The 142,180-nt window shown below is 52.5% G+C and overlaps 1 protein-coding gene and 1 long non-coding RNA gene across 2 annotated transcripts; both read right to left on the reverse strand.

Moving 5' to 3' along the window:
• Positions 1-40,021: 40,021 nt before the first annotated feature.
• TMEM132E (transmembrane protein 132E) lies at positions 40,022-103,204 on the reverse strand. The gene is made up of 9 exons (XM_061390393.1): positions 101,093-103,204; positions 54,623-55,553; positions 52,167-52,313; positions 51,719-51,911; positions 50,891-51,034; positions 47,233-47,438; positions 45,099-45,384; positions 44,044-44,235; positions 40,022-43,106 (listed from the first exon to the last, which is right to left on the reverse strand). Exons 1-9 carry the CDS (start codon positions 101,157-101,159, stop codon positions 42,051-42,053), a joined length of 3,222 nt encoding a protein of 1,073 aa, XP_061246377.1. The 5' UTR covers positions 101,160-103,204; the 3' UTR covers positions 40,022-42,050.
• On the reverse strand, positions 62,313-65,952 carry LOC133231806 (uncharacterized). The gene is made up of 2 exons (XR_009731240.1): positions 65,069-65,952; positions 62,313-62,820 (listed from the first exon to the last, which is right to left on the reverse strand). It is a non-coding gene; the product is annotated as an uncharacterized LOC133231806 (long non-coding RNA).
• Positions 103,205-142,180: the final 38,976 nt, after the last annotated feature.

Genomic DNA, 142,180 nt, shown 5'->3' on the forward strand with positions numbered 1-142,180 from the left:
ATGGTGATGGTAGCGCGTGGCTACCTCAATCCTAATCACAACTCAATCCTCACCATAACTCTAGGAGGTGAGCACTACTTCAGCCTCATTATACTGATGAGGAAATTGAGACTCAGAGAGATTAAGAAATTGGCCCACGATTACACAGTAAATGGCAGAGCAGAAGCCAACTGTCTTGGCCAAATCCAAATCCAATCCAAACAGCTGGGGAGGGACTTCCTTAGAGGTCCAGTGGCTAAGGCTCTGAGCTCTCAATGTAGAGGGGCTTGGGCTCAATCCTTGGTCAGGAAGCTAGATACCACATCCTGAAACTAAGAGTTCTCATGCCACACCAAGGATCGAAGATGGAAGATCCCGTGTGCCACAACAAAACCTCGGCCTGGCACATCCAAATAAATAGAATATTTTTTAAAAAGCCATGCATCTGGGGAGCTCCCATTTCATTGTAGGTTTACTAATTATAGAATACTAACAATAACCACTTATCAGATATTCAATATGGGCTAGGTACTGTACTAAGCATGTTAGTTACATTGCTTCGTTTAAATCCTTTCCAGAAAATCCTACAAAGCAGGTGTTATGCCTCACATTTTACAGGTAAGGAAATAGAGGTTCAGAGAAAGTTAACTCGCTTAAGGTCACATGGCAAGTAAGATGCAGAACTGGGACCTGAGCCCAGGTCTGTCTGACTCCAAAGCACCTGCTTGTAACCATTATTCTTCTTTTGCCTCTGCTATTACAAGATACCAGAGTTGAAAGAGCTGCCTTTGGAAGCCACCAGGCTCTATCTCCTGTTTTATGGGGAAGTCATCAGGAAGTCATCCTGAGAGCCACTGATGGGGAGCTCCCATTTCACTGTAGCTTTACTAATTATAGAATATTAATAATAACCACTTGTCAGATATTCAATATGGGCTAGGTACTGTACTAAGCACTTTAGGTATCTTGCTTCATTTTAACCCTTTCCAGAAAATCCTACAAAGCAGGTGTTATGCCTCCCAGAGTCACTGATGGAGGATCTTCTCAGCCCAGTTTGAATGCTTCCAGGGTTGGGGAGCTCACTCTTTCCTGGGGCAGCCCACCTGTGGTTAGACAGTGATGACTGCCAGAAAACTCTTTTTTTGTAAGGAGCCCAAGAAATCAGCTTCCCTCAGCTGCCCTAGCCTCAGCTGCCAGCGCCCTCTAGAACTGCCCATACCCCTCTCCCTTCAGGACAGACCCTGCATTCTCCTAGCTTTGCCAGAGGCAGAATTGAGTCAGATCCCCTGGGCCAGAGAGGGGCTGACCTGCCTGAGGCTGTGCCGTGGGGGTGGGGAGCTGGAAAGTCACAGGCATCCCTGGGGAAGAGATGTACAAATGTTCTGGGTCTTTCATTTAAGTGGTTTCTGATGCGTCTGGCTGAGTGGTTGCCTGGAGCCACCCCGTTTAACATTCATGTAGATTCTGGGCTGGGCTCTTGCAGGAGTAAATCACCCGTGTCTGCCTTCACCCCCCACCCAATTCCTATCCCCTCAAGACAAGTAGTTCCCTGGTCTCCATGGCAACAGGCTCATCTGTTTTACATGGCATCCCAGGCCAGGAGAAGTTCATTCTATCCCAACTCTGCTAAATTATGGGAAGAAGCAGGAGAAGGAGGAGGACGAGGGGACAGAGAGTGAGCCTCTGTAGTTCCTTCTGATCCTGCTTAGAACACTCAGAGCCGAAAGAGCCCTCATGTCCACTGGCCCAATGCTCTCATGTTGGATGTGGGAAACTCGCTTTAGAGAGGAAAACTGGTAGTCACACTGTATGCACATCAGTGACAGAGATGGGTCTAACGGGCAACGAAGAAACATTTGTTCAATGAAAGAATCATGGAATCCTCAAGAGTTAGAGACAGCTGACAGATGATTCCATCCAGTGCCCGAAAATGTCCAGAAATTATACTCTACAACAGATGGCCATCCAAACTCAGCGTGGGTGTTTGAACTGAGCTGTATTACTATCTGAGGGGCTTCTATTGCCGGGCAGTTTGAAGGCAGAAAGCTCCTTTACACATTGAGCGTAAGCCTGACCTCCTGTCCGTTACCCATCAGTTCAGATTCTGTCCTTTGGAGCCATGGAGATTCCAGTCCTGCACTTGCCCTGTGTGACTAGCTCTGGGGGAGGTATGAGGAAGGTAAGGGGGGTATGGGGGAGGTATGTGATCCCCCATCTGCAGGGGTGAAGTAATTGACCAGAGCCAGTTAAAGCCCAGGTGCCCTGGTCCTTGGATGGGGTGGGGGACAGTTGTCTCTTATCTCCTCTGGGTGCTTTCCATTCTCCTCCCATTTGGGAGATGGGGGCTAGCCCAGTCCATTTCCTGTCTGCACCATTTGTGGAGTTAGTTCTTGAGCCTGACCTCCCCTCTTCACCCCCAGAGCTATCGTCTCTCTAAGACAAGAAAGCAGTTCCTCTGTTCAACTTCAGGCCAAGGCCTTGTGGGTAGGTGAAGATGATGCCAGGTTCCATCTCCCCAACCCAGCCATTGACCACCGCCCCCCACCAGCTCCTCTATCATGGCTAGAAAAGCTCCCGTGATCCTAAATGGTGTGAAGCTGGAGAAATGCACAGGTTCAGAGTGTCTTCCATCTCCCTGCTGGTAGTGACTCTGCTCTATAATTTTTGGAAGGCCACTAAGCCCCTCAAACATATCCCTTTTCCCTCAATGTCCCTTTTGCCTTGTATTTCCTACAGGAAGTTCCACGGAGGTGGGTGGGGAGGATCTATGGAGTGGGCCGTGGGCACAGTGCCAAAAATGCGGTAGCCTTGGTGGAGAGGACCAGAGGAATAAGGAGTGGCTGGGGAAGGTGACAGAGTTAGGGCTGACAAGGGGGCACTATTTTACTTCTTAAATTCCACCTCTCATTTCTTCCAATTAGTCTGAGAAGCCTCAGACCATCCTTTGGAGACCTCAGCACGAGCTGACAGCCATTGGATGGAGGGATGCCTGGATTCACTCTGCTTTAACTAGGAGTTTACTTTCTACCCCAGGGGTTTAGCCAGTCAGTGCAAGCATGCAAATGAAGGAATCCTGAGTAGACTTTCCTCCAGCCATTCATCAGCTGAGTTACAACTTCGGCTCTCTGATTGGCCCAACAGAAGCGGGTGGGGGCTTGGGCGGTCAGGCTGTTTCTTTAATGGGCCAGTGGGCAGGGAAGAGAAAAAGCGCGTAGATAATTAGAACACACACACACCCTTTCAGTTCAGTTTGGAACACACTGCATCAACATTTTGCAACATGTTTGACATAATAATTGATCGACTTTTGCTCTTTGGAGGATATGAGAGATTGGAAGAGGGTTGAGAAGGGCAGACCAGGATAAACGTGGGATGGATAAGGGAACTACCTCCTCCCTCCATCCCCACCAGCTACACTTCCCCGCATTATATTTTGTCTTGTTTTTTATGGTGTCAACCCCCTCTCGTTTGCCCCCTATTTAGAGGTGTTCACCCAGACCTTTCCAACATTTTGCACCAAGGTCCCTGGGTGTGCCTGGAGCAGGGATGTGTGTGCACAGACCAGACATGAAGATGGATTGTTCCCAGCAATAAATATCGACTGATTCATAAATCTGGTTGCCAGATTCGATCACAGTCACTGCCTGTATAATCCAAGAGCAGGAAGATGCCAGCTAATTCTGTGCTGGGCCCGCCGATTCCCAGTGGAAGATGTTGAATAAACGTCAATGTCTCTTAGCCCTGTGCATCTTGGGGTTGTGTGAGGGGCTTGGGGAGAATGAATCCTTCCAGCCTTGGAGGAGGCAGGTGGCAAAGACTCAAGTGAACCGAGGGACAGACGGTTTCACAGGACAGGACTGTGGCCGCCTTCTCCCCCACCATCTCCGCCCCCCTCCCTCCCTTTAGCTTGAACCTGCCTCTACAGCAGCCACAGTCAGGCTGAGCCAGGTAATGCTGAGCATCTGGACGAAAAGCAGAATCAGCCAGCCCATCACCCAGATGTTTCTTCTAAATACCTAGAGCTTTGTGCAGAGAAAAATAAAACACTCTGACAATGATGATCTTTCACTTTTCATCCAGATGTTGGATGTCAAGTAAATACAGCCTGGGGGGGCTCTTAATTGCTCTTTCCTAGAATCTCCATATTAACTCAGGTCCCACAGCCCCTGTGAGGGATTTACTAGAAGGGAGAAGGCAGTTGTTCTTGCTGGCATATACCCCTTGGGTACCATGGGTCTGTGGCTGCCAGTTGACTCTGAATATGTTCTGCTAAAAATTTCTCTCGTCTCCCTCTCCCTCTCCCTCTCTGTCTCCCCTCCATTCTCTCTCTCCCTCCCTTCTTCTTTCCCTCCTCTCCCCCCTCTCTCTCTGTCTCTCTTTCTGTTACACACACACACACACCCCCTCAGTGTTGGTCTAGACCCTCTGAATAGAAGCATATGCTGCGATGGAGAGAAACATGAGGCTATAATTACCGTGATAATTGGGACCACCCGATGGAAATTTCCCTCCTGCCCTGGCCTGCCTCCCACCGCCCTCCCTCACACTCTCTCGTTCACAGTTGGGTGATCTTACAGGTGCTTGGATGTGACAAGTGGTTGGTGTTGGGAAGCGGTTGGTGTTTGCCGCTTCCAAACACCAACTCAGACTGTGGCCCAGGTGACGCTGGCTCCTGCCTTCAGAAAGCTGAAGACCTCATTCAAGGGCTGTGCGGGTATGCGCCAGATACTGTTGGAAACTCCAAGAATGGAACAAAATGGATGAAAGCCCTGCCCTCGCAAAGCTTGTTTTGGGATAGACAAACAAATGCACGCATCCATTAGAACAAAATATACTTGATGGCCATAGATATTAAGGAGAAAAGGCAAGAAAGTGTTGTCGGGCAACTGTGGGCTGACATGCGATTCTAGATTGTGTTCCGGATGAGAAGAGGTGAATCAGCGTGTGAGGTCTGGAGGAGGTGCAGGAAGAGGGAACTGCAATTGCGGAGGCCCAAGGGCAGAACTGGGCCTGGGGTACCTGAGGAATAGTGAGGTGGCAGATGTGGCTGGGAGGAGCAAGCACCGGGGACAGAACAGGGCATGAGGTCAGCGAGGTCACAGGTCATACAGGGCCCTGATGGTCATCTCAAGATAGTGGGCTTTCACTTGGATGAGCACCAGTCCCACGGAGAGTCCCCCTAAGACCCAAGTTCCAAGGAGAGAGAAGCTGCATTTTCCCACCTGCCAGAGCCTCCTCCCTCTCCCCCTCCTCCAGGACTTTCTGGAATGAGGACAAGTCCATCCTTGGCCCTGGCACGGCCTTGTTGTTGTTTAGTCGCTAAGTCGTGTCTGACTCTTTTGTGACCCCATGGACTGTAAGCCTGCCAGCCTCCTCTATCCATGGAAGTTCCCAAGGAAGAATACTGGAGCGGGTTGCCATTTCCTACTCCAGGGGATCTTCCCCATCCAGGGATTGAGCCTGCGTCTTCTGTATCGGAAGGCAGATTCTTTACGGCTTCCATCTAACTTTACTTTGATGCCACCCAACCCCATGGTTGGGACCACGCCCCTCTTCTGGGTCATGTAGCTGTCTTGGCCTGGGAATGGCTGGGAACACACAGGCAGGGCCAGCTTCCAGGGGAAGAGAAGACAGGCCTGATCCCAGGTAAGTGTCTGATCTGCTGATGCTGCCGGCTGGCATGCACCCTGGTTGGCCATGAGGTCAACCACCTGCTGATTTGCATGGCCCCGGGCACTCCTGACAGACAGGATTTTTTTTTTTTTAATTAGTGGAAAGAATGGTCTTTCAGTCCTATTCTGATTCTGTCCCCCCGGCTCCTTCTCGGTGGTGGAACTCTAAAAAACCTAATTTGAGAGAAATATGGGGAAGACTGTGGAGTCTGGAGCCAGGTAGCTTCTGATCCCAGATCTATACTTTATGCCTGCTGTGTGATCTTGAACAAGCTACTGGGTTCCTCTGAGCCTCAGTTTCATCATCTGTAGAGTGGGCACAATGGAATGTGCCCACATCCAGCCTCATGGGGTCATTGGGAAGGCTGGATGTGGCTGTGTGTGCAAAGGGCCTGGCACCTAGTGAACCCCCATGAACTTCGCGCTCTGTGATGACAGCAGCCAGACGAGGAGTAGACCCCGGGATCCTGGCCTCACCTGGAGCGTCAGGGAGGCAGAGGCATCAAGCCCACTATTTCTTAGTGCCCAAGACCCTGCTTAGGTGCCAGGGGGCTCCAGAGGCAGCTGTGGTTCTAGTGCTGTCCCCCAGGGCCCAGTCGCCAGCTCTGGTCCTGCAGGGACTGTCCTCCTAATTGTGCTGGGCTGGTCACTTCCAAATAAATAACAACAAAAGAAAAAATCTGTTATGAGCAGATTGCTCTACAAGAAATAGTAAAGGGAGTCTTGGCTTTTGCCTTTTCTTGTACCGTGCTTAGTTACTCAGTTGTGTCTGACTCTTTGCGACCCCATGGACTGTAGCCCACCAGGCTCCTCTGTCCATGGGATTCTCCAGGCAATACTGGAGTGGGTAGCCATTCCCTTCTCCAGGGGATCTTCCTGACCCAGGATGGAACCCTGGTCTCCTGCACTGCAGGCCGATTCTTTAGCATCTGAGCCACCAGGGAAGCCCTCTGCCTTCTCTTGGGTGATGCTCATTGGTCTAGTTCTCTCCTGTTTTTCTGTTTAAGCACATAGTTTCTGCTAGTTATAAAAAATGACCATCTGCAGTTGAAAGAGGGGAGTGCAGAAGAGGGATGTCGGGGAACCTGGGTCCTCAGCCCACCTGTGCTGTGGTGCTGTGTGACCTTGGGCAGGTCACCTCTCCTCCTGGATCTGAGCAATTATTTTTGTAAAAGCTCTAGCTTCGTCCAGAGGTTCAGGGGGTCCCTTTGGCTGGGAAAAAGAAAATTCTATTCTGAAAATCTATTTTGAAAAAAAAAGATCAAACAATAAATAAATCAAATTCCAGTTCTAGTGCCCAAATTGAAAGCCTGTCATCTATGGAAAGAGGATTGATATCACCCTGTGTTTAAAAAAGAAGAGAAGGGAAAAAATGAATGGGGTCTAGAATGGAAAGTCCAAGTCAAACCCTGCTCTGTAGACAAAGGGAGTGAAGGTGGGCAGGATTATTATCTTTAGCTTCTGAGCATTTTGACTGTGATCTCTGCTTTAAAAGTCTTTGCAGGTGTGGCAAGGTGGTGGGAGAGGAACCCCCACCTGAGTTCCAGATTAGGTGTTAAGAAGGGGAGGGGGTGGGCTCCAGAATGAGAAGCTGGGGGAGATGGGGGCCCATGGGGGAGTCTGGCTGAATCAGTCTGGCCTGAAGGTGGGAGGTTAGCTTGAAGGCTGGGCTGGCAAGGATACACTTTCTCATTCTAGAGAGGGGGTCATCTTTGCTGTGGAAAAGTCTGGTGGGTGGTTTTTCCCAGTAAGAGCCTCGCCAGCCTGACTGGGTCTCCAGAACTTGCATTAGCTTTTCCTTTACTCAGTCCGTCTGGACATCAGTGCAGGGCATGGTAGGGGGTGGGGTCAGGGTGGGGAGATAGACCGGGGTGAAAGGTGTGGTGCTCGGGCAAACTGGGGCTGGGCAGGACCAAATCCATGTGTGTGGGAGGGAAGCCCAGACAAACCAGGAGGGAATCACTGGATGAGGCCATTGGTGGGAGAGGTGGGAGAGGGGGCCATCCCAAGGTGTTGAGGGTCGGGGGTTGTTACCCAGCTGGAGGACTTGGAGAGCTACACCATGAATCTACACCATGAAGATCTAAATCATACTTGGTCTGGACCACGAGGGACAGAGATCTGTGGGCAGGGTGTTCCAGGCAGAGGGGACAGTGAGAGCAAAGGCTGGCACAGATAGGTCTGTGCGAGGATCAAGAAATGGCCCAATGTCAACCGTGGTTCTAGGCTCGCTGCCCATTCTGAGAGACCGTGGACCCTTAGACAGGACACAGTCCTATGTCCAATGAACACAGTTGCTTTTCAACGGAGCTGATTGGACCAGGCATGGACACTTGACCTAATGCTGAGCCAATCAGAGCCCTGCTCTTGGGAATTTGAACCTAGAGACCTAATCAGATGGATGGTGGTGAGCAGGTGAACAGACAGGAAGCTCATCCCAGGAGCGGGAATTGGTGCCAGCTCAGGGAATGTGAGTAGGCAGAAGAAGCGGGAGTGCTTGAGGAGCAGAAGGGAGCAGAGAGAAGCCTGGGTCCCCCCATGAGCTGTCCTGTGTGTTTCCCTTGCTTGGTTTAGTCACTAAGTTGTGTCTGACTCTTTCGCAACCACATGGACTGTAGCCCACCAGGCTCCTCTGTCCATGAGATTTTTCAGGCAAGAATACTGGAGTGGCTAGCCATTTCCTTCTCCAGGGGATCTTCCCAACCCAGGGATTGAAGCCACATCTCCTGTGTCTTCTGCATTAGCAGGTGGATTCTTTACCATGTGTTCCCCTTAACCTCCCTTGAATGAGAATGGATGGCTTTATGTTCCTGGCCACCAATGATCCCTGCGTGGCTGTAGGATGGGGTGTGTGTGCTGGGAGGTGCTAGATGTTAGAAATGAAACTCAGGAGTTTGGGGCCCCATTGGGCAGGTCTTTGAATGCTTGGCTGAGAGACCACAGACTGTGTGTACGTGTGTATGTGACTGAGGTTTCTGAGCAGCCTTGGGAGCCCCAGTGTAGTAGAAGAGAAGTCCCCAAAGCTTAGACCCTGAGTGTCCCCAGAGAGAGAGCTTCAAGGGCCAGGGGACAGCTCAGAGAGGCTTGCTTGGGTGCTCCCTATAGGGCTTGGGCCAAGATCACGAGCATGAAGGGGTCTGATTCCCTAGTATCCCCTCCCTCCAGTATGGTCAGTCTCAGGTAGCTGGCCCCTCAACCTCACAGCCGGTGATCACCTACCACCCATGGGTCCATACCTGCCCTGTCCAGCCCGAGAAAATAAGACCCTTCTCCACCTCCAGCGTGGTGGCCTCAGAGGAGCCCAGGGTTTGGATTCCGACAGATCTGGGTTCCAGTTACAGCTCATGATTCCAGTGGTGTGACTTTGAGCAAATCCCTTAACCTCTCTGAGCCCCGGGTTCCTCACATGTAAATCATGTGCAGTGTTCTTCCTCCTAGAGTGATCATGAGGACTAAACCATACAGTGAATGTAAGAGGTCAGCATACGCCTGGCACCTGCACATATTTAGACAACTTTCTTTCCTCCTCCTTCTTCCTCGTTCAACGGGGTAAGTCTGGCAAGTGGACACAGCTCTTACTGCTGTGCTCTGAGTTCCGAGAAGGCAAAATGCTGGTTCTCATTCATTCTCCCGCCCCTGATGATGAGAGTGATCCTGGCACTTCAGAGACAGTTAAAACGTGCTCATTGAGTAAATGAACTCATGGAAAAATAGTTCCTAGAGACCCAGCACCTGGAAGCCAGAGGCTGCCGCTTCCTCCCCCACCCCTTCCCTCTCCCCACCATGAGCACCTAGTCTGCAGAGCGGGCCCTCTGCCCACGTCCTGTCGATCCTAACCTCACAGGGTCCCCTGGGGCTACACACACAGCTTCCAGCTACTTCCCATCCTCTGCCCAGTGCCTCTCCCACTGGAGGCGGGGGACCACTTCCCCCGTCCCCACCCCAGGCCTCTGGCTAAAGCCTCCTGCCTTGCCGGTGCGGGGTCCTCCCCCGCTCCCCACTGAGTGTGTGGGTGTTTGCTTCCTATCTTATAACTTGACACCAGTCTTGCTGTCTGACACCCTATCCTTTCCTCTTTCACCCCCCTCAACCCTCTCTCCTCAATAATAACCACTATTCAGAGCATTGTTGTTGTTTAATTGCCTACTTGTGTCCAACTCTTTGTGACCCCATGGACTGTAGCCCGCCAGGCTCCTCTATTCATGGGATTTTCCAGGCAAAAGTGCTGGAGTGGGTTGCCATTTCCTACTCCAGGGGATCTTCCTGACCCAGGGATAGAACTCGGGTCTCCTGTGTTGGCAGGCATGTTCTTTACCACTGAGCCACAAGGGAAGCCCATTCAGAGTATACCGATATCTTTTCAGACATTTTCCTACACAGAGTTCAAAATCCTTCAGTAGCAACTCGTTAACATAGCATTCCAATGCCACACCATAGCTGCAAAGCCTTTTCTGATCTGGCCCCTGCTTTCCTCTCTGCCCAACACAGAGAGGAAAATTGCAATTGCTCCCAAAGGCTTTCTGTCTGTTCCAACACAGCAAGCTCATTCCCACCTCAGAGCCTTTGCCTAAGCTATTCTATTTTTGCCTGAAACAGTCTCACCCTGATTATCACACGACTAGCTCATCACTTAGGTTTCAACAAAAATGCCACCTTCTTGGAGAGGTCTTCCCTGGCCATGACATTTCTTGTTGCTCCCCATTTTATTCCCCAACATGTATTATTATTTGGAATTACCAGTTGCTGATTTATTCGTCTGTGACCCATGGCTCCTTCTGAAATGTAACTTCCAGGAGAGCAGGGTCTTATCTGTTTCCCCATCCTGTATCCCTAGTAACCAGATGAGATCAGGCACATAGAACTCTCTGTAAACACCTGTTGAAAGAATGGATCTTTCTACGTGCATTTGTGTAGCGTTCACTCAACTGAAATGGGATCACGCTGTAGAGATTTTTCAACTTGCCTTTTTCACTGAGCCCTAGGGTGGTTGCTCAGTCATGTCCGACTCTTTGCGACCTCATGAACCGCAGCACCCCAGGCCTCCCTGTCCATCACCAGCTCCCGGAGTCCACCCAAATCCAGGTCCATCGATGGCTACCTTCAGCGGTCACTATTGGCTCCCCTGCCTGTCAGTCACCATTCGGAGAGTTTCTAGCGGGTCCGCCCACGGAAAGGGGAGGGCCTACCTTTAGCTTCTCGCAGAGCTGGCTTTCCTTCCGCCCTCCGCATGCCCTGTGGCCCCACGCAGGTTCCCTGGGAGCCTCTGTTGTCTCAGCCATGATCTTAGGGCTCCCATCTTCCAGCTGCTGAGAGTGAGTGACGGTGTGTATTCAAGGCCAAGCCCAGCGGCTTGGATTCGTGCTCCACAGAAGGGGTTTAACCGGATCTGCAAGCCCGCCGCCCCCGACCCCGCACCAACACCTCCCACCACCTGCGAAGGCTCAGGGTGGCCCCAACCTGCAGCTTAGAGCTGCACCCTCTGGCCTCCCTGCTCTGTCCCCTCTAGGATAACAGGCAGGAAGGGGACCTCAGAGGCCCGGTGGGAGAGGAGGACTGCCTCAGAGAAGGCCAGACGGGCCCTGAGCAGTCAGCCTGGCCCACTCTCCAGCACCTGCCCTGTCTTCTGGGAAATATAAGAACGAAAATAAGCCTTGCTGTCATCAAGCAATTAGGCAGAAATCAAATAATCCCAAGGACAGAAAAGCCAATTAATAAAGGAGCAACAAAAACTAACAGAACCACAGGGGCTGCAGGGAAATACTGAGAAAACACAAACAGGGCCAGGAGGCTGGAGGCTGTCAGGAGAGGGCTGGGCTCTAGGATGTGATGTCTGAGCTCAGAGGAGGCCCTGCAGGGCCCTGAAGTAGCTCACACGTGGAGGATGCTCTCCTCTGATGGGGGAGATGCAGGCACCCCCAGGAGAGCTCCTGGATCCACCAGGAGACATGGCCTCTGCCCTGTTAGGGATTTCGGTTTATTAAGCTACTGCTGTGTTTCAGCCCTTGTGCTATGTATTCTTACAGACCATTAATTCCTGAAAGGTTATTACTCTCAACTTCACCATCTCAATTAATGTAAAACCCAAAGAGCCCTCCCCCATAGCCCACCAGGCCCCCACTGTGACCCTATTACCTCCCCACAAAAAAGTGAAAAATGAAAGTGTTAGTCACTCAGTCATGTCCAACTCTGTGCAACCCCATGGACTGTAGCCCACCAGGCTCCTCTGTCCATGGGATTTTCCAGGAAGAATACTGGAGTGGGTTGCCATTTCCTTCTCCGGGGATCTTCCCGACTGAGGGATGGAACCCAGGTCTCCTGCATTGCAGGCAGGTTCTTTAGCCCTGAGCCACCAGGGAAGCCCTTTGTCTCTCCAAGGTCCTCACAACTGGCTTCCTTTCACCACCTTGGTCTCCTTGCCGCTCCTCAAACTCTCCGGGCACACTCCTGCCTTAGGGCCTTTGCCTCTGTTCACATGCCTGGAATGTCCTTCTTGATATTCATTCACAGGCCCTGATCCATCCACTCACTTTTTCCAGCTCAACTGTGACTTCTTCAGAGAGGCTTTTCTCGACTATGCTTCCTAAAATAGCTTCCCATCCTACCCTTCAGTCCTTATACCCTTACCCTGCTGGTCTACCTTTATAACAATTATTCCTACCACCTGACATTTAATATATTGATTTGGTTCTTTTCCATCTCCCTCCCACTAAGACATAGTTCCTTGAGAGGAAGTCCTTGCTCAGCATACCTAGGTATTCCACCATCCTTGTTGAGTGAATGAGACAGCTGAAGCACAGAGAGGTTAAGTCACTTATCTAAGGTCACACCAGCACTGCGGGGCAGAACACTTTGTGAGCTGAGACCTCCGTACTCTCCAGCCCACACTCTTTTGCCCTCAGTATGCCGCTTCCCTGGCTTCCATGGCTGTTGGCATAATGGTGTAGGCAGACAATGGCCTCTCAGAGACGTCCACATCCTTATCCCCAGGACCTGTGGGTGTGTTAATTTACATAGCAAAGGAAATTAGGGTTGCAGATGGAATGAGGTTTGTTAATCAGCTGACCTTAAGGTAAGAAGAATGTCTTGCATTATCCTTGTGGACCCCAAATAATCACAAGGGTCCTTAAATATGGAGAAAGGAAGCTGAAGAGGCAAAGAGGATATGATGGCAAAAACAAGGTTGGAACGATGGATGGTGAAGACTCGCCCTTGAGATGGAGGGGTCACAAGCCAAGGAATGCGGGCAGCCTCTAGATACTGGAAAAGGCGAGGAAACAGATGTTCCTCTAGAGCCTCCAGAAGGAGCACAGCTCAGCTGACACCTTGGTCTTAGCCAAGTGATATGCTTCTGGCCTCTAGAACCGTAGAATAACAAATGTGTTTAAGCCACCAAGCTTGTGGTGCTGTGTTATAGCAGCAATAGGGAAACAGTCATGGCAACTCCCTCCAGTATTCTTGCCTGGAGAATCCCACGGACAGGGGAGCCTGGGGGGTTGTGGTCCACAGATAGCCTCACAAAGAGTCGGATATGACTGAAGTGACTCAGCATGCAAGCGGGGAAGGAGTACGTGTAATGACCTCAGGCTGGGAGCCCAGCCACAGGACTGAGACAGAAGGGGCATGCAAGCGGGGAAGGAATACGTATAATGACCTCAGGCTGGGAGCCCGGCCACAGGACTGAGACCGAAGGGGTGGTTGAACCTGGGGACGGCCCAGTACACAGACCGTCAGTAAACCCGAGACCCTTCGGGGTTTGGGAAGGCAGCTAGGGGAAGGCATTGCCTGTGGACTGGGGAGGTGCCCAGCAGGAAGACATGGCCAGCCTACATTCCTGGTGATGCTCCCCCTGCCAGGACTAGGGCCTGTTGGCTATGAATGCAGGCTGGGTGGACAGAGCTTTCCAGAGCCCTGGGAAGCCATGCCCCCGATCCACAGTCCTTGTGTCATGGCAGGGCTCTCAGCCCTCGTCCCATCCCCCCCATGCCTGCCTCTGGCTCACAAGTAAGCCCACACAGGCCCCCAGGGGTGCTGAGCTGCAGTGGACCTTTGACCCTGGCCTGCGGGAGGCCTGGGGGAGGGACATTGTCTGGGAGATGGCCTGGGCTGGGAAGAGAAGCCAGGCAGGCAGGCAGGTGGGGGGCGGAAAGGACAAACCCCTGGAAAGGTTGCTGCAAAGGTCACGCCCGAGTCTTGGACTTAATGCCTTGTTCACAGACATTAAACCTTGCTAGTTTGCCACTCAGAGGTTGCCAGGATGGAAAAGAGGACTTGATAGGAAGACGCTGGATGGGAGGCAGAAGACAAAATTATGTGCTGATCCCTCTAAAAGGTAAGGTGGCTGTGGAAGGCCTCAGGTCCCAGACGCAGTTGGACAGACCTCAGCCTGGGCTGAGGACATGGGCTGGGCATCCTGGGGCAACAAAGCCTGAGTCCCCTCTCTTGGCTTCTGTCACCACATCTCTTAAATGGGGACAGTAATTCAGTGTACACGTGCTTAGTCACTCAGTCGTGTCTGACTCTTTGCGACCCCATGGACTGTAGCCATCAGGCTCCTCTGTCCATGAGATTTTTTTCAGGCGAGAATATTGGAGTGGGTTGCCATTTCCTATTCCGGGGTATCTTCCCAACCCAGGGATCGTACCTGCATCTCCTGTGTCTCCTGCATTGCCAGTGAATTCTTTACCTGCTGAGCCAGGGAACCTGCAATTCAGGAAGCTAAGGATGCCGGAAACCTGAGCTTTGTTTCAAAACTCATTTTGTGGAGACTTTGACCAGAAATGGAGGGCTTCCCTGGTGGTTCGGATAATTTAAGAATCTGCCTGCAATGTGGGAGACCGGGTTTGATCCCTGGGTTGGAAAGATCCCCTGGAGAAGGAAATGGCAACCCACTCCAGTATTCTTGCCTGGAGAATTCCATGAGCAGAGGAGCCTGGCGGGCTGCAGTCCATGGGGTCACAAAGAGTCAGACATGACTCAGTGACTAACGCTTTGACCAGAAATGAGGCTGTAACCATACTGTTTACTCGTGTTGCTTCCTGTCAATAGTCGCGTGATTCTCTGCAGATACATATATGAGTGTCTTTGACTGTGGCGTGCATCCTTGGGACCAGCATGAAAGAAACAGAATAGGCAATGAAAGATTTTTTAAAAATCTGGTTCCAAGAGTTTTGGGAAGTGGATTTGTACCTGTTTGTGGGGCTGACTTGAAGCACCCCCCATGGCTCCTTGGCCTCACTAAATACCCAGGTGGCCCTTGTAAGGAGGCAGTAGTATTCTCATTTTACACATTGGAAAACAGAGGCTCAGAAAGGTTAAGTAACTGTCTCAGGGAGCCAAACGGCAGAGCTGCAGTCACACAAAATTTACAATCTTAGACACGACGTAAGGCACTAAATTGAGATGTCTGTTAACCCAGAATGAGTTCTAGCCAGTGACTTGTGCCCTGCCCACCCTCCTTGGCTGTGGCTGCTGCTGGACACAGGACTCAGGGAAAGGCTGGCTGGAGTCCTGGGATATTCTTCTGTGTTCAATTTGACACAGGTGGAATTTGGGAAAGCTACCACATCCCTGGGAGACCGGGGCCTTGTGCCGAGAGCTGTTAAGTACCAGCGCGTGGAAATGATCTGCCATCCAGTAGCTTCTCCTCCCACAGCCGTTCTCATCAAGGCCTCTGGACATCAGAAAGGCAGGCTCTTGCTTCATCACAACTGGTGGGAGGGTGCCGGCTCCTGCTTTGCTGTTTGGAGCCTGTGTGACCTCTGATTTCCTCGAGCCAGGGAACTGTGGGGTCCGAGAGGGATGAATGAAGGTGACTCAGCATCAGTGGACCATGTTGGGCCGTGTTGGGGCCTGCCCAGTGAAGCCAGGGTCCCCGCTCTCTGGCATAGCTAGGCCACTATGTGTAGCATGAGTGGGCACTTGAAGGCGGTGGGCAGTTCAAAGAACCAAAGCATTACACACACAGATCACCACTGAGGAGCAAGGGGAGACACAGGAGCCTTGTGCTTAGCGACAACCAGAGTGTCCCCAGCAGTGCCCCTGAGTCCAGCCCAGAGGTTGAATGGAGCCCAGAAGGGACTGCAAATAAGCTGAGTGCTGCAATCAGGATCTAAGAGCATCTCGGTTGTTTGTAGCAAAGACTAGAATCTGACAAGATGAAGTTTTACAGGGACAAAGAGGACATCCTGCTTTGAGGCTATGCCAGCAGGATAACGAAGATTTGGGGGCTTTAGCAAATAAGTCAGCTGATACGTAGCAGCAATGGGTTGGTAGGGGAGGTATGGATACCCAAGCAGCTAACTTCTGGGATTTTGTCATACAAAACAGGAGCCAAAGTAAGTGGAAGGCGGTTCTTCTTTGGGCAAGTCTGGTTCCAAGTGAAGATTTAGGAGGGATATTGACAAAGTGGGCCAGTCCAGAGATGGGCACACAAGGGGCCTTGAAACTTATTTGAAAGGAGGGCCTGGGGCTGATACTAGACATTGAAATCCAGGGATAGGAAACTCCCTGAGAGGTCACCGTTTTTAGACAGCTGGGAAAACTCAGATCTAAAGGCTGGAGGGCATGGAAAAGCCTGAGAGACTCAGGCTAGTGACAAAGAAGAACTTTCTAAACCCATCAGAATACCAGTGCCAAGGTTCACCTCCCTCGGGCTTCTATTAAGAATAGGATACTCTCTTTCCTCCACCTCCTTGATACAACCACTATGGAGGACTGTATGGAGGCTCCTTTAAAAACTAAAACTAGAGTTACCAAGGGAAAAAAACTGAAGGTTGCTCAGTTGTCTGACTCTTTGCAATCCCATATACTGTAGCCTGCCAGGCTCCTCTGTCCATGGAATTCTCCAGGTAGGAATACTGGAGTGAGTAGCCATTCCCTTCTCCAGAAGATCTTCCCAACCCAGGGATCAAACCCAAGTCTTCCACATTGAGGCAGATTCTTTACTGTCTGATCCACCAGGGAAGAGCTACCATGTAACTCAACAACTCCACTGCTAGGCATATACCTGGAGAAAAACAGAATTTGAAAGGATACATGCACCCTGATGTTCATTGCAGCACCATTTACAATAGCCAGGACATGGAAATAACCTAAGTGTCCAACAACAGATACATGGATAAAGATGTGGTACACACATATATATATATGGTGGAGTATTACTCAGCCATAAAAAGGAATAGCATTGTGCCATTTGCAGAGATGTGACTGGACCTAGAGACCATCATACAGACTGAAGTAAGTCAGAAAGAGAAAAATAAATATTGTATAATATGGCTTATAGATGGAATCTAGAAAAATGGTACAGATGAATTTATTTGCAAAGCAGAAAGAGACTAACAGATGTAGGGAACAAACTTAGGGTTACCAAGGGGGGAAGGAAGGTAGAATAAACTGGGAGACTGGGATTGACATAAATACACAAATCTGTGTATAAAGTAGTAACTCATGAGAGCATAATGTATGGCACAGGGAACTCTACCCAGTGCTCTGGTGGCCTAAATGGGAGGGAAATCTAAGTATAACTGATTCACTTTGCCACACAGCAGAAACTAACACAACATTGTAAAGCAATTATATTCTAAAAAAAACTATTAATAAAATTATGAATACAGTTTAATAATAATAAAAAGAATCAGATGCCCTCTCTGTGCAGGTGGCTGACACAGTGCAGGGCAGAGATCGAGGTGTGGCCCTACAAGCCCCAGGGTGTGGCTATGGGGAGTTGGATGGAGGGCCAGGAACCCGGGCCAGACAGGCGGCCTCTGCTGGCTCCCAGGTCGGCAGGGGAGGAGGTGGGCAGGGGGCTAGCAGGCATACTCTCCCTTTTAATTACCCCTCTGCCTAATTGGTCTTTCAGCCTCCCCTCCCGCTGCTAGGAAAAGGTCTTTGTTGGCTGTCTGCATGTTTACCAAGCAAATGGTTTTTAAAAGCTTTCATAGACACAGAGAACCCATTTAGGAGGCTTGGTGGATAAAATTATTTATAGAGATTAGTGGTTATCGTTCTCATGCCTTTAGGAAATCAGGAGCCATGTGGGTGGTGGGGCTGGCGGGGCCAGGATGCTTCTGCGGCTGCCCTTTCTCCTGCTGGCCCCGCTCCCGGTCCTGACAGTCCTCCTGCTTCTCTCTGTCCGCTCTCTGCTGCTGTCTCTTCTGCATCTTGTCCGTTTTCCTTTTCCAGTTTCCCTTTCACTCACTCTGTCTTTCCCCTCCTCCCTTCCCTTCTTCCTCTCTCTTGCTGTAGATGATAGGTTCCCTATTTTCTCACTGCCTGTCTTCCTCCAGGTCTATATTTGGATTTGTAGGTGTATCTCTGTGTGTGTGTTCTCCATCTTGGTGAATCTCTTTAGCTCGCTCTCTCTTTCTTTCTCTGCTTCTTTGTAAGTCTCCATCTCTCTCTCTCTCCTCCATCTCTCTTTCTCTCTGTTATTTATCTCCCTCATCTCTCTGGTCTCTGTCTCTATCTTTCCCCCTCTTCTCTCCAGCTGGATCCTGTGAGCTTTGTCCGGATAACCACATCAGGCCCCAGGCATTGGTGGGCAGCTCTTCTCTAAGGGCCTTTCATATGTGTCTCCTGCCCCAGTGCAAGGGCATCTCAGTGGGTGGTGGGGTGGGTGTTCCTGAGAGTCCTGGACCCTTTGCCTCCACTGGGGTGGGTTCCCTTAAGGGTCATTTCGTGTGGGGCCTTCAGGGTGGGACCCTCTGCTTCTCCTGCAGAGACAAAGCCTAGAGTGAAAGAACCTGCTGCCCAAGGTCACCCGGGAGTGGGGGGGAGCAGAGAGAGGCGAGACTGGGAGGCAGTGCCCCCCTCAGGCTGAGACCATGAGGCAGAGTGTAGATCCTAAGTGGGGGTGCAAGGGGGCTCCCAAGGGTCAAGGGTTCCAGAGGGAAGTAGGACTGTCATCTCCTGGGAAAATCTGACTCTACTCTCCTTTTCATCCCTCCATCCACCCACCCATCCATCCATCCATCACTCCCTCCCTCCATGTCCAGGCTTGCAGTCGAGCCTCAGAAGCTCTTTACTGAGCCTTTGTGGGGGCTTTCAGATCACCTGCTTTCCAGGAAACCAGCTTGTGGATTCCAGCAGAGCGGTGCCCGCAGCGGCGGGTGGGGGCGGGGTGGGAGGTCATTCCGAGCAGCGGGTGGAGGGGTCTCTGCCCCTACGCTCCCTGGAGGGGGTGCTTGGAGTGCTAAACCTTGGTCCCAGGAGCAGTTTGCTTGCCTACAGGGCCCCCTAACTACACTGAGGTGGGCATAGCAAACTGGGCCCTGGACTCCTGGGATTTTGATGGCCAGGACTTTGCAGCAGCATAATCCTTCTGCCCCATCTGCTTATTAAATGGCCCTGGCCTTTTTCTTTCCTGGGGAATTGATGGGGGGAATTCAAATTGGGGTGGGTGGGGGTCCTCGGTTCCTGTTTTCTGGCTCTGTACTTGAACTTACATTTGGAGACATTTTGAATCTCCTTATCATCCGGATTTCAATTTGCCAGTTTATAGGATGGAATGAACAATGCTGACCTCACTTGATCTTTCCTGGGGGGATTAATAATTAATAAAGACAATGCTAGCCGCCAGCATTTATTCAGAGCTTACTGTGCTCTGGGCCCTGGGCTGAGATTTCTCAGCATGGTTCTAGTTCATGCTCACAGCCTCACGGGGTGAGGTCCTGTCCTCTGTGTGGGAAAATGAACAGGTGAAGCCCCCGCACAAGGCCCTCAGAGACTAACAGGTGTGTGATGCGCTGCCCGCTTCTCTTTTCACTGACCCACACCGGGGGCCCCAAAGAGCCAGAGGTTTGCCAGGGGCTTTGGTGGGAAAAGGTGCTGATCTCCTCCCTGGAGAAGGAAGCGCCGATGTAAGGACGTCTTCCCTGGGGTTGGGGAGAGTGGCCGCTGAGGCAGGTCAGCTGCCCAGGAGTCCAGAAGCCCCCACATCCCCTCGAGGATCTGGGGGACCACGCTTGCTCAGGGTGGAAACAGAGGGCCTGTCTGGGCCCATCTGAAGGCGGGGCCGGTTGGGAGGTGAGTGGCAGCAGGGCTGAGGCCTAAGGAAGGTGAAAGAGACCAGATGGGGGCTCTCCTGGTGGTTTCCACTCTTAGAGCTCCTGGCACGCAGCAGGTGCTCATTTAATGCTGCCTGAGGAGCCCAGCGAAAGATCCCGAGTGCCCGTTTTCCAGAGCCCTCCTCTCTGAGACCCACGGACTGGGCAAGACTGGGAAGACGGCCCCTTTCTGCTCAGAATGTGGGACTGGGGCTTCCCTTTAGGAGGAAGCACTGACGTCTTTCCACGCTTCTGTTAGCAAAAACATACTGGACCAACTGTCCAGAAGAATCACTAGGACCCCTCTGGCCTCGCTCCCCACCTGTCATGCCTGATGACAAGGGAACAGCTAGCCAGGAGCAGCAGTCCTGGGGCCAGTCAGACCTCTGGGGTCACACTCTTGTCACTTGGGGGCACCCTGCCCCTAACCCCCACCATCCCAGGGTCCAGATGCCAAGCTGGCCGCTGGAGTATTAAAGGATCATTTATTTTGAAAAAGTACCATCATGACTCTCATACCAAAATAAAATGAACATGTGTCAAAGATTGTATTTAACTCATTAATTAGTGAGGGGCCCCATGAGATGATACAACCTGTTCGAAGGAGAATTCAAAGTACCTCACGTATAGAGTCAAAGAAGGCATCCTGAAATGAATTTACAAATAGATGCAAAACCTGGCAAATCTAGTCTGTAGCCACGGAACAACAAGCAATGGCATTTGGCTGAAAACAATTTGCATTTCTATGGGCAAGAATTATTTGCATTATTATCAGTTGGGATGTGAATGACAACAGGGCAAGGGTCGAAGGAAAAAGCTCAGAAAAGGGGCCCTGCGTTTGTATGTTTGCATGGACAGCCTCCAGCTGGTCTGGCTTGTCCAGACAGGGCATCACCTGCAGGGGCTGTGCGCTGCACGCCTGTGCCCAATCCGGAAGTGGGCTGAATCAAGCTAAGGATCTGAGACCTGTGTTTACCTGCCGGTGAGCAGTTCGTGACCTGAGCACTGTCTGTGGACTTGTAAATGATCCATGCTAAGGCTGAGGAAGGTGCCCTCTGCATCATGTACAAAGCACACTAGAGCTGGCGGGGCAGTGAATGGAAGGCCAGATGCAGGAGGAGATGGAGAGATGGGGAGCCCTGGGTGACAGGAGGTTAGGAGTTTCCATAGCTGGTGGGGTGGGACAGGGAGGGGAGGAAGGGGTTTGCAGGGACTGAGGGAGATGCGGAGGGAAAAGGAGAAAAGAGGGGAGAAACAGAGAGGTAGCTTGCCATGGGAGCAAAAGTCCTAGCCTGGAAACCTGGGGCTGGGGTCCCACACTCAGCTCCGGCTGCCTGGCCTTCGGGGTGGGGCCCACTGGGGACTCAGCTTCTCACTGGTTGGAGGTGGGGGTGACTCAAGAGAACCTGCATGGCCCCATTAATTCTGATTGCTCTTGGGTCTGGTATACTCAAGAGCTTGATGTTCCCCAGACCTGTCAACTCTTGAGAGTTCCTTGGACTGCAAGGAGATCCAACCAGTCTATCCTAAAGGAAATCAGTCCTGGGTGTTCATTGGAAGGACTGATGCTGAAGCTGAAACTCTGATACTGTGGCCACCTGATGTGAAGAACTGACTCATTGGAAACGACCCTGATGCTGGGAAAGATTGAAGGCAGGAGGAGAAGGGGATGACAAAGGATGAGATGGCTGGATGGCATCACTGAGTCAATGGACATGAGTTTGAGTAGGCTGCGGGATTTGGTGATGGACAGAGAGGCGTGGCGTGCTACAGTCCATGGGGTCACAAAGAGTCGGACGCGACTGAGCGACTGAACTGAACTGAAACCTGTCGTGCACCTCTGTGCCTTTGTGCATGCTGTTCCCTTGCTTGGAATGCCCTTCCTTCCTTGGCTGCCTGGCAAAGTCCTGTTCATCTATCAAGGCCAATCTTGTTGGAACATCATCTCTTTTTAGCATTCAAGATGCTCCTAGGCATAAAGAATGGCTCCTCCTCTTCATTCAGCTGCATTATAATGTAGTAGATGGAGAGCAAGGTACTTAAAGTCAGGCAGGCTGAGTCTAAACTCTGGCTCTGCCACCTCTTTGCAGAGCAAAGATAGTCTCTCTGAGCCTCAGTATTCAAATCTCTAAATTAGCAATAGGGGACTTCCCTGGGGGTCCAGTGGTTAGGACTCTGTGCTTCCAATGCAGGTGGCATGGGTTCGATCCCAGGTCAGCGAACTAACATCCCACATGCAGCATGTTGTGGCCAAAAAAAAATTTAATGACCATTTCATTTAAGTAACGGCACCCACCTCACAGTGCTGTGATATTTCCAGGCGATAATGCTTGTAAATCCCTCAGCCCTTCCCTGGAACCTGGATATGCTCAATAAATGTTAGCTGTTACTATGACCTATGAGATTACAGGTTATAATATAACAACTAGCTGAGGTGCCCTGGCCTGAGCCGCAAGAGTAAAGTCCCTGTCCATCCCATCATCAGGCTCCTTCTGGGCCTCAAACTCGACTTCCCTGGTGACTCAGATGATGAAGAATCCGCCTGCAATGCAGGCGACCTGAGTTCTGTCCCTGGGTTGGGAAGATCCCCTGGAGGAGGAAATGGCAACCCACTCCAGTATTCTTGCCTGGAGAATCCCATGGACGAAGAAGCCTGGAGGGCTACAGTCAATGGGGTTGCACAGAATCAGACACGACTGAGTGACTAACACACACACACACACATGCACATGCACATGAGACAGCATATCAGCTTCCATCACTGGGGTCAGTTTTGTCCAGAAGCCCCACTGAGAAGGGCCGCGTCTCACTTCCTTGTGTGTCGGCCTTGCTTGGTGCAGTGCCTGGACCTCAGCGGGCCGGCTGCGAATCCCCATTGGATGTAATGACTTTGGAAACAGGATGACAGCAGTGGAAGGACAGGGAAGGACTGACAGAAGCAGAGAGACTTAGCTAGGCCAGGTGTGGCGGTCTGAGCTGCCAAGCAGAGCTGCCAGGGATGGCGATAATTGGCTTGGGAGGGAGGGAAGGACCGACCAGCTAAGGCTGGCTGCTGAGAGGAGGGGCGGGCATCTGCTTGGGAGCTTATCTCTCAGGACAAGGAGCCCCTGGACTTCCTCCAGGATACAGGAACTTGCCCTGGAGATCTCTGAGGATGGCTGGAGATGGTGAGGGTATGTGAAATTCAAGCCTCAGCTTCCTCTAAGGGCAAAAATGGAAACTTCGCCTTCCTTCCAGGCAGCTGCTGCTAGGAGATGCTCTTCCCCTTTTAGGGAAGATGGAGATGTGGGCTGGGAGGGGAGGAAGTCCTACACTCATCTTGTCCAAGCACTGCCTCATAGAGCTGAGGCACAGAGCAGGACCACCGCACAGCGGGTAGACCCACATGTGAGTGTATCCTCTCTCGTGGTCTCATTTCACAATCACAGAACTGTGGGAGGCAGGGCGGCCAGAGCTTATTCTTCCCATTTTAACATGGGAAGGTGGACACAGAGAAGGGATGCTCAAGCCCAGGTCAAAGAATGGAATCAGTGTTGGGGCAGTGAATTCAGGATCTAGACTCCCATCCAGCCTTCTCCATCTGGGGTGGGGGCTGTCCCTGGACATGGGCTGGGGCTGTGTTCCAGGTCAGTCTGTAGTCAAGTCTGAGAGCCCAGATGCAGCCTGGTGATGGGATGGACAGGGGCTCAGGCCTGGACACCTCAGCTCGTGGTGGCTGGCTTGGCAAGGCCCTGGGCTCCCAGGTTGCTCTGGAAACCGAGGGGCCAGAGGCTGCCAGGCTTGTTGGTGGCATGGCTGCCACACTTTGGGAATGGGGACAAGCTGGGACTTGGGAAGTGGTGATGGGCGGTGCTCCAGCAGCCCTTGGATCCCTTGGATCCCAGCTGCTCTGGGTTGGTCCTGCCACCACACAGGGTCCACCCTGGCGGCCTGGATGCTCCCAAGAGGAGCCGCCTCTTCCCTACCCTTAGCCACACGCAGATGGGAACTGAGCCACTGAGTTCCTCTGTGGGCCAGGGAACTCAGGACTCCTGAGCCTCCAGCTCCTCTCTCTGCCCTTCACTCCCTGCTTTAGCTACCTGTCTGCTCTTTCTGGCTGGTTGCAGAGACTACAAGGCCAGGTGAGAGTGGTCAACTCCAGTTTTATGAGGATCCTGGACCTCTAAGCAAAGGTGGGAGGCACGGCGGGGGGTGGTGGTGTGTAGGGACTGACATTTACTCAATCTATCTGTGCCATAATTAATCATCACAAAACTCTACAAAGTAACTATCATTGTTCCCATTGTACTGACCAGGAAACTGAGGCTCAGACACAATCATCCACCCAGCTAATGTCTTAGAGCTTCTAAGAGGTGGAACCAGGTCTCAAACAAAGCTCTCAAGCACACCACTCTTTCTGCATCCCCCCTACACCCCAGTGGTAGGAAGCACAGAGGCAGAGACAAATGACTCCCCAAAACATGATATATGCAATGACAGAAATTCAGGGAAGGTGCGCTGGGAACTCAAGGGAAGAGGCCGAAAATTCAGATGGGAGACACCAAGGAAGATTTCACAAAGGGGAGGCGTTGGAGCTGAGCTTTGGTGAATGAGTCCAGGCTTCTGTATTTGGAAGAAAGAGCCAGAAGAGCTTCTCTGGGGGAACGGGCGGCAGGAACAAAGGCTTGAGTGCCTGTCTAGAAAGTTTGGGCTGGATTCTGTAGGTTTTATCCCTTGCAGATGTGATTATTTGATTATCTTCTATCAATTACCAGTAAGCCCCTTGAGGGCAGAGGGGACGTCTTTTATTCACATTTTCTCCATCATCCACCTGAACCTTAGCACACTGTGGGCATACAACAGGTACTCGAGAAGTATTTGTCAGTCAAATGAGCAGGGCTGGTTTTAGCTCACCGTCTCGGGACCCTTTGATTTGCCCTCTCTTCATGGGTCTCCTGCACACCTTGGACTTCTCACCTTTGCACTCGACTCCTGTGTAAGGGATTTCTCCACTGGCCTTCAGACAGCTGCAGCATCCTCTCCGAGGAAGCCCTGGAGGCTGAGTCCCACCAGCCAGACCAGGCTCCTGAACTACAGAAGGTGGAGGCTCCACTCTCCAGCAGCTCTGACCTCTGCGTCCCCTCCCTCCTCAGCCAGCCCATGCCTACCATCGGCAGAGCCCAGGGCGAGTGCAAATAATGCCCACATGCCACGTCTAAACACCGGAATGTCATTGATTCAGCAATCAGACAGGCAAATAAAGTGTATTTTCTCCCCCTCCCTTGGCAAACATACCCTCCTAATGACAAAACTGAAAAGAATATACAGAACTATAGTGGCAAATCTTGAAGAGTTTTTTATTACCATGAATGTATGTCCCCGTGTCCTTTGAAGGGATGTCCTGATGTTGGGATGAGGAATACAATGAAGATATATAAAAGAAGCCAGACACCAAAGTGATAATGCATGATTCTGATGATGTGACGTTCAAGAACAGGCCAAATGAATCTATGATGATAGAAATCAGAAAAATCAGTTTTCTTGGGGATTGAAAGGAGTATGAATGACCTGTGTGGGCTGATGAAGTTGTTTTATATCTAGATCAAAGGGTTGGGAATATGCGTGTTTACACGGATCCAAACTCATCCAACTGTATTCTTAAATGAGGACATTTCACTGTATGTAAATTGCACCTCAAATGCTACCATAAAAGACTTGATAACATCAGAATCATGAGAAAGTTAGAATAGATTAGTGTCAAAATCATGTAAAAAACAAGATGTGAGTAATGCTTAAATGATCACATATTTACTCCGTAAAATTTATCTTTCTTGCCATTATGTCAGCAAAATCACTGATATTGTTGTTATAATCAGGATTTCATATAATTTGTGTTCTCTTGACAGTAATGATCTCAAGCAGTCTTATTGGATAGAAATATGTGAGCCACAAATGTGAGTCACATATAGAATTTTATAGTCTGCATTTTCAGTTTAGTTCAGTTGCTCATTTGTGTCCGACTCTTTGCGACCCCATGAACCGCAGCACGCCAGGCCTCCCTGTCCATCACCAACTCCTAGAGTCCACCCAAACCCAAGTCCATAGAGTCGGTGATGGCATCCAACCATCTCATCCTCTGTTGTCCCCTTCTCCTCCTGCCCTCAATCTTTCCCAGCATCAGGGTCTTTTCCAAATGCAAAAAATAAGCAGGTGAAATTAATAATACATTTATTCAATCCAAGATGTCCAAACTGTTATTTAAACAGGTAATCAATATAAAATATTATTAATGATATATTTTATGCTTCTTTTTTTCATATAAATTCTCCTAGTGGTAAAGAACCTGCCTGCCAATGCAGGAAACATAAGAGACATGGGTTCAATCCCTGGATCAGGAAGATCCCTTGAGAAGGAAATGGCAGCCCACTCCAGTATTCTTGCTTGGAAAATCCCATGGACAGAGGAGCCTGGCGGGCTCAAGTCCATGGGGTCACAAAGAGTCAGACACAAATGAAGTGACTTAGCACTAGCGTATCCCAGTATTTAGTGTGTGTTCTACAGGTACAGCACATTTCAATTCAAACTGGCCACATTTCAAGTACTCAGTTGTAATCTGTAGAGATTAGCTACTCTTATTTGACAGATCAACTAAAGAATAAAAAGATAAAATGTAATTTTATTCGAAGTATACAAAATTTGAACACATTGGAGATCAGCCCTGGGATTTCTTTGGAAGGAATGATGCTAAAGCTGAAACTCCAGTACTTTGGCCACCTCATGCGAAGAGTTGACTCATTGGAAAAGACTCTGATGCTGGGAGGGATTGGGGGCAGGAGGAGAAGGGGACGACAGAGGATGAGATGGCTGGATGTCATCACTGACTCGATGGACGTGAGTCTGAGTGAACTCCGGGAGTTGGTGATGGACAGGGAGAACTGGCGTGCTGCGATTCATGGGGTCACAAAGAGTCGGACACGACTGAGCGACTAATCTGATCTGATCTGATCATTAAACACTTAAGTTCAAATGATAACAAAAATTTAAAAGCTATATATGTTCCAACAAAGTATTAATAATGATCTATTAAAGTTAAAAGGTATAATCCACATTGTAATCAATGAATATAAAAAATTAAAATTATTTAAAGAAAGCTGAAATTTAAAAAATTTTTTGAAAAGGTATTGGAGTGTGTGCATACTCAGTCACTTCAGTCATATCTGACTATTTGCAACCCTATGAACTGTAGTCTGCCAAGCTCCTCTGTCCATGGGATTCTCCAGGCAAGAATACTGGAGTGGGTTGCCATGCCCTTCTCCAGGGGATCTTCCTGTCCCAGGGATCAAACCCAAGTCTCTTGCATCTCTTGGATTGCAGGTGGATTCTTTACCACTGAGCCACCTGGGAAGCCTTGAAAAGGTATTTAAGTATCATTAAATATTTTTATTAAAAAGATGTTCCCAACTCTAGTGTTAAAAGTCCAATTTTTTTCCTTAATGTAATGAATTAGTACCATGCCTTTTACATCTAGACCTACATTTACACTGTATGATTAATAAGAATTGTTGAAGGTAGCAAAATGTTCCTTAGCTGCCCTGTCAACTAGAGCCAAGACTACAAATAATAACTTGATAATTGTGAGTACTTCCAGAACCATTAATTGGAACAGTCAGACAGCTAGAAAAGGACACTCGGCATTACTTAGAAATGATACTTTGTTTTTTTTAAGGATCTTTGGCATTCATGCTATCTGAGAGCAAGGATTTGAAAAGCTAATTAACTCATCTTGCGGAAGGGCTTCTGCAGCTCTCATGAACCCTGTGTTCTCCATCCCACCCAGAGGAGCCTGAGGCCGGCGGCAACAGACCCCAGAAATCTTCTTAGCATTCTGACTTGGTCATCTCCGATTCTGCAAACCCAGAGCAAAAGTTGTGAAGACCCCCATTTCCCTGGAGCCTGAACAGTGTTATGAGAGCAGGGGTTTAGGGTTAGGGGCTGTGCCACGCCAGCACTGAGCATAACAATCCTGAGTGACAAGAGGGGCCCGTGTGCTCTTTAAGGTGTGTGTTTGCACGTGCGTGTGTGATATTAGAGTTCCAGCAGACAGCCGCCTGGTTGTATAGCTGCACAGCCACGCCCACTTGTTCAGGCATTGTCTGTGGCTGTTCTTGGGCTAAAAGATTGGAGCTGTTTTAACAGAAATCAGACCCTATAGCCTGAAAGCCTGGAATATTCACTCTCTGCTGCTTTAAGACATTTGCTGTCCAGGGTCTTGACTGGGTCTGAAAGGTTCCCCTCCTTGGGGCCTGTTGAGGCCCCCAAGTTCAATTCTTAGGGGTTCAGTTGTCCTGTAGTGAGTCCCCATGTCATTTGGGATAACGTTCTCTCACCAGTGAGACCAAAGTAACTAAGTGGTTGAGCAGACCAGGAGAATGGTCCTCTCCCCTTCCTTCCTTCTGCCAGCCCCTCCCCAGCCTTGGTAAGAATAGCCATGAGGGAATTTCCCACAATCCTCCACTCTCCTTTCCAGGAGCGCATCTGGCACTAAGCTCTGTCTTCTGGTCCCAGTGTCCTGGGCAGAGGTGGTGACGGCCAAGAGATCTTGCTGTGCTGGGCACCTTGTCTGCCTGGGGGGGCCTGAGTGTGTGCCAGTGTGGCCAGAGATGTAGGGTAAATAGATAAGGGGCATAGTGTGGGTGTGGGGGTGCCCATCTCTGCTGCCTCACTGGTCACAGCAGCATTTTGTTTGATCTTGCACCTGTCACTTCTGCTAGATACATTGTTCTTGGTCAGCCCCTTTGTGGCTACACAGTGCTGGGCACGAGTGGACCCACCATCAAGAGATGCAGTCTGCTGTCTTGGCACGTGTTCTATTCCAGGCATGGTTGGGGTTAAAAAAGGAGAATGAAAAGGGTTTGGCACCTCAGGTAACTCACCGCCCACCCCAGGAAGAGGCAGAGGGGCCAGTGGCTGGAGCCCTCACTCTGAGGACAGACGCCTCAAGCAAACGCTCCCTCTGATGGTTCCAAGCAGGGCACATAATTCAGCTTGGAGGGATGGGGAAGCTTCGGCAAAGGGGTGACAAATTGAGCTACTTGTTGAACAAAAGCGTGAACAGATGAGAATGAGAGCCTGATGCTGGGGCTGTGGACTTTAAAAATGTGGAAAGGGATTGCTTCTGAAGTTTTAAATGGAATTCATTTAAAATGTCCCTCGGCTGAAAGGAGGGCAGGAGGAGAGGGTTGGAGGGGCAGGGCTGCTGGGAGCAGGAGGACCAAGGCAAAGGAGACAGAGCCCCCTGTCCAGGCTCTCAGCGGGCCATCCCTGCCTCGAGCTGCTGGCCCAGGAATCCCTCGCTGTTGAGCGAGAAAGGGATGAGCCATTGTAGCTTGAGGACAGATGTCTTTTAATTTTGTTCTTCGTAGGAGGGGGTGGGCCAACGTTGGAGTGAGAGATTGGCTTGGTGAGGAACGGCTCTGCTGGCTCCACAAACACCCTCGGTGCGAGAAGAGAGAGAAATGCCCCCTCCCTTCCCCTTTCCTGGGACTGGAGGCCTGGAGGGAGGAAAGGACTGCTCTCCTGGGCACACAGAAGTAGTGCGTCTCAGAGAGTGAAGCTGGGGTCCTTGGGAACCATCTTTCATGGGCTTCTGACATAATCTGCCTGGAGTTTTAAGGGGGAGTCTGTGGGAGGGTCCTTAGGGGTCTTCCGCCCTCCCTGAGTAGTGTGTGAAAATTTGTATAAGTATAAAAGTGCGGGGAGTGGACCCAAGTTAAGATTTCATGGATTCTGCTCTCTTGCTTAACAGATGGAGAGGGGAGGGGCTCGTCTAATACCACATGGCAGGTCTGTGGATCTGGGTGCACGGCTGGTTGGTACCTCCCCACCGTCCAATGCCTGCCTGGCTAAAGAGGGGCACTAAATGAGAGAACCAGGTCTCCTGGTGCCCCCCGCATGCTCTTTCTCCTGGTAATCCATGGGGCAGAAGGCCTGGGGGGGCAAGAGGTAGGGATAAGACTAGGGGGTTTAAGCAAAGTCTTGGTATGTGTAACTGTGTGGATGAGCTGCCCTCCCACTTCCCCAGGAGGTCCTAACAGTGGGGAGGGGAGCACTGATGATCAAGGACACACACCAGAAGCACCTACAAGGACCTCTCACCTGGGGCGGAGCCTTATCTCCCCTCTCCCCACTGCAAACAATGCCTACCTAGGGCAGGGAGAGGGGCGGAGGGCAGGTCAGATACAGATTCGAGGTGATTCTGAAACCCAAGTCTGCAGTGGGGAGAGGTGGGCGGAGAGGCCAGGGAGGAGGGTGCTACGGTGGTCCCAGGGTAAAGAGGGGCTGGGAAATTAGATAGAAAGAGCACTGGAGTCAGCCTGGTCCTGCTGGTGACAAAGGAGCCATCAGGGGCCTCACGCTGGGGCTGGGAGCTTTAAAAATGCAGAAAGGAATCGCTTCTGCAGGTTCAGAATCAATCTAGCTCCAGTCCCTGCTCTGACTTTGTGTCACCCTGGGCCAGACTTGGTGTCGGTCTCAGTTTTCCCATCTATTAAACAAGATAAGACATTTGGACCCCATCTGTTAAATGAAATAATCATAGTTGCTGCTCTTCTTAGCAAGTGAGGTTCGGAGACAGAAGTGTGGACGTGAAGGCACTTTGCTGCTGAGAACAGACAAGGACTCAGCAAGAAGGTTGGTGTTGAAAGAAATGATGGGGCAGGGGTAGGGGAGGAGGGGAGCAGGGAAGGGGCGGGCCGGGAGAAGGCAGCGTCGACCCCACTCAAAGTGTCCAGGTGTTTTCCTGGAAGCACGATGTACTTGACACTGAGCCTTTGACAGAACATGTCAGGGGGTGGCCTCTCATCTCGGAGGGAAATGGGGAACTTTGGTTTTCTGAGAGTTCCAGCTGAGACCTTGATTGCCCTAGAATGCAGGTAACTCACTACAGGGAAAGCTGGGAGGAACAAGGCTCAGAAAAGATATGCCTGTGGGGTGGAGGTGGACACAAGTGATTCAGCTACCTAGAAGCCTACTTTAGTGGAGAACCTCTGAGTTCTGGGAGATAAAGCTGGGAGGATCTGGGAAGGCCCCTTGAAGGAGGTGACATGTGTGCTGGTTTATGGGTAGGCTCCCCAGAGTCACATGGACTGGGGACCAGCCCAAGGCAGGAGACTGCTTGGGGGAGGGCAAGGCTTCAGGAACTTGGAGGGGGCCCAGCCACTGCCCCCTTGGATCCATCACAGAAGTGAGAACAATTATGAAGCAGAATTTATGGGCCATCTCACTTGGTAACTTTTGGTTTTTGAAGGTGCCGTGTGACTCCACAGAAGGTCCCACCCAGTAGGTCTGCACCCAGGAGTCCTCCCAGCCTTGGGCACCCAAGGAAACAAATCCCAGTGCTTCCTCCCAGCCTCCCAGCCCCTGCGGGAAGCCTGCTGAGCTGGGCTCAGCTCCAGGCTGCTCTCCGAGAGCGCGCCTGTTTACCGCTTCGCTGCAGAGCGATGGATGACACGGAGGCCGCATTTTTCTCCCCTCGCAGCAGGGAAATGAATCTCACCAAGTGCTGCCGACACCATCCTACCAGGTTCCACATCTATCGTGGGCCGGGGCTGCTGACAGGGCACAGGCCCATCCCTCAAGCCGGCTCCGAGCCCGGGGGGAGACCGTGGAGACGAGATGAACATTTCGCATCCCTCCTTCCTCAGCACTGCTTCTCCTCTCCCTTCCCTCCCCCGCTGCAGATCATCCACCACTCGACCAGGTGGTGCACCCCTGGAGGCAGCACCCCCGGCCTCGGTTCTGACTGCACTTGGCAGCAGACGCTCCATGACACAGAAGATGGGTGGTGATCGGGAGAGAGGCGACAAGAAGGCATTGGGTTCAAACTTGATAACCCAACACAGTCTGAAAGCATGATGAGGGGCAGTCACGTCACTGAAACGCCTGGAGGTCAAGTCCGCCCCGGAGGGGGACAACTGAGAAGATGGGACAGGGGTCAGGAGACCCGGATCCCCATCCCAGTTCCTTTAATTGATGAAACTCTAGGAATCTGGGTGAATTGACCCATGGTTCTAGGTCCAGTTTTCTTCCAAAACTGGAATGGATTCCTTCCGGTGCTGGTAGTGGGTCATGTGCTGGGGATTTCAAGACACAATACTAATACTCACCCATCTGTTGAGCACTTACTATGTGCCTTCCATGGTACGAAAAGAGCATCGATCCTCACATGAACCTTGTTAAGAAGCTAACTTCCGCCTCATTCTACAGATTACGTAACTGAGACACTGACTTGAAGTCACTTGTAGGAAGCAAATGGCTGAACCAAGATTCAAACCCACCCTGTTAATGCCTAAGTCCTTTCTTCTTACTAGATGATGTGATGATCCCAGGGCACAGAGACTCTTGGGGGCATGGGCCCTTAGGGAATCTAATGAAAGTGAAAGTCGTTCAGTCTGACTCTTTGTGACCCCATGGACTATACAGTCTATGGAATTCTCCAGGCCAGAATACTGGAGTGGGTAGCCTTTCTATTCTCCAGCGGATCTTCCCAACCCAGGGATTGAACCCAGGGAATCTGGAGGAATAAATAATTGAAAGGAAGGATTTGAAACCTCAAGAGAGCCATTTGGGAAAGCATTTCCATTCTTGGCTTCAGTTAACACTTAGCATAGCTCCATCTCTCATCGGGCCCCAGTCCATCCTCATCTCTCTGCATCATAACCATCTTTCCAAACCCTCATCTTCTTTTCTTAAAAAAACTCCAAAACTATTTATTATTTATTTTTACTTATTTGGCTGCACTGGGTCTTAGTTGCACTTCGAGGGAACTCTTAGGTGCTGCACATGGAAACTTTGGTTACTGCAAGTGGGATCTAGTTCCCCGACCAGGGATTGAACTGGGCCCCCTGCACTGGGAGTGTGGAATCTTAGCCACTGGACCTTCAGGGAAGTCCTGCAAAATCCAAAGCCCAGTCTTCTTGGACCACTCTGTACAAGTTTCCACTGAGGCACATCATGCCTGCCTTGCCAGTTTGCTCACGAGCTCATGGGGAGCAGTCTTGTGAGTTTCCAAAAATCCCCAGGACCCTCTGTTGCTTCTGAGTCTTTGCTCGATTCTGGGTTTCCTCCGTTGCCAGCACAGGTCCTCCTTGTGCTGCTTCTGGGGAAAGTTCTGACCTTCCTGGTACCTTTTCCATTTGGCCAGTTGGACTTTGTTCTCGTCCTTCCATCCTCACCCCGGCTCCTCCCTCCCCGGGGGAAACCATCCAGGTGAGACCGTAGAGCCTCTTTTCACAGGAGGCTGAGTCACAGGCAGGGGTGAGCCTGAGCAGCCCAGGGTAGGGCTCTTCCAGCGCAGTCTTTGAACACAGCTCCGGTCATGCCTGCCTAGTGGCTGTGCGTTCCATTTCCTCAGTGCAAGGGACACGCTCCTGGTAGTGGACACCAGCCTGAGACAGAATCTCATCAGACCACCTCATAGACAGGGAACTGGATCAGGAAAGAGTCAATTCGACTGCCTTCCAAGCTGGATCAGATTGTCCAAGGTGACCCCCAAGCTCACCCGGGGTGCCCTTTTCTCCCAGCCAGCCTCTGCAGGGGTCTCTCCATCCACAGGTGTTTCCATAACCTCTCCAGGATCTCCACCTGGTGCTTTCCTCCCAGAAGTCTTCTTGGCTTCTACGTCAATCAACCCAGGCTCCAGGGCACACCCTCTGTGTGAAGGTTTCTGGTTCTACCTCACCTGGCACGATCCCCAAATAAATCATTTTGTTAGGGTTAATAACATAGTCCCTTTAACTGCAAAGTGTTTCCAAATAGAAGGCCCTCCAGTCTGCTTTAATGAACAGATAAGAATCTTTGTAATTAACTCAGTGCTGGCTTGTATGTAAGTATTCTTCTGAATGCTGTGAGACTATTTGGTTATTGTTTCAAGTATAGGGTAAACATGCCCCATCCCTCTCTCCAACAAGCTCTTATACAAACAACTGCCCTGTAGGTTATTTATAGGATGGGCAGCTGCGCCTGGCTTCAGACACCCCGTGGGTACACTGGAACCTAGAGGGCTGTCTGTCTTTATTCCAGCCTCTCTTTGTTGGGTCCACCCATCCATCCTTGACCCACAGCTCTGGATCTGGCCCCCACTCCTGTGATCTCTGCCTTCCCTCCTGGCAGGGTAGAGGGGCTCTGAGGACTCTGCCCCTTTGTGTGATCAAGCACGCCTCCGGTGATCACTGCACTGGAGCTACGGGCTCCAGCTGCCAGTGTGCATGCGTAGTATGTGTGTGTGTGTGTGTGTGTGTGTGTGTGTGTGAGTGTGTAGGGGCATGCTCCCATCTGTGCAGTTGAAGGGCGTGTGAATGAGTAGGGGTGCTCAGAGAGTTTGCATTTGTGATGTGTGCTGTGTGTGCGGGTAGGGTGGGTGTGCACGCGTGCTCTGGGTGCCCCGCCCACAAGAGCCTGGTTCCTCCTCTTCTAACAAAGGCAGCACTTTAATCGCTGGATGCATCTGGTGCTTTGTCGTGTCTGTTCCTGGAGCAGGTTTTTTGAAGTGGAGGGTCGCCCCGTGGCTCTGGCATCTCTGGAGATTTCCTCGAGACACTGCAGCTGCTGGAATGTCCTTTCCTCCCCCTCCTTCCCTTCTCTTCCCTCCCTGGGAGATGTGGTCCCTGCCTGGTGCGCTAACCATGGTCCAGCTTCCCTCCCCTGGGCCCGCCCTTTCCCTTGATAGAGAGCCATCTCATAGGGGATTGAAATCTGGAATGGAGCCCAGATGGGGTGGGGAACAGACTGTGGAAGGAGGACCCCGTGGGTGAGTGTGTGTGAGGGAGGAGACCCTGGAACAGCATCTCAGCTTCTGTCGATGCTGATGAATTGCATCTCATCAGGCGAGGGCTGGGTTCCACTCTGCCCTTTGGAGGGGTGGACTGTGTGTTGAGGTGGCGGTAAAAAATAAATCAGAAGGGGCAGAGAGGGGGAGCCATGCCAGACCCTTCCCTTGCTCCCTCCCACCATCGGCATCCCCCCAGGCTCCTTCGTCCCTGATCTGTCTGGGCTGGGGGTCTGCAAATGGAGTCCATTTCAGGACCAGGGCTCAGCTGCTGGCTTCACTAAAGAATGGAAGCATGGGGGTCCACTCTCAGGACACTGCTCACTTTACCTTCGCTTCCAGTCAACTCTCCTAACTGGCAGGACCCCTCCTAATGTGAGAAGCCACAGGAAGCAACCCCAGAAACCCTGCCCCAGGACAAATCGTAGGAGGTCTGTTGGGAGCTGTTGCAATGAAGGAGAAGGAAAGTCACTCTAGAACTGTAGAAGGTTGAGAGGGAGAGGGTACCTCCGTGAAGCCCAAACCGAGCTGGGTGGGGGGCTGCCTGACTGTGCACAGGAAGATGGCAGCAGACCTGGGGCTCAAGTCCTTTTGGCCTCAATCTTCTGGGGTCCCCACAGCAGCCTGCCCCATGGGACAGGGGCCTGAAGACCCCTCTGTGCCCCAGGGAGGGGCTGGCAGGCACCGTGAGTCCTGTGTTTGAATCCACTTGACAGATGGGTTCACAGTTGGGCTCCAGACAAGGGCACAGAGGGTCAGTCCAGGGACAGACCTCAGTCAGAATCTAGTCCAGACCCTTCATCTCGCAGCAGAGGGCCAGAGACTCATGCAAAGTCACCCTGCAAGTGGTGGGGCACTCAGGAGACTGGGACCCAAGCAGCTCAGCAGCACAGGGCTTCTCCAGGGTCACCCGTGGGAGGGTCCCTTCCTCACCTCCCCTGCCCACGCCTCTCAGCCAGGCCCCTGCAGACCCCATCCCCCAGCTACCAGGGTAAATCCAGCCCACCTCCTCATCCCCAAATGTCTGTTTCTGACTTCCCAGCCATCTGGTAGACCCCTCCTAATGTCTTCCCTCAATGCCGCCTACAGCCTTGTCCAGGCTGCGTTTTTGGGAAATAAAATTTCCCAGCTTCCACGTGCACTTCACTTCTGCTCTGTGGGCTAAGTGTATGTGTAGGTTACTTTGTGCTTATTTGCACGTGTTCCTATATTTTGCCGAATGCTTGATGGCATTTCTTCAAGTGTCAGTCTCTCTTCTCAGACTAGGAGCTGTTACAGCACGGGCCCTGTTCCTTTTCCATCAGATGGGGATCTCCTGTGGAACAGACTCTGGGGCCCTTCCATCAGACTGAGAGCTCCCTGTGGGCAGGGGACTGACAACTGGAATGCTTAAGCTCTGTCTTAGCCCCAAGACTCGCTGCCTTTCTGGCACACACAGGGAAGCTCCATCCCAAGCTCCCCCCAAGCTCCATCCCTATGGACCCCTCGCCCATAATCCGGCAAATCCCAAACCTACAGAAGCAACTGCCAGCGGCAGCATCAAGCCGAGGATGGCAGAGACAGCAAAGCTCAGACAGCCGCTGAGGACATCAAAGCTGTTACCCCCACTCCTGCCCGTAGCATCTCTCTAAGAGGGTGGAGGGAGAAGGTGCGAACTGGCAGGGCTGGTTGGTGCTCCAGGCTTCACACCTCCAGATCTGAGGACCATCACAACGGAAGGCACTGGAGGGACCATCCGGCTCTGGATTCTAGTTGAGGTCCTGGCTTGTCCCAGACATGGGCCGTGCCAGACTCATGGCCACATGACCAGTCAATAGCAGAGAGACAACTCCCACCAAACTACTGGACTCCTGGCCTTGTGCTCTTGACACACTGCATCAGAATGATTCTCTGAGCTCCTGGTCCCCACGGAGGCGGGCAGCATGGGGCAGAGGAAAGATGGGAAGCTTGAACCAGTGTAACCTAGGTTTGAATCTTCCTGCTGCTATTTGTTTGCTGTGTGGCGTGAGACAAGTCATAGAACTTCTGGGCCTCAGTTTTGTCATCTATAAAATGGACATAATGATACCACCTACCTTACTTGGTTATTGTGTAGAGTCAATGGAATGATGACTATAAAGTGGTTAGCATGGAGCTCCAATAATTTGGCCGCCTGATTCAAAAAGCTGACATTAGAAAAGACCCTAATGCTGGGAAAGGCAGGAGAAAGGGATGACAGAGGACGAGATGGCATCACAGACTCAATGGACATGGGTGTGAGCAAACTCCAGGCGACAGTGAAGGAGAGGGAAGTCTGGAGTCCTGCAGTCCGTGGGGTTGCCAAGAGTTGGATAAGAATGAGCAACTGAACAACAAAATCAACAACAACAAAGAATGGAGTAAGCTCTCAGGAAATGTTAGTGATCACTATTTAATCCTTTTGCTTCCTCTGTGCTTGGCACGCCAATGGATCCATGACAAGGGCTTAATAAATATCCACTGTGCTACCATGCCCAGGGTGGGAACATAAGGGTTGGCCTCAACTTCCCAATGTCTCTTGCTTACTCTCCGCAGGCTGAAGGGACCGCCAGTTCCCCAAGGGAAAGGGCAGTACAACTCACACCCACTTTCTTGTCTGTGGGACCTGCTCTCCTAACAAGCCCAGCTCACCACCTTGCTTGGGAAAGCCCCACTGGCTCTCTGCTCCTAGGGTGACCAAGAGAGGGTTGGATGGCGGTCTGTTGTGATGGTCAGCTGAGGGTGGAGCTCCTAGTAGAGGAGGGAGCGAGTCCCCTCTAACAATGGGAGAGGAACCATAGTGTTCAGCGTGTTCCATCTGCCCCCCAACAGTATCCACAGTCTATGCCTTAAATGGGAGTCCCACAGCCTTGCTCCCATCACATGCTGTCACTTCAGTCGTGTCTGACTCTTTGTGACCCCATGGACTGTAGCCCACCAGGCTCCTCTGTCAGTGGGATTCTCTGGGCAAGAATACTGGAGTGGGTTGCCATTTCCTCTTCCCAACCCAGAAGGGGATCTTCCCAACCCAGGGAACTGCACCCCCGTTTCTTACGTCTCCTGCATTGACTGGCGGATGCTTTACCACTGGCACCACCTGCTTCCATCACCGAGCACGTCAAATCCTTACAAGGCCCTCCACCCTCCACCTTTTGGAGGCCCTTTCCACCTCCAAAACTCTCCAGCGTCACCTCCCCTTCAATTGTTAATATCATCAGTTGCTTCAGGTTGTAGCAGAAAGACAGCAGGTTTGTAGCTGCCTGCCAACCTACTTCTAAGCTGGAGGTCTTGGGCAAGTTACTTGCCCTCTCTGTGTGCCTCTCTCCTCCCCTAGAAAATAGGAGTTAATAGTTCCTATCTCCCTGGACTTTTGCTTAATACAGGCGTTGAGCCCCTGCGGAAAGATCAGTGGATATTGTCTGGTATATAGTGGCAGCTTCCATGTTTGCACAGCTGGAGAAACGAGGGCCCAGAGCTGGTCACGTTCTGGCTGAAGGTCGCACAGCAAATGCACTGTCAGACCCCAGGGGTCCTTCTCACTTGTCTGAGAGTTTCCTCCGTTTAAATGAGAATTTCCTTTTCTGGCCCCTATGTTGTATTTCCCATGCTCTCAATTTGGCTCCAAGTCTCTCCCCCTTCTCTTAAGGGGGGCATAGTACCCGGCACACAGTAGGTGCTTGTTAATATTTAGTGAAGACAGGCTTGGAGGTGCGTCCCAGTGTGCAGGGTGTGACAGGGAGCACTGACGGGTGGGGGAGCGGGGAGAGCTCAGCATTTCTTTCTGCACCCTGGCTCTGCCCTCACGCGCCGCCGGCTGTTGGCTGCCTGAGAAATCTCATTTGGCCACTAAGCTGATTCATGGGCCGGGTTCCCCGCTGCTCCCTGAGCAGCTCTCTTGTCAATAACTGTTCTTTACAAGCTCCCTTGATTCGTTTTTGGGGTTGAAGACAAATTTTTAAAGCAGAGTTCAGCGCCCAGGCCATTCCAGAGGGGCTGTTAACTTAATGTCCTGCCTCGTTCCCTCCAAGCTTCCTGCCTCTTGATTCCTATGTGGGTCAGGACTCGCCATTTCCAGCAATTGCTTCTCTGGGTCCTTGCCTTAGAACAGGGAGGTGAAGAATGAAGAGAAAGGAACCCAAATGACAAGCCAGGGTGGCAGGCAGGGCTCGGGCTCTGCTGCTAGGGTGGCTGTGTGACTGTTGGCCGAGCGCTCCCTGTCTCTGGGTCCCCGTTTCCCTGTTTGTGAAAGCATGGATTCTGATAAACACCATGACATCGCTCCTGCGGTCGTCCCTGGAGCAGCTGGTACTCTGAGGCTCCTTTGGGAAGGAGATCTCGGTGTCAGTAGCATCTCATGGCTCATCCCTTCATCCTCACGTGGGGTGATGCAGCTGGCAAATTCTGCAGTGAATGCCACGGTGTCCACTGGCTCTCTGCTGCCCCTGCCTTTCTGCTGTAGCCTCCTCCTAAATGGTCCCCTTGCCCCTCCAACCCTTCCTTCCTTCACCCAGTGAGAGGGAAATGACCTGAACCTCAAGCCTAAGCCTGATTCCCCAGTCCATTTTGAACCTGTTGGCCTCCGCTCCTTGGCATATATGTTTTGTGTGTTTCTCCATCACCAGAGACCCATGGTCCAGGCACAGGGAAAGCACATACAGAGACAAGGCAGCAAAAAAAAAAAAACAAAAAAAACAATGCCCCTGGGGTGTCGAATATGCAGCCTCTGGGCCCCCACACCCACTGTTCTCCCTTCCAGGAATGCCCTTGGCCTTGTTCTCAACAAACTAAGTTTGAGTATGTCTGCCCCTCCCTTCTTTGCATCCCGCCAACCCAGGGCAAAGCTCTATCATCAATCATCCCAGGCGACTGTGGTCAGATGACATGTTCATCGTCCCTGTGGGGCTGAGGCTCCTTGGGGACAAGCCCACGCTTTTGCCTCCTCTCTCCCTGGCAGGGCCCAGCACACAGTAGGGGCTTGATGTGTTAAATAAACGAATTGGACCCTCATTCCAGATTCCACACCAGTACCTCCCATGCAGACACACCCCAGCTGAGATGTTCCTCCTTCCTTGACACACACGTATGTCCTTCTTGTTTCTCCCTGAAACTGTGCGTGGATAAGTGGTGAAGTGGCAGAGTGGATGGGGATTAATGGAAATAAAAATGGGAAGCCATTGAAATGGAAAGCCATTCATAGCTTGCATCTGGACTTTAGTTACCAAATATTTGTTGAGCACTTGCCAATCCTGGGCACCATGGGTGGAAGAAACTGACAGAGAGCCCCCCTCCCCGCTCCTCTAGGACCCTCTAGGAGGCCACCGTCAGGGCATATTGGAACAGCAGGTACCTGATGTCCTGGACATTCCAGGAGCGCCCTCATGCCAAGCCCACCTATGGCTCTGCCCTACATGGCTTTCTGGCAGCTCCTGGCTTCCCTGCCACTGAGCCACACCTGTTCTTTGTTGCCAGCACATCTGGGGCAGAGCTAGCCTTCTTTCAGGCTCACATATTACCTGAACACGAAGACCTGAATGTTGCAATCTCCGTTTACTGAACATCTCTGCTTGCCAGGATCTGTGCCCACAGCTTTGTCTGCTGCTGGGCACTGTGCACAGCACTTTACAGACATGATCTCATCCAATCCTCATCCCAACACCAAGGCTGCTCCTGTCGGTTGAGCAGAGGATCCTGGCTGGCAGTCTTCCTTTGGTCGTGGGCAACAGCCGTTTGGGGCAGTTGCAAACACAGCGCTCGTCCTGCCCCTGATCCCTTCTGGGACAGATGCAACCAGCTGGAGCCACCTGTTCAGGGTGCTGAAGGCTGGCCAGGGCGCCTTGGCTGGGCTCTTGCTCCCCCCAGGCTTCTGGTGGTCCCCAGGGCTGCGGCCTGCACTGGAGAGAGGTCTCACAGGGCCAAGGGAGGCCGTGAGTAGCTGTGGAGGGGCTCACCCAACAGCTGTGGAGGGGCTCACCCAACAGACATTGCTCTCTCCCATGTGGTTTTCTGACCCAGAGACCCCCAGATTGTCCCCATCAATCCCTGGAGAAGAGAGGCTTCCCTGGGAGAAGTTGATGGTGACAAGGAGGGTCACCCTCTGAAAGGTGGACTGAAGGCAGAGGAGGAAGCTGGTGTGAGCTCTGCTGTGCACACAGCCCTCTCACCTCTCTCCTTATTTTTCTGTCCCCCCTACCCCCCTCCTAGAGGAGGCATCTCTTTATAAGGGCACACTTCTGGGTCTAAGAGTCCTCCATCCCCGTGTGGACATCCCTCCAGCATCAGAGGGTTTAAAGGGACCCGGATGTTGGAGAAGGAGGCGCAGAACCCCAGGCGGCTCAACCTGTTTCCATCTCACGTCATTTAGTGTGATCTCCGTGTGTGTGTGTGTACACGTGCGCGTGTGCACGCACCTGCACGGCAAGGAAGGGACACAGAGCCAGCCACCGCGTGCTGTCTGTTCTCCGGGAGCTGTTGCCCCACCCCCAGTCTTGTTGCCTCCGTTTATTTAAGAAAAATCTGACACAGTGGTGGGTAGAACCCGAGAGAAGGGCGGCCGTGGGATGGGGTCAGGGAGCCGCGGTTCCCTTTGCCTTGCTCATCCCACAGTCCTTCCCAGCAGTTGCCTGGTGCCCTCGCCCCCTCTCACGGGACGCTGCCCGGTGGGGGAGGCGGTGGCCACCCCTACAGAGAGGAAGGAGGGGGTGGGCGGAGCGGGAGTGGGGGCTAAGGCGTGGTGTTGATCTTGCTGAGGGGTGGGCGGGAGGCACCCAGGGCTCCTGGGCGCCCAGACCACAGTGCTCTGGGGTGGACCCAGGACTCCTCCCCCTGAGGGCCTGCCCACAGCCCTTGGGGGCAGAGGATGGAGTCCTGAGATCTCAGAGAGGGGTCTGGCTTGACCCCAGACTTCTCTATAGAGTCAGCTCCCAGATCCTAGGAAGGGACTTGATGGGGAGTGGGGGCACCCGGAAGCCAGCAGATGCTACAAACATTCCCTGCCTCCCACCCTCCCCCGCCCCCCCCCCCCGCCAAATGTTTTGTCCACAGCAAGATCCTCGGCAGGGCAGGCAGCCGCTGCCTCCCAACCCTGCAGGACAGAAATCCCTGAATAGTGGTTTGAGAAAAGTCTTTGTGCAGCTTGTAACACAAGGCTCCCCCCAGAACCCCTCCCCCTGAATGGGGGAAGCAGGAGACATGGGGGGAGGCGGGGCCCTCTCGGCCCAAACTTGACTTCCGTGCCCCAACTTGGGGCAGGGGGGTTGTCTAAGATGGGAGGAGGGTTGGAAAGGGGAGAAGGAGGGCTGGGATCGCTTTCCTCTTAGCCATCTCCAGGAGGAAGGCGCCTCCACCTTTGGGGGCAGAGGAGGGGTAGGGGGAAGCGGGGAAGAAGAACCACCGTGAGGCGGGGGCGGCCTTCCCCACCCCGGAGGAGCAAAGCTGCAGGGGCCGGACTATAAAATCCACTCGCTCGCTCCGGCCCACATCACATGTGAGCAGGGTCCCGGCTGTGAATCACAGAGCCCACCCTGCCCTAGTCGGGCTGGGGGAATCGGGGCGGCACCTCTACGCAATCTCTTTGATTCTGCGCATGTAATTGTGCAGGTCAGGGGGCGGGGCGGGCCGCGTGGTGCCGGTCACATCCGGGCAGCCCCATCCCAGGTCCTCTTCGTCTTCCTCGTCCTCTTCGCCGGCGGGCACCGAGTCATAGGCCAGCTCCTCCGAGGGCAGCGTGGTGAAGGTGGTGAACTTGACCCGCTTGCGCTTGGAGGTGGGCGAGCTGGCGGGGTCCTCGGCCTGGTCCCGGGCCGAGCCGCCGGAGGAGCCGTCGCCCCGCCCGTGCACCTGACTTTGGACGCTGGTCTGCGAGCTGCCGCTGCTGTGGTGGTCACCGTGGCAGCAGGCGGGCACGGTCTCCATCGGGTTGCTGGCGGGCGGCGACAGCTCCCCCTGCACCCGCAGCGGCTGCCCGTTGCCCAGAAACACCCAGTGGTGAGAGTGGTCCATGCTGGTCTGGCCCTCGGGCGGGATGCGCTTGTGCCGGTAGCGCAGCACGAAGACAATGCAGTTGATGAGGAAGACAAGGATGGCCAGGCAGAAGACGCCCAGCAGCGCGTACATGCCGATCTCCAGGTCCGTCAGCCCCCGGGGCATCTGCAGGAAGCCGGTGGGCAGCGGCAGGAAGTCTTCCGTGGGTGGCACAGCCGGGCTGGCAGTGCCAGGGCCCGCGGCCTCGGGTCGGGGTCCCGCCGTGCCCGGCGGGCCAGCTCCCCGGGCCTCGTCCTCGCCCCCGCCGGGCCCTGGCTGGCTGGGGCCCGGGTAGTCGTAGGTGGGGTCCTCCTCCTCCCGCCCAAAGTGCACCCGCAGGCCCACGCGGGTCGTGGCCAGCACACTCTTGCGCTTGGTCTTCTGGCAGCTCTCGGCGATGGTGAGCTCTGCGCGGAGCAGCTCCCCGGCTCCCTCGGCTTCGGCCACCACCAGCGGAAAGGCCCGGTCCTGGGTCACCGTGGCCACGCGCTCGTCCAGACTGCTCACCAGCAGCCCGTAGTCCCGGGGGCTGTAGAGGGAGAGTGGGGCCGTGGTGCCATCGCTGTAGGAGAGCCAGAGGCTTAGGAGGGCTTCCTGGAGGTGGAGGAGCAGGAGAGGACAGGAGTCAGAGAACTCTTAGGGCTGGCTTCCCTGCTGAATCTTGAGCTCCCTGCTATTCCCAATGCTGGAACAGAGCCTGGTGGGTGACCAGTGCTGGGAACCATTATTTGCATGGGAGTTTTCCTTTGGAGGTGGTGGAGAGGGCACACAGAATAGACTCGTACCTCCCCGAGAGTATCCTCGCCCATTTCACCCTTCTCCCCTGGATGAGTTGGTGGTAAATCCCACCTTGGGTCTAACTCGAATCCTCCTTCCTGCTCTAGGAGCCACACCCCACCCCCTGCCTGACTTTGGGATCACCCCCAGCAGACACATGGACATCGAGAACACGACATACTCAGCCTCAGCCTTGTCTTCTGTGTGTGACACCTCCTGAGAACTGACCTCCTGACCTCCTTGTGGATGGAGACGCAGGGCCCAGAGATAAGCCACTGGCCTGGGGTCACAAAGCAAGTTGAAGCCGAGAACTCCTGAGTCCTGACTTCTGGCTTGGTGCTCAATACCTACCTTTGCCCTCCCTGTGTCCCCACATGTAACTTTTCACCTTAGGCCATGGCCAGTGTCCTGATATATCTGTGGGGAGGGGCAGCTGTAGTTGATTGGTGGGGGGCCATCCAGAGATGGGTGAGGGTAATTCCTGGGGGTGGAGGAAAAGTTAACGGGCCTTCTGAGAATCCAGGAGGGAACCCTCTGCTGGAATGCCTTGTGGTGGCAGATGCAGGAAGCGAGACCTTGGCCAGACTCCTATGCAGCTGGCAGGGTGATGGGGTGGGACAGGCTTGCTGGGCATGAAGAGTAAACGGATCTTCCATTATCAGAGCCCCAATCTGGGGGGACCTGCAGCCAGAGCCTGCAGGTTCTCCTTCCACACTCCCAAGCCCCCAGGCTGGCCAGTTGGGCATCTGGTTACCTGCTTGAGGAAGCTGAGGGTCTGCTGGGCGGCAGCGGTGGCCAGGATGGTGTGGCTGCTCCCAGGGCTGGGTCTCAGGGAGAGGGCGAGGCTGGCCACCACCTGGGCCTGCAGCTGTGTGATGCTGACCTTCTCCTCCGTCACTGTCAGCAGCGTCTCCCCGAGCACGGACTCCGTCAGGGGGGACACCACCTGCAGCAGAGTGGGGTGAGAGTGGGTGAGAGCCAAGAAAGCAGGACGGCCCCCCAGATCCCCAACCAGGGAGGAATCCACAACCAGGAGGGTCCAGAGGCAAAGTGAGGGTCAAGGGCTCACAGGAGCACAGACGAGAGGGGTAGGTTGAGTTTTAAAGAAAACAACAGTCCTCCCCCCAACCCCCACATTGGTAAATAGCAATTGGTGGTCAGCCTCGATGTCAGGGAGACAAAAGGGAGTGGTGGGGACTGGGGCAAAAGGGAGAATGCCTGCATATGTCAAAAAGGCATCAGTACTGACTCTGGCTGATGAATGCCAGGTCAGAATGCAGACCCAGTGTGGCCAGATTCATACTTTCTAAAATCAGAAATTTACATTGAAAAAAAAAAAAAAGGGAAACCTCCCAATTTTTAAATGGTGGATCCATTGGTTTTTAAACCAAATATGTCTACAAGCATATTTCAGCCCATGAGTCACTATTTATAATCCTTTAGGTGGATGATATCTGCCCAGGCACCCAGTTATCAAGGAGGAAGGTCAAAGTTGAGTTCCTAGATCTCCACAATTCCCTTTCCTGGCCTCTGGGTTGGCTGAGCCCTCCCCCTGCCCCCACCCCCTCCTCACCCCCATCTACTCTCAGGGACCACACCGAGCCATGCGAGGTTGATGAGTCTGGGAGAGAGAACCTTCGCCAAGGTGAAGTTGACCTTGACCTTTGATGATGGAATTTCCAGCAAAAGGGCAGGTGGGGAAGCAAATGTGTTTCGGGGGCTGTCTGGAGTTACTCCCTGAAGCTGAGGCCCGAGAAATCCTGTCTTGGGGATGTCGGTATCATGGTGCACTCCCTACCACATGCATACCTTGAAGGGAGTGGTGCCCGGCTCCAGCCCAGCCAGCGTGCTGCTGTCTACCATGCGTGCCACTCGGGGGTCACCCACCCGCATGAAGTCGCTGACCAGGTCGGTGACCTCCACCAGCCAGTCCGGGCCCAGCATGGTGACCACCTGGTCGGTGCCCTCCGATGACGTCGTGTGGAACTGGGTGAAGACCTGCAGGGTGGCATGCTGGTACTGCAAGGTGCAGCCGCGACTCGCACTCTGCGGCCGCTCCTCCTCCTCGTCCTCATCCTCGCTCTCCCGGGCTGACCTGGGTGGGAGAAGCCGGAGATCAGGGCTCCCCACCTTGGCTTGGACCTGCACAGGTCCCACTCTCTCCGTTGCCCTGCCGGCCCCTCCCTGGCTCCCGTGGGTAGAAGCCTGGGCTCATCCCTTCTGTCTCTGCCAAGCTTGAAGCCCAGAGTCTCAGGCTTTGCTATCCCAGATGGGTAGCTTCTTGACCCTCCCCATCCACCCCAGGTCCCTCTCCACCCCTGCTTGGCTGAATCCACACCTGTGACTATCTGGCATCAAATATCAGCAAATGCTGCCTCTTTCTCAGCACTAAGCACGTGCTGGGGCCTGGGCTCAGCTCTAAATTGGAGCAAAGGCGATCCTTGCTCGAGTGCCAGCGGGCTTAGCTGCCTCCTGTCCTACAGCTGTGTGGCAGGCAGAATTTGGATGTTTAGTTGATGAGATTTCCAAGTGGCGTGTGGGAGGTGTGTCCTGGCTTCCTGTGACTGCTCACAGCGAAATGCAAGAGGAGAGGGATAAATGGAGGGAGGAACTGGCAAGCAAAAGGGAACCCGGACTTGACAATTGGGGAAATTCTCAAACTCTCCAGATTGCCAAAAAATGTGAAAATCAGGAGGTTCACCCAGGAAAGCAGGCTTTGGAGAGAGAGGAGGGTGTGGCTAGTGCTTCACAAGGATCAAACCACTGGAAAATTCATTCACATAGAGGGTTCTTTATGTTAACTAATTTAATCCTCACAGCAGTCCTCTGAGTTAAGTGTTAATGTGCCCATTTCAGAGATGAGGAAACTGAGGCACAGTAGCCTCAGGTTGCCCAGTTAGCAAATGGCAGAGTCAGGATTTCAATCCAGGCCATCTGGCTTCAGAATTCTGGTTAATTCTGACAACAAATGAGAGTCTGGCATGCTAACTAGTTATGAGACCCAGGTGGCCAGTGTTCAAACTTTGTAGGGTTAGGGTCCTCACTACTCAAAGCAGCTTCAGCATCACCCAGGGGCTGGCCTGAAATGCAGGCTTACAAGCCCTGTCCCTGGTTCACAGAATCAGAATCTGCATTTTAACAGCATCCTCAGGTAATTCATGTGCAAGTTTGAGAGGCTCTGGTCTACACCACCTTGCTTTTCCAAATCTCTGCAGAATTGAGCTGAGCCCAACTCTCACTGTGCCACCTGCTTCTCTCCGCAGCCCCACCCCTCCCGCTCAGCTGCCTGCCATTCTGCCTCTCTTCTCTTCTCTGCTGGCTTGTCTCTCCAGCAGCAATGAGTGGGTGAGTGAGCATGCTGAGTACCCATGAGCCTGCCCCACAGATGGGCACACGTCCAGGTGTGTGAGCCTGGATCCCAGTGAGGGGGCCTAGTGTAAGTCACTGTGTACCTGGCTGACATACTCACAAGTGTGTCCCTATTGTGCCCAGGCTGGGGCACGCATGTACAGTTGTGGGTATGCCTGTGGTGGTGTTTCTACTCCATTCTGTCTTCTCCTTGACTGCTACTGGGCCAACTCCTTTTTCACTTATCCTTTAAAACATAGCTCCAGAGTCACCTCTTCCAGGAAGCCTGCTTTGATTTCTCCTGGAGGAAGAGGTGGCTTTCTCCTTTGTGCCATTTGATTCTCTGCACTCGGGGCTTCCCCCATCCACTGCTCAGCAGCATATATATGACGGCTTCCCTGATGGACCCAGAGCTTGGCTGGGTCAGGCTCTGGCCACACTGACCCCATCCCCGCCTCAGAGCCTGGCACACAGTAGCTGCTCCATAAAAGTTTGTTGATTGCATAACCGACCTGCAGACTGTGTACACCTAGGATCATAACACACACATGCAGATGAGTCTCCCCAACATCCGTGGTGTGTGGTGGGGCTGTACCTTCGGTCGGGAAGGATAGGAACCCTCCAGCCCTTAACTTGGCTGAGGCGGGCATCCGAGAGCTCGATGTGCAGGGGCAGCTTGGGCACCCAGACGGTCATTTCCAGGGGGGCGTTGAGGACGTCGTAGCGAAAGGTGACCCTGGCGTTCATGGATCCGCGGGATTCCTTTCCGCTAACAAACACATAGTCACAGCTACTGGATACCTGGGGGGTGGGGGGTGGGGAGAGAGCTTGGTTGGCCTATTTTGCCCTACAGGTCATCCTAGGGGCAGAGCAGGGGAAGGACTTCAGTCTAACCAGGAAAGTCAGCCAGAAGCCCATTGGATAGAGAAAGTGCCAGTCACAAGAGGCTGAAGGGGCGGGACCGGGAGGGAAAAGGCTCCTAATTTAGCTCCTCTGGGAAGAAGTGAAGTGAAGTCGATCAGTCTTGTCCAACTCTTTGCGACCCCATGGACTGTAGCCCACCAGGCTCCTCCATCCATGGAATTTTCCAGGCAAGAGTACTGGAGTGGGTTGCCATTTCCTTCTCCTCTGGGAGGAGGTGTCAGCTTTCCTTGTCTCCAGAGATCATCTCTTAGTGGCTCCTGTGGGAGGTTTTTTGCTCCCTGGCAAGAAGTCAATGTGCCATTCCTTTGAAAGGGACTGCTTCTGATGTGCCAGGCCACACCGAGGGCAAGTCTGCAGGCTGAGGGTCCCCTGCACTGGCTCCCCTCCCCAGCATGACCGCCTGGGCTCTGGAGTAGGTGTCTAATGGCAGAAGAGTGGCCTGTCCTGATCAGGACACTGGGGTGTGACTGGGTGGGGAGGAGGTCATGGAGGAGAGGGTGGCGGAGGGGCAGGCCAACGGCTCCTCCAAGGTGCCTCTGGCCCCAAGGCTCCGGGCAGATGGGCCAGCTGGTTAATTTCAGGAGGGGGCTGTTCCAGCCAGAGGTGGAGGTGAGGGAAAAAGAGAGGGAATTTCAGGACCAGAGAACCCTAAGCACAGACAGGTGGATGACTGCCACCAATGGGAGGAGCTTTTTTGCAAATGCATGCCCACCGGGACACCACCTTGCATTCTTAGAGGTTCCCCGGTGAGCATATGCTCACTGAACACATCTTGGCGGAGAGCTGTGCCCACTCACCGAGGTGTCCGTGCTAGTACTTCAGGGTAGATGCAATTGGTGTATGTGGAAGTGCCCATGTATACACCTGGCACGCCTGGAGAGAATCCTGCGTGCAATGCAATTAGGTGCTTCAACCTGTGCACACCCAGGGGTGTCCATCCCTGCATTTGGAGGAGGGTGTATCAGGCAGCCTGTAGGCTGATGACACCCTGAAGGCTCTGGTGGGGGGTGGTGAGGAGGGGGCTGGGATGGCGGCTCATCTGCAGAGAAGAGCCCCTGACGGTCCCAAGCTCCTCCAGGCTCTCTTAGTCATCTGGCAGTGGGTGGTGGGTGAAGGGGCGTGGGATGGCGACCCCGCCAGAAATGCTCATTTCCCACTTTGGAAGGCAGAGAATCCCAGCTGAAGGCTGGCAGATCCCATTTAGAATATTGGCAAACTCCAGAAAGAACCTGAGCATATTTCGCTGAGAATGGAAACTAACTCCATTTAGAATCTTTGCTAATTCCCTTTGGTGTCTAAGCCACGGTGACTCTTCTGGTCCACTCTGGGGTGGGGCTGGGGGAGTCTGGGTGGCAAAGGAAGGTGCTGGGTGAGGGCTCTTGGGGGCAGGCCCACTTCTCCCCATCCTAGCCTTCCAGCAGTGGAGAGTCCCACGGGCCTGGGCAAGGCTTCTGGTCCTCAGGAGGCTGTGGGCGTGTGGTACCAAGCCATCTGCTCTGGCTCACTCTGGGGACATTATTCCTGAATGTGGGGGAAAGAGGAGGTGAGTCTCGGGCACCCCCATTCCTGGAGGGATCTAGTGTAGAGCGTGGAGAGAGACAGCACACATTCCCAGGGAGGAAAAAGGAAACTCATATCCCTGGTGCCCCCGCTGAAGGATTTGCAGGAACAGAGACAGATCCTGCTGTCTGATCATTCGATTTTGACACCAGCTGGCAGCTGCATAGCAAGCAGCTTGCCCACTTCCAGGTACCAGAGCTGGATGCCTCTCGCATCACTGCCTGCTCTGCTGCCTTCTCCCCACATCTCACCTCTGGCCACTGTCTAAAGCCAGGGGAAATCTGAAGGCCTTCCGGGGGGAGATGGCAAACTGGGTGGGATGGCCTTCACTGACCATCCATGGCCACCATCCATGGAGGATGTTCGGCCCAGATGGGGTCCCTGGGGAGGAGCTCAGGGAGAGCTCTTCGGGAGTTGGAGGGATTGCAGTGGGTGTTCCCAGAGTGGGTCCTTTCATAACAACCTTCACTCCTGGCCTAACTAATGAGCTGCTGCTTCTTCATTTTAAAAATATTTGTAATATTTATTTTTTAAATAATTTTTAATAATATTAAATCTAGTATTTAATATTTACATTTAAATAATATTAAATTTTATTTATTTTTTAAGTTTATTTTTATTTATTTATTTTTTTAAATTTTATTTTATTTTTAAACTTTACATAATTATATTAGTTTTGCCAAATATCAAAATGAATCCACCACAGGTATACATGTGTTCCCCATCCTGAACCCTCCGCCCTCCTCCCTCCCCATACCATCCCTCTGGGTCGTCCCAGTGCACCAGCCCCAAGCATCCAGTATCGTGCATCGAACCTGGACTGGCATCTCGTTTCATACATGATATTTTACATGTTTAAATGCCATTCTCCCAAATCTTCCCACCCTCTCCCTCTCCCACAGAATCCATAAGACTGTTCTATACATCAGTGTCTCTTTTGCTGTCTTGTACACAGGGTTATTGTTACCATCTTTCTAAATTCCATATATATGCGTTACTATACTGTATTGGTGTTTTTCCTTCTGGCTTACTTCACTCTGTATAATAGGCTCCAGTTTCATCCACCTCATTAGAACTGATTCAAATGTATTCTTTTTAATGGCTGAGAAATACTCCATTGTGTATATGTACCATAGCTTTCTTATCCATTAAATAAAATATTTTAAATAAATATTTAACAACATTATTAAATGTTTTAATATTTATTTGTCCGCATCGAGTCTTAGCTGCTGTGTGCAGGCTTCTCTAGTTGCTATTCGTGGGCATAGCTGCCCCACAGCATATGGGATCCTAGTTCCCCACCCAGGGATCAAACCCACGTCCCCTGCGTTGCAAAGCGGATTCTTAACCAATGGACTACCAGGGAAGTCTCCTAACTCATGTTCTTCTGGAGGCTTCCACCCTGGGCTGGATCTCCATCTGTTCACCAGCCCCCAGGTTTAGGGCCTGTCTCTGAGTACCCCCAGGACCCCCTCCCCTATTGCCTTACCCAATGTTTGCCAGATAGCAGGGGTCCATAGCGACTTGGGGATTGAATTCAAGTTGTCAACGCTGCTGTTTCCCATCAGCCTGCCAGAAGGGCTCTTCTAGGGCCTCCCCTTGCTCAGGCTGGACGTGGGATGCTCTTCCTCCCCCATCCCCTACCACTTCCCTCCTCTTGTCTACCAAAGGAGCCTGTCTCAGATGTGAATTGCCCTCTAGATTGGTGTCCTACTCCCCCTGAAGGTCTGAGGCCCTTCTCCCAGGGCCCCCACCTCCAGGAAGCCCACCTTGATGATGTCCTCATTGTCAGATTCGCATTCCACCAGGGCAGAGACGTCTAGGACAAGGCCGGTCACCTCGATGGCGATGACCTTGACAGGGATGGCCACTGTCCGGCCCGTCAGGATGGCGGTGTTGATGATCTCTGTGTCCTGCAGGGAGGAGAGGAGGGTGGGCTCTGTGAGTTGCCTGAGGCCCCCTGCTCTCCCAGGACCACCAGCCAAGGCCCCCAGCTCCTGGCTGCCCCAACCCCGCAGATGGATGTCCTTCTTGGAAGGACACTGGTACACATGCACAGACAGATGCATCTACCCAGCCTCATGTGTCTTCTCTGATGCTCTGCTCACGTGGACTCCCATGGGTGCCTTCAGGGTCTACCCCATTCTGCTGCCAGAAAACAATGCTTCCCTAATCCCGCACCATCTTTTCAACATCTTTGATGCTCGTCCAGACTCAGAATAACATCCAGCACATTTGCCTGGCTCTTCCACGTTCCCCTAGGCTGGCTCCACTTCCTCCTGGCCATTCCAGATGCCCCTGGGCTGGTCCCAGACAATCATTCCAGTGCACTCTCCCTAAAACCCATTGCTTCTTTGAATAAACTATTCCCTTTCCCATCACTGCACATTTGTGCACAAGATCCCCTGCCTAGAGCACCCTCATAATCTTCGCTGTGTGAGTTCTTCCTCCATGAGTCCTTCAAGGCTCCATTGTATGCTCACCTCCTCCAAGAAGCCCCCCATGGTGACATCTCTCACCTCCGTGCCCCTCAGCAGTCACTGTCCCATTCCAGCACCAGGCACAGAGTTTGCCTGCCTTCTGCGAGGGAAACTCACCATGGCCAGGGGCAGGATGGCCTGCACATCCCGCTGGATGACCGTCAGCTCAGTCACGGCTCTCTCCAGGTCTGGCAGGGCTCCATGGCCCCGGTAGTCAATGTGCCACATGATCCTGCGCTTGACTGACTGGCTGGTGAAATTCTCCATCTCAAAGTCCAGCTGCAGAATCTCCAGGGGCCCCTGGCCCTCCCTGCATGGTGGGGGAAGGGACGAGAGCCCAGGAAGAAGGGCTGGGAGCAGCTCAGGGGCTCCGAAACCTTTGCTGGGGACTCTATCCCTCCTCAACGGCCCGCCCCGGGGCTCTTTGAGCCCTCCCCAGCCTGGGGAGTCCCTAGAAACTAAGCCCCAGCCCTTCTGCCGGCTTGGCCTCCTCCATCAAGACTTCCCCTCACACTCCCCCGTGGTGTCCTGCAAAAAGGTGGACAGAGGAGCCCCCCTGGCTCACCAGGGGGGCAGCGGTGTGCCCTGGGCCCAGGACACATCCACGGTGGCTGTTGAATGCTTGGCCCCGGTCAGCAGCTCCGAGGTCACGAGCCACTGGCCACTCCGTGACTTGGTTCCCAGAAGGGTCACACCCTTCTTGGCCTTCACCCTAGGACAAAGCAGGAAGAAGAGGGAGAGGGTCAGCCTGGGGTCCCAAGGCTGCCCACCTGGCTACCATGCTTAGGCTGCAGCTGGGAGAAGGGGGAGCGGCTGAGTAAGTTACCCCAAGTTCTAGACTCAAAGCTTGAAACTAATCTGGGGACTCTGGTATCACATAGCTGCAACCTCTGCCCTCAGTGGAAGCTGTAGTCCCTTCTATTATATCTCTACCAGGTCTTGCCATACGTCCATTTGCATACCTTAGTGACAGGGGACTCACTACTTCGGCACACATCACATTGCATTTTCAGAAAGTCCCTGAAAGGAGAAGCCTCTTCCCTATAATTAGCTGAAATAGAACAGTCATGGGCTCTGTTGGGGCAAGAGAGAGCAATTCTCCACCCGAATAGACACCTGGGGAGGTGAGCAGGTATTCTCTGAATCTTCTTTTCTTCAGGGCCTCCAACTGTCAATTTTGGCCATAGTTTCAAGTCGCCCGTAGCCTAGTCACCCTCCTCTGGACACTCGGAGATATATCTAAAGTGTAGTGTCTTCAGCGGTGCTCTAATTAACACTAACTAAAGCAAAACGATTATCACCTCCCTAATTCTACAGCGGAGAAGGCAATGGCACCCCACTCCAGTACTCTTGCCTGGAAAATCCCATGGATGGAGGAGCCTGGTAGGCTGCAGTCCATGGGGTTGCGAAGAGTTGGACACGACTGAGCGACTTCACTCTCACTTTTCACTTTCATGCATTGGAGAAGGAAATGGCAACCCACTCCAGTGTTCTTGCCTGGAGAATCCCAGGGACGGTGGAGCCTGGTGGGCTTCCGTCTGTGGGGTCGCACAGAGTCGGGCATGACTGAAGCGACTTAGTAGTAATTCTACACTCTCTACTCCCGTTAATGTAGCCTGAGATTTCTGAGGACTGATTTAACTCACATTCACATTCAGGTATTAATCACTGAATTAGGTATCACCCTGGGCATGGCAACCCACTCCAGTACTCCTGCCTAGAGAATCCCATGGACAGAGGAGCCTGGCTGGCTGCAGTCCATAGGATCGCACAGTGTCGGATGCGACTAAAGTAGCTAAGCAGCAGCTCTCCAGGAATATCTGTACTTCAGGGTAAGACATTCAGGAGAGAAGGCAATACTTGAAGAAGCTGGAGGCTAATGGTACTGTTTCGGGCCCCATGTATCGTGTGCTTGGGTTGGTGGGGAGCATTTTGGTGGGGCTTTTCTTATATCCTCAGAATCACTCAGTAAGGCTCAAACCATGGATTCTGCTTGTGAGACATCATTATATTTTGTGGGGATGTGATATGATTGAAGGCAATTCTGAATCTGTGAACTGTATCATTCTCAGGATGTAGAAAAAGCTGGGACTCCCCCCAACTTTTCTCCTAACCCCAGGATTAACCAAATGTCCTGACACATGGACACTCTCCTGTTCCTATTTTGGCTTGCAGTCAAGGGGCTGCTCTCAGATGTCCATGTCTCCTCTTTGGTCTCAGTCTCATTATTTGTAAAATGGGGGAGCTGCACCCATTAACGTCTAAGGGCCCTTCCAGCCCCAGTTCTATCATTTTGGATGTCCTTGCTTGTGAAAATAGATATTTCCTCTCTACCATGACACTAAAGAAAGCTGAGCGCTAAAGAATTGATGCTTTTGAACCATGGTGTTGGGGAAGACTCTTGAGAGTCCCTTGGACTGCAAGGAGATCAAACCAGTCAATCATTCTAAAGGAAATCAGTCCTGAATATTCATTGAAAGGGCTGATGCTAAAGCTGAAGCTCCAATACTTTGGCCACCTGATGTGAAGAACTGACTCATTGGAAAAGATCTTGATGCTGGGGAAGACTGAAGGCAGGAGGAGAAGGGGACGACAGAGGATGAGATGGCTGGATGGCATCACCGACTCAATGGACATGAGTTTGAGCAAGCTCCAGGAGTTGGTGATGGACAGGGAGGCCTGGTGTGCTGAAGTCCATGGGGTCACAAAGAGTCAGACACGACTGAGTGACAGAACTGACCAACCATGACCCTATGTCTGTGAGATAGGGAGGTCAGAGCTGCTATTTTGTGGCCATGAGGCAGAAGAGAACACTGAGGCTCATCAGTGAGTTGTCTTTCTGAAGTTGCTAAGTGATAACAGGAAGAACTGAGACTAGGATATTGGAGGAGCAGGTCTGGGCGCGCCCCCTACAAGGTTTTCAGGTGTACATCAGATCTTGGGAGGAAGCCAGCCAGCTCCCGCCCAACCCTCCCCCCTCTACCACGCCCCACACCCCACCTCCCAGCCATAGCCCCCTACCTGAGAGTGAAGTGCTCCAGGCTGGGGCTGGAGGGAGAGGAGGAGTTGGGGGCCAGGTAGAGCACGATGCTGAGCACCTCCCCCGGCTTGAGGGGCCGGTCTGGCAGGCGGATCATCAGGTTGCTGTCCAGCCTGTGCTCCTGCAGGGTCCTCCTGGGGGGCGGGCGGAACAGGCTGATGCTTCCGATGCGTAGCAGCGGGTGCTGGGTGGGGCTCTCGGCCCGGGCCCCGACTCCGGGTCCGGCGCCCCGTCGGGTCCCCCCACACCCACCCGACGCATCGGGGGCATGAAGTGTGTAGTAGAGCTCGGCTTGCTGACTCTCCCCGGTCGCCTCAGGTTCCAGCCCATCCGGAGACTTGCGGCGGGCGCTGGGCGGCGCGGCCGGAGCCGGGGGCCCGAACCAGGCCAGGGGCAGCTCGGCCCGCACGAGACAAGTGGCCAGACCCCCGCTGAGGCGGCAGGAGCTCTTGACCTCCCGGGCGTCGCGGAAGGCGTGCAGGCGGACGCAGGGCAGTCGCTCCGTGACGCCGAAGTCATCCCAGTCGCGGCCGGCCACGTAGAACAGCACCTGGGCCACGGGCTGCGAGGCGGGCACGCGGGAGTGGACGATGAAGGCGCGCACCTTCCAGCTGACCGTCAGGCGCTCGGGGATGTCCAGAGTGCTGGACGGCTGCAGCAGCTCCCGGGCTACTACCTGGCTGGTGCTGAAGGGCCCCAGGGAGACGTTGAGGACGGGCAGCTCCTTGGTCTGGAACACCACGAAGGGCTCGGAGCGCTGCAGGGAGCCATTGGCCACCGTGGGCGGTGGGGGCCGCGCCTCGCGCAGGAAGAAGGCCAGTCGCGTGTGCGACAGACGGTAGCTGATCGGCAGCACCGGGCTGGCCTGCGGCCCTGGCGGACTGGGGCTGGCCGGGTGGGAGCGGCCAGAGGCTGGGGACAGACAGAAGAAAGACCCCAGAGTGGTCAGGAGAGGGGGCTCTCGGACCCCAGGGCACCCCAGCCTCTCACCTTGACAGAGGGCTGGCCACTCCCTGCCAGACCATGCTCTCCATCCTTGTGGCTCCAAGCCTGGCCCCACCTTAACTGGTGTGTTAATTGCCCTCTTTGCTGATTCCTTCATCCCGGAGGTAAGGGTAAAGCTAATCCCTGTACAAAGCACTGGGAAGCTTTAAAGAGGCTTTTTCCTCCCGCATCCTCATTTGTAAAATGACTATAAAAATTGTTTCTGCCTCCAAGTGCTCTTGTGAGGACTTACCAAAGTCATGTGTGTAGAGTGCCCAGAGCAGAGTGTGGTGCTGAGGCAGTAAGTTTTCTCTTACTGTTATTAATGGTACAGTGCAATACATATTACCGGCTTTCCCAGTGGCTCAGCGGTAAAGAATCTGCCTGCAGTGCAGGAGCCTAAGGAAATGTGGGTTCAATTCCTGGGTCAGGAAGATCCCCTGGAGGAGGGCATGGCAACCCAATCCAGTATTCTTGCCTGGAGAATCCCATGGACAGAGGAGCCAGGTGGGCCACAGTCCACAGGGTCGAAAAAAGTCAGACATGACTGAAGTCACTTAGCACGCACACGCAGTACATATTTAATGGTTTAAAATTGTTTATTAAAATCAAATGATTATTTGTGTATTATTATGACAGGCAGTGACTTATTTGATCCTCCAATTAAGCCTTTGAACCAAGTATTATTATGATCTCCATTGATTCAACCAGTTTTCTATCAGCAAGTTCTCTTTGTTGAGGGCCTATACTTATCCAATACTTATCTCTTAAAAATGAAGGGGCTGGAAGCTTAAATAACTTACCCAAGTCCACATGAGTGAAAGGGACCAGCAGTAGGATTCGAACCCGGGGCTACCTGGCTTTCAGACCCAAGCCTTTATGGCTCCAGCTGCCTCAGGTGGTGCAGGGTCCCCAGCGATTCCATATGCTCCCCCTCAACTCCCTTTATGCTTACATGAATGCTCAGTTGCTAAGTCGTGTCTGACTCTTTTGTGACCCCATGTACTATAGTCCACCAGGCTCCTCTGTCCATGGGATTTTTCTAGGCAAGAATCCATGAGTGGATTACCGTTTCTTTCTCCAGGGGATCTTCCCAACCCAGGGATCGAATCCACATCTCCTGCATTGCAGGTGGATTCTTCACCACTGAACCACCTGGGAAGCCCTACCAGCCCACAGATACACACAGGGAAGTGGATCGCCACTCCCCAAACCCACACGTGGGCCTTGGGGTTTTGGGCTTGACTTCCCCCTCCTCTTGGCTCCTCTCCCCATCCTCACAGGATTGCGCCAGGTTCTAGCAACTCCACCCCTTGGTGCTCCGTTTCTGGGTTTGAAAGCCAGGTGGGCGCAGGTTCAAATCCTACTGCTGGCCCCCTCCCCAGGTTCCTGCTCCAGCTGTGGCTTCACTCTTGTTGTTATGACAACATAACAGAATCTAACTGGGTCTGTCCTCTCTCCAGCTCTTCTCTCATCCCCTCCCTGCATCGCAGCCAGAGGGATTTGTTTCCCCCAGACACCAATGCTTGGCTCCTCATTCCCAGCTCAGCACCTATTTGACACTGTCAGGGGGCAAGAAGGACTGATGTGGGGAGGTCTGAGGTTTGAGAATCAGTTCTAGATCTTCCGACGGACCTCTGAGCTGTGTTCTTCACTTTTGATGTTGTGTTGTCATTTGTTTTTGAGAATCAAGAAATTCCCCTATAATTCATGCAACACAATGCAAACGTGTATACTGTTAAAGACTCTCTTCTTTCTTCTAACAGAATAAAATTCAAGCTCACCTTGAGCCTGAGCATGGCATTCAGGGTCCTCTAACAGTGGGCTCTAGGCTTCCCATTCCCCAGCATTCCTCTTCCTAAGCCCCTGCTGCTAGCATAACGAAACAACTTCTGGTTAGTGCTTGCTGATGCTGCCTTCCCTGGAGAAAGGCATGGCAACCCACGCCAATAGTCTTGCCTGGAGCATCCCTTGGACAGGGGAGTCTGGCAGGCTACAGTCCATAGGGTTGCACAGAGCTGGACACGACTGAAGCGACTTGGCATGATGCTGCCTTATCGCACCTCCTATGCTCATGCTGTGCTCTCTGCATTGGATTCTCTCCTATCTGCCCACATCCAAATCCAAACCGTCCTCCAAGGCCCTGCTTGAATGGCGCCTCCTCCATGAAGCCCTCTAAGAAATGACTTACACTTCTGGGAATTTCTTCAGAGTTCTGCCCTTCTCTGTGGGGACCTCTCATCCTGCCTGGCGGGACAGTTATCTGTGAGGCCTTGCACTCAGCAAGCCTTTAACAAATCATGATTGATTGACACTGAGTGATTCACAGAGACCTCGAGCCCAAGGAGGAGACTCCCAATTGATTACACGTGGTTACTGCCACATATGCATATTATTATTTTACTACCGTCAAACCTTGACAGTTCCACAGACATTCACACCCAATTCCTCATAAACCCAACGAACTAAAAATTCTCTGCTCTTGAAGTTCTGATGTCTGTGTCTGATTTTTTATTTAAATCTGTGGTTTAATTTTCTAATTTAACAAATGAGGCAATGAGCTAGGGGCATGACAAAGACCCTGGGTCAAATGTCCTAAGAGGAGTGGAACCTGGTGTCTGTGACCCTTTAGGGCCCCTCCCAAGCAGCCCTTCCCATTACCTGGGGAAACCTCTGGTCCCTGGTCCTCTGGACAGCCTGTACTTTAATCATCAGACTGCTCCCTCCGTTTCCAAGAGAACTCTGTTCTCAGGCCACCCTTCCCCACTAGACACTCTGCAGTGCTGCAAAGTAAGCCAGTTTTCAGTGATGGGGTGGAGGTGGGGGTCGGGTCCCAGATGAGGATGGGAAGGTGTCTGGAGAGACGACAGAGACTTCCTGGCTGGTGCCTGGAATCCCTGCCCCATGGTTACCACTGGAGTCTCTGAGAAGGTGTGTGTGTGGAGGGGCTGGTCCCAGGCACACAGGTGGGATCTAGGATGGTGACCTGGGTCAGGGCACACAGCCAACCAACTGCTTTGGAAGTAGCAGGAAGCAGGCAAACAGAAGCTTCGAGACTCAAATTCAAGGCTTATCCTTGCCACACTCAAACGGCAACTTGCTTCCCATTTTGAGCCTCAGTTTCCATCTCTAAAATCGAGGTGGTAACATCAGGCCCCTCATGGAGATGTTGAGGGGAGCTGAAAGACCAAGGGGGAGGGGTGGGGGCACTGCTACACGTGATGGGATGTCCAGGGCCTGTGGGTACTGAGCCGAGATGGGGAGAGGCCACCGTGCCCGTCCTGCGGGGGTGGAGCAGGGCAGAGGCTGTCAGGACTGTGCTCAGGCTGAGTGGACAGGGCGGGGACATGGATGTCAGAACCACCGGCCCCACCTCGCTTATCATCCCCAGGAGACCCCGAAGGCTGTTAAGTGGCACTTAATCCCCTTTGAGCCGCTCACCGTCCCAACCTGAGGGCTGGCCATCTGGACCCCCCAGAGGCACAGTTGGGGCGGGACCGTCAGACGGGCAGCAGACGCGGAGGGGCGTGGAGGAAGGGGTTGGAAAAACATGCCTGCCTGCCCTCCTCCACCCTCAACAGATTTTAGCTGGACGAAAGCAGTTCTCTGAATGAACCTCTCAGCACCAACTGGGAAAGCACAGGCTAATGAGAGCACCCTCAATGGGGCTTCCAGGGGAGACCTGATGGCCAGTGGGCAGAGGGTTGCTGGCCCTAGGCTTGGGACTCCTGACCCTTCCCAGCAACCTTGCAGATAAGGAGACTGTGCTTCTGAAACAGGAAGCAACTTATCTTAAGAAACCAACTAGCATTTAGAAAAGGGAGCCAGGAAAGATAGTGTGAGGGTACCACAGTTTTTGTACTGATGGCATCACGACACACAAACACTGCCCCCCCACTACCATGAATCATTCTATCCTCTGGGGCCCTGAGGACCTTCTGTGGGCTGAGCGGGGATGGAGGTGTCCCCGAGACCCCCGCGCTAATCTCTGCTCTCCGGCTCACTAACTCTGGAGCCTAAAGGAGGTGGCTTGATCTCTCTGGGCCTCAGTTTCCCCAGGGAGGTGGAGAAGGCCCTGGAAGCAGTCTGGTGGGGCTGCGGGGAGGAAGGGGAGACTGGTGGAGCTGCCAACAGATCAAGTTTTCAGGGACACGGTGTGTGAATGTGTGTGCACGTGTGCATGTGCAGACGTGCACGCTGGCCTCCACCTCGAGCTAGGTCCTGAGGTGGGGAAGGGGTCCTTCGGGGGTGGATGTGCCGGCCTGGATTCACCCTGCCTTGGAAACAACTCAACTCCCTCCAGTCTAGTGGGAAGTATACACACACACACACACACACACACTCGTGCTCACATAGAGCCGGGCACACACCTGTCTGTCAAGCCCCACAGCAGGCACCCCTTGACAGGTGGTTCTGAGCCCCTGCTGCCCCGGCTCTCATCGGTTCCGCTTGACTTGCCAAACCCCAAACTCCACCTGCTGACTTCTGATTCAGCTCGGCTTGCCCTGTGGACCAGACAGCATTGTCTTCCTGTAAGTGGCCTCCCCTCCCAGAGGAGCATCACTTGGATTGTCCCCTGCCCACCCCACCATCCACACAGCCTTGGGCCTGCGGAATCATATGGGTCTGCTCCCGACCCCGTTGCTGTTTCCCTAGGAAGGCGGTTCTCCCTGTCTCATCATATCTCATGATCGGCATTATGGGCTGAGTTGTGCCCCCTCCAAGTCCCAACCCCCAGCACCTCGAAATGTGACAGTGTTCGGAGATGGCGATCTTTGAAAGAGGTGATTAAATTAAAATGAGGTCATACGGATGGGCCCTAATCCAGTAGAACCGGTGCCCTTAAAGGAGGAGATTAAGACACAGACACACATGAGATGAAGACCCACGGAGAAGGCGGACATCTATGGGCCACAGCTCGAGGCCTCAGAAGGAACCCACCCTGCCATCACCTTGATCCCAGACTTCCAGCCTCCCAAACTGCAAGGACATAAGTTCCTGATGCTTTGCCACCCTGTTCTGGCAGCCCAAGCAGGTTAATGATAGGAGGGATGGGCTATTTCCGCCCCTCACATTCTCAGTTTCCCCAGTGAGATGTGGACACACTGTAAGGGGGTGGAGGAGGAAGACAGGCTGGAACCATGCAACTTTTTTTCTTGGCCGCTCGGCGTGTGTTCCCCAACCAGGGATCGAACCTGCAGCCCTTGTGTTGGAACTGTGGAGTCTTAACCACCGGACCACCAGGGAAGTCCCTGGAATCATGCAGCTTTTGTCTTCGGTGATAATGAAGGTACATTCCCAGCCCCCTCCCCTGACTGTGCCTGGCCTGGGACTCTTCCCAGCTGAGCTGAAATCACTCCTTCCTCCCGCAGCCCTGGGAGGGTGCATCCAGGTCTTTACCATTTGGGGACTATGGATGGGGCTTCCCTGGTGGCTCAGACAGTAACAAGGATGGGGTGTCTGTGAATGTAAGAGGTCTGAACTCCCATCCCCAACCTCCATCAATCTCCCGCCCCCTCCCCTGGGCTCTGAACCTGCCCAGGCTTGGGGACCCTTGGGAGCACCATCCTTGAGGCCGCTTCCGGACGATGCCCAGCTGGGAGGCAGCAGGCTTCTTCCTTCCCCTCTTGTTCCAGAAAGAGACTAAGGCACCACTGGAGTGAGAAAGACACTGGACCCGCCAGCACTGACGAGAAGATTTGCACAGGGTGTGGGGGGTGGGGTAGTGAGGACCCCTCATTCTGCCATGCCTGGCCCAGGCATCACCTCCTCCCTGAAGCCTTCCTGTATATCTCCGTTGGCATCACCTGGGTGGTAAATTGTTCTGTGCAGCTCCAACTCTGGCTAATCTGGAGCTTGGCCCTGGTATGAGTGTGAAATGCAAAATCGATGTTGTGTCTCATTGGTCACCTCTGTGAATGCTCCCTGCGGGGTGGGGTGGGCAGGATGCTGGTCCACGTGCCTCTTCGTCTCTCAAGTCACCTCCAGGACCAGAGGGCAGGTACTTATTTATTCTTTCACCTTTCCAGCTGGCTTGGGATCTGGGCAGACACTGGACTTGACCACTTTCACATAGTGTGCAGAGTGGTACACACGTAGGTGTGTGTATGTGCTTAACGAATGTCAATTCTATCCTCTTCTAAGGCTTGGGACACATGCTTAGGGCCACTGGCTGGGACATAGGCCCTACCTTTTCACCTCAGCCTGGCCCCAGGTGTCTAGGAGGGCAGCAGGGGCCTTTGCTACCCCCAGATATGCGTCATACCTTCTCCTCAGACACAAAGGCCATCCTTCCAAATCTATAAATGAATCTGCGTGGAGGCTAGGGCCAGGGAAGGGGCACCTCTGGCCATCTCCCTGCCTCTAATCAAGATCAGATGCCTCCTGCTTCTATCTCTAATTGTCCCCAAATTAAAACTAATCACTTGCAAATCAGAAAGAAAAAAAAAAAGATTGTCATTAGCTTTATGAATTTGAGGCTGTGGGGTCACAGCAGGGCATGTCAGGAAGGCCAGAGGGTGCAGGTTTGTGCTGGGAGAGCGCCTGCTCACATGTGTGTGTGTGTGTGTGTGTGTGTGTGTGTAAGCACCACACCCAGTGTCTGGTGCTTAGGGATCCTTCAGCACTTACTCTTGAACTTGCCTGAATGTAAGACACAGCCACAGAAAATAAAACAGCCACAGCAAACAGATTCTAGAAAGGCTGGACTCAGGCTGACACAGTCACAGTGTTCAGGGAGAGACCTGGCCCCTTGTATGCTTATTAAGCCTCCCAGGCGTTGCCATTATCATCGGAGTTTGGACCACACAGCACTAAGCAGGCGGGATTGGGAGATGCTGAAGGGCTGTGGCCTGCATGCCATCAGGTGGCCATGCTGACGGTGCAGGATGAAGCGTCCGGAGCCTAGAACAGTGCCAGGCACACACTGGTGCCAACTCTAGAAACAGATGGGTGACACAAGAGAGGAAGCAAGAGGCGGGGTTGACGCAGGTGGTGAGGATGCTAGTGAAGCTGAGCAGGACCCTGCAGCACCCTTCTGGGTACTAAAGCCTTTCCCTGCCCCCTCGTTTCTTGTCTGTAGGAAAAAGGCTTCAGCCTCCTAGTTGGAACTTGGGGAAATCTTCCCTGAGTTCTAAAGAGCAGGCACAAGCAGTTAACGATTCGGAGAATAGAGTCACAGAGCTCCTGGGTCCTCCTGCAAGGATGAAAACAACAGTCTGATGCATGTCTTTGAGTTGTTCTGCAGAAACTAAGACTCCCCTCCTGACCCAGCTGGAGGATGGTGACTATATGCTGACCACAAGCACGCAAACCCCAGAGTGGCTGGGACTAGAAGGTTGAGATTCCCAAAACATCACCCTATGACCTCACCACCAGCCAATCAGAAGAAGGTCCGTGAGCTGATCGCCCATCCTCCAAACCTCCCTCTTAACATCATCTTTAAAGACCCTCACCTGAAAGCCATTTAGGAATGTGGGTCTGTTGAGCACAAGCCACCCATTCGCCTTGCTTGGCCCTTGCAATAAAACTTTCTCTGCCCCAAATGCCAACCTTTTAGTTTGTTTGGCCTCACTGGGTATTGGGCACATGAACTAGGGTTTGACAGCACTGGAGGCCATGTGGTCTAGAATCAAGAGCCCATGGATGGGCTATATCCAGTGACCCCTCCTAACCCTGACCTCCAGGCCCACAGGAGGGGTATGACCTACAGAGTACACTCCCCTGGCCCAGGAGTTGGCAGTGGAGGAAACTCTCCACTGAGGCCCTGAACTAGAAGAGAGAGGAGGGATGTCTGGCTGATGGGTGGATCTGATCCAGTGCAAGCGCATCATTTCTGCATTCTGAGGCCCTACTTCCCCATCAGCAAAATGATGATTTAGCAACCAGTGTACTAGTTACTGGGCTTCCCTGGTGGCTCAGACAGTAAAGAATCTGCCTGCAATGCAGGAGACGCAGGTTCGATCCCTGGGTCAGGAAGATCCCCTGGTGAAGGGAGAGGCTACCCACCCCAGTGTTCTTGCCTGGAGAATTCCATGGACAGAGGAGCCTGGTGGGCTACAGTCCACGGGGCTGCCAAGAGTTGGACATGACTGAGCGACTAACACACACACACACACACACACATACACACACACACTAGTTACTCCAAAGTGAGTGTTGGAGTAGGAAAAACCTATATCTTGAGAAAGACTTTGTTTTTTAAATTAGTGATATGTGGTGTCAGTAAGGGTTTTAAGATATAAGATGTTCACATGACCTACTATTGGGGGCTGAACTGGGCAAACTTTCTAGAACGCAATTTCAAAATATGTTTTAAAGGCTTTGAAATCATTCATGCTCCTCGCCCCAGTAACTCTGCCTTTGGGAATCTATTAAGCAGAAACCGGTTCAAAGATTTTTGCGGAAAGATATTCACCGCAATGCTATGCCTATTAGTAAAAAATTAGAGACAACCTAAATGTCCAAAAGCAAGGTATTGTTCAATAAAAGCAAATGCCTAAGCATGGAGGTTTTCAAAAAATATTTACTCAGGTGGGAAAATGCTCCCTAAATAGTTTGAACTGAACAAAGGAGGATGCAAAGCTGGCAATATGGCAGCATATCAATTTTTTATAAAAATATGTAGATACTGGGAGGAAATGCATCAAAATGCTAATGGTGGTTATCTCTGGGGGTGAGGATTATGCATGATTGTTATTTTTTACTTTATGCTTTTATGTATTTCTAGTTGTCTGCAAAGAACATGTATTGCTTGTAAAATTAGAAAGAAAACAATAAATGTCATTAAAAATGAAGGAAAGTGTTTGAAGCTGTTCCAAGAATTAAAAAATAAATAAATAAATAAGGACATTAAAAAATAAAAGGAAGAAGAATCTATGTGGTTTGGGAGCCACACAAATTCACATACAAATCCCAGATCTGACACTTCTTAGGTGTGTGAACTTGAGTCAGTTATATAACCTCTCTGAGCCTCTATTGCCACATTTGTAAAATGAGACTGTGTTGTGTTATGCTTAGTCATGTCCGACTCTTTTTGACCCCATGGAATATAGCCCTCCAGGCTTCTCTGTCCATGGGAATTGTCCAGGCAAGAATACTGGAGTGGGTTACCACGCCCTCCTCCAGGGGATCTTCCCAACCCAGGGATTGAACCCAGGTTTCCTGCATTACAGGCGAATTCTCTACAATCTGAGCCACCAAGGAAGCCCAAGAATACTGGAGTGGGTCGCTGTTCCCTTTTCCAGGGGATCTTCCCGACCCAGGGATCGAACCGGGGTCTCCTGCATTGCAGGTGGATACTTTACCAGCTGAGCTATCAGGGAAGCCCAAAATGAGTGTAACAGAATCTATTTCATAGAGTTGTCATGACTAAATAAGCAAATTACTTGGCACAGTTTCTGAAACAGAGTCAGTGATCATTCATTCATTCATTCATCACTTACTGGTTCTTTGGTTCTGAGAGGAGGGAAGTGCTGACCTGCTTTTCCCCAGAACTTGGTGCATTGTTTAGCTCCTGGCAGGTTCCCTGTCAACATCTGTTAAGTTAAACAGGACAAGTGCTGAGGTGACAGGCACATGGAGCAGAATGTCCCGAGGACCTGGAAAGTGGCATTGAGGCTGGAACGAGGGCTCGCTGTTGGGGTCCCTGGAACCCAGCCCAGGAACCTGACCTCAGCAGTTTCCTCCTCCCTCTGGGCATCAGTGTCCTCACCTGGGAGAAGAGGCTAGTCCCTGCCCTGCCTGCCACATGGGTGACCTTGGGCTGGGCAGGGGCCATGTGTGCAGGGAATCCTGGTGGGTTCTCATCCAGGCAGGGATGGCCGGATAAAGGGGAGGTGACAGCTGGGCCCAGCAGGCCCCAAACACCCCCCGCCCCCACCCCTCCGCTAGGGTAGGGCTTCTATGTACTCTAGAGCAGTCTGGGTCTTATACAAAGATGCTGAAACCCAGCCCCACCTCTGCTCATCAAACCCAGCCCCACCTCTGCTCATCAAACCCAGCCCCACCTCTGCTCATCAAACCCAGCCCCACCTCTGCTCATCAAACCCAGCCCCACCTCTGCTCATCAAACCCAGCGCCTAGTGCGAGGCTGTTTCTGTCCCTTTTCAAACTGACAAAGATGCTTTATAGGCTGGTCCATACAGGCAAGACCGCACCCGAGGTGGGACGGTGATAATCCACCCCTTGGAGAAGGAGTCCAGCAGAGGAGACGGATGCTCCCTGAGGTCTGGGGCCTGAGACAGATGTCCACCTCCGCTCCGAGCACTCCTGCACCTCCCTCCTCCACTTAGCTCTACCCCTTCCCAAAGCAGCGCCCTTGGGGCAGGGCTGTGTGTCCCCCCACCAACCTGGAGGCTCCCTGTCCTCTAGCCCCTGTGTCCCCAGCACTGAGGGCCCCTGTGTGCCGGCAGCCTGGGCTGGGCTGGGAGCAGCAGGAGCTGGTGGGGAGGACTTCCATTCAGTGAGTATGTTAATAACTCACTGCAGGGTGGCCCCTGAAGTCTCCAGTGGCCCCTGTAGCCCCCAGGGGCTCCTGCTGCCTCCTTGGAGGCTGCAAATCCTGGGGCAGCAGCTTCCCAGTACTGTCCCATCCCCGGTGGGGCTGGAGCACAACACCAGAATAGTGAGCTGGGGGAGGGGCAAGTAGGAGGGGCCCCCTTCCCCCACGTTGCCCTAAATTCCGTTGGCCTGCTTAGTCCCAGTAGCACTGGGTGATTGGCCAGGTCATTTCCGGCCATCTGCCTGGGAACTTCCGGAGTCTTAACTGAAGGATGGCAGGGCCTCTTCCCCCATATTTTACAGATAAAGCAACTGAGGGTCAGACAGGCTCTGTCATTTATAAGTTGTGTGACCTTAGGCAAGAGGCCTAACATCCTTCTATTGGATTTCCTGGCTTCCCTGGTGGCTCAGCTAGTAAAGAATCCACCTGCAATGCAGGAGACCTGGGTTTGATCCCTGGGTTGCGAAGATCCCCTGGAGAAGAGAAGGGAAAGGCTACCCACTCCAGGATTCTGGCCTGGAGAAGTCCATGAACTATACAGTTCATGGGTTTGCAAAGAGGTGGACACGACTGAGCGACTTCTACTTTCATTTTCACTTTCACATTGAAAAACTGCAAAACGAGGTGATAGCAGTCTCCTTTTTAACTATTAAAAATATTTATTAATTTTAGCTGTGCTGGGTCTTTGTTGCTACCCACGGGCTTCCTCAATTTGCGGAGAGCGGGGGCTACTCTCTAGCTGCGGTCCTTGGGCTTCTTGTTGAGCTGGCTTCTCTTGTCACAGAGTTTGGGCTCTAGGGTGCACGGGCTTTGTAGTTGTAACCCATGGGCCTAGTTACCCCGTGGCATGTGTAATCTTTCCCGACCAGGGATTGAACCTGGGTCCCCTGCATAGGCAGGTGGATTCTTAACCCCTGGACCACGAGGAAAGTCAGAGATGCCTCTCTGAGAGGCTTACTTTGATAATTAAATGCTACTGTTATAAGAAGCAAAGCATTTCAACGGTGCCTGACACCCAGCTATTGTTTAGTTGCTAAGTCGTGTCTGACTCTTTCGCAACTCCGTGGACTGTAGCCTGCCAGCTCCGCTATCCATGGGATTTCCCAGGCAAGAAATACTGGAGTGGGTTGCCATTTCCTTCTCCAGGGGATCTTCCCAACCCAGGGATCGAACCCACATCTTCTGCATTGCAGGAGGTCTCTTTACCACTGCACCACTTGGGAAGCCTAACACCAGTTAGCCCTCCTGAAATGTTAGCTATTGTTTGGGTGTTACTACCTTCGTCATTAAATGGATCCCCACACAGCCTCCTGAGTCCAGGCCCGGAGATCCTTGGAAACCCAGTGACGGGCTCCCCTTCCCCATACGTGAACCCCTACCCTAATCATCTCGTGCTTTGACAGGTGGCTGACTTGGTGCCACTGAGGGTGGGTGCCTGTTGCTTTCTTTCTCCCTGGCACCCTGCACAGAGCCATGAATGAATGAAACAACGGCTGGGGTGGCCCTATCCCAGGCCATCTCTCCTGACCTGGCCATCTCTCCTCTCCTGACCTTCTGCTTTCACAGCCTAAAATCCATCCTTCCGCTGGACCAGATACTGCAGGAAATCAGAAAGACACAGGTGAAAAAGAGCGGAGGGAAGGAATAGATGCTGGTGGATGAAAGAAGGAACCAAACTCAGCTAAGGTGGGAGGTGGGGATGCTTCTTGAGGGTCAAAAGAGGACTAGGACACCAGAAGATCAGGCAGCCATGGGCCCCCAAGGAGGTGCTCCTGGGACAGCCCCTGTGTGCTAGGACCATCTAGTCCTGCTTCTGGGCCCAGGGGAGGGCGCCTGAGGCTCCAGGATGGAAGGAAGACCTGCTGGGTACACAGAAAAGTAGGCCACAGGCCCAAGGGAACAGGGTTCTTATTGCCCTGCTTCTCCCAGGAGCATCTTCTTACCGGCCCCAGAGCCTCGATGCTAGACAGAAGCAATCCCAACGGGAGACTGAGGAAATGTCTCCTGGTCCCAAGAGACTGGTTGGGCTGAGATCACTCCTTCCCCTCCAGCTTCTGCTCTCAAGGAATCCTGTGAGCTGCTTCCCTGATAGCTCAGTTGGTAAAGAATCTGCCTGCAGTGCAGGAGACCCCGGTTTGATCGATCCCTGGGTCGGGAGGATCCCCTGGAGAAGGGAATGGTTACCCACTCGTGTTTTGGAGAATTTCATGGACTGCATAGTCCATGGGGTCGCAAAGAGTCTGACACGACTGAGTGACTTTTTCACTTTCATACATGACACCAAGGTGCAGAGCCTTGGGACCCACGACATAGAGGGAGGGTGAGAAAGGGTAGCCCGGGAGGTGAGGATGTGGACCTGCTGGGGGGCGAGGACCTTGAGAAATGGACCACTCAGACGGTGAACCTGGGCTGCAGGTGGCCACCTCCCTAGGGCCTGCTCCGTGAGCCTGCCCTTGTGAGCTGTGAGCAGGTGTCTGTCTCTTTGTCTGCATCTGTGACCTCACGATCAGAACCAGAGGCTCAAAACAGGCTCCTGAAGACAAGGAGGCCTGTATTTTCAGGCAAGCATCGCTCACCGCCCCCCTCCCCACCCGGAACAGCTCTTTCATTTACTTCTGAAAATCTGGAGGGGCCCCATCCTCACCGCTGGCCCCGGTGACCACCGGCAAGGCCAGGGCACGACCTCAGCCCCAGACCTCAGTCTGCCCCGCCTAGTGGGCCGGATGTGACGTCTTTTCAGTGACGCAAAGGCTGTGTGGGGACCCAGCCCTCGGGGAGCCCCCGCCTTCACCCCAAACACACTCGCCTCTCCTGCAGCCCGGCTTCCCCCGCTTCAGGAAGCCCCTCCCTGAGTGAGTGAGGGACGGAGCCTCACTGATGTGGGAAGGGCCTTTTCAAGACAAAGGGCTGCCTTTGCCAGTCCAGTCCTTGAGCAAGCATCAGGAGCCTTGGGCAGGGAAGAAGGGCGGACAGCCGCGGGGCGGGGATGGGCTACACTCAAAAGGAGCAAGCCTGAAGGAGGTCACACCACCCAGAAGGACCGACCCCACCCCAAGGACATGGAAACCCGGCCTTGAGCCGCTCACTGACCGACCTAACCAGACCACTGGTCAGGCTGCCAAGGAGGGCTCGGGGAGGGAGAAAGAAAGAGCAGAAATAAGGCAAGGATGGCAGGAGGTGGGGGGGAAGAGCGGTGCGGGGAGAGTGGTGGGGGACAGAGAGGAGGTAACTCCATCTGAGCGGGTGGCCAGTGGGTGGAGGAGGTGAGCAGAGGGCAGGGGATGAGGCGTGGGCATAGGACGGAGGCTGGGGGCTGGGGGCCCAGGCCCAGGACCAGCCCCCCAACCCCGCCTGACCCAGGAACCTGGGCAAACCTGTACAGCCCAGTCCGGGGCTGCAGCAGGAGCGGTGGGGGAGGGGAGCCCAGGGGAGGGGGCTGCTCTCCGAGTTACACTAAATGACTAATGTGCATTATCCTAATTATAGCGGAGCAAGCTGAGCCTTCCCACTGGCGCAGCCGCCTGCATCTCCTAATAAACAATTAGCCGCAAACAACAGAAAAAGAAAGTGTGTGTGTGTGTGTGTGTGTGTGTGTGTGTGTGTGAGAGAGAGAGAGAGAGAGAGAGCGTGTTCCTGAGTGTGCCTGCGGTGAGTGGGGGTGGGTTTGGAGCTGGGCCTCTCTCGCCACACACACACACACACTCTCCTCCCCCTGCTGCTCCCGCGGGGAAGGCTCTGGGGGAAGCTGGAGAACCACATCACTGTTCTAGCTCATTCCATCAGGTCGGGGGTCAGGGCTGCAGCCAACAGCAGCCCCCCGCCCCTCCAGAGGTGGAGGGTGGGCCCGAGGCTCATATTTAGAGGCTGCTTATGGAGAGCAGGCACTTGGACTGGGTCCCAGATTCCTCACTGATAACCCTGGGGACTAGCATCCTTGCTTTTGCGTCTGAAGGAGCCCAAAGCTCCCAGAGGCTAAGGGGCTTGCCCAGGGACACACAGCTGGGGTGAGGCCCCACCGGCCCCTCTGAGTTCCCTGAGCTCATTGAGAAGGAGCATTGGAGCCTGGAAGTTGGAGACCAGGCGATCAAATAAACTGTGTTCCCAGACTGGCACTGCAGGTGGGCATGACTTTTGCTCAGTTGCTAAGTCGTGTCTGACTCTTTGTGACCTCATGAACCACCGCATGCTAGGCTTCCCTGTCCTTCACTCTCTCCCAGTTTGCTCAAACCCATGTCAACTGAGTCAGTGATGCCATCCAACCATCTCATCCTCTGTCACCCCCTTCTCCTCCTGCCCTCAATCTTTCCCAGCATCAGGGTCTTTTCTAATGAGTTGGCTCTTCTCATCAGGTGGCCAAAGGATTGGAGCTTCAGGCATGATTATGAAGGTAAGATTTTGTTGCTGGGCCACAGAACCATCCCTAATGTCTTGACAGCAGTCCTGAGATGGGAGCCTTTTTCCTTGCACTTAGGCGGTTGGGAAGGAGGAAAGTGTGTGTGTGTGCTGGAGATGGAAGAAACTCAAGGACCAGGGAACCGCCACCTGCAAGGAGAGACCTGGGCTCCCATTCACCTTCTGCAGAATGCAGGGGGTACCAGTCCGTCTTGGTTTGCTCAAGACTGTCACGGTATAATGGGCTTCCCTGATGGCTCAGTGGTAAAGAATCCGCCTGCCTACATCGTGCTGCACCTTCCTTCCCCTCTGTACTGTTCGTTTACAGATTTTGCTTTCTCTTATTTTTTCCTAAATAATTTATTTAGGCTGCACTGGGTCTCGGTTGCTGTGTGTGGGCTTTCCCTAGTTGCAGTGAGCAGGGGCTACTCTCGAGTTGCGGTGCATAGGATTCTCACTGAGGTGGTTTCTCTTGTTGAGCAGCATGGGCTCTAGGCACGTGGGCTTCAGTAGCCGTGGCGCGGGGCTCAGTTGCTCCGCAGTGCTAACTCCTGGACCACCAGGCAAGTCCTCTGCTTTCTCTTAGACTGAAGCCTTGCTGAGGGCAGGGAGCGGGCCCTTCCCTCTGCAGCCTGTCTGCCTAGTACCGAATCATAACCAACACTCAATATAGTCAACAAATAAATATTTATTCAGCACTTTCTCCACTCACAACCCTGCTGGGAACTGCCTAGGGAGACAGAGATAAAGAAGCTGGTTTCTGCCCTTAAGGAATTTGCTGGCTACCAGCGAGACCAGACAAGTACATAAATAACCGTGCTACAAGGTAGGAAGTACTGTAAGGCTTCCCAGAAGAGCAGAGCTCCCTGGGCATGGGAAGAAGGGTCAGATGTCTACACAAGCAACGCGGGAAGAAGGAGGAGGAGGAGGAGGGATGAGAGCATAGTGTCTTGAAGAATAAGTGGGAATTCAACAGCTGCCTGGATGTGTTGGGGACCTTTCAGGTGGAGAGAAGAGTGTGGCAAAAGGGCCGGGGGTGTTAAAGGCCGCTTTGGATTGAGTGCCATGTCCCAGGGAGAGCTGAGACTGGGTGGGCATCAGGGAGCAGAGGGTTTCGAATGCCAGGCAGAGGCATCTGAGGATTTCATCCTAGGGATTTTCAAACTGAGTTCTGTGGAGCTCTGAGGCTCCGTGGAAGCATCCAGGCCCAGCGCAGGGAGGATTCACAGCCATCGCCATCAGCTTTGGTAGTCATGAATTTCCACCTAGGAAATAATGGCTCCTGCGCCTTTGAACGTCTGCCCACCATGCCATGGGCGAGGGGGAGCCGCCAGGGTTCTTGAGCAGTGGGGAGTGACACCAGGAGGTGGTGCCTGGCCCTGTCTCCCTGTCCCCTCCCCCCCATATACCCCCAAGACAGCAGGGCAAAAGCAGGGGAGATGGATAAAGCTGCTGCTGCGAGGGGCTGATACACAGCGTGAGAAGCGAGTACTATGATTAATTTCCTGAGCTTCTAAACAACCTGGCAGGTTGGCCTGGGCTCCCTGCCCCGGGCTCAGCTCCTGACATCCTTAGGTGAAGGGGCAGAGACTCCCGGCAGGCACCTTCCCCAGCTCACCCTCCTCTCACCTGATGATCATTTCTGCTCACAGTCGCTTTCCCCTTCTTCCTTCTCCCATCCCCATTTCACCCTGCTTTAATCCATCCCCTCCTCTGTCCTTGCCCAGCACCTGTTATGAGAGTGCTGAGACAGCAGAGTAGCCGAGAGGCTTGTCCTCCAGCCCATGTGCAGAACCGAGCACAGGACACTCCCTAGACATCCCCCCAAACTCCACACCTAGACCATGCTTTCCCCACTTCCGCTCACTGTGATTCACCCACCATTTTAAAAGATGCTGAAATCCCACCTCTTCCAGGAAGCCTGTCTGGGCTGCTATAATGGAATCTGAGCTGAGAGTGGTTCAGAATCTGAGCCCTCACTCAGGGAAAAAGAGCGATAATCAATGAATGATGTCTGCTCTGAGTGCCGGATGGGAACAGCGGTTTCAATGTCACATCTTCACGGTCTTCACCCTCCTGACTCCTGGCATCAGATGGTTGTACCCAACTAGACATTTTTGACGTCCCTACAGCCCTGAGATTCCAGAAGAGGCTGTACAAGGACAGAGGATATCCTCTTCAATGCTGAGTCCATTTGTTCCTTTGTTGTCCCCCTCTCCTCCTGCCCTCAGTTTTTCCTGAGAGGCAGAACCAAACCAGAACCCTGGGTACCCAGCTCTGCCTAGCGTCTGCTGTGTGACATGGGCACATCCCCTCCCCTCCCGGGGCCTCAGCTTCTGTACCTATGACCTCTCGGGCCCTTTCCACTTCGGACTCTGGACCACTCTCTCCCTGCGTGGTAGACAGAATTATCGTCTCTATTCTTCTGGGCTGTGCAATAATATGACACAGCTGTGCCCCTGCCCCAGCCTGTGGGGAGTGGATCTACTTCCCCAAGTCCTGATTCGGGGCTTTGCCATGGGATTTGTCTAAGCCAATGAGATTTTAGCAAATGACACACACAAAGAGGCTTGAAATGTGCTTGCACAATCGGGCCTTTTCATCAGAATAATAAGCCTCAAGTCGCACACGGTCCAAAGACGCAAGAAACATGAACAAAAGGAGTAACCATCAGCTTGGAGTCCTGCCAGCCAATCCCAGTCCAGAACACCCAAACCCCAGACAGCAGAAGTCTTGCAAGAAATAAATGTGTAGTATTTTATGCCACTGAATTTGGGGGGCAGTCTGTTACGTGGCGTTACCATGGTCATAGCTGACTAATACATCTTTCCTAGGTGCATGGAAACCCGGTGCTGAGGAGGGGCTCTGAGGGGCTGGCTCAGCCCCTCTGCCTGTAGACAAGGCCACAGCCTGTAGGAGGCACAGGCGGTTCCCTGCAGCCCAACGGGGGCAGCAGGACAGGGGCAGGCTGCTTTCGGGCTGGGGTGTCTCTGGGGAGCCTGGCCCAACGGAGCCTGTTCTGGATAATGCAGAAGAAGTCACCACTGAGGCCCCTCTCATTCCAAAAGGAGGCATCTTTGCTGGGCTGAGCTTTGAAGAGCCATGTGGTTCTGGAGCCGTGTGGTCTCTCTCATCATACAGTTCATGCTCCGAGGGCCTCAATTGCCCGTGTGACAGTCAGGGACGAGGGACCTGAGTCTGCTCACTTAGGGCTTCGCGGCTGATTACATAAGGAAATGCAAGCAGCTCTTTAGACAGCCGGGGACAGGGCACAGCTCTCTCAGTGCTGCCTAAGCATTTGCCAGCCCTCCGCCTTGGTATTCTGGGCAGTGGAGTTGCAGGCAGTAGAAGTCTGCAGCTTAGCTGCCAGACTCAGATAAACTTGGCTTTGAATACCAGTCCTGCTTCTTTGCAGCTGTGTGACCCTGAGCAGACAGCTCACCCTCGCTGAGCCTCTGCCATCTCTCCTCTTAAGGGCTCATGACAGTAGCAGACACTCCATGGGGTGGCCTTGAGGACGAATGCAGGTCCTGTGCGTGAAGCCGGGCACAGAAGTGCTCGGTGACACATGTGAGCAAGGGCTATTAATAATAAGCCAGGAACTTCCCTGGTGGTCCAGTGGTTAAGAATCCGCCTTGCAACGCAGGGGTCACAGGTTCGATCCCTTGTTGAGTAACTAAGATCCCATGTGCCATGGAGCAACTAAGCTCATACCGCAATTATACATTCCAAGTGCCACAATGAAAGAACTCGAATCATGCAATGACAATCCCCTGTGCTGCAATAAAGTCCTGATGCTGCCAAATAATAAATAAACATTAAAAGTAATAAATCATCATTATTAAATAATTTTATAATAATTCAGTTCAGTTCAGTCACTGAGTTGTGTCCAACTCTTTGTGACCCCATGGACTGCAACACGCCAGGCTACCCTGTCCATCACCAACTCCTGAGGCTTGCCCAAACTCGTGTCCATCAAGTCAGTGATGTCATCCAACCATCCCATCCTCTGTCGTCCCATTCTCCTCCTGCCTTCAATCTTTCCCAGCATCAGGGTCTTTTCAGTGAGTCAGTTCTTTGCATCAGGTGGCCAAAGTATTGGAGTTTCAGGTTCAGCATCTATCCTTCCAGTGAATATTCAGGGCTGATTTCCTTTAGGATGGACTGGTTGGATCTCCTTGCAGTCTTATTTATAATAATTAAAAAATAATAAATCATTGTCATTAGACTCGGGAATTTATCTTCCCCAAGAAGCAGTCATTCCTTTACTTGGTCCTTTAAAGGCTTCCCATGGGCCGGATGGGACACAGAGAGGTCACGGTTAGTCTCTGAGGGGGACGGATCCACAGGCAGCTAAGATGCTGAAGGTGTGCAGAGCAAGGAATGATGGAGTTGGCCTGGAGAGTCAGCAGAGCCCTTAGCTGGGAAGGTGAGTAGGACTCTGCCAGGAGGAGCAGGGGATGAGCGGGGCGGGGTGACAGCTCAGAACTTGGTATGTTCAGGCACTAGTGTGGGGGTGCACTTTGAGTGTGTGTGTCTGGAGGGGAGAAGGCAGGGATGGGTGATGACACAGGAGAATAGACAAGGCCAGATCACGGGGCGTCGGTATCACTATGGCGAGCTCGGAGGAGCCATCCTACACATGCGACGGGAGATGGGAGCTATTAAAGGTGGAAGGGAAGTGGTGACCTAGTCAGCTTTTCAATTTGAAAAGAAGCGCTCTTGAGTTCCCTGATGGCCTAGTGGTTAACATTCTCAGCTTTCACTGCCACATCCTGGATTTCAGTCCCTAAGATCCTGCAAGCTGCATGGCAAGGCAAAAAGAAGAAGAAAAAAAAAAAAAAAAAGACATTCTCCTGGAGGGTGATCCCAGGAGAGAGCTTGGGACCAGGCAGAGCACTATGGATGTGACTGCAGTGGTCCAGGGGAGAGATTTGGGGGCCTTAGTGGCATGGTGACAGTGAGGAAGGAGAGGACCCTTCCCGTAAAGCCATTCATTCTGAAGACTCCAGGGCCTGTCTGCCTGAGCCGGGTCTTGGCTCCACACTTTACTGCTACTGTGTGACCTTTGGCAGGTTACCACCCTCTCTGGGCCTGCTTCCTTGCCTGCCAAGTGGAGACAGCACTGGGACCCACCTTGGAGGGTTGCTGTGAGGATTAAATGAGATAATGTGCAAAGCCCTTAAAAAGATGCTTGGAAGTAGGTAAGCACATGAAAGTGACGACTACTTTTACTGTTACTTTAAAACAGCACAAGGCTTTCCTCATAGCTCAGTTGGTAAAGAATCCGCCTGCAATGCAGGAGACCTGGTTTGATTCCTGGGTCGGGAAGATCTGCTGGAGAATGGATAGGCTACTCGCTCCAGTATTCTTGGGCTTCCCTTGTGGCTCAGCTGGTAAAGAATCTGCCTGCAATGTGGGAGACCTGGATTTGATCCCTGGGTTGGGAAGGTCCCCTGGAGAAGGGAAAGGCTACCCCACTCTAATATTCTGGCCTGGAGAATTCCATGGACTGTATAGTCCATGGGGTTGCAAAGAGTTGGACATGACTGAGTGACTTTCACTTTCACTAAAGCAGCACAATTGACCAGACCCAAGGCCAGGCGCGGGGAGGGAGGGAGAGGGAGAGGCAGAGAGCGGGGGTGACAGGCGAGTGTCCCACTTTGACCTCTGGATGGAAGGAGGGCAGCTCCACTGGGTGAGACGGGGGAACAGCAGGGGGACCAGGCCTGGGGAAGCCATGGGGACCCAAAGGAGATGGTGGATGGGGCCAGGCCTGGCACTCGGGGCTCTGAGCATGGCTGAGATGCCACAGGGCAGGGCTGCCCACAGAGGCCCATGGCTGAGAGTGGTGGGCATTGAAGAGGAGCCGCACTTGGGCTGAGAAGGCAGGGTCAGAGGGCACGGAGACACTCAGAGGGAAGAGCTGGCCAGAGAAGGAGCATGCTACAGACCACATCAGGGAAGGACTGGCCCCTGAGGGCTCCCTCCGGGGTCCTGGCCAAGGTCCGCTCAGCATCACCACCTGTGTCGTCCACTGCGTGTCCTGTCCACTCTATACCCACGCAGGGGCAGGCGGGGCTGGACGCATCCCCGTTTCCCATGGTACCCGGCATGACATGGTTGTTCAGTTGCTCAGTCGTGTCTGACTCTGCGACCCCGTGGACTGCAGCACACCAGGCTTCCCTGTCCTTCATCATCTCCCAGAGCTTGCTCAAATTCATGTCTTGAGTTGGTGATGCCATCCAACCATCTCATCCTCTGTTGTCCCCTTCTTTTCCTGGAGGAAGGAAAACAGCCTCAGGGTGTTTTCTAATGAGTCAGCTCTTCGCATCGGGTGGCCAAAGTATTGGAGCTTCAGCTTCAGCATCAGTCCTTCCAGTGAATATTCAGGACTGATTTCCTTTAGGATTGACTGGTTTGATCTCCTTGCAGTCCAAGGGACTCTCGAGAGTCTTCTCTAACACCACAGTTCAAAAGCATCAGTTCTTCAGCACTCAGCTTTCTTTATAGTCCAACTCTCACATCCAGACATGACTACTGGAAAAACCATAGCCTTGACTAGATGGACCTTTGTTGACAAAGTAATGTTTCTGTTTTTTAATCTGCTGTCTATGTTGGTCACAGCTTTTCTTCTAAGGAGCAAGTGTTTTTTAACTTCATGATTACAGTCACCATATGCAGTGATTTTGGAGCCCCCCAAAATAAAGTCTGTCACTGTTTTCATTGTTTCTCCATCTATTTGCCATGAAGTGATGGGACCAGATGCCATGATCTTAGTTTTCTGAATGTTGAGTTTTAAGCCAGCTTTTTCACTCTCCTCTTTCACTTTTATTAAGAGGCTCTTTAGTTCCTCTTCACTTTCTGCCATAAGGGTGGGGTCATCTGCATGTCTGAGATTATCGATATTTCTCCCGACAATCTGGATTCCAGTTTGTGTTTCATCCAGCCCAACATTTCACATGATGTACTTACTCTGCATTTAAGTTAAATAAGCAGGGTGACAATATACAGCCTTGACATACTCCTTTCTCAATTTGAAACCAGTCCATTGTGGCATGGCGTGGAGGCTTATGAAATATGATCAAGAGAGCAACACTTGGCTGAGCCTTGGGGTCATCAGCTGGCCTCCAGGGAGCACCTCTGTATGGTGTGACCTCAGACAGGCTGTGTACCACTGGGCCTCAGTCTCCCCACCAGTAATAATAGGAGGGGGTTCCCTGAAAACCCATCCAGCCCTGATGACCTCTGCCCTCAGGCTCTGAGTGGTCTGTCACCCTGCAGCCTCTTTCCGTGGTGGCCCCTGTACCCATCGGCTGGGGACTCTGAGTTCACACACGTTTGAGATGCAGCACTGGCTTATCCTCAAAGGGAATAAACCAGGAGACAATAAACAGGAGGGAACGGTCTCCTCCATTCGTCACCATCCTGCACCCTGACCCTCCCCCATCCCACTATCAGCCAAGATGCAGCCACAGAGATGAACTAATCTAAGAAATTAACCCTCGGAAACTATTTCTGGGCCCTGCACAGACCATCCGGTCCATCTCCATCACATGCAAGCCAGGCCTCGGCCAGGGGGACGTATCTTGCAGAAGGACCCCCCTCCCTGGGAGACAGTACTCCCACTCTGCCTCCTGTAGCTGCTGCTGGTGTTTTGCACCAGCATTTCCAGGAACATCTCCTGAGAGGTGGTTCTTTTCTCTCTGCGGACAGTCGGATAACTTCCATCCCGCTTAGACCTGCTTCCCCACCTTCTGCCCTTGATGTACATGATTCTGGTCGCAAGATGGGTTAAAGGCAGGCAACTGGCAGGGTCTGAAAGGGCAGCTTAGCTAATTCCATAGTGTACGCTGGCCCTGCTGGTGCATGGTTCCCAGACTCTCTTCCCCAGATGACCTCCTCAGGAACCACTTCCTGGGTCATGCTGTCCCTCTGCAATGAGAGTTAGGTTCTAACTGGTTCCATGGGGCTGAAACTTGAACTCAGCCTCCTGAAGAGGACACTGGAAAGCTCTGGATCTTCTTCATCCCTGCCGGTCTCCCGAGGTGACACATGTCCCCCCTGCTCACACCTGTTGGGAATGGACATAGAGAGGGAACACTTCCCTTCCCAGCCAGTGGTTCCCAAACTGCGTTCCTGGGAACCCCTCTGGGGGCCCACAGACAGAGCACCTGGAGGTGATCACGGGGCCCAAATGACGCAGGGAGAGGAGGACTGGCCCAGGGCACAGAGTGCTGGGTTCAGATCCTTTCTCATCCCCTAACCTAGAGACACTTCCTCCCCGGAGGACCCTCAATTGCTCATCTGCCTGAGGAGGATTAACCCTGCCTGACCTGCCTTATAGGGCGGTTGCAGGGAGGAGAGCTGTGGAGTCTCCTGGGCAGTGTCATGGGAGGGGTCACAAGTTCAGAAATGTCCCTGAACCTAGGGCTTTGGGACAGGAAGGGGGAGAGAGGCAGCCCTGTAGCCAGGGCACTGCCCCCTCGTTCCCTCCTTTCCTCCTCGGAGGCCCCAGAGGGGACAGAGCCATTACAGAGGAGAGACTTCAAGTCGACAAAGACAAATTGGCTTAATTGACCCAAATTAGCAGCAGGGACGCCCCGATGGCCCAGCTGCCGGTACATTTAATCATTGTCACCCTGTGTGGTCAGGGCCGGCCCCCTCCCCCAAGGCCATTAGGGTCATCTCCCCTAATGAAAGCCGCCTCTCTGGAGTGTCCTCTGTCAGCAGGAAGTAGGGCTGCGACTTTGAGGACAAAGACAGCCTTAGTGGCCAGGGGTCGGCGCGCCCTGCAGTGCGGAGCCTGGCTTCAGGAGAGACAGCCTGATCTGAGACGGGGCAGCCCCGGGAGCTGGGGCTTCTTCCGAAGCCCCTCATTCTGAGCTCCACGGCCACCCCTTGGAGCAACAGGGCTCCACTGGGGCTGGCTGACCAGCGCGCCTTCTCTGAGATGCTGCCCAACGCATGCTCCCTACGGAGGCTCACTGACAGGCAGGTGGCCCAGGCCTCTTGACTGGCTTTGCTTCTCTCTTTCCACTTTCCACCATGACGGCTGGGGTGATGCTGGGGCGATGATCAAACCGGAGTCTCCTGCAAACCCTTAGAAGGTTTCTAGCTGGAGCCCTCCTTGGCCTCTGGTGACACTGTCACCAGAATCACTTTTGGCTGTTACTGCCGAAGTCCCACACCAAGACAAGGCTGGCAGGACACTCTTCCCCCCTCCCCTAACCCCCTCCTGGTGTCTACCTGCTGCTTGGTGGGGACTGTCCCTCCTCCCTTCCCTTCCCTTCCCGCAGCACCCACTGGGAACTGGGCCTGGGCTCAGCTGGTCCTGTGACCGGGTCACTGGTCTTGAGACCTCAGGGCCTCCAGCTCATAGCTGCCCCTCTCCAGCTGCACCTGTCTTTCTCTTGCTGGGAATCTCTGATCTGCCAGGACTGTCCTTGCATCGCTGATAGAGGCTGTGTGGCAAGTACCCCGACACTCTGTGCACTCCACAGATCCTTCCTGGGCCCCTACTCTAGCCCCTGCCCCTCCCTTCCACAGGTCTGCCTTCCCTGAAGGACCAACCCTTCCCTGGCTCTTCCCTCATGCTTCTCTCCCCAGCCATCATTCAGGCCCACCTCCCTCCGACCATATTCCTCTCTTCATCTCCATAAACACTGTTGGGTTCAATCTGGGTGCCAGTATTACAAAGCACAGACCCCCAAGGGTGGAGTCCATGCTTGGCTCAATGAGGCCAGAACATTCTCTTTCTCCCCCTCTCTCCAACTTGTCCATGGGCCACTTGAAAATTGGCTGTTAGAACTTGGAAACACAATTCCACCCTTTTCTCTATAGAGATAATATTATCAATAGCAGCTACCTCCCAGGGCAGCCCACCAAAAAGCTGTTACTTATCATCCACCCCATAAATATTTATGGAGCATCTACTATGGGTTATCATGAGACTGAACAGTGGTTCTACGCTGGGACAGAGGACTAAGTGAGGGAGAGAAAGGGAAGGAGAGAGAAAGAAGCTTCCCTGCAAATCATTTAAAAATAGGACAAGTCCAATCATCAACACCTTTTCCACATGCCTCCTCCTTCCCAGGGCCCCTCTCCTCTGGGGCTTCCTAGTCTCCCCTCCCCAATGGAACCCCCAGCACTGGGATGGCCCCTCTAGGATCATCCCAGTTTCAGGGAGCTTTATGAAATGCAGGTTCCCAAGCTCCTCCCCAGCCAAATTAATCCAGAATTTCTGGTGGGTCCTGAGAGGGGACTCCTACTATTTCCACCCCCTCTACCACATTTAGAGAGTCTTGCTCTCGTTGTTGCTGTTGTTCAGTCGCCAAGTCATGCCTGGCAATTTGCGACCCCATGAACTGCAGCACACCAGGCTTCCCTGTTCTTTACCAGCTCCCAGAGTTTGCCCAAGTTCATGTCCTTTGGAACAGTTCTCAAAGTCTCATATTTAGGGAGAAAAAAAACCCTGAATAACTTGCTAATACAGAGCTTTTTTTTGAAACAGACTTTAGGATTTTTTTAAATTAATTAATTAGGCTATGCTGGGTCTTAGTTTTGGCACTCAGGTTCTTTGATCTTCGTTGCTGCATGGGACCTTTAGTTGAGACGTGTGGGATCTAGTTCCCTGACTAGGGAACAAACCCGGGCCCCCTGCATTGGGAGTGCAGAGTCTTAGCCACTGGACCACCTGGGAAGTCCCTAGGCTTTAGTTTTTAGACCAGTTTTAAGTTCACAGCAAAACCAAGTGGAAGGGAAGTCCGTATACCCTCTGCCCCTACACTTGTTCAGCTCTAGTAGCGAGCCTCAATCATGGCTTCCCTTTAGAATCACCTGGGAGACCAGACTGCACCCCAGACTAGTGAATCCAGAATCTCTGGGGCTGGGATCCAAGGCACATGCATTTATTAGAAAGAGAAAACCAAATATCGTATATTGACACATGTGTGTGGAATCTAGAACAGCAGTATACGGAGGAACCTAGTTCCAGGGCAGGACCAGAGTGTGGACACGTTGGGGGAAGGAGAGTGGGGGATAAACTGGGAGATTAGGCTTGACATATATACGCTACCGTGTGTCAAATGGATAGCTAGTGGGAAGCCACTGTGGAGCACAGGGAGCTCAGCTCAGTGCTCTGTGATGACACAGAGTGGGGATGGGGGTGTGTGAGGGAGGCCCAGAGGGAGGGGAATATGTATACACATAGCTGATTCACTTTGTTGTACAGCAGAAACTAACACAACTTTATAAAGCAACTATGAAAAAGTGAAAGTGTTAGTTGCTTAGTTGTGTCTGACTCTTTGCGACACTTTTTGACTGTAGCCCGCCAGGCTCCTTGGCTCCTCCGTCCATGGAATTCTCCAGGCAAGAATATTGGAGTGGGTTGCCATTCCCTTCTCCAGGAGGTCTTCCTGACCCAGGGATCAAATCCGGTCTCCTGCATTGCAGGAGGATTCTTTGCCCTCTGAGCCACCAGAGTAAGCCCAAAGCAACTATACTCCAGTAAAAAGCAACACCTGACTGTGTAGGCAACCCTCAGAATCACTGCTTGGGTTGTTCTATTTTTCACAGAAGCTTTCCCTTCCCTACCCCTGCATCCACAGATGACCAAAACTCATCCCTGCCCTCTCTCCCTACTCCCCTCCACCTCTCTGTTTCTCCTTGGGACTCAGGTCCGTGCCTCCCCGATGACACTATTTCCATCTGCTGGGACCTGGGATGGCAGGTCCACACTTCGGTCAATGCCGTGTGTTTCAGTGTGGTTACCAGAGGCTGGGGGCCCAAGGCTGTGCTCCAGCAGCAGGGCCTGGACTGGATTGCTCTGAAGCTCTTCTCACGGGGTGGGGTGGTCAGGAGTTCTGTAGGTCACCCCGTGGAAACCCTCAATTGCTGGGCCAGGGCCGGGTCCCAGCCTGGGTCCCACAGGCTCACGCTGAGCATGGGCTTCCATCCTCAGGTGGCTGGAAGGTGATTTCACATTTGTAACAATTACTCACTTAATTGGGTTCCAATTAAATCAGAGAGGGAGTGGAGGGCTGTGTCTGTTCCCCCACCTTCCTCCTTCTGCACATCAAAGAGAGTGCAGGGAGGATGACAATGGGGCTTCGTGAATCTGGAACAGTCCTGCCTTCTTTTGGGGTGGGCGGGGCTGTCCTGGGCTGGGGCCCCCTGCCCCTTGCTGAGCGACTCTCACGCCTGCATTTCTAACTGGTTGCTGGACTCTTTCAACGGTCCTAGTGGGTGCTGGGTGCTCAGGCAAGAGCCGATTCTTCTTATGCGCTCCCTGCCCTTCAAACTGAGTAGGGTCCTAAAGAATCGGTGGCCAAAGTGAAGGGACCTCCGCCCATCAAGCAGCACCATCCAGATTCCTTCAATGGCAGAGCATCAGGGCCCCAGGGACAGGTTACAGATAGGCTCACCGCGGGTCTCCAGGGCTGCCACCGGGTGACAGCGTGGGACAGATAACAGGGAGACACTGCTGCTCTCCATCCAACCAGCGGCTCTGCTCTCATCTACATTATATACCACCTATACTCTACATAATAGGTGCATGCTGTGCTAAGTCCCTTCAGTCGTGTTCAACAACCCTTTGTGATCCTGTGGACTGCAGCCCTCCAGGCTTCTCTGTCCATGGGATTTTCCAGGCAAGAATACTGAAGTGGGTTGCTATGCCCTCCTCCAGGGGATCTTCCCGACCCAGGGATTGAACCTGAGTCTCCTGAGTCTCCTGCGTTGCAGGTGGATTCTTTACTGCTGAGCCACCTGGGAAGCCCAATATGTTGTATAGTATAATGTATTATATGTTATATGTACTCTGCATTTTTCTGGTTAAAAAAAAAAGAAAATCAATGATTGAGTGCGATCCTATCACATCTCAGAAAAGGAAACAGACCCAGAAAGTGGAAGAGACTTGCTCATGTCCACACACCACCACCATTTTAGAGGTTAGGCTGCTTGGATCAAGGTCTGCTGGCCCTGATCTCACTCCCTAGTGGCCAGGAGATGGTGGCACTCCAGGGGCAGGAAGTGAGATGGGGATCGGATGGAAGGGTGAGCCAGGCTGGGGTCTTGTAGGAAGCACCTACCTCCCACCTCTGGCCTCTGCCCTCCAAGAGGGACCCCTCTCTGGTCCACCCTGGAAAGAGGCCAGGAGGTCATGGGTGGTGACCAGGGGCTGAGGCTAGACTCATGTCCACAGGGCCCTTTGGCTGGATGCCCTACTCCATGGAGAACCAGGTCATGTCTGGGGGCTTTGGTCACGGAGCACCTCAAAGGGGCCACATCTACAGAAGGACATATGTCTGATCAGCATTTGGAACACAGCAAGTATTAAAGAAAGCTTTGTAGAATGAAGGAAGGAAGGAAGGAATAAACAAAGCAGATCTCAGTCTAGGAAGCAAGACCTAGATTTCTAATCCAAGATGAAAGAAATGAGGCCCTGTTAGGGAGCAGGTTGCAGAACCAGGAAAGTTAGACTCAGAGGAGCTGCTGAATGCCCCCCGCAGCCCTGCCCAGAGAGAATCCCCTGGCACGCACAGTCTCTCCTGGGGAAGCCCCTAGTCTGATGAGAGAGGCACGGCATTCTCTGGAGGTGCCCCAGAGTGATGATGGAACCCAGCTGTCTCCTGGGAGAGTCTGCAGTCTGGTGGGGGTGAGGGAAAGGATAGGAAAGATGCTGCTGCTTGGGGGGAGCTCCCCGTCTAATGAGAGACACACGTGGGCAGCCTCCTGCCTGAGGGAGGAGGCGAGGCTGGGGCTCAGAGGCCATGCACCCCTCCCTGGGTTTGGAGCGGAGGAGCATGCATCTGGGTGCCTGGCAGCAAGGTGCTGGGAGCTGCGGCCAGGCAGGAGGGGAGCCATCAACATTCCGGTCAGGCAGCCAGTGGCTGAGTTATTATTATTTCTTTTTTTTTTTTTTGAGCTACTTAGAGCAATTTACAGAAATCATTTAGGGGCCGTTTAGGGAGAAGAGAAAAGATGAAGACTTTTAAAGGCAGGGCCTGGGGATGGCTTTATGCAGATGGGCTTTGCAGGGATATGGAGAAGGAAGGAGAGTCTGGATTCTTAAAGGTGTGGGAAGGAGGGGAGGACTCCGGTCTGATAAATTTGGCTGGGAGCACCCCCCTGCCCCCGCCCCAGGCAGCAGCCAGGGACTGAGAAAAAGGGATGGGTGGGGAGGGTGCCTTGAGCAGAAATGGCTGAAATGCAGGAGGAGGTGGGAAGGAGGGTCATGGGTGGGTGAGCCAGCCGCTCTGCCTCAGCTTCCTCTTCTGTAATCAGGACACCTGCAGCTGTGAACGAACCACACGGGGACCAAGCTGAACGGGTGTGTCACTTCTAGGATATTGGGGCCCAGAGGAGGGGCCCTGGGACCTAGAGCTGCAGACTCAGGAGATTAGGGCCCAGGGGGAGTGGGAGTCACAGTCTCTCCACCTCCTCTCTTCTGGGACCCGAGCCCATCACTTCACCTCTCGAAGCCTCAGTTTCCTCATCCATCCACATGACTGGCATGTCAACCTCACAGGTGAGGCTTACCTGTGATAAGGTCGTAAAGTGTAGCCATTTTTTCAACTGCCAGTGGCTCCAGGAGCCTTGGTCATGGTGGAAAACAGGGGGAAACTTCAGAGTTGAGGACCTGACTTTCAAATACCCGCTCCTTGAGCCCACTCCCAAGATGGAGAACTCACACTTCTAGGGCTAGACTAGGACAAAACTGGCCTTTCCCAAGCCGGGATCAGAGGCCTGATGGGGATGCCTGGGGAATTCAGGGGTGTGGGTACGTGTGTGTGTCCACACGCACGTGATGTGGAAGACGAGTGGGGATCCTAGGGAGGGAAACAGAGGGAAAATGAGAAAACCGGCCATACATTTATCAAAGTCTTCCCCGCAGTTTATATTCAGGCTGTTTGTGACGTGATCATTGGAGACGGAATCTGGTTACGCCATGTAAACAGCATGCCAGCTGGCTCATCCCTTGGAAACGCTCCTGGGGAAGCTGAAGGTAGGGGGAGTGGTGGGGCGCTCTGATCTGTGACCAATCAGTTTCCTCTAACTGTGGCTGGCCATGCTGACTCCCCCTCAACCTCAAACACCCTCATGTAAAACCTCTGAAGACACAACAGCAAGCCCACTGGCCTGGGAGAAGAGACCTGGGCCTCAGGTCTGGCTCTGCCACTCCTGACTGCTGTGTGTGCTGGGCTAAGATCGGTCCCCTCTCTGGACCTTAGTCTCCCCATCTTCCAAATAGGAGTGTTTCCAGGACAAGAGATGCCGGGAGCGCCCATCTATCTCCCCTGACTTTTAGTATCTCCCCCTCACTGAGCGGCCCCTCTGTGCCACAGTCTAGAGAGGATTTCAGGGTGCAAACCAGCTTCCAGTGCATACAACAGGGGCTGATGGAGGGCCAGCTGCACTCAGGCACTGCCCACGGAGTTTCACACGCTCTCTTCCCTTTGGCCAGTACTTCAGCAGGGAGGGGACTGATAGCAACTCCTGTCTATCCAGCCTCTAGGCAGTGCTGGGCACTCTATACACATCAGCTCACTGAATCCCCATGATCTGAGATGCAGGTGGTATTTGCTATTCTCCCACTTTACAGATAAGAAACCTGAGGCTTGGGGAACAGAAGTAACTCCCTCTGGGTTGGTGGCAGAGTGGGGGTTCCTGGCTGCCATGCTGCGGACTTTTCACTGCTGTAGCAGGTGGGCAAAGGTCACCCCTTGTGGCTGCTGGAACTCATCACACCAGATCACAGAGATTTTGGCACTGGTTGCAGTCTCTGAAGTCCAGCTTAGCCAGTCTCTGGTTGCCTTCACCTCTGCCCCCCTGCACTGAAGTTATTTGCATCCTCTACCCACATCAGCCGGTAACCATATCTTCCTGCCACATGACTGGTATTTGTCACAGTGTTTGGCCTGGAGCAGATATTCAAAAACCCACACTGAAGCAACCTGTACCTACTTTTTATTGAGCATGTACTACAAGCCAGGCTCCGCTCCAAGCACACTCCATGAATTAATTATTTGTTCATTACTACAACCCTATGAGGAAGGAACTCTTATTATCCCACTTTATAGGTATGGAAACTAAGCCACGGCATTGTGAAGTCATTTTCCCAAGACCTCAAAGCCAGGACATGGCAGCTGAATGTTTGAATGAAGGCAGGCAGGTTGGGGGGCTTCCCAGGTGGCGCTAGTGATAAAGAATTTGTCTGCAATGCAGGAGACACAAGAGATGTGGGTTTGATCCCTGGGTCCGGAAGATATCCTGTAGTAGGGAATGGCAACCCACTCCAGTATTCTTGCCTGGAAAATTTCATGGATAGAGAGGAGCCTGGCGGGCTTCAGTCCGTGGGATCCCAAAGCGTTGGACATGACTGAGTGACTGAGCACAAGAAGGCGGGAAGAAATAAACATCACCCCTCTGGTCCCTGTCATCCACTCGGTACCCAGATGTTTCTTCCTGGTGGTGCCCTGGGAAGAAACACTGAGAGGAGGGGAAGGAGCAACCTTTCTGTTCATTCATTCCACACAATAGATGCTGAGTATCTCCTCTGGGTGAGGTGCCAGTCCAGGTGTTGGGAGTACAGCTGTGAACAGATGTTGCCCTGTTCTTGGGGGCTTCCATTCCAAGGGGAGTGGGTGTCAGTTATGAACAAACAGAGACATAACTGTATAGTTTGTCAGAAGGAGGAAGATAGAGCAGGGTCGGGGCAGAGGAAGGGGTGGGCAGGGCTGTTTTAAGTAGAGGGTGGCCGGGGAGAGCCGTTCTCGTAAGATGCACTCGAGCACACACCTGAAAGAGGGAGGGGGTGGTGAGTCATGCTTCTGTGGGGCAAAAGGTCAGGCGGAGGGGTAGCAAGGACCTGAGGCTTGGTGCCTGGCATGGGTATGGACTGCAGAAGGGACAGTGCAGCTGGAGCTGAGTGGGGGAGAGGAAGATACGGTCAGAGAGGCATTGTTGGGAAAAGGGACAATCAAGTGGCCTTGTCCGCCCCGAAAGACTCAAGCTCTCACTCTCAGTGAGCTCAAGGTTTCTGAGCAGAAGGTGACTTGATCAGACCTATACAGGTCTACAGAATCTCCCAGTAGAAGGGGAAGGAGCTGAGAGCTGCTGCCTGCCTGAATCGGAGCCCCCAAGGCCAGCAGGCACCATGCCAGGGCTGGGGAGGAGCTGAGTGAGCTCCAGGCTGGACAGGGAATCTCTGAGAAGGACCGCAGAGAGTCCCCAGAGCTCACAGGTCCCCAGAGCACTGAATCCTCGCCCCAGAAATTACTTCTCAAGGGAGAGAAGGTGGTAGGGCCCTTGGGGATCACCCAGGCCTGCACCTTCCAGGATGGCGGCCACTTGCCATGTGTGGCTACTGAGCAGCTGAAACGGGGCCAGTTTGGAATTGCGATGAGCTGCTGATAGTGTAAAAGGCATGGGGGATTTCAAAGATGTAACACAAAGGGAAAAAAATGAATGTAAAAATCTTTGCATATTGAAATGATCGCCTTTTGAATATTTTGGTTGGAATATACTGTTAAAATTCATTTCACCTGTTTCTTTTTACTTTTTTATGTGATAACTAGAAAAACTGAAATTATATATGAGGCTCATGGTACATTTCTGTTGAACAGCACCGGCCCAGCATGGCAACCCTGGTCTCATGGGTAGGGAAGCTAAACTCTGAAAGGAGGAAAGGATTTGCCCAAAGGCAAGTAACTGGCTGAGAGAACACCCGAGGCAGAGGGAGAACCTGGTAGGGCGCTGGGGAGACGAGAACACCCGAGGCAGAGGGAGAACCTGGTAGGGCGCTGGGGAGACGAGAACACCCGAGGCAGAGGGAGAACCTGGTAGGGCGCTGGGGAGACGAGGGCCCGCTGGGTGGATTGGGACATTTGAGGACTCCTAAGGGTTCCAAACAGGAAAAGGAGTACATCAAGGCTGTATATTGTCACCCTACTTACTTAACTTCTATGCAGAGTACATCATGAGAAACGCTGGGCTGGAAGAAACACAAGCTGGAATCAAGATTGCTGGGAGAAATATCAATAACCTCAGATATGCAGATGACACCACCCTTATGGCAGGAAGAGTAGAGGAACTAAAAAGCCTCTTGATGAAAGAGAAAGAGGAAAGTGAAAAAGTTGGCTTAAAGCTCAACATTCAGAAAACGAAGATCATGGCATCCGGTCCCATCACTTCATGGGAAATAGATGGGGAAACAGTGGAAACAGTGTCAGACTTTATTTTTTTGGGCTCCAAAATCACTGCAGATAATGACTGCAGCCATGAAATTAAAAGACACTTACTCCTTGGAAGAAAAGTTATGACCAGCCTAGATAGCATATTGAAAAGCAGAGACATTACTTTGCCAACAAAGGTCCGTCTAGTCAAGGCTATGGTTTTTCCAGTGGTCATGTATGGATGTGAGAGTTGGACTGTGAAGAAAGCTGAGCGCCAAAGAATTGATGCTTTTGAACTGTGGTGCTGGAGAAGACCCTCAAGAGTCCCTTGGACTGCAAGGAGATCCAACCAGTCCATTCTAAAGGAGATCAGCCCTGGGTGTTCTTTGGAAGGAATGATGCTAAAGCTGAAACTCCAGTACTTTGGCCACCTCATGCTAAGAGTTGACTCATTGGAAAAGACTCTGATGCTGGGAGGGACTGGGGGCAAGAGAAAAAGAGGACGACAGAGGATGAGATGGCTGGATGGCATCACCGACTTGATGCATGTGAGTTTGAGTGAACTCCAGGAGTTGGTGATGGACAGGGAGGCCTGGCGTGCTGCGATTCATGGGGTTGCAGAGAGTTGGACACAACTGAGTGACTGAACTGAACTTAACTGAAGGGTTCATGATGAATTATAAATGGTTATAGAGACTGAGTTCTGACTATTTTCCATTGTTATTGAATAATCAAGTTGTGTCCAACTCTTTGCAACCCCATGGACTGCAGCTTGCCAGGCTTCTCTGTCCTTCACTGTCTCCCAGAATTCTCTCAAATCCATGTCCATTGAGTCAGTGTTGCTATCTAACTGTCTCAGCCTTTGTCACTCGCTTCTCCTTTTGCCTTCAATCTTCCCCAGCATCAGGGTCTTTTCCAATGAGTTGGCTCTTCGCATCAGCTGTCCAAAGTACTGGAGCTTCAGGTTCAGCATTAATCCTTCTAATGAATATTCAGAGTTGATTTCCTTTAAGATTGACTGGTTGGCTCTCCTTGCAGTCCAAGGGACTCTCAAGAATCTGCTCTAACACCACAATTTGAACGCATCAATTCTTTAGTGCTCAGCCTTCTTTATGTTCCAACACTCACATCTGTACATGACTACTGGAAAACCATAGCTTTGACTATATGGAGCTTTGTCGGCAAAGTGACGTCTCTGCTTCCAGGCCCCAACAACCATACAGGATGCTTTTGCTTTTCTTCCCATTCGCAGATGAGGAATCCGAGACTGAAAAGCAGGAGGATTCAGCTCTGGGATCGGGGTCTCCACAAGCTTTCAGGCTGCAGGAGGCACCAGAGGAAGAAGTTCAGGGGCCCCTGGGCTCTGTCAGAAACTTCTTACACTCCTAGATCTTATTTCTGGCAATGGCACCGGTTGCCTGCTGTGATGGTATACAGGCAGCTTTTACCCCCAGCTTGGGGCTGCTGTGGAGGAGATGCAAATATTGAGATGCCATAGCCTTGATGGCCAGGTACCACCTTGGCATTGCGTGGGCTGAGGCTAGCTGCGTTCCCAGGAAGGCCTCCTCCACTCAGGGAGGCAGAGGTCCCGAGAAGGCGGGGCGAGGCTTGAGACTGCTTTCCTAGGAAGGGAAGCCCTTCTGCTCTCTGGACTTCAGCTGCTAAAATAATAATAATAAACAAAAAAGCTCCAACTACTAAGCCACACGCTATGGACTCCCCATTTGCCATCCAATGTTGTGCTAAGTCACTTCAGTCGTGTCTGACTCTTTGTGATCCCATGGATTGTAGCCTACCAGGCTCCTCTGTCCGTGGGATTCTCCAGGCAAGAATACTGGAGTGGGTTGCCGTTTCCTTCTCCAGGGGATTGTCCCAATCCAGAGATCAGTATCTCTTACTTTTCCTGCATTGGCAGGTGGATTCTTTACCACTCACAGTACCTGGGAAGCCCGCCATCTGGTCTTACAGAGGCAGAAACCAAGGAGTAGAAAAGAGAGGTCAGAGCTAAGAGGCAGAGCCAGCTCTCAGATCCACCTCCCTGCTTCTCAGAGTGGGCCTTCTGCCATGCGGTGGCACCTCTGATGACTTCCAGTGGTCATCCCCCATCTCAAGAGCCCTTACTCTCAGCCCCCAAGATCAGCTCCTCGAATACCTTTCTTAGCATTGCTACCATCTGCAAACTGCCCCCAGTCAAGTCACTGTTGTTTGATTTCTGCTTTGATCAAGCCACTCCCTCGCTCCACAGTGCTCCACAGCTCCCTCGCGCTCCATGGAACACAGGGTCAAAGTTCTGAGAAATCTTAAGAGATCATCCAGGTTACCCTACACTTAGCCCCCTGGCCTGCTATTCCCTCACAGGCAGCTGTGGCTCTTTGCATGCTGGACTCAGAGCTGGTAAGCCGGGGACCACTTTTGTCCTGTGTTTCTGTCTCCCTCAGGGTCTTGAACACACAATGGATGCTGATCGATTAGTCTTGAGAGGCAGGATTCCTGAACTTGTTAAAGCCATCTGCAGTGGCATCTCCTCCCCGAAGCCTCCTCCGATTTCTCCAGCAGATTCACGATTTCTCCCTTCACGGACTCTGTATCCCTTCCAGCACATCCGAGGCAGAATTTCATCACAGTCTGTGCAGAAACGGCTCATCTCCTCGGGACACCACCTTAGAAGTTCCTCGTGGGACAGGACTTGTATTGTCTTCATTTTCACATTTTTAACACAGTGTCTGGCAGGCGATGATAATATCAGTAACAATAATACTGAGAACTATCATTTTCGGACACTCTGTGCCAGGCGCTATTCTAAATATTTGACTTGGAATAATGACTCAATCATCACAACAGCCCTCTAAGCTGGATGTTTTTATAATCATTTTCAGATGAGGAAACAGGCATAGTGGTTAAGCAACTGGCCCAGAAATCACAAGGGGATGGACAAAGCCAGGCAGTTTGGTGTTAGAGCTCAGTACAGGGAGAGGGTGGGGGTGGAAAAAGAGAATTTTGAGCTTCAGGAGAAACTGGACAGCCGACTGCTGGCTCCAAGGGTGTCCAGCACAGGCCATGACACATATCAGGTGCTCTGTTAGTAGTAAGTGACTGTGAAGGTAACTAGATAGTCCAATTGCTGCTCAGACCCATGTGCATGGTCAGCGGGGCTGGGTGGGGAAGGGCTTCCCAGACAGGAAGGCTGCAGCCAAGTGGTGAGCCCAGTCCTTTGTGCCAAGCCAGCCTGGCCCCCACCCCTGCTTCTCATCTGACCACCCCCTCCAGTTCCAGCCCCCTTTGCCCAGCATCAGGCTTCATGGAAGGGCCTGGTGGCTGGCAGTTTTTCTCCCGCAGAGAATAGCCACAGAAAATTTGAGATCATTTCTCTGCTGTGTTGGCAGCTGAGAAAATGGCAAAATTTCCTATTCCCTATCCAAGAGTTCCTTCCTATTGGACAAAGGCCCCACATGTCTCTCTGTTCCCAGGGGAGGCAGGGCAGGGGAGAGTGTGGGTCAGCCTGGGGGCAGTTCACCGTGTTGGCTAAGAGGCGTGGGCTCCTGCAATCTCGTGACAGCAGGGGGCTGGACGTGGGAGGAGGAGGTGACCAACCGAACCCCGGCAGACATGCTATGGACAAGCAGAGGGGGTCAAAGCAACAGGTGATCTGGAGTTGCCCCTGGGACTTCTCAGAGATCTGGACAGACTGGGTTTGGTTGCAGCCGCATTTTATAGACAGGAGGCCTGAGCCCACAGAATAGCCTATGGCCGTTGCCAATTTGGCCGGATGTGTCTGGAAGCCAGCCTTGCCAATCGTTGGGTGGTCTCTGCAGCAGCCTGCCCCCTGCACACCGTGGTCCTGCCTCTGACAGGATGGCCACAGGATGGCAGGAAAGACAGTCACAGCCAGGATGGTGAGGGGCAAGGGGTTATAAAGAGAGCAGAGGAAGGTCCCTCTCTGTGGTGCCGGGGGTGGGTTCTCCACCCCCACAGGTCTGGAGCTCTGCAAGCTTGCAGCTCCCAGCAGCTCAGGTCACTCCCACTCCAAAGCCTGCTACGGCTCCCCATTTCACTCACCAGTTCATTTTCTAACAAGGGCCTCCCTACTCCCCTAACCTCCCTGCACCCTCCCCAGCCCACAATACCTCTCCCGTGCTCAGCCCCTCTGGCTCCTTGCTGTCTGGAATGGTACTCAGCCCTGCCCTAGGACTGGTCCAAGTGTAATATTCATGCATTCGCTTAGTTTGTTCTCTTGACTCATTCATGTCTGCTTAATGACACTTAATCAAGTAACCATTCATTTATAAATACTGCACAACCCCTTCCCACAGACTCACACACACTGGAAGCCCCAATTCCCATGCCCTACCTTTTTTCTTATTTTCCTTGGTTCTCGTTGCCTTCTAACACATCATATAATTTATTTATCATATGTATTTATTACTTGGGTTTCCCTTGTGGCTCAGCTGGTAAAGAATCGGCCTGCAATGCGGGAGACCTGGGTTCAACTCCTGGGTTGGGAAGATCCCCTGGAGAAGGGAAAGGCTACCCACTACTCCAGTATCTTGGCCTGGAGAGTGCCATGGACTGTACAGTCCATCGGGTCACAAGGAGTTGGACACGACTGAGCGACTTGCACTTTCACATTTATTTCTTACTATCTGCCTCCCTTCCACCTGCACAGGAATAAGGCTCCAGGAGTACAGGACTTTTTGCTACATTGCTATATTCATGGATTAAGACCAAGTAACTAGAACAGTAGCCACTAGCTGAATACTTGCTGAGAGACAAGGAAGAGGTCTCTGCCACATGTATTTGAGTGACTGTATGTCCATTGACTCATCTGACAAACCATTAAATGCCTACTTTATTCCTAACATCTTGATAGGCCCCAGGGGATACAGCAGCAGGCAAGTGATCCATACCCTCAAGGTCCATCCGAGTTTACAGCCAGCAGGGAGGCCAGGCAGTGCAGTTTACAAAAAAGGCAAAACGAAAGGGTGGCAGGGGATGGTGGGTCTGTGTTCAACTCAGAATCTGGTGGGCTTCCAGGAGGAAGTGTGGATACACTCGGGCCTGGAGGCTGAGTAGGAGATGGGGTGGGAGAGTGTTCTGGTCAGAGGGAACAGGATGTACAGAGGCTCTGACATAAAAAAGAATGTGACTCATTTAAAGGACTGGCAAGCTGAGTGGGGTGGGATAGGTGGGCCTCACTCAGGTACGTGGGCATGTGGCCATTGGTGCCTGTCTGGGCTGATTCCCTATATGCATGAAACAGAGGGGTAGGGCAAGAAGACCTCCATATTCAGGGTCAGAAAACCTGATGGCAAGAGCTGGTGTGGCCAGGACTCTGTTGGGACTCAGCTTTGCCCTCTGTAAAATGGGATCATAGTTGCTGCCTTTTCCTGGCGGCTGCTGGGAGAATCAAATATCGCGAAGCTAAACTCCAAAGAACTGTTGGGAGCCTCAAGCATCCAGGTGAGTGCCCGTGACCGTGTGGGCGTGCGTTTGAGCGCACTGCACTGCCAGCTCCCACTGACACCGTTCTCCTGCCGTGACAAGTCTGCAGCATCATCTGTCCCAAGATGCCAAAAATACACTTGCTTCTGGCCCCGAGCCAGGCTCCTCAACAGCCTTGGAGGCTGGGGGGAAGGAGAAGGGAGGCCTGAAAAGTGGGGTCCTACAACTGCTGGGCCAACAAGGTCATCTTGTTTCTCACCATCGGACCCTCAATGTGCAGGAGGACAAAGGCCACCCTTGAGGGCTGGGGCAGTGCCCCTCCCGTCAGATGGGGGCCTCTCTTGTCAGACTGGGGCCTCCCTCATCAGACTGGGGTCTCTCTGAAGATGAGAGTGTCTCCCTTGCCATAGGAGGCACTCCCTGTGGGCAGGAATTATTTCCCCTCTTCCCCCAGAATAGCAGTGAGGCTGTCACTCAATGTGACTCTGGCTGATTCTGTTTAAGGGCTGACCACCTCCAGGGTGGTGTCCCTGGGAAGGGGGTCAGGCTTAAGGGTGCCCTGGCTGCCTGTTCCCTCCCAGAGTGAGGGGCCCATCCTATAGGGTCTGATGATGTTCAGACCTGGATCCTTGGATGAGATGCCTCTGAGAACCTGGACCATTTTGAGCATCATCCTCTATCCAGGTGACTCTCCTAGCCCCAAGGATCCTAAATGGTGGGCTCAGGAAACAGACACAAACTGAGAAATTCCTCCAGCAAGCACACAGCCTGCCCACTGCCCTACAGCTTGAACGGACCAGGAAATCACACAAGAGAAGACAGTAACCAGTTGTCCACCCTCATGGGCCAAAAAAAGTGTGGGCGAGAATGAAGCAGAAAGGACTCAAGTTTGAGTAAAAGCAGAACTTTGCAAAAGCAGATAATTATCTAGATAATTTGGACAAAAAATTTTTTCTTCAATTACCTTTTTTTTTTTTTGCACTGAATTATTCATTCTTGCATTCATTCATTTGTGTAACAAGCATTGAATAATCCAGGTAATTGCTTCCATTTTCCACTTCATCCTGCTGGGTTGTCTGCCAGCCAGCAGGGCCTGGGGTGGAGGTGTGGGAAGGCGGAGCTGGGGAGGTGGTGGTGGATCAGAAAAGGGTGAACACAGCAGAGGAAAGGAGATAATGACTTCTGGACACTCGGCCTGTCTCCCGCGAGGCCACACCTATCTTAGGGCATCCTTTCCCACCCTGGCAGCCCTGTGATCCTCCGGAGATGGATGCGGTATCTGACAGAGCGTTGGTGCTCCCTGATACACTGCCCCATCCTTGGGGACTGCTGGAGTATGGCATCGCCAGGTGAATTGATGATAAGGAGGCCCACTTTTCATTTAAAAAGACAGAGCAGGAAAATAGAAAAAAAAATTTTTCCAAAAAACAAAAACACAACAAACCCACAACTGGTTCATTAATCTCTTATTAAAATTCTGTGCTGAGCACTGGCAAAGAAGAAGTAAAGACCTGGGGAAGGGCCAGAGAGGAAGAATCGTATCCAGTCGTTAGCATCCGTGGCTGGTCTCCAAGGATGGGAAGACCAGGGAGGTGACCAGAGGCTTCTCCGTGGCACAGCCAGTGAACTGGAAGGGGGGCAGGCTGGGCATCACCCGCTGTCACTCGGCAGAGGAGAAAAACAAGACTTGGAGGAAGAGTGACTGTTCTGTGGCTACACAGCAGGTGATGACCAAGTCCAGATTTGAAGCCCTATCTGTTGTATGCTGGGGACTCTGATTCCAGACTGCCTCGAATGTCAGAATCAGAGTCTTTTTTCTCCTCTCCCCAACTGGACTTCAAGCTCATGAAAAGGAGTTGACGACTAGGTTTTGAGCCCATCCACGTGCCCTCTGGAGTACTTGGCAAGGTTTGTTAACACTACTGGTGATTGATTATCTTGACTGTGTGGGACCCGAGGCTAGCTTGAGGCCAGAAGTGTATCTTTGCATGAAGCCGAAGCCGCAGACAGAGGGTATGACAGAGGAGGTGGAACCTCTGCCACGGGGCCAGGAGCAGACTGCCAGTCTCGAAAGCTGGACTCCGGCACTAGTTCTGCTTCCAGAATGAACTGGCAGGATGACCTTGGCTGGTCCTTGCCTGAGTGTCCATTTCCACCTCTACACGAGGGCTGGATTGAAGCTTCTGCAATCTCTTTTAGTTTCAGGGTTGTGAATGGACATCATTGTGGGCAGGGCAACAAAGAGAGACCCCCTCCACCGGCCACTCCATCCCTCTGCCCTGGTGCCTCTCTGGGTCTCAGTCTGCAGCATCACAAGTACTTACGACTGATCTCAGGCTTGAGGGGTCTATCGGTTTCAGACAGGCCCCCACTGAGGACCTAGGAGATACCCAGGTCCCGCCCTGGTACTCCAAAGTGGCCTTACCTCCCGCAGCCAAGCATTGAGCTATCTTCAGAATGGATTCCAATAAAGCTCATTTTCTGCCACCAAGTTTATAACACATCCCCACCTACTGGTCTTAAATGTTAACAAGGCTGTGTTGTGTAGGGCTCCATGTGGCCTGGAAGATGGGTGTGTGTGTTGGGGGGTGCAGGGGAGCATCATTTCTCACTTCCAGCAGCGAGGGGGCCTCCCAAGACCAGCAGTGACCCTGTCCTCCTGCCATGTCCTTCCTGCATCTCCAAAGGAGCCCAGAGCCTGGGTGATCAGTGGGGTGGCGAGAGCACAGATACAGCCTGGAAGAGAAGCCAGGCTGGTGACCACAAAGGTGAGGACAGAGGCACTTGGGATCACGTACTCGGAGCATCATGAGACATTACCTTCACATCTGGGTTATATAACATGTCACCCCAGACATGTGTATCCTGTATATGCCACTTAAGGGGTGTGGTACAACCCTGCCCCACCCCCTTGCTCTCTTCCTGGTGTCTCTGTTTCTTCCCTCTGCCCTCTTATGCTCCACACCCCAGAGCTCCCTTTGCATACTGTGAGAACCCCACAATAGAGTTGTCTTCCCACATCATTCATCTCTTCTGAGTGCCTACTATGTGTCAAGAACTGGAGAGTTGGGCAAAAACAAGACATGGCTCCTGCCCTAAATGCAAGTATGTGGGGATCAGGAGGGGTACACATATAAATATTACCACAAATATGCCCACACATACCCTTCACACACACACACACACACACACACACACACACACACACTGCTGTTCCTGAGGAGTGCTGGGAAGGCAGCATGAGGGGCCAAAGCAGCACCAGAAAGAGACCAATTATTTCTGTTGGGGGTTTGATGCTGCTGATGAGAAGCCAAGGAGTAATCTAGGCAAACTCCCTGGAGGAGGTGACATTTCAGTTGGGCTTTGAAGGCAAGGTAAGGATTTCTGGAGGCAAGGTATTCCAGATAGAGAGGGGCTGGTGGGTGCAAAAGCAGAAAGGCAGAAAGGTGAGAAGAATGATATCTCAAAAGAGGCACAGAGGATGAAGAGAGGACAGTACCAGAGAAGTGACGATGTAAATTGAGACATGAACAGAAAAGGCTTTGTATGTTAAGAAGGCAAAGGGTATATCCTTGATCGTACAGGCAGTGGGGAACCAGTGAGGGGTACTGAGTGGGAAGCTGACATAATCAGTCCTTGAATAGGTTAAACCACCACCATGCCTCACTAAACTTCTATCCAAACTAAAAATGGAGCAGAAGGCCTCCCCAGAGAAGTGGCCTTCTCAGACGCCTTCTGGCAGAAGCCTTGACGGTGACAGCAGCGTAGGGACTGCCACCCCCGGGGCTGAGCTGGGCCCTGAAAGGTAGCAGGACGCTGTTCCCAGACGCCATTGGCCCAGAGTCTTGACAGACAGTGAGGATGGGAGGGATGGGCCAGAGGCCACACTGCTTGGGAAAGATGGGGAACATGAGGGAGGCAGCCCAAGGTCACCCCACTCGATGGCGCCAGAGTCAGAAACCCAGGCTATTTGGCTCCCAGTCTGGCTGTGTGGTCAGAGCCCTGCGGCCTCAGGAGCCTGCCAGGCATGAAAAACTGCAATTACACCCCCACCTCCACCCCAGCATCTTCGAAGAGCCCAGAACTCAACCAGCTTGAAATGAGACTAAATCCATGTATCCTTTTCCTGATAGAGGCATGCTTCCGGTGGGCGGGTTTTAGGTATTCCTGAAGGAGGAAGGCCCAGGGGAGATGATATTTTGGGGGGAGGAACTTCTTTGGCCTTATCCATCTGGGGGTGGTTCCCAAACTTTGAGCATCTGCTGGTACCCTCCCCTAAGGAAGCGGAGACTGAGGCATGGGATGGGGATTCAGGGAAGAAACTTGGAAAGGGAGACAGAAAACCAGGAGGGGGAACTGCCTGCTCCGTGGGGGGACCCTGCTCCATCTCCTCAAATTGCTTCCTTCTGACCACCTGTCTAGGGTTTCCCTGTGGCAGTGGGAAAGAACCCGCCTGCCAAGGCAGGACGCTAGGGTTTGATCCTCGGGTTGGGAAGATGCCCTGGAGAAGGAAGTGGCAACCCACTGCAGTATTCTTTTCTTTTTTCAGCAAAATGTGTCCACGTTACATTTTTCTCTTTTTTAAAATCTATTTTTAATTGAAGGATAATTATAATATTGTGATAGTTTCTGCCATACATCAACATGGATCAGCCACAGGTATACATATATCCCCTGCCTCTTGAGCCTCGTGCCCCATCTCCCACTCCCTCCCACCCCTCTAGGTTGTCACGGAGCCCCGGTTTGAGTTCCCTGAGTCGCACAGCAAGTTTCCCCTGGCTATCTATTTTACATATGTTAGTGTGCATGTTTCCACTCCAGTATTCTTGCCTGGAGAATCCCAAGGGCAGAGGAGCCTGGCAGGCTACAGTCCATGGGGTTGCGAAGAGTCGGACATGACTTAGCGACTGGACAACAACAAATCACCTGTCCATCCATGGCCCTGAGTGTCCCGGGCAGTGTGCTAAGCCCTGGCGGTGTGGGGGACAGAGCAGAAAAAGCCCACCGCCTGCCTGCACTACTCCAGAACTAACTGAGCACAGAGAAGACACCGATATCTAAGGAGAAGGCAAGGTAGATAGATTTACTCCAAGAGAAGCAAAGCCAGGACACGGAGGCCCTACTGGAGCTGGGGTTTAGTAAGCAGGTGAGATTCTAGCAGGTGAGGGAGGCCAAAGGATCCTTAATAGGAGGCTCAGGGGTGAGGAGGGTGCACCGTGGGAACTATTGAGAGTGTCTGAGCTGCCTGGAGGTGGGACCCTCACTGGGCTTTTGGAAGGGAATTCTGGTAGCAAGACACAGGGGGTGGGGGCAGAACCGTGCCTAGACCCAGCCTTGAGCTGTGTTTCCTTCCTGCTGCACCCCCAAATGCCCTGGGAACAGGCCACAAGCACAGCCCCTGCGGTTCCAGTGCTCAGACATCCAGAGGCCCCCCTCCCCATCTGCGCCCCCCCCCCCACCCGCAGTCTTGCACGCAGAGCCCCAGATTTCTTGTTCCCAGCTGCGTTCCCCCAGCCCATTCTTCTGATAAAGCACTGAGATTGGCTGTTCTTGGTGAAATGAACGCAAAACAGCCCCCCTACCCTGAGCCACCCCCTTCCCCTGAAGCCGGGGAGAATCAATCTACTAGTAGAGGGAAGTCAGACCGTTCCCCACCCACTCTTAGCCTCAGGACCCTAGATTCCCAGAGCCTGTTCCTGTTATTCTTTCAGGGTAAGAGAGGCCGCTGGTTAGAGACCTTGGCCGCGCTCACGGCCCGCTTGGTCATGTTCCTAGGAACCGGGTCGACGTGGGCAAAAGCTGAGCGCGGCACATGGATGGTCCTCCGCCCATGCGGAGAGCCCTCCGCCCCCTCTATCCTAGCCCCTCTCCAGGCTGGCCAGGCTCACCCCTCGGCGTGGGGCAACCAGGTCCCCCACCCCCTTGCGGGTTGGCTAAGGGTGTCCCAGCTCCGCTCGTCTCCCGTTGGGAGGGGTCGGAGCATCTCTTTCTTCATTCTTCCTCCCCACCTCCAGCTCTCTCCCTCCCTGCTTGGTCAGCGCCCCTGACCTCCTGGAGCGCCTCCAGCTTGCGTAAGGCCCGCTGCAGCCTCCTTCCGTCGGATCTGAGTTCCCACTCCGGGGTGGGGGGGTGGGTGCTGTTCCGCGACCCTCGGGCCCCCATCCGTATCCCTGCCGTCCCACTGCCAAAGCGCGCCAACCCCGGCTCCTCCCTCTCCCACCCCCTTTACCGCGGAGCCCGAGGCGAGCCTGGGGAGCAGACGCAACAGATTGCAGAACCCGAGCGAGAGAGAGAGCACGGAGCCCGCTCCCTCCGCCCGCCGCCCCGGCCTGCACCCGCGGCCCAGACCCCCGCCCTCCGGCTGGGCTCAGCCGGCCATTTAGATGCAGCTCACAGGACGGCGGGCGGGCGAGTCGCGCGGCTCCCCGGGCCCCTGTCAGTCCACTCCCCTTCTCCAACACCGCCGCAGGGAGCGAGGCAGTGGGCGGCGCGGCCCCGCACCCGGCTGCGCGCCAGTGGCGGGGTAGACACAATCCCCGCGGACCCGAGCAGCTCCCCGGGGCCCCGCCGGTTGCCAGGTTGGGAGCGACCGGAGGGGTGGCCCGGACGCGATCCGCCGGATCCCTCGGGTCCCTTTAGATTTCCGTGGGTGGACACGCCCCCAAGACTCCCGGGTTTGGACCTTTCTTTCTAATCCGGAGAGGGTTGAAGGGATACCCCTGCACCCTCCCGTCCTTTTCCAGGGCCGGATTCGGCCCCCAGGGCGGGGCTCGCAGCCTCCGCTCCCGCCAAAGGGTTTGCGGGGGCTAGAGGTAACTCGATCTGCAGCCCGAGATGCTAAGCTGGGAGCGGCGGCTGCGAGTCCAGGGGGTGGGGGTTCGTCTTCTCCGGGCTCCTGTCTGCCGGCTCCAGCGGTACCCGCCGCATCTTCACTCCCGAGTCCGCGCCGCGACACTTACCGTGGGCGAGCAGCGCCGAGAGGCAGAGCAGGGCGGCGCCGCCGCGGCCCGGCATCCCTGGGGCCATGGCCGGCCGAGGAAGGGGCGGCAGGGGGCAGCGGTCGACGACGACTTGGTCCTAGGCTGGGCTTGGTCACATCCAACTTCAGGTGGCCGTGGGCGCCCGGCTGTCTCTGCTGAGGCTCCGGGGGCCAGGGAGTGCAATTGGGGGTACTTTGAGGGGAGGGGGCGTCCCAGGCGCCGCCGGCTACACCCTCAGAACTGGTGGGGGCGCCGCTCGGGGCGGGAGGAGCCTCTAACTCCCCCCGTCTGGTGCCCCCTGCAGGATCAGTGCGGCTAGTAGGGGGGGAGTCGCACGTGCGGGCCCCGGGCCGGGTGGCCACTAGCGTCTCGCAGCCTTGCCTAAAGCCCAGTGTCCGTTTCCCCAGCCCCGCGGCCCAGCTCGAATCCGAACTCGCTGGAGGGTGCAGATTTCCAAAGCAAGCCCCAGTTTCTTCGGCTTCGGTAGTAACCCCACATGGATAGCGCGGCTTTCTTCCTCCCGAACAGCCTGCAACAGCAGCAGCAGCTCCAGCATAAAAATCCCAGGTTAGGCGCAAATGAATAATTTCTTTCGCAAATGAAAGGGAAAATCCAAGCAACTTTAATCCATCTAGAGAAGGAAAAGTTTCCGTGCAGTGCTGAGACCGGCGGCGCGGGTCGCCACGACCCTAGACAACGCCCGCACTGAGGGCCCCGGGGTGGGCGGCCAGCGGCTGGTCCCTTCGCCGAGCTCCCTTGCTTGGCTCTCTCTCCAGTCTCGACCAGGGCCCGGGCTCCACACGGGCAGGCTCAGCGCCGCCTGCCCGGGCAGCGGCACCGCGGCTGGGGCGAGGGTGGGGCGGCCGGAACGAGCTGCCCCATGAAGATGGGGTTTGGAGAAGCTACGGAGCGGGAAGGCGGGCTACATCGCCCGAGCCCAGCCTTTCCTGCCCCGAGCGCCGACTCCAGCCTCCTGGCCGCGAGCGTAGTGGGATGGAGAGGGGTTTGGCCAGCTCGCGGCAACCCCTGGTCGCCTCCCTGTCCTCCCGGGTCTCGCTGTCTCAGCCGAGGGGCGCGCTGCTCCGCCGCGCTCCTCGCCTTCCCCGGGGGAGTCTGCACAAACCTTGAACTTTTCCGGGGTTCAGAGTCTCCGACGCCTCCTTCTCCCCGCCGCCCCCGCCCTGCCCCCGGACGCCCGAGGTCTCGGTGCAGCCGGGCATCCGCTCGTGCTCTCTCTTCCTCTCGCGGAGTCAGTTTGGGTGAGCGGAGCGCCGCGCCAGCCTGGGCTGCGGGCGGCGAGACCCGGGCGCCACGCCAGGGGCCGGGGCACCGGGCGCCGGCGCAGCCCGCGGCCGGGGAGGCGGCAGCTGGTGCCTACCGGGCCAAGCGGAGAGGAGGTGCCGGCAGGAGGGCCGGCTCCCCATGGACGAATGTGGGGAAGGGGGTGGGGGGAGAGAAGAAAAATCAAGGAGCAAAAAGGAAGAGGAGGTGGGGGGGGGGGCACAGTTGCACGAAGCAGCCGCCGCCGCCGCCGCCGCCGCCTCCTCGGCGATCGCGCCGGCTGCTCCGCCGTAAATGACTCGAGAGAGACACACACACTAGCGCTCGCCCGCCCTCCTCCCCCGTCCGGGATCGAGCGCCCACCCCGGCGGCGGCAGCGGGCGCCGAGCCGGGCGCGCTAGCTCCTCTGCCCTCCCCTCTCAGATTCCCCGTGGTCACGTGGCCTCGGAGCGCGCGGCCCACGACTCGCGCGCCACGGAGACCCCCCCACCCCCGCTCGAACTCCCCCTCCCCGGTCCACGTGTCCATTCCGCATTCCCAGCCTGGGGGCGCGCGCGGTTCCTTAATGAGACTTGGGCGAGGGCCGACCTCGCGATTCCGCGGTTTTATTTTTTTCCTCCCCAGTGTAGGCTAGCGCTGGGGCCCGAGTGGGGCCCGCCGGCCGGCTGCGGCGGTCGCGTTTCGCCCCGGGTAGACGCCAACCGCAGCCTCCCGCTGTCCCTTTTCAAAGGATGCTCGCTCTTCGCTGGGCGTCAGAGCCGTTTTGCAGCCTCTCGGCCAGATGCGCGGGGCGAGGGTACCCTATCCACACCCCCAGAGTCTGGGCGTGGGGTCTCTCCAGAGCTCCGGGTAGCAATCAGCCTGGGCGCCGCGCACAGCTTCGTTTGGGGATGGGGTCCGGGGCGCCGGTCCCCGGAAAACCTCTGCGTTGCTGGGGATGGAGGGGGCGCGGAGAGGAGGAAACGTGCCTTCCCACAAGTTGTTTTGCAAATCTTTAAAGGGACGTGGCGTGGGGGTGGGGAGCTGCCCTCCTGCACACTCACCCAGGCACCTGCTAATGGGGGGTGGGGAGCGGGGCTGGGGTGGCGTTCTCTCCCACCGTCAGGCCCGTTCCATTAGAGCGCAACCCAGATCAGACCAGACAAGTCAACCGTCAGCTGTCAGCCAGGCATCAGATCAATAGAAATGATTTTACAGCCTCGTTGGGTATCAAGCCCCAACACTCCAAGGGCTGGGTCTCAATCCCACTCTACTTTGGAGGAAGTGGGTCTTCAGTCCTATGGACATAGCTCTTTTGGGGGTGGGGGCGGTGGTGTATGGACCTTTAGGGTCACCCCCCCACCAAAGTTCTTCACCCATCCTGACTGAGAATGTGGGTAGAGGCAGGTCAGAGCAAGGCCCCCTGGGGTGCTTCCTCTCTGTCCCTCAATCTGCTTGACTGGTCCTAGATCTCCGACACAGTGAGTTTCCTTTTCATCTAGAAAAGTGACATCTCCTGTTTGGAAAATGGGCTTGGACGGGTCTCAGAAGCCTTCCTCCTCCCGGCCTGCTGGCTGTGGCTCCTCAGCTTGGTACTGGGGCCTGTGGAGAGCGGCTCCCCAATCCCACATCTGTGTGGAGCTCTGAGGTGCAGCCTGGGGCCAGCTGGCCTGGCCCTCGGAGGCCCTGGGGATGGAAGGTGCTGGAGTCGTCAAGGCAGGCGATTCTCATTAGGCCCCTAATGCCTGCTGGCAATTAATGTCACCCAAGGGCTTATTAACCATCCCACTGAGAGGCGAGCCAGCAATCAGGCTCTGTACGGGAGAAAGGGGGAAACAAACTGCCTCCTGAGACCCTGCTGGGGTAGAGGGATGGGGGGGGTGCAGGGAGGTCTCCCACTTCTGCCCACCTCCCCCCAAGGAAGGGGCCCAGTCCAGAGGACAGACATGTTTGCTTTTCTGAGCCGAGGACCCACTTTCCCCAGGATGTGGATCAGCAATCTCAGCCCACTCTCCTGGCCTCCTCTGGAGACTGGGCACTGAGCTCGGTATTCTGGTTCTTCTCTCCACTCCCTGCCACCTACAGCCCTTAGGTAACAAGAAGCTAGTCTCTCTTGGCCCACTCAGTTTCCCCTGCTCCCTCCTTCCCTCCCTCTGTCCCTACAAGAGATGGTGCATATTTCTGATGTCAAGCCCCTCCTCAAAACAGTGAGCAAGACAGACCTAGCCTGTCCTTATGGAACTTCCATTCTGGGGGTGGGGGGAAGGCAGACACTAAGCATGGAATTGATTACAACTGTGATAAGATATGCTGCATAAAAACATATGCATTTTTTGCTCATCTTACAGAGAAGACTGAGGCCCAGAGTCAGGGAGGGTTGTGGGGAGGCAACTCGCTGTCATCAGAGAATGTAACTTCAGCCTCAGATTCTTCCAGTTACCTTCTATGTGGGTCCACCTTCATGGGCCCTGGAATAGTCCTAGCCTCCTGCCAGGCAGCTGGGCTGAGGTTGGGCCCAGTGCCCTGCATGGATGCCCACCAGGGACCCACACAGAATCTGGCCCCCACTTCCTCTTCTGCCTGACTTGCCACCATGGTGGACCTAGTGACATCTGCCCCTGTTTTTCAGGACCCCTGCTCATAGAAGAGGACTTCTCAGGTGGCACTAGTGGTAAAGAACCCGGCTACCAATGCAGGTAGACGTAACAGACGTGGGTCCCATCCCTGGGTTGGCATGATCCCCTGGAGGAGGGCACAACAACCCACTCCAGTATTCTTGCCTGGAGAATCCCATGGACAGAGGAGCCAGGCGGGCTAAGGTCCATAGGGTCACAAAGAGTCAGAGGCGACTTAGCATGCATGCAGGCCCATAGAGGAAGATAGGACAGGCCAATGTGGGCCTGAGGGAGCTCACCATTTGCGCGGGGCTCCTGGGATCCTCCTGGAATCCTAGTCTGGCTCAGCTGGGGAGGACCTCAGGGATTTTCTAAGCTAGCTCTCTCATTTTACAGCTGCAAATACCTTCATTTTCTTAAATACCTTGACTTTTTTTTTTTATTGAGCTCTAAATTGTGTGTGCAGCATTGTGCTAGGTAGCAGAATACATAAGTTGAATAGACAGACAAGACCCCGGTGGGGAAGTTCAAGGGCTTAGTTCCACAAACCCATATTGAGCGCTGAGTCCTATTAATAGCTAACATTTACTGAGTGCTTTTTACGTGTCTGGTGGCTCAGATAGTAAAGAATCTGCTTGCAATGCAGGAGACCTGGGTTCAGTCCCTGGGTTGGGAAGATCCCCTGGAGAAGGAAATGGCAACCCACTCCAGTATTCTTGCCTGAAGAATTCTATGGACAGAGGAGCTTGGTGGGCTACAGTCCATAGGGTCCCAAAGAGTTGGACATGAAAAAGGACTAACACTTTCACTTTCACTTTTTACTTGCCAGGCACTGTGCTGGGCATTTTGCATGCGTTATCTGGACCCTGTTAAGTAGATACCACTACTTATTACTATTCTTACTGCTGTTTTTCAGATGAGAAAGGTGAGGTTCAGAACAGGTAAGTTTCTTGCCTAAGGTCACACATCTGGAAAGTAGCTGAGCCACAGCTCAAGTATGTAACCCACTGAATCACTTTACTATGAGGTGTAAGATCCCAGGATTACATAGATGACAAAGCTACCACTCCCGGCTGGAGGGGGTACAGTGAGCAGCCCTCCTTTGTGACTTCAGCATCCACAGGTCGTTCAGTGTGGGGAGGGGGCAATGCTGTGGAGGCCAGCACGGGGATCTGGGGGTACAGGAGCCTGAGATGAAAGGGTTGTGCTCTCTCCACAGCCTCTCTGTCCTTAGCACCCACACTCAAACCTTCATGCTCTTAGATATGTACCCAGTTGGGACTTCCCTGGAGTCCAGTGGTTAAACTCCACACTTCCAATGCAGGAGGTTCGGGTTTGATCCCTGGTCAGGAAGCTAAGATCCCACATGCCACACGGTGCGGCTAACAATTAATTTTAAAAAAGATATACACCCGGTTAATACACAGTCTTGCATGTGTGTAGCTATTACAATAATCTCTTGCCTCAACCCTGCAGGCTGATCTCCCAGCTCAAATTCCAGGACCAGTACCAATCCTCAAGGGCTTCCCAGGTGGCGCTAGGGGTAAAGAACCGCCTGCCAGTGCAAGAGATGAGACATGGGTTCAGTCCTTGCGTCGGGAAGATCCCCTGGAGGAGGGCATGGCAACCCACTCCAGTACTCTTGCCTGGAGAATCCCATGGATGGAGGAGCCTGGCGGGCTACAGTCCATGGGGTCGCAGAGAGTTGGACATGACTGAAGCAACTTTGCACACACGCGTGCACGCACTGATGTGTGCATCAAGCCGGGAGACTGGGAACCTGTCAGCAGCTAAGAGCAAATGCTCAGGGCCTCACATCTCCAAGCCTTAGTTTGTTTCTTCATTGGTTAAATGTGGATAATCATAGCAAGCCCTCGTCACTTACCAGCTAATGCATACTGATTGCCCAGTAGTACTGGGCAAAACGCATGCTCTGCAACGTTGGCTGGTACTGTTATTGAAATCACACAACTCGCTATGGTCTACGAAGCCCTAGATAATTTGACCCCTAGCTGCTTTCCCAAACTCATTTTACCACTCTCCTGTTTTATTACACTGGAGCCGCAAAGGCCTCCCTGCAGTAATAGGAAACATATCCCAGCCTCAGGGCCTTTCCGCTTCCCGTTACCTCCACCTGGCACGCCCTTCCCCTGGAACTTGTGTCTTGCTCTTTTACTTCGTTCGGGTACTGCTCAACTATCACCTCTTCTGAGACACCTCCCCGGGCCACTTGATTTAAAATAACACGACTCTCACCCTGCCCCATCGCGCTATCTTCATGCCCTGCTCTATTTTGTGGGAATCCAAGGATCAAACCCACATCATCTGCGTTGGAATCGCAGAGTCTTGACCACTGGACCGCCCGGGAAGTCCCACCCTGTTATAGTTTGATCCACAGCAGTTGACATTTAATTTTAGAATTTGTTTAATCTGTCTCCTGTAATAGAATGTAAGCTCTTATGAACTGTTCACCAGTGTACCCCAGTGCCCAGAATGCCTGGCATATGCATTCAAAAAAATAAGTGGGATTATTTATCCATATTCATTGATTTCTGTACTCAGATCATTGATCATACCCAGTCTTTATAGTCAGGTTTGGGGCTGAGTTCACTTAAGGGCTCTGCCTGAAACCTCACTCCCCAGACTTTCCAGAGCCTAGGAGGCCACTGACCCGGTCACCTTTGTCCCTGATGCTCCTTGTGGTTGTGCCAGCTCCTACTGTGTCCCAGCTCCAGTCTCTGCTGAGGCTGGAGTCCCTTCAGCTGTCATGCCAACCTCACCCTGACTAGTCAGGGCTTGGGCTATGACGCAAGAACTATCTGCGTCTCCTACTATTCCCCAGCCTGAATCCTCTGTCCCAGCCAGGCCAGGCCGGCCACCAGCACCACCAGGCATGTCCCTCTTCCTGCCAGACCCATTCCTGCCTCCACGCTTCTGCTGTGCTATACTCCATGCTGCAGCGATGTTCTTCTCCGCCAAATGAAATCCCACCCATCTTAACTTTCCATCTCAAGAGTCTTCCCAGACTCAGTGTGATAGTGTTACATGGCTTCTTGGAGAAAAAGAAGTGAACAGAGTCTGGGGAATCAGTCAGGGTTCAAGTCTCTATCTCGTTGCCCTCTGCTCCAGTTTTCTCTGCATCTTGAGCACCCAGTCATCAGTTCAATTCAGTTCAGTTGCTCAGTCGTGTCTGACTCTGTGACCCCATGGACTGCAGCACGCCAGGCCTCCCTGTCCATCACCAACTCCCCGAGCTTGCTCAAATGCATGTCCATCGAGTCGGTGATGCCATCCAACCATCTCATCCTCTGTCGTCCCCTTCTCCTTTTACCTTCAGTCTTTCCCAGCATTAGGGTCTTTTCAAATGGGTCAATTCTTCGCATCAGGTAGCCAAAGTATTGAAGCTTTGGCTTCAGCATCAGTCCTTCGAATGAATATTCAGGACTGATTTCCTTTAGGATTGACCCAGTCATCACTACCCAGTAAATCTCCTCTGGGATGAGGTCATGTTCTCCATTTGGTCTGTAGGTCAGAATTTACCCTCCTCCTATTTGATACATTGAAAAAACACAGGGCCCAGAGAGAGCTAGTGACTGGCCCAAGGACACAGACAGGAGTATACCCCCAGGCAAGGACGGGCCTGGCTTCCTCCCCACAGTGTTCCCATCCCCAAAGTTTCAATACCTGGCTCAGTTCCACCATGGACTTGGGAACCAATCTTCCATTTGATGGAGGGGGTGAGGCTCCCCAGGTCATTATTTTGAGAGTTCAATCCTGATTCAGTGTGGCTGCTGCTTTAGCTCAAATCTTGGACTCCAGTTTTAGGAATTGCCTTTACATCCTCATTCACTCATTCCATTTCACTTCGGACATGTCTTCTTCTCTGGAGCCTTCCTCGACGCTGCCCACATCCCATCCCTGTTCTGTGCACCTCTCAGGCCCCGATTCCTGCATCTAAGCACGCATCAGAGTGTGTTGCTTTGTCTGTCTCCTGTTTTAAAGAGTGTCCCTGTGGTGTGCCCCTCACCTGACCTCCGTTTGTTGTTGTTCAGCCGCTAAGTCATGTCCGACTCTTTGCAATCCCGTGGACTGCAGCCAGGGTCCTCTGCCCTTCACTATTTCCCAGAGTTTGCTCAGATTCATGTCCATTGAGTCGGTGATGCCATCTAACCATCTCATCCTCTTTTGCCTTCAATCTTTCCCAGGATCAGTCTTTTCCAGTGAGTTGGCTCTTCGCGTCGGCCGTCCAAAGTACTGGCACTTCAGCTTTAGCATCAGTCCTTCCAATGAATATCAGGGTTGATTTCCTTTAGGGTGGACTAGTTTGATCTCCAAAGGACTCTCAAGACATCAGTTAATGGTTATTGAATAAATAAATTATTAACCAGCTACTATGTATCTGGAGCTATGGTAGCTAAATAAAATGGTCTCTGTCTTCAAGGAGCTCACCACTGTGTAAAAGAGGTAAGTGGGCAGACACATGGGATTATGACACAAAGGTGGCTGTGAGGGATGTGGTAGAGGGAAGCATAGGCGCTGCGGGGCCCGGAAAGAGGCCATCTGGCCTAGGTCATGGGTGTTGCAGGAAAAGGAAGGACTTCCTGGAGGAGGTGAGCTTTGAGCTGCATTAAAGGAAGGACAAGTCGGTGTGGGCCAGGGAGATGGGGAGGAGAGGGAAGGGAAGAGGCTGTTGAAGGAAGAAGGAGCAGATTATTTATAAAGGCTAAAGTGGAGGGGGGAATACAGTGTGATCAGGAAACAGAAGTCCGGAGCATGGAGAGCTGGGGGTCAGGTGCTGGCGAGATGAGCAGGCGCACAGCCTCTGCACACAAAGCTATGTGCCTGTGATGACACTTGCCCCTGGGTTATGATGCTCAGTTGCACCAAACTTCACATGTACACTGGTCAAAGACTCAGAGATGCTTGTAAAGCATCTTAGCACCTACGTGTGCAGACACACACACACACTCACACACACACCCCAACTCTTTACAAAATGCGTTGCCCCCTGAACTGTCTGTTTACAGCTTTTCTACTCTCATTTCCCTGGAGCACCCCACCTTGAGTTCTTCAGCAGGCAGCGCACTCTGTGCCACCCCACCCCCTACCAAACCCTGATCTAGCCATCCATCCCCCATCCCTCCTCCCTCTGGCACATGGAGACAGTGAGCTAGCACCACCCCCCAGGCACCCAGCCAAGGGAGGATTTGGACTCAGGCCATGCGGGCTGGGCTGTGCTCTCCCGTCTTTTCCTCCCCGCCCCCACGCAGCTCTGCTTAATTCCAGGGCAGAGCTCTGATCAAATGTGAAGCGGAGAAGTACAGAGCCAGAGCCAGAGGGAGAGAGAGAGAAAGATACAGATTGAGCAAGCACGCTCTCTTTGCCACAGCCCAGCAGCTAAATGGCAGTCAACTTGTGATGTTCCTACAACTTACTCAGCTTCTCTTTCATTCACCAACTTGGCTGCCAGACGCAGGGGAAGAGGAAGGACCCAGGGACCCAACTTCTCCCCAGAGCCTCCCCAGCCGTCGTCTGCACCCCCACAGAATTGTCGAACCAGCTCTGCCCGGCTCCTGGGGTTGGCAGTGCCCAGGAGTCTTGCTTTGGGTAGAGATCGCCGGGCTGGGCTGCCGGGGAAGATGAGAGGGGAGCCACGACTGGAGAGAAAGTCCTTGCACCGTTGATGTGTGTGATTGTTAGAGGCCATCCAGGAAATCAATGAGTGTTATAGGAGGGAAGCAGAGCAAAGCAGTGAGTGATCCCTCTGCTGGACAGAGGGAACTCATTTCAGGGTTTGGATCAAAATCCAGGTTCTGCTTCCTGTTCCCTTAAGATGGGAATCTTCGCTTTAGCTTCCCACCCCACCTCTCAAATCTGATTCTCAGTTTCCTCCTGTCTCACTCTTGTTACCAAAACATTTATGGCGACCTCCCTGATGGTCCAGTGGTTAAGCATCTGTCTGCCAATGCAGGGGGGCACCGGTTTGATCCCTGGTCTGGGAAGACCCCACATGCCTCGGAGCAACTTAGCTCATCTATTGAGCCCGAGGAACGAGAGCCTGTGCTCCACAACGAGAGAAGTCACTGTAATGAGAAGCCCTCGCACCGCAATGAAGAGGAGCCCTTGCTTGCCACAATTAGAGAAAGCCTGTGCACAACACCGAAGACCCAGGGCAGCCAAATATAAAGAAACATTAAATTACAAATTATCTATGGCACCCCACTGCTTAGAGGATTAATTCCCAATTCTTCAGATTTGCATTCAGTGCTTGATTCATACCTTCTCCCTCTTTGAGCATACTCATGCTATATTGCTCAGTCGTGTCTGACTCTTTGTGACCCCATGGGCTGTAGCCCTCCAGGCTTCTCTGTCCATGGAATTCTCCAGGCAAAAATACTGCAGCGGATTGCTGTGGCCTTCTCCAGGGGGATCTTCCCGACCCAGGGACTGAACCCTTGTCTCCCACATCTCCTGTACTGCAGGTGGATTCTTTACAGCTCAGCCATTGGAGAAGCTCCCCACTCCCCGCCCGCCTTTGACCACTTTTCCCTAAACAGGCTGTATGCTTCTTTGCCTTGGTGCCTTTCGCCTGCCATAATCTCTGCTCGGAATACCTGTTCCTCCTTTCAAACCTCCTTGTGGAGCCTTTTCTGCAAAGCCTTATTCATCACTCCAGACGGAATCAATCACTGTCTACCTTGTAGTTGGAATTCACCTGCTCTCTTAGCTTCTGCGTATAAAATCCTTAAGGACAAAGCTTATATCTTATTCATCCTTCAATCTCCCACAACACTGAATGCAGTCCCATACAAGCCTGTAAGTGTTTAATAAATCTCTTCTGAATGAACGAATGAACGAAGGGCAAAAAAGGCCATAGTCTGGACACCAGTGTCCTTCAGTATCTCGGGTACCTCCTGTCTCTTACCTTTTTGAATCTTCAGTATAATTCTGACCAGGATATGAATATTATCTCCCTTGAGGGATGAGGAAGCTGAGGATCAGAGAGACAAAGCAACTTGCTCAGAGTCACACAGCTTGAAAGTGAGAGAGCTGGGATTCGATTCTGTCTGCCCCAAAGCCTGTGTTCTTTACACTTGTTCAGAGCACATAGGATTATATATATACCCTCTCAAATGGTCTCCCCAGGACTCCTCAAGCCCACCTCAGAATCAGGCAGCAGGGGAATCCCAGAAAGACTCTGAAGTGACTATAACGTTTTCCTTGGAGATTGGCCCCATCCTCAGGCTAATTGGAAGGCGTCTTTGTTTCCACCTCACCGCCTGTCTCTCAGAAACTCATGGGCAGTTACCAGGGGCTGTCTAGTGGGGAAAGTGAAAGTGTTAGTCGTTCAGTCATGTCCAACTGTTTGCAGTTCCTGGCTCCTCTGTCCATGGAATTCTCCAGGGAAGAACACTGGAGTGTGGAGCCATCCCCTTCTCCAAGGGGATCTTCCCGACCCGGGGATCGAACCCGGGTCTCCTGCATTGCAAGCGGATCATTGACTGTCTGAGCAAGTCTAGAGGGTGATTTGGGTCTAGTTCCTGGAGTCAGATTGCCTGGGGTCAAATCCCGAGCTCTGATGTCCACTATCTGTGTGACCTTGATTTAACCTCTGTGTGTCCAGTTCCCCACCTGTAAAATGAGAACAGGGATAGTATGCTCCTGGTAGCATGGCCAAGCACCTGGGAGCAGTAACTGGTAAACTCTCTGTGTGTTTTATATCATTGGTATCAGTTTCATGTTCCTCCCTGAGAGGCAAACCCTCTGGGGTTTCTGTGAAGAGTGGTCTTCGTTTTTTAATTTTTATTCCCCTGTGTGTTCTTAACGGACCCCCAAACTCCCTAGGTGTCCTGTGTAAGATAAGCAAGCAAAATTGGGCAGGGAGGGCAGCTCCAAAGAAAACCAAATCAAAGTGACTTTTGTGGTGACAAACGCTTAATAATAACTTTACAAATCCAGTTGAATTACTATAAATAAAAAAATCCCTCTCTCTTTTTTTTTGTATGGATACTGCTCTTGTCTCCCAGAAAGCACGCAGCCACAACCCTGAAATCCACCCAAAAGGATCATTACTGGGAAAACAAGCTAAAAATAACTCCAAGGGAAGCAGTGCCAGCCCCAAAGCTGTTCCTTGAGAGGTGGGGGCATCCAAGAAGCCTCCTCTGTTGCTTCTGGGGTGATAGATTCTAATTACAATCTGGAGTTGCTTTGGGTGGTGGGTCCTGGCTCCCTGCCCCCAGACTCTAAGCTGCTGGGTCATCTTCAGTATGCTTGTGGGCCTATGGCCTTATGACATCTTCTGATGCCCAAGGAGGGCTGTTGGGGCTCCGTTGCTTATCTCACTGCTGGCTCAGTTACTACCTTGTGGGACATGGGCTCCTTTCCCCTCTCTTGAGGGCCGGGTTTCCTGAGCTAGCCAGGCTGCCTCTCTGCCCAGTCCTGTGAGTTGACCTGTCCTGGAGGCCACAGCCCTCCATTGAGGGTCCCTCTGTGCCAGACACTCCATTGGGTGCTTCACATACACAGCCTTCCCACCTCCTCCTCAAGGCAGGTTCCCTGTTCTGGGTTAAAGATCGGAGGCTCAGAGAGGCTGAGTCACCGGTTAAAGGACACACAGGAAGGAAGGCAGATAGTTGGCATTTAAATTCAGGTCAAGCCTGCCTGATGCCAAGGATCTTTCGGGAAGCCCTGCATTATGGGCTCTCCATCCCCAGGGCCCACGAGGTGGGCGTGCAGGACACGTGTTCATGAGCAGAGACCAGGTTTAGCCATTAAATATGTTTCCCAAGGCGGGTGTTGTGTCTGCCTTTTTACGCCTGGGGTGGCAGGTCCCCTGGGCAGGGACAGTCTCTCAGATTGGGTTTTCTACAAGGCAGGGTTATGTCTCCCCCTTCAGAAAGGGGTGTCCCCAGGGCAAACCTTCCTCCTAATCTGGGACTCCCCTAAAACAAGGCTGTCATCAGTCTGGAAGAGGCTCTGGGGTAGTATCACACCCTCAGATTGGGGGCTCCCTTATGGAAAGACTGAAGCTGCCTCATTAGGGAAGAGCACCCCACCCAGGAGCCCTGCCCTCCCCCAAAGAGGTCCCATCAGACCCTGTCCTAGGTCTCCCTTCCCCCTGCTGGCCCCTTCCTGGGATTTCAGAGTTCACGGCTGGCCCGGCTGGCTGGTGACAGCCCGACTAATGGGAAGGGCAGAGGCATAAACTCGGGGCTCCCCTTGGCAGGGACCAAGGCTGTTTTTCTCCCCCTGTGGAGATGAATGCTTGTCCCTGGGAAGGCTGACGGCTTTTCTTCCTGAAAGTGCTGCCATTCCCCCTGATTGAAATGTGTCCCTGTCGCGCTGAGGCCAGCTCTGGTGGGGAGAGGGTGGGAGACTTCTGGTCCCCCGTGCCTGGCCTGTAGGCTCCTTCCGTCTGCGGAAGATAGATGACGTTATTCCAAGCTGAGATGATGCAACCAAGGTCAGAGTGAAGTGTTTAATTGGAATGTCAGGGGCCGGGGCCTGGCTCTGCTGGGGTGATTGATTTCCCAGTGGTTCTTGTCAAAGGTGCAGCCATGGCGGGGTGGAGGGAGGAGTCTGTGAGTGACCCTGGGGAGGCCAGGGTGGTGGGAGGCTGCCAGTCCCTGACTGCTTCTTCAGGGAGGGTACCCAATGGGCTTCTGTCTCCTGCAGAGGGTAAACTGAGGCACAAGAAGAGAGGGTGACATAAGGGAAGATGTTATTGGGATGCGGATGCCAGAGCTTCAAACCTCTGCCTTCATTTCTTTTCTTAAAAACGTTTTATTTATTTATTTATGGCTGTGCTGGGTCTTCATTGCTGCCCAGGGTTTTCTCTAGTTGAGGCGAGCGGGGGCTCCTCTCTAGTTGAGGTGCGCGGGTCTCTCATTGCAGTGGCTTCTCTTGCTGATGAGCAAGGGCTCTGGGGTGCACGGCCTTCAGAAGTTGTGACTCCTGGGCTCTAGAGCACAGGCTCAGTAGTTGTGGCACACAGGCTAAGTTGCTCCAAGGCATGCGGGAATCTTCCCAGATCAGGGATCGAACCTGTGTCTCCTGCAATGGCAGAAAGATTCTTTTCCACTGAGCCTCCAGAGAAACCCTCTGCTTTCGTTTCTGGCCAATAGCTCTGTTTCCCTCCTTCTCTCCATCCCCTCTGGTCCCCGGCCAGTCCCGACTCTTTCCTGTGCTGAGAGGAGGGCCGTAGAAGAGGGCTTGGATATCCCAGGACACAGATAAGACCCAACCCATCCTTCAGCCTCCTGTCACTCTGCTGGCTCCAGTCTGCTGAGGACTGGCCAGGGTGATAACAGAGTTTGGAAGCCACTGACCCTCACCTGTGCCGGGCAGGAAACTCTTCTCACTGTCTCTGGAGACTAAGAGGTCACTTCTTTGTGGGGAAACTGAGGCAGGGGGCTGGACCTGGTGGTGTCACCACGTGAGCATCCCTCTTCACCCAGCAGTGGTCCCAGGGGGTGAAGGAAGAGCAGGGTGGTGGGGGGCAGGTGGGGGGCAGCAGGCAGGGCCCTGTCCACCTTACCTCCCATCTTAGAAAGCTGGCTGCAGGCCGGTGGGGAATGGAGGAGGCCAAGGCAGGAGAAATGTGAGGTGTTCCTGGGTATAAATAGCTACGGTGAGCATGCTCCTCTCCTTGCCTGGGCGTAGGAGTGAGTCGAGGGAAAGAACAGGCTGGGAAGGTGGCTGGGGAAGGGGAAGCTGAGGCTGCGGAGAGAGAGGTGACACACAGGCTCGGGCTAGTGTGGCATCTGCAGGGGAGGAGCTGGAGGAGACGGGAAAGCTGGAGGCCTGGATCTACAGCTTGGGGTGATTTAAAGGGGAAGTGGGAATTGGAGGGGGTGCTCTCGCGCCAAAGAATACATCTCAGCCCCAGAAGGCTGAATCCAAGACATTACAAGATGATCACCGTCAACACCCCTGTGACCACCAGAGTCACTCTCATCACAGCCCTCATCATCGTCACCACCGTCACCATCGTTACTACCATCAGCATCATCTCCAGCGTCATTCTCATAACATCACCACTCTCATTATCACCAGCATCACAGCTGTCGTCGGCGCCATCACCATCATCCCAGTGCTCGGCACCATCTCCATCACCACCACCACCATCGCGCTCTTTACCATCATCACGGTCACCACTCTCAGCACCACCAATACCAGCACCACCATCATCATCACCGCCACCATTGAGGTCATCACCACCATCATCATCGTTACCATCCACGTCAAGGGTTGTCATTATCACCATCATCAGTCCTTTCCCTTGTCCCGCCCTCCAGGCCTGCCTGAGGGGCCTTTACAGTTTGTTTCAAAGCACTTCTGTATCCTTTGTCTAATAAAAAATTAATCAGAGGCTGGTGAAACAGGCAGCCTTGCTCTGATCATCTCCATTGCACAGCAGAGAAAACTGAGGCTTGATGATGGTGTGCTGAACCATGACCAAGGTTCAACAGCAATCTCACCGACAAGCTATTACTAGAACTGAGCTCTGGCCACTGGCTCAAAACTCTTCCTGCCCCCACCTCGCTGCTGGAGAACCACCATTGTCCTCTCTCCTGTGCTTCCTCCTCCTGCTTGGCATCAGCATGAACTGGTGAGGAAGGTTCTAGCTTTGATACAACAAGAGAGCTTTGGCTGTCATAGTACAAGCCCAGGTGTCTGCCCAGGGGCACTTGCCTTCCCCTTGGTGGGCTCCAGTTTTCTCATTTCCACAAGTACCTTTGGGACCTGATGAAGTCTGAGGGCTCTTTCTACCCTTCTAGACTGTGATGGTGCTGCAGGAAAAAAGTCATCAGAACAGAGGAAGCGATAGAAAAAGACAGTGAAATGGAGATGTAGACACGCATAGACCAAGACAGAGATCCAGACAGACCAGAGAAGACATAGCTGAAAGCCTCATTAAGATCCAGGAAGACACAGAAATAGAGACAGAGACAGAAAGCAAGAGAGCAACCAAGAACATGTCAGAGGAGATTTCAGAGGCCGAAGCCCAGGAGGAAAAGCAGGACGGGTCGCCTGCCGCTCTGTGTGGTGGTCTCTTCACGTGGCCCCTGTCCTGTTTCAGGGTGAAGACTACCTGGAGCAGGGACAGGTGGCCTCCCAGGCGGCTCAGTGATAAAGAATCTGCCTGCCAAGCGGGAGGTACAGGTTCGATCCCTCAGTCAGAAAGATCCCCTGGAGAAGGAAATGGCAACCCACTCCAGTATTCTTGTCTGAGGAATCCCATGGACAGAGGAGCCTGACTTGTGCTACAGTCCGTGGACTTGCAAAAGTGTCAGGCACGACTTAGCAACTAAATAATAATGAAGAAGGGACAGCCTGTGCTGCCTTGATGTGCTTCTGAAGGGCTGTGACTGTGAGCCCGGCTTCAGGGTGTTTTTGTGTTCATGCATGTGCGTCCCCATGTGTCGAGTTACAGGTTGTGGGAATCTTCTGTTTGGACAACAGGAAGGATGCTGGGACTCCCACCCTGGCTTTCTAACTCTCCCTAGCCCTGCCCTCTCGGCAGCCAGCGAATGGTGCTGATCTGGCTCCCTTTGCCTTTGTCACGTTAAATCCAGGAAAATGGGGATGTGGAAGCAATCGGGTGGCAGGTTCAGGCTGTGTTCATAAGGGAGCTGGGGTGGGGCCTGTGGGGCTCCCTGTGCCCTTGCAGGAGGTCACGAATGGCTTCTTCTCTCTTTTGAGGCCCCCGGGTCAGTTCTCGGCCACAGAGGCTCCGCTACCCTGGCCTGGAGACTGGGCGCCTGCTTAGTTCACGTACCAGCTCATACAGTGACCTTGAGCTTCTGATGGACGTGAAGAGGGGGGAATGAGCGAGCCTTGCCTCCTGCAGAGAAGGAAACTGACTTCTTTCAAGTCTGGCTTTCATCAGTGCACTCTGTGCCTTGTGGGCAGACGGGCCAGGGCTGCCCCCCTACTGAGCGGCCCAGCAGGCTCTTCTCGCCCAAGTACTCCGTGGGGCCATCACTTACATCTTCCCATCATCTGTTTAATTCACAGATCCATCACTGTCGCATCCATCTCTAGAACCTCTCTATGGCTTTGCATCACCCTTGAATTGGGGTCCAAGTTCTTCCTTGGATTTTCTCCAGCCAGACCTGGAGGTGGCTGGGCTGCTCACTCCCACCCCCACCCATATGGGGCAGCCACAGGCCCCCTCCCTAGATCTCAGCCAGCTGGACCTGGGGTGGACTGAACTCAGGGACAGGGAACCCAAGGCAGTAGGGGACTAGAAAAAGGTAGAGGCCACATGCATGCTCAGTCATGTCCGACTCTTTGGGACCCCACAGGCTGCAGCCCACCAGGCTCCTCAGTCTGTGGGATTCTCCAGGCAAGAATACTGGAGTGGGTTGCCATACCCTCCTCCAGGGGATCTTCCCTACCCAGGGATCAAACTTACATCTTTTGGGTCTCCTGCATCAGCAGGTGGGTTATTTACCACCGTATTACCTGGGAAGCCAGGGTATTAGAGAGTGTGAAAGAGGCCAGGAAAATGAGGCAGAATCAGAGCCTGAAGAGGTCATGCAAGCACAGGCAAGGAGGAAGTGGGGTGCAGGTCGGAGGCTCCGGTGGCCCCAGGGCTCTGCTAGGGGATCCCCAGAGAGCTCCAGCTCCCCGGCGAGACCACCTGTCTCCCGTGTTTCTTACCAATGACGCCCCCATCAGTGGAGGGAGAACCCAACAAGGCAACACTGAAATACGCGACCCCACTTGTTTGCACCCTTCTTTCCCCCACTCACTCCTTTCGTGCAGGCGTGCATCTGAAGTCGCTTCAGTTGTGTCCGACTCTCTGTGACCCTATGAACTGTAGCCCGCCGGGTTCCTGTGTTCATGGGATTTTCTGGTCAAGAATACTGGAGTGGGTTGCCATGCCCTCCTCCAGGGGATCTCCCTGACCCAGGGATGGAACTGCGTCTCTTTAGTCTCCCTCATGGGCAGGCAGGTTCTATACCACTAGTGCCGCCCGGGAAGCCATCCTTTCATCCAGTTTGGCCCTAATGCTTTCGCCATGGAGGACTGTGTTCTTTGAACACACCATGCTGTTTAGCATTGTGCTATTCCCTTTGCCTGGAACGCCCCCTCCCAGCTGTTCCCGGGACACATCCCTCAGATGGCTTCTGCTGGGAGTTTCCTGACCACCCCCTGCCTCATCTGCAAAGTCGGTCCCTCCTTTGCCTGCCCCACGAGCCCCTGCAATTGCCCTGGAGTTCTTGCTCCCGGTCTGTCTTCCCCTTTAGACAGAGACCTTGCTGGGGGCCGAGACCATGTCTTTCATCTCAGCATCCCCAGCTCCTGGCAGGCAGACAGTCTTACAACCATGTTGAACAAATGAATAGCTTCAAAAGTTCCTGCACAGACATAGGGATTGTGAGGGGAAGACCAGGTTTGGGGCAGGCTGGGGACAGACAATGAGTGGGGTTGGCAGGTTGAATTGGGGTTGTCTGTGGACTCAGACACAGGGGTGCCCAGGACAAAAAGGGCATCTGGGCCTGGAGCTTGGGAGAAGGAATAGAGAGAGAAGATAAGGAAGCTGGGCAGGGATGGACTTGTAGAGGACAAACTCCCCCTTCACCGGGCACCTGAGCTGGGAGTTTCCCACTGGCCCTTCTGTGGAGGTTAGGATGCTCAAGATCAGGGTATCTGTGCTGTTTGGAACATCTTTCTCCCTCTCCAGTCCCTAGGTTTCAGAGATGACTGTTTTCCTCATTAATGAGCATGCACACCAGCCACTGAGGTTTCCTTCGGATCACCCTCTGCCAGGTAGCCAGCATCCCTGTCTCTCCTTCCATGGGGGTGGGTACCACCAGCAGAAGATGGGTCAGCCTCACTGCAAAGCGTGATGGAGCTGTGGAAACCCATACCAGCAGGGGGCTCATAGGGTAGGGGAGACCCAGGGGGCAAGGCTGGAGCCGGGTTAGAGGATGGGTCTCTTTGGTACCTGAGCCCTTGGGAGGAGAAGCCACCATTAATCCAGCACCTTCTATGGACCAAGTGCAGCAGGCACGAGACAGGCGCAATCTTTGTGACATGTTTCTGGCAGGGAGTTTACTCTGTTTTAAAGAAGGAAACGTGCTCAGAGAGTACAGAACTTCCTGTGATAGCATAGCATGGAGTCACAGAGCCAGCGTACAAACCCAGGCCTCTGGGTCGCCACAGTCCATGGCCTGCTGGAAAGTCACTGGGAGGGGATGATTCACAGGACTGGGCGTGCTTGCCACGCAGGTTGGGTCTCCCTGGGAGCTGCGGCTGCGGGGTGCCGGGCACCCTGTGTCATCACAGCTGCTCCGCCTTCCTCCTGTGGTCACCATCAGGACTGCGATCCAGTTATTTCCATCTGTCTCCACCTACACGGTAGGATCGCATTGCCCAGTCTCCTCGCATGGGGCTCTACATTCATTCTGACTCCCGACTTGTGAGCGGAATTGACATCTGTCACTTCCAGGCCAAGCACTTAATTGCCAAAGTGAGACCCAGAGCTCTCTTGTCCTTCAAGTAGTGAGTGGCGACAGGAGAGATGGTAGCTACTCCATTAGCCTGGATCCAGTGATGACCAGGAGCAGAACTCCCTGCTACCTACTGATGGATATTAGTGTGAGCAAGAAATACTCTGGTTTCAACCGCTGAGATTTTGGGCTATTTGTTGCTCCAGTGTAAGTGACCCATCCTGCCTGAGACATATCTTTCCCTCATTGCTGTAAAAAAGCATGTAGGCCAGTTTGCTTCTAAGGCACCTGTTGGACCCAGGACATTGGTCCATAAACACTTCTTAAGAAGGACCCCAGTGTATGTGGACATTCCCACCAGAGTTAACTTGAGACCCTGAACCTGAAAGCCAAGGTTTCTGGGAGCTAGCTAGCTCCCTGATGCTGCCATCAATATCTATAGATGGTTCTACGGTTTACAAAGGCCATTTGTGCTCATGAATGTGCTCGTTCTATCCGAGGGAGACACAGTCATTCGCATTTCACAGATGGCCAACTGGGTGCCAGAGAGGTGTGGGAACTTGGCCAGGCCTTGGGTTTTTTGAGTCACAGACCTGGGAGTGGAATCTAGGCTCTTGGTTCCAGTCCTGTTGGGTTTCTCATGTCTTGGACCAAGGGCGAGGCTGAGACTCCTAGAAAAGAATGCAAACCAGAAAAGAGGTCTTAACAGCCAGTGAGCAAGGCCTCTGCAGATGGAGCGAGTAGGAGTCACAGAGAGAAAGCACAGGGTCACTTAAGGGGCCTGCAGTGCATGTGGAGGGTGGCTGGGGAGCAAGTGGACCAAGACGGCAGGCAGGGTCTACTCAGCTCTGCAAGGACTCTGAAGCGGCCTCCTGCTTAACCCTTACTGTGTAGCTTGGGGCAAGTTACTCAACAATTTTATGCCTCAGCTTCCACAACTGCAAAGTGGAGATAATAACAGGGCCTCTCTCCTATGCTTGTTATGAGGATTGAATGCGATAGTATATAATGAAAGTAATTAGAATAATACCTGGCTTTCATAAACGCAGAATAAGTATCTACTGTTATATTACCATCAGCAGCAACATCCCTACCACCGTCTTTGTCATCATTCTTATGACTTGAGACAAGTCATTTCCACTCTCTGGGCCTTAACTTCCTTATTTATGACATAGGGGCAGTAATTATATATGCAGACTCTGTGATAATTATAGATAGAGTTTTCTGAGTGCTCACCACATGTTGGGTACCATTCTAGGTTCATGAATTTGTTGAATTATTACATGGCCCCACCTCCCGAAGACCAGCTCATAAATGGCACAGGTGGGATTCTAACCCTTGCTGACTGATTCCAGAGTGAGTCTTTTAACCATTATCCTATAAACATTATGGGACTTCCCTGGTGGCTCAAATGGTAAAGAAACCACCTCCAATGCAGGAGATACAGGTTCAATCCCTGGGTTGGGAATATCCCCTGGAGAAGGGAATGACTACCCAGTCCAGTATTCTTGCCTGGGGAATTTCATGTTCAGAGGAGCCTGGCAGGCTACAGTCCATGGGATCACAAAAAGTGAAAGCTAACACTTTCACTCTCACCAAATAAACACACTTGCAGTATAAAGCCTTCCAGAGAGCGGTGAGTCACCTGGCAAGACAGCATGTGATGCTGCAGGACATATCTAGGGCCTTTGATAAACAAACTGTGCTTGTGGTTATGTCAAAGGTATGTGAGCCCTTAAGTGTTCAATGCCTCTGTGTGTGTGCTTGCACTTATATGTATAAGTGACATGCTATGTAAAGTCTACTTTGATCCCTGGGAGGGATCATGTATACGTTCTGTGTACATGGTTGTCCTTCTGTGATATTGTTTCATCTATGATGACTAAGGGGCTTCCCAGCTGGCGCTAGTGGTAAAGAACCTCCCTGCCAATGCAAGAGATGTAAGAGACCTGGGTTTGATTGCTGGCTTTGGAAGATCCCCTGGAGAAGGGGATGGTAACCCACTCCAGTATTTTGCCTGGAGAATCCTATGGACAGAGGGTCCTGGAGGTCTACAGTCCATGGGGTTGCAAAGAGCAGAACATGATTGAAGTAACTTATCATGCACGCATGATGACTGATCTCTGTGTGTTTAAGTCACAGGTACATTTGTGGGCATGATGCCTCATGAACCGAGTGTGTGTATGTATTATTGTATGAACTGTGTGGGCCACCATGGGTGTGTTTGTAATGATATGGAAACTATGCAGTTTGGTTGTGTGTGATATAGTGGGGCTGGTGTGTGTGTGTGTGTGTATAATCACATCCCTGTGTGCAGGGTGCTGGTGAGTGCAGGTATGTGTGTCAGTGGGCTGAGTGCCCTGTGTGTGTCTCTGAGAGCCAGAAGGCCGGTGCAGCGTGGGCTGGGGGAGCTGTGTGTTCCAGGGTTTAAACAGGCTTCCCGGCTGGCCTAGATCCAGCTCTCCCCTCCCAGCCTCTGCAAACATAGCCTAGCAGACGGGCTGAGTTTTTATACTCATGGAAACAGCCCTCTAAATATTTACCCACCAGCCTGGTGGAATGGCCTGCTTCCCTTTGCTGCCTCCCCTCCACAAGCGGAACCCAGTGTGTGAGCTCAGCTCTCCCGCCTCTCGCCCCTGCCCTGGGGCTGAGCCCTGTGAGTGGCCCCCACTACCCCCCAGGAGGTAAGGAGGAGGGAATAGAAAGACTGAGAGCAACCCAGTTCTAAGTCTGAGTTGACTCTAACCCATCTGTGCATCCCTCATATCTGCCTTCACATCCACTCAAATAAATAGACGTGCTCTTGCACACACTCACAGGTGTACACAGTTCTGCTTGCCTGACTCTTGCTCCAGGACCCCTAACTCATAGCCTCTATACTCACTGTATAGAGTGAGGCTCTCCACCCTCACTCTACTTTTATCCTCACTATGTCCCCAACCCATCCTATTCCCATCACTTCAGGCCCCTCCTATTCTGCCTTCATCAGTTCCAGGAGCTACTTCGCATCATCTTTCCCAGCCTCTCTATACCCAACCCACCCTGACCCAGAACCTCTTCCTCTGGGCCTGTGTGGACAACATGAAACTCTGTCCATGGTCCTGAACCATCACCCCCACCCCTACCCCGCCCCCAACAGAAGGCAATTCTCCTTTATCAATCTTGGGTCATTGGTGGGAACTCTTATCCAGAAGTTTCCAGAAATTCTGAACTTAGTGAAGAGTCAGTCGTAGGAGAAATAAGACTGAGTATACATTCATGTGTACACACAGACATTCTCAGAGATAAAGGAGAGACAAAATAGAGACACATAGGGAAAGAGAGACAGAAAAGAACACAGAGAAGACACACATACACACACATAGAAAGAGAAAGAGAGAGAGGTAGATGGGAGAGGCCACTGGAAATTCAGAAATGCTGAGATTTCCAGAGAGGGGGAAAAAAATGGCATTTGTTTTGACATCACTTTCAAATAATCCTACTTACTAAGAAGGCATATTATTTTCCTCTGGGAAGTTGGGGGAGTACATGCCCCTTGATTCTATCTGCTGAAACAATAACTAATTAAGGGTAACCCTTAGATGTTGCCACATCCTGCCGGGGCTGATTCATTTCAAAGGAGAGGCTGGTGAAATCTCCTGCCTGCATTTAGATCGGTGATGGGACCCCCAGTGCCCTCCTTAATCCAGGGCTGGCATTCTGGCTGGTCATTGTCTTCCCGTGCCATCCAGGTCGGCTAATACCCCACCTGCCCTGGCCGGGTCAGGTCTTTAAGGTCAGGCATCATCTGGAAGAAACAGCCGGGGAAACAGGCAGACTTCCTGCTGGCTGCCTGACTGGGTTGACATCAAGGGATGTCACTTGGCTCCTGTTCCCTTCCCCTTTCCAACTGTGCTGGCTTTCCCAGCCTTGCAGGCGGTTTCTGGGGTCACTTTCCTCCTTCCTTAATTATCAGGCAGCTGTTTTGTTTGGGCACTCTGCCAGGCATAGGGATCATACTCAAGTCTCCCAATCACCTTGGGAGATCATGGTTATCCCCATTTTACAGATGAGGCAACTGAGGTACAGAAAAGTAATTTGTTCAAAGTCTTAGAGCTGGTAAATGGCTCAGCCAAGAGTCAGACAGCCTCTTTGAAAATGCGCCCCCTTGAGGTCTGGTGTGTAACATCTTCCCCTGGCAACTCCCCAAGGGTGGCACTGCTGGTTGTGAATTCCAAAGTCAGCAATCTTAGAGGTGGCCCTCGGGGTTCCCACGTGTTCTGGGGTTCCCGCATGTTCTGGCACCACCCAGCTGGGGCCTCCTCAGTCTGGCAGCTCCTTCTTGGGTCCTGAGCAGGGGTCTCCAGGGGGATTCAAGTCAGGAGAGGGAGATGGCAGCAGCAACGCAAGCTGGGCAGGCTGAGTGGGTTCAACCAACCTCAAAATGCCATGGCCGCCGGCTGCAGGCGCGGGTGCCCCTGCCCACCGCAGCAGAGCCCGCTTGGCAGGGCGGAAGCCCGGCTAATGGCCATGTTTATAGCTCAAAGCATTATTAGCTCTTAGGAGCACGCGGCCCTCGCTTGTTGTCAACAGCTGAGCTTATTGATTGAGTGACTTGATGTTTTTGCTTATTAAGTGCCCAGAGTGTCGGCAGATTGGGGCCAGCCTTGGCTGGGGGGAGGAGTATGTGAGTGGAGGGAGGCTATTTGTGCACACACTTCTGCCCTGCTCATTTGTGCAGACACATGTCTTGGGGTGATGGGTGCATGCGTGTGTGCCTGCAAGCTCATGTTTCTGAGGATGGTTTATAGGTGAAGGAGCCTTGGTTTCTGCACCCAGCAGTCACAATGCTGCCCTGGGGGTACTGGCATTTGGATTTGGGAGGCCTGAAACTTTGAATCCAGGCCTTATCTTTCCAATAGCTGTGAGCCTGGGCAAATCCCTTACCGGCTCTGAGCCTTGGCTTCCTTATCTGGAAAATGGGGATTAAAATAATACCAGCTCTGCCTACCTTTGAGACAGAGAGTTAATGAGATAGAGTGGTTTGTAAACTGTAAAGTGCTGCACACAGGCCTGCGAGTGTAGCTATTATAACTATTGGGAGCTGAGCTGTGATGCCATAATCAGATTTAGGTTTGAGAGACAGGTTGGTGCAGTAGAAAATGAACTAGAAGGGGGAACCTAGGGAACTGTTAGGAACCCCAGTTCTGAGGGAGCTGGACCAGTCTTTGTAGCTGATATTTTAGGAGGTCAGAGCAGCTGGACACTGGAAGACCTGGCTTCCAGATCTGGTTCTGGCATCAAGGTGCTGTGCAGCCTCAAGAAAGTTATTTTCCTTCTCTGGGCTTTTCCCTTTATTTATCACAAGGCTGTAAGCTCAGTTGTCCCTAAGGCCCTTTTCAGCTCTGCCTTTTTATATAAATAGGAGTCACTAAGTCTTTTCCACACATGTGCGCAGACATTTGTGAAATTCACAACTCTTTGTGTTCAACATACCCTGTGTAAGTTTCACTGTGCATATCTACAGGGGGCAAATGCGCCTGAGCTAGTGTGTGTATTGCCAAGTAAACAGCTCCCCCTGACCCTGGGTGCTGGACACACAGGTGCCAGCCCATTTGCTCTTTGTTGAGGCAGAGGTGCTGGAAAACCAGCTGCCTCCCTGGACTCCAATTGCTAATGGGGAAAGCCCATTTTAATAGCTGATAACAAGATGGGTCCATTAAAAGAACAAATTAACTGCAAATCCAAAGATTACTTTTGTTCTGCTGGTGAAGGGCTGTGGAATGCCAGCTCCATTTGTTAAATGGGCACTCTAGCCCCTGGTTTCCCCAGGCGTGGCTGCTGTCAGGACAAGCGTGCCTGGCTGTCCTCAACCCCCCTTTCTCTTCCTAGGAAAGGGCTTCCTGTCCCCATCCAAAGCCCTGTGCAAAGCTTCTCCTCCATGAACACCTTCCTCATCCTCCGCCCCTGGCTGGAGGAAGTCCAGAAACCCTCTCTCCTTGCTCGGAGTGTTCCAGGGCTTGACTGAACAGAGGAAGGTGAGGCTGGCTTTCTCTGACACATATTTCAGCTCTGTTTGGTTTTCCCTTTTGATTCTGGTCTCCATTAGGGCAGCACCTTTTTGTGGATCACTTGGTTGTCACAAGTGGTCAGTGTGTTCTGAAGAACCTACTGAGTGCCAGGGACTTTCCAGGTGGTTCACTGGGTAAAGAATCCACCTGCAATGCAGAAGATGAAGGAGACATGGGTTAGATATCTGGGTTGGGAAGATCCCCTGGAGGAGGACATGGTAACCCACTCCAGTATTCTTGCCTGGAGAATCACATGGACAGAGGAGCCTGGTGGGGTTACAGTCCATGGGGTCGCAAAGAGTCGGACATGACTGAAGCAACTGAGCGTGTATGCATGCATGCCAGACGGTGTGTGGGGCCCAGTCTCTGCCCTAAAAGAAGGGGAAGCAGAAGTGAACCCCTTCGTGCTGTGCAGAGGGCCCTGTGAAGTAGTAGGAAGCTGAGTAGAAGTGACAGGTCCTGCTTGGGGAGGCCACAGACAAAATGGTATCTGAGCAGCATCTTCAAGTATCGAGGGAGTTTTTTAGGTGGTAAAGGCCTCTATGCAGAGGGACCAGAATGAGCATGAGAGGTACAGAGTTTACTTAGAAGTAGAAGCTGCCAGAGCGCCTGTACACAATAGATGCTCAGTTAATGTTTATGGGAAAATAAAGTGTTTATTAAGTGTCTATTATGGACTAGGCATTTGGTGCTTCAGCAGCAAAGAATCAGCCTGCAATGCAGGAGACCCAAGAAACACGAATTCGATCCCTGGATGGGGAAGATTCCCTGCAGGAGGAAATGGCAACCCACTCCACTGTTCTTGCCAGGGAAAATCCTATGGACAGAGGAGCAGGGTGGGCTACAGTCCATGGGGTCGCAAAGAGTTGGACACAACTGAGTGATACACACATACACCCATGGACCAGGCATGGGCAGGTGCTGAGATAGTAGCCTCAGTTTTCTCATCTGTGAAATGGGAATCATAATGTTATTCACCTCCCAAGAAGAGAAGGCAACACCTGTGCCCTCGTGTCTGCTGTTTCTCCTGACTGGAATGCCCTTTCCACGACCTCATTACAGAAAATGCTCACTCATCCCTCGCTCTGCTAAATGTGCTCTGCCTGGGGAAGTTTCCAGCAAGTCTCCCTGGGGAGGAGGAGTCCCTGCCTCTCTGGGTTCCTGTGCATTTCCTCAACTGGAAGAGGCCATTGATTGTGAGATGCACCATTGATTTCATAATAGCTTTGTAGGGGTGGGGGGAAGAAACCCTGCTTTAAGTACGCATATCTACATTTCAGAATTGGGCAGATGTTTTTAAGACTTGCCTTTTAGAAACAGGGCCATGCGGTAGGTGCTTGTCTCATGGCCTGAGGACCACAAGGATTGACTTTATTCATTTACTCATTCAATCCATCCATCAAGATTTATGGAATCTGTTCTAGCCACTGAGATGAAGCAATGAACAAAAACAAAATCTCATGTGGCTTGTATTCCATTGGGAGAAACAAAATGTAAACAAACAACCTAATAAAAACCTAATCTAAGTCACTGGAGATGAAGGTCGTAGTCAGAGTTTTGATGACATGTAAGGCAGGGTGGGGCTTCCTCAACAACAACAACAAAAATTGTGAAGTCGCTCCATCGTGTCCAACTCTTTGCAACCCCATGAACTGTAGACTGCCAGGTTCCTCTGTCCATGGGATTTTCTAGGCAAGAATCCTCACTAGCTCAGTGGTAAAGAATCTGTCTGAGATTCAGGAGACGCATGAGACTTGGGTTCGATCCCTGAGTTGGGAAGATCCCCTGGCAGAGGAAATGGCAATCTGCTCCAGTGTTCTTGCCTGGGAAATCCCACGGACAGAGGAGTCTGGCGGGCTACAGTCCAGAGTGTCTCAAAGAGTCGGACACGGCTGAGCACACACGTATACACAAGGCAGGATGGAGTGGACACGACTGAGCACACACGCACACACAAGGCAGGATGGGGGAGGGAAAGGGATAGGGGGTGGCTTTTAGCTAGGGTGATCAGGGAAGCCCTGTCGAGGTAGGGGACATTTATGTAAGGACTTGAATGGAGGGAGGGAGGGAACCGTGTGGGTATTTGTGGGGGAGCACTTCAGACAGAGGGTATAGCGAATGCTAAGGCCTTGTGGTTTTACTGTTCTTGGGCTGTTTGAAGGAAAGTGTGTGTGTGGGGGGGCGGGGTACATGTGGCAGAAGTGACTGGAAGGAGAGACAGTCCTGGCTCACGAGGTCAGTGTGGTAGACCACCCCCAACCCCTGAGACCCCCGGGAAGGCTTCGGCTTTTGATGTGTTTCCAAGTAAGACAGCTCTGCACCTCAGGGCAATCAGATCGTCTGTTCTCTGGGGGCAGAGAGCTCAGCATACAATAAAGGGTTGTTGAATGAATACTGGATGGCTTGCCAATAGTCCCCTCCCTGGGCTGATGGGTCTGGGTGGGGTCTCGGGGGCTGGAGGGAGGTCAGAGGCAGCGAGGGGGACCCTGGCAGGAAGGAACCACCTGCTGAAATGCACCGGTCTCCAGGGTGCAGAGCCAGGGGAGGAGGGGCCATTCCCACTGGCAGCCCCAGAGCCAGTCACCTCTGCACCCTCCATGGCGTTCAGAGGCACCTCTGGACTGGACGAGGCCAAGTCTTTGTTTCAAAAATAACGATGGAAGCAGAAAGCCGGTACCTAACTGTGGTGCTTTCAATCCCCAAAGGCCTTTCAGGTCCATCTTCTTATTCAACTCTTATCTCCAGCCCATCTGGTTCTCTTTTCACAGCTGAGGAAACTGAGGCTCAGAGAGTGCCAGCCAGATGCTCAGCACCCAGAACAATCTCTGTAGCCCATCTCTGCCTGGAGTCAGGATGCCTGGACTCTGTTCCCAGTCCTGCCACCAACTCCCTGGGTGACCTCAGGCAAATCCCTGCCCTCCCAGGCTTGGTTTCCGAGGCTGTCAAATGAAAGGGTTGATGGAGATGTTTCTCAGAGGCCCGCTCCAGCTTAGACACTGTAGCATTCACAGCCTGAACTTCCAGGGGAGGCCCTGGGCCTGTCACTGCAGCAAACTGGATTGAAGGCAGACTACGGAAGGACAGACATCTCCTTTAGAAATGGCAGGCTCGGTGGCAAGTGGCCCCTAGGGTTCTGGACTTGGCCTCTGTTTCAGTCATGAAGGTCAGTGTAAGTCTTTCCCGCCCGGGGTGGTGGCCTTGGGTGGTGGGCTTTCTCGGCCTGGGTGGCTCTGGAATGTTCTGCCCATCTTCCCTGTAGAGTTGTGGACGCTGGGACGAGTGGCTATTTTCTCCCCACAAGGTGTTTGCAACAGACCTAGTGCCTCTGCTAGGCATGTCCTGCTTCCATCCCCAGCAGTGTGTCCATCCGCCCAGCCACCCAAGACGCATGTCCCCCTGCATGTCCTGCATGTCCCCCTGCCTCCTCGCCTTCCTCCCACATTCAGTTGCTGTGGCTCTTCGGCCCCTGTCTTTGACCCTTCCCAGTGGACATGTCCCGGTCCCTCCATCTCCTCACGGCTGTCTGGTCCAGGCCATCGAGTTCCCTGCCAGGATCTCAGTGCTGCAGCCTCCTCTAACTGCTCTGCCTGGCCCCAGGCTCCCTCACCTCGAATCCATTTTCCACACTGCAGCCAGAGTGAGCTTTCCAAACTGCAATTCTGGTCATGTCCTTGCCGGGCTTAAAACCCTTCAATAACTTCCCTTTGCCCTCAGGATAAAGTCCAAACTCTTTAGCATGCTCATGTATCGCCTTGCTATCTGGCCCCTGCCCACGTCCACCCACCTGCCTCCCTCCCTGCTCATCTTCCAGCCCTAATTCTGTTCTCCAGCTCACAGAACTTTCCTCAGTTCTCTAAACTTGACATCCTCTCTCACTCCCCTGCCCCTGCACACGCTTGTTTCTTTCGTCTGGAATCCCAGGCTCAGGTCAGTGTCACCTTCCAACCCTGCCCTCTCTCCCTCAAACTTAGCACTGAATTGATCTCAGGACTCAGCTTACTCCTGGTGCGTGGTGTGCACACGCTCAGTCGCTCAGTCGTGTCCGGTTCTTTGTGACCCCATGGACTGTATCCCACCAGGCTCCTCTGTCAGTGGGATTTTCCAGGCAAGAGTACTGGAGAAGGTTGTCATTTCCTCCTCCAGGGGATCTTCCAGACCCCAGGATCAAACCCACACCTCTTGCGACTCCTGCATTGGCAGGCAGATTCTTTACCACCAGTGCCACCTGGGAAGCCCCTTCCTCCTGGAAGCCCTTTTTGATCCTGCCCTTTATCCTTTTGGGCGCTCTCTCTAGTGCACATCAAACAGACCAAAATAATCTGTCAGTTTTCCATTCCCCTTGGCAGTGAGCTCCTAGACAGCAGAGATCTTGCTTCTCTGCATCCCAATGGTGCTGTAGACGCAATAGATATTTGCAGGGGGAAAACCCAAGGCAATTAATAAAAGGATGGGAAGCTTTCGCTCGCCTTCACCCATCCATTTGTTTATTCTGCAAATATTTGCTGATTGCCTGTTAGAAGCCAGGGGCCTGGGGAAGCAGAACTGTGTATGACAAGCAAGGTCCTGCCGTAGGGAGCTGGTGTGCCTGCAGGCAGGGAGATGAATATTGTCTCTTTTACAGCTCTGAGGTTTGGGAACTTAGCTATTATCTCTGCCTGGACCATTGAAGAAATGCTTTCGGGTAAGAAAGCCACACACAGGTTAGGTCTGGGGTTGATGCCGCAGCCAGACGTGGACCTGCCGCTTTTCTTGATGTACCTTCCTTTCCCCGCTGAGGGCATCCTGTCCATGAGGGGAGGCTGCACCCCTTCTCCTGGGCCCACCCTTCTTTTTCCAACCCCTCTTCTCCCTCCTTCTTCCAACCAGGCAGCTTAACTTAGGCCTCCCAGTTGGGCTTTTAATTTGGATTTATTGCTGGCCGAGACTGTATGTTAAACAAACTGCAGGCAATTATTAAAAACATGATTATCATGGTTTATTGTCTCGCTAGGTCCGAGGTGGGTGTTCGGGGCTGAGAGCCGGCCAAGACTCTCTGATAGGAATGAAGACCCCCAGAGAGGGTCTGCTCTGATTTCTGGACTTGTCACACCTCCTAGGGGAGGAGGGGGCTGTGGGGACAGAGGAATACTTCTGAAGGAGGACAGAGACCTGGGGAGGGGCGGTGATGTGGTGGAAAGAGCATTAACCTGGTGCCTGGGAGGCCTTGGGCCAGTTTGACCCGCGGCTTCTTTGGGCTTCAGCATCTTCTGTAAACTGGAGAATTGAACCAGGTGACCCAGTGCTCCGAGGGCTGAAGTCCAAGTATCCACTGCGGCTGGAGGAACTTCACTTTGTTCCGCAGAAAAACTCAAACCAGGGCACTGACAAGGCACACACAATCCAGAATATTCCATCATGGGAAATGGATGAAGATCCACCCAACCTAGTTAGGCAGACCCAGGAAATGGTCCTCCCATGTCAGGCAGGCTGTCTGCTCGCTGCAAGGTCACCTCTGGTTTGGGAGGGGCACAGCCTTGTGAAAGTGTCATCAAGGTGAGGCCAGTGGAGAAGGAGAAGGCTCCCAGCCTGAGCCAGGACCCTGGGCTCATCTAGTCTCAACTCTGCCCCTGACTGGTCAGTGGCCTTGGGCAACTCATTTGTCCACTTAGTCTCAGTTCCATCATCTGTAAAATGAAGGGATAGATTGTTTAAGGATTTGCAACATTTGCAATGATTTGCAAGCTTTAAAATACTAAAGGTGGTCTTGTTTTCTAAAGAGAATCTTCTGTAGCAACTAAAGATTGAAGGGAGAGGAAAGAGGGAGCTTGGAAACCAGTGGCAGAGAGCCTGACCCACGGCTTCTCTCTTACCCGGACATCTGCTCTTTGCCAATGACTCTCAAATGCCTTCCTTTATAGTCCACTAGGAGGGCTTCCCTGGTGGCTCAGACAGTAAAAATTCTGCCTGCCAATGCAGGAGAAAGGGGTTCGATCCCTGTGTTGGGAAGATCCCCTGGAGAAGAAAAATGGCAACCCACTCCAGTATTCTTGCCTGGAGAATCCCGTGGACAGAGGAGCCTGGCGGGCTACAGTCCCTGGGGTTGCAAAGAGTTGAACACGACTGAGCGACTAAACACATACACGCAGAGTCAACTGGGACGCTACCCACTTGTCTTCTGCAGAGTTGGGTCTTGCCCCTGCCCTGTGGATCCTCACCACCTGCTGTAAACCAGAGGGCAGACACAGGGGCTTCCACTCTAAGGACAGGAGTGTCCACATGCTGGAGGGAGGGCGCCCAGAGCCCGGGTGGAATACCCTTGGGGGGCCAGGGCGCCTCCCCTGTCTCAGTCCCGCTCCACCGAGTCAGTGAGCCAGGGCCGGCTGAGCTCCAGAGCAGCTCCGAGGACCCAGGCGCCCGCCCAGCCTGCCGGCCCCTGCCCTCCTTTCACATTTCACCTCGACTTGGCTCCGCAGGCAAATGCTTGGGCCAATCCCAAGCCTGATGAATCTTTGATGAATTCTGAGTAAAGGCATTTTTAAAAATTTAGAAAGGTAGGGAGGTGTTGGGACGCGGGAAGGCAAGATGAATCTGCTCCCCTCCTGTCCTTCTCCCCTTGTCGATCGGCTAACGAGCCCCAAGCCTGGGAGTGTGTGGCCCGGGGGAGGGCAGGACACAGCCAAGCCACCCAGACCAAGAGAGCCGGCAAAACAAGGCCAGCACCCTGGAGAAGGCTTCCCTCGGCCTTTCTGGTTGAAGCAGAGGTAAATTTTAGAACCGAAGGATGTTAGAGATGAGAAAAAGCTCACAAATAACCAACTGACTCCAGCTGCCTGCACTGAATGGAGGGAGGAAATGGAGTCTCAGAGAAGAGTGGTACAAGCCTAAAGTGGTCAAGGCAGGCCTGGAACTCAGAACCCTGTCTCCCAGTGCTGAGCCCACGGGATACCTCTGGACCCAAGTGCCTGAGACAGGCTTTCGTGATCCCCATTCAGAGTTTTGCATTTCAATCCTTCCTGTCCCAGCACAGCCATCTTCAGGATGTTTGAGATCCAGGAGACAGCTTGGTCATTCATCAGTGAGAGCTGGAAGGCAGAGACTTAGAGAAGAGGGAATATCACCCCTGCTGCTGATAACCGATCAAACCAACTCTTGTCCCTTCAGTCCTTAAGGCTTGGAGGAACTGAGTCTGTCCCCCTGCTCTGTTCATCCCTGAATCCTTCAGGTCACCTTTCTGTGGCATAATTTCCTCTTTGCATCTCTTTCTGGTGGCTCAGTGGCCCGTTCTTGCCTAGATGGATCCACATCCAGACAGGTTCAGTCTTTCCAGTTAGCAGCTAGATAGGTGCTGGCATGGAGTCACTGCTCTGGGTTCCAGTTCTGGCTCTACCACTCCCTAGCTGTGTGACTGTAGATAGGTTACTGAAACTGAGCAATTCTTCCTGAGGATTAAATGAGACAAAACAGCTGAAATCCTAGCATGGTAGAGGCACCCCCTGGGTTCTGCACATATTGGTGATCTTCCTTTCACCTTCTAAAATCTGATCTCCAAGCCCTAAGGAAGTCAGGACATTTCCCACATCTTTCTTCCCCATCCTCCTTGGATGCCCACCCTGCTTGATGTCCTTAGGAATCTCCCTAACCTGAAGGCAGAGAGGGTTGCCATGCTGCACAGCTTTGGGGAGAGGGGTTGCCATTTGTATTATTGAACATGAAAATGGCACCCCCTGGAGGTGTGCACAATCTCTGTGACTCTGTGAGACGGTGCCCTTGGCAGTGAGGCAAGGATGGAAAATCTATATCCTTGAGTTCTCAGATGGAGAACTCTATGGGTTTATTTTTCTCCTGCTGAAGTTCCATTCCCTTCTCTTGGCAGTGATACCTGTTATCTTGTCTGGCTCGCTGTGAATTTTGAACTTTACTCCCAGAACTGAGATTTCAACTTGATTCCCATAATTTAGACTTCAGCTTTCAGAACAGCTTCTCCCTTCACCGATGTGTCCTGATTTGATTTCCAAGCACGTAAGATTCTAGAGACACATTTTTGGGGGGTCTATTTCAATTGCACATTCGCAGGACTTGTAAATATAAAGGAGGCCTGTAATCCGAGAGATGCTGGGTATTGGCTTCAAAAACAATATGTTTTGTATCAGAACCTGAAGAATAAACCCCTAAATTGAGCACCTGGGTTTGCATCCTGCAAGTCTTCAAACCCAAAACAAGATTCTACATGTGCATCAAGGGGGCAGCAGGGGGATCACAGTGCATGAAACCCAGATGCATGCATGCATGCTAAGTTGCTTCCGTCGTGTCCGACTCTTTGCAACCCTATGGACCATAGCCCGCCAGGCTCCTCTGTCCATGGGACTCTCCAGGCAAGAATAATGGAGTGGGCTGCCATTTTCTCCTCCAGGGGATCGTCCCGACCAGGGATTGAACCTGTCTCTCTTGTGTCTCCTGCACTGGCAGGCTGGTTATTTACCTCTAGTACCACCTGGGAAGCCCCATGAAACACAGAGCCTGGTTTTATACTCTTATTTATATTTGGAAGCCTACCTCTTCTACCCCAGCTGTGTGACCGTGGACGTGTCACAAACCTCTCTGAGTCTCAACTTCCTCTTCAGCAGAGCGAGGTTAATAATACCCATCCATCTCACAGTGCTGGGGAACAGCGACTTGAGATGATGTGTGTGGAATGACTGCTGTTTTCAGCACCCTGAGATGTTAATTCCTGTCCTGGCCTCCATTCCTGCCTGTATCACAGAAGAGAAAGTAGATGCTCCGAGAGGTCAAGACGTATTTGCCCAAAATCACTCAGACAGTTGGGCTTCATGCTCACACTTCCCTGACTCTGAAGTTCATGGTTCATCTCGCAGCCTAGCTTTATCGTAAGCATTTTGTGTGTGCAAAACTGTACATAACATAAAATTTACCATTTTAACTATTTTAAGTGGTGTCAAGTACATTCACATTGCTGTGCAACCGTCACCATCAGACTGAAAATTCACACCCATCGAACAATCACTTTCTGCTCCCATCTTCGTTCAGCCCCTGGCAACCACCGTTCTTACCTTCTGTCTCTATGAATTTGACTACTCGCAGAATCTCAACTAAATGGAAACACACAGTATTTATCCTTTTGGGGCTGGCTTGTTGCACTTAGTATAGTGTCCTCAGGGTTTATCCATGTTGTATCCAACTACTGAGGCTGAATATTATTCCACGGCCTGCATATGCCACATTTTGTTTATATAAGGGTGCATTTTTACCGTGTGTAATGCACCTAGTACATGTGAGGTACAAGACCTGAGATATTGCCATTGTCATTATTCTGAGTGCTGCTGCTGCTGCTGCTAAGTCGCCTCAGTCGTGTCCGACTCTGTGCAGCCCCAGAGACAGCAGCCCACCAGGCTCCTCCGTCCCTGGGATTCTCCAGGCAAGAACACTGGATTGGGTTGCCATTTCCTTCTCCAATGCATGAAAGTGAAAAGTGAAAGTGAAGTTGCTCAGTCATGTCCGACTCCTAGCAATCCCATGGACTGCAGCCCACCAGGCTCCTCCATCCATGGGATTTTCCAGGCAAGAGTACCGGAGTGGGGTGCCATTGCCTTCTCCGTTCTGAATGCTAAGTTGCTTCAATCATGTCTGACTCTTTGTGTCCCCATGGACTGTAGCCCGCCAGGCTCCTCTGTCCATAGGATTCTCTAGGCAAGAATACTGGAGTGGGTTTCCATGCCTTCCTCCAGGGGCTCTTCCCGACCCAGGGATCAAATTTGTGTCTCTATGTCTCCTGCATTGGCAGGTGAATTCTTTACCACTAAAGTCACCTCGGACGCCTTTGTCATTACTCTACTTGACTGTGATAAACACTTGCTATAAAATTCAGTTCTTCAGTGATTTAGTAATAGTCATGACAATAAGAAATACTCACCAAATAGAGAAGACTTTTTAAAAAATTCATGCCAGGATTTCTCTGGTTCATTGGGCTCAAATTCTGGTGTGTCTCAAAGCCGCCAGCGCAGCTTGGTAACCATCTCAGTGTCTGTATTCTCAACAAGCTAACAAGCTCCCCAAGTTCTGATGTGCACTAAATCCTGAGTGCTATTATTCTGATCTTTGAATCTTTCCCTAGTGATATCTGGAAAGATGCCATAAAACCAAGGTCAAGAGGATGCGAGGGCAGAGGAATGCGAGCCCTAGAGTTTCTGAGCAGCTTCTCTGAGACCACAGGCTCTGGCTTTGTGATTGACCCTGTCCTGACCTTCCTGTGTTGGACAAGCATTCCAGTCCTTTCTGGGGAAATGCCTGAAATGACCTATTTGGACCTGTGATTGAAACTCAGGCAGACAGCTGTGTCCCTCTCACCTCTGCTTTCCCGGTGGGTCAGGATGGGGTTTTTGGCTCAAGGCTGGAATAATTAAGAGCTCTGATGAGCAGGCTGGATGGGGCTCTTTGTTTATAACCTGCTGCTATAGGCTGAATGTTTGTGCCCCCATCAATCCCACATTCACACATTGAAGCCCTAATCCCCAATGTAATGATATTAGGAGGTGGGGCCTTGGAGAGATAATCAGGTCATGGGAGTGGGGCCCTAAAGATGGGGTTAGTGCCCTTAAAAAAGAGACACATGGCAGATGACCTCTCTCTTTCTCTCCCTTTCTCTCTCTGTCAGCCATATAAGGATTCCACATAAGTTCAGGCAGAAGGTCAATCCTAGCTGATGTGGGTAACACATTGGCATCTTCAGCATCCCCTTAGCTAAACTCAGTCCAGCCAGGGGACCCAGAGCAGAGCAAAAAGAGTATTTCTAAGGGGCAAATAGAAGGCATCTGGTGCACTGGGTTCTGTCTTTCCATCTGCCTGGAAGTCCTGTCACTCTCTCTCCCTTGGTGGGCTTCCAATCTCCTATTGACCCTTCGGGACTCAGTCCAAAGTCACCTCCTCTGGGAAGGCTTCCCTGATCTCTGCAGGCAGAGCTGGATACTCCTGCCCTGGGAAGCTGGCTGTTTTATTATTGTATCAACCACAAGGCTGTGATTGAGACCTTTGCTTTTCATTCCATCACCCAGGGTCTTTTTTGAGGGGGGAGGAGGCTGGAAACCTCAGATAGATTTATTCATATTATAAAAATATAGCTAAACAGTACACTGCAGCATTTTTATAAAATGATTGCATTTTTTCAATCTAAGAATCATGTTCTGATTAAGAATCTTGTGATTTATTGCAAGGCACATCCAAGATTTATGCTGTAGTTTGTCGCACTGGTCTAGAGATCCCCTAGAAATTTCAAATGGAATAAGATCTTGAGTGACTAAGATAAGGCAGATGTCACAAAATGCAGAATTCAGCATAATGCCTTCCATAATTTCCTTCCCACTGTCTTGTTTTCCTTGTAGCCTTAAGGTCAGATGTCCTGAATAATGTTCTGGCCATGAGCAGCTATATTCTTACTGAAAAAAATTTATTGTGTCACTTTCAAGTTAATAGTTGTGAAAAAGAAAAAAGAGGAGTCAAAGTCCACTTGCTTATTCAAAATGGTGATTCTCCTAAATCTTGTAATGTTCTGTAAATCCCACTCCAAATTCTCTTCTATGACTTTGTCACTGCCCAGGGGCATGACATTGGCGGAAACTAGTAGAGAAAAAAAAAAAAATCAAAAGATTGATTCCTGTTGATGTTGCTTAAAATGCCGCTAAAGAATGTAAACTGATACAGCCACAGAGGAAAACAGGATGGAGGTTCCTCAAAAACCTAGAAACAGAGCTTCCCTATGATCTAGCAATCCCACTCCTGGGCATATATCAGAACAAAACAATCATTCAAAAAGTCACACACACCCCTATGTTCATAACAGCACTCTGTGATAGCCAAGACACGGAAGTAACCTAAATGTCCACTGACAGATGAATGGATAAAGAAGATGTGGTACATGTATACAGTGGAATATTATCCAGCCATAAAGAAGAATGAAATAATGCCATTTTTAGCAACTTGGATGAGCCTAGAGATTATCACACTAAGTGAAGTCAGAGAAAGACAAATGCCATATGATATCATTTATATGTAGAACTGAAAATAGGACTCAGATGAACTTACTCACAAACCACAAAAAGACTCACAGACAGACAGAACAAACCTGTGGTTGCCATGGGGGAGGGGAGGGGAGGGAGAGAGAGAGTGGGAGTTTCCAATGAGCAGATGCAAACTATTATATACAGAATGGATACATCACAAGGTCCTCCTGTATAGGACAGGAAACTATGTTCAATATCCTGTGATAAACCATAATAGAAAAGAATATGAAAAAGAATACATATATGTAAATTAACTATACTTCAATATGATACATTAACAACCCCCTCCAGCTTCCCACCAAAATACCCCTAAAGCACTTGGGGCTTCAGAGTCCATATCCTTTCTATATTATGTACAGTCACTTCTAAATGTCCCTTGAATGTCCATTTTGACCACTCAAGAATTATTTCAGCAGATATTTATTAAAAAGCCTATTCAGTAGGATCTTGTGGGTTACCCCTTTTAAACACAGCAGCCTGGGAACTCTTCTCCATATTATGTGGTAAAGGGTGGGTGGGAAGTTTGGGGAACCATGGATACATGTATATGTATGGCTGAGTCCCTTCATTGCCCTCCTGAAACTATCACAACATTGTTAATCAAGTTTAAAAACAAACAGAACCACGAAACACCTGATAGGTGTCAGGGACTCTGTGGATGTGACTGGCGCCCCTTGAGGTTGCAAGTAGGAATGCAGCCAACTTGTGTCTCTCATGCAACGTGGAGGCAATTCTTGGAGCAAGGGTGGGGCTCTATCTGTGGATGACTTTTTTTTTTTTTTATAAATAAACCTTTGGTTTTGGAATACTTTTAGATTTATAGGAAGCTTTCAAATATAACCCAGAGAGTTCCCCAAAACTAAGTAGTTCCTTACCTAGTTTTAAGGTCTCTTCTTGAGAACCACTAGGAGAGGCATTTCTCTCAGGTCCTGGCACTGGGATTGCTGATGCATCTCTGGAGTTAGTCCCCTCCTTTATTCTAAGGAACACTGTGAACTGTACAAATTTGAGGGTTTCCGCCTTTGCATTGACTACTAGGAAGCTCACGGGCAAATTCATGCCTCGATTCTAGCCAGAGTGTAGACCTCTTGGCAGATAGTTTGGATGTTAACTTTACCCTTGTTTTCACCTCCATCTTCCTACATGATTTTTCTTTCCTCGTTTACTTCATTTTCACTTGGTTTTCTGCACTGAGCTTTGCTGGCCTCTTCAAGTCATTTTTGGAATGAGGTGGAGGCATATATAACTCCATAAACAGAGAGACCGTTTCCTCTGTGTTCCCAAGATGCTTGATGCAGGCTTCTATTCTCACATTTATCACTTTTTTATTATAATTGTTTGTTTATGTGTTTGACTCCCCTACTGGGCTGCGACTGCCACCGGGCTTCCCTGCAGCTGGAGTCCTGTGCATGACGGAGCACCCCAGGATGGGCTGTAGCCTGAATTCCATTTTTCAGACCCTGAGCTGACCTCTGCCATCCCATCCCTTGCACATACACAGATATCCCACCCTTGCACATGCTCAGAAGTGGTGTTAGCGTTTCTGGGTGTCTGTCCTGCCCTCGTGGATATCCTGTATGTGCCAATGAGAGGTGCAGGCAGACACAGCTGGTCAATATCCAGAGCAGGAGAGAATCAAGAACCAGCATGAACCCACAGTTAGAAGACGGTGGCCTCAGAAGATGGAAGGGAAAGCAGGGTGCAGACTGTTTCCTCCTGCTCTACCACCCCTGGGAGGCACCTCTCCTGTCCCTGCCAACCATCCCCAGAGATGGGATGGAGAGGCCATGCATGACCAATAGCCTCACAGGATCACAGGTTGTTGGCTCAGAACTGCTCATGTCTCACCCAGAAACCCAACTGAGATTGTTCTCTAACCTAACTTCACTCCCACAAACCCCCTCATTGTATGGAAGGTACACCTGCAGCTCAGAAAAGGAGAATGATTCCTTCAAGGGCACACAGTGAACTCAAGGCAGACCTGTTCTCTACTTGGGAGAGGGGCTGGTGGGAGCTCTGTTCTTTTTGAGCATCAGGTAGAAGCTGAGCCGGCTGGGAGCATTTTAAGAGGCAGGGGAGCTTTCCCAGTGCTCTGGAGGCAGCCACCCACGAAGCCAGAGGGCTGGTCAGTCTTTCTGGGTAAACCCCTCCTCTCTGCCCCACCCCCAATTTCAGGAGGAATCCTGTAGACTCTAATGGAGGAAAAATAATGATAAAGGGGCAGTTTGGGATTGAGTGGAGGAAAAAGTGGGCTGGAGATGGCCCAGGAACTTCCTGTGTGCGATGAGAGAGAGAGACTAGAAAACGCAGAGTAGGCACGGAAAACTCTAATGCCTGCAGGGACCCTGGGGGGTGTGGGGTGGGGGTGGGCAAGGAATGCAAGTCCTCACCCCTGTGTGCTGCCTGCTCCGTGCTGCTGCCGTCACAAGGATGAAGCTGCCAAGTTGCAAATATTTCAACTTTTCTTCTCCCAGGAAAAGTTGAAAATTTGATGTTTATGTGAAATCCACATTTTCACATGTTGACAACCAAATCAAAAATTTTAAAGCTCTGTGTGAATACAATGAGTAGAACTTATTTGGATCTGAACAAAACACCTGTATAAAGACATTTTCAAGATAATTAGGGAAATTGAAATATGTAAGAGGTACTGAATGCTAATAAGGAAATTATTCTTCATTTTGTTAAGATGGCAATGGTTGTGTTTTTTTTTTTTAAGAACTTATCTTGCTAGAAAGAGGTACTGAAGTATTTATGGTGAAATAATGTGATGTCTGGATTTGCTTTAAAATATATCCCCTCAAAAAACATATCAGGGGAGGGGGGCAGAAACAGATGACATGGATTGGTAAAGGGTGATAGTTGCTGAAACTGGATGATGGGTTCATGTGAGTTCATTGTACTAGTTGCTGCTTCTGGGTGTGTTTTGCTGCTACTGCTGCTAAGTCACTTCAGTCATGTCCGACTCTGTGCGACCCCATAGATGGCAGCCCACCAGGCTCCCCCGTCCCTGGGATTCTCCAGGCAAGAACACTGGAGTGGGTTGCCATTTCCTTCTCCAATGCATGAAAGTGAAAAGTGAAAGTGAAGTCACTCAGTCGTGTCGGACTCTTAGCAACCCCATGGACTGCAGCCCACCAGGCTCCTCAGTCCGTGAGATTTTCCAGGCAAGAGTACTGGAGTGGGGTGCCATTGCTTTGGGTTACATGTGCTTTAAATGTCCTTAAAATAGAAACACTCTGTTTGGGTTGGGCACAACCTGTGTTGGGGTGGGCTGTATGTGGCTTAGACCACCACGTTCAACTTCTCATCTAGGACTTTCTCTTCTTTGTAAGCCACAGAATACTAGGGTGTGAAGAAACACTAGAGATTGCATAGGTTAGGAGTTGGCAAACTGTATCCTAGGGCCAAATCTGGCTTGCCACCTGAGTTTTTTATCAGTAAAGTTTTATTGGAATGTAGTCACATCCATTTGTTTTCATATTGTTTATGGGTGTCCTGGTGCCGTGAGAGCAGAGTTGAGGAAATGCGAAGGAAACTATATCTCAAAGAGCCTAAGCTATTGAATATCTTTTCCTTTTATGGAAGAAATCTGCTGACCATCAATGCAGGTCAATAGCCACCCATC

The sequence above is a fragment of the Bos javanicus genome, chromosome 19 (assembly GCF_032452875.1).
Source record: "Bos javanicus breed banteng chromosome 19, ARS-OSU_banteng_1.0, whole genome shotgun sequence".
Taxonomy (NCBI): Eukaryota; Metazoa; Chordata; class Mammalia; order Artiodactyla; family Bovidae; genus Bos; species Bos javanicus.

Bases quoted from the DNA above. Each gene is read 5' to 3' on its own strand.
- TMEM132E (XM_061390393.1), bottom strand. From the start codon at position 101,159: ATGGCCCCAGGGATGCCGGGCCGCGGCGGCGCCGCCCTGCTCTGCCTC. The intron at 45,385-47,232 runs GTACAGCCCCAC...TCTCCCACCCAG, and splicing joins CCTATCCTTCCCGACCGAAG to GTCAGCCCGGGAGAGCGAGG. The intron at 43,107-44,043 runs GTAACCAGATGC...CTCCACCTCCAG, and splicing joins CCCTCAGCTTCCTCAAGCAG to GAAGCCCTCCTAAGCCTCTG.